This window comes from Podarcis pityusensis (assembly GCF_964106645.2).
Source record: "Podarcis pityusensis genome assembly, chromosome: 15".
Classification (NCBI taxonomy): domain Eukaryota; kingdom Metazoa; phylum Chordata; class Lepidosauria; order Squamata; family Lacertidae; genus Podarcis; species Podarcis pityusensis.
In genome coordinates, this window is record NC_138040.1 from 43,800,178 (window position 1) to 43,944,356 (window position 144,179).

The following is a 144,179-nucleotide window of genomic DNA, read 5'->3' on the forward strand; positions in this document are numbered from 1 at the left end:
TGTAATTTATGCACATGCAACACCCTACCCAGATTAACAGCTTACACTTGCTTACTTTAAGGGGTCATATCTTATTAGAGAGAGAGATGGAGTAGGAAAGCTACTACAGTGGTACCTCGGGTTAAGTACTTAATTCGTTCCGGAGGTCCGTTCTTAACCTGAAACAGTTCTTAACCTGAAGCACCACTTTAGCTAATGGGGCCTCCTGCCGCTGCTGCGCCGTTGGAGCACAATTTCTGTTCTCATCCTGAAGCAAAGTTCTTAACCTGAAGCACTATTTCTGGGTTAGTGGAGTCTGTAACCTGAAGCATATGTAACCCGAGGTACCACTGTATTGAGGAAGAGTTATAGAGCTCTAGCAGACAGCAGTGGGGAAAACCTGAAATGCAGTGGGGTACAAATTTAAGCCATATGATGGAAAGGACAACAAAGTCAGGGCAATGGACCAGAAAGAAGAAAAGAAGGTTAAGGTAACAAGAACTACCTCTTCCAAAGTGAAGGAGAAGCAGACTTCCTAAGATTCAAGAATATAGTTTTATGCCCAGGTTCTGAGTGTTATGCCTTGCTACTTAATGGTGCAGGTTCAAAATGCTGAAACCATTCAATTCCTGAAATGAAAACTACCTCCATATGCCTAATTTCGTCGAGAGTTACCTGTAGGGCTTCAGAGTGGCTTATTCCAGCACCATCTGAAGGCGCATTGGCCTAATTCAGGTGTAATGCTAAACAATGGTTTAGTGCAAGGGTGGGGAACCTTTTGGGGCCCCATGGACCAACTTTGACAGGTGGGCTGTGCCATCAGTCACCTGGTGTCATATGACTGAGAGGTGTGTTGACCCACCCAGCTGTCTAAGTCCCTTGCACATAACTTTGCAAGCACCTGACACACAGCCGCTTGTTGGGCACTAGAGTAACAGGGTGAATAAGGGGCTTTACCAAACCTTTGCTCAGCAAAGCACAAATAGGGCTGGCAAAACTGGTTTTTGCAAGGAACATCTGTGCAACGAAATTGCTCCAACAGCATCTAAACACCATTAGCTCTGCTACTACCATGGATCTACCCAGGACAGCAGGAGCACGTTTTGCATAGAAAGCTGCTCAGTTAAGGCCAGGGAGGTCACCCTGCCTGAAAACCTTGGGGGCCTCTGCCAGTCAGAGAGGACTTTATTGCATAAGATGGACCACTGGCCTGTCTTAGTGCAAGGCAGCCTATGTTCAGATGTCTACAAGGAGGGAGGGAAGAGGGGGCATTCTCCAACTTGCTTCTAGCAGTTCTCCCTTGTCTTTGGTTCAGTGTGTTTTCCCTTATTTGTATACCTTATGGTCTACATGGGAATAAATACAAATATGTTACCTGTCCCTTTACAGCATAAGACCCACACTGTGCACTCACAGCAGGACGTTTTACTCAGCATGTTCCTGTCCCGCCCCCCCCCCCCGTATTTTGAAATGAAAAGTGTGTTATTTGGTTGGGAATGATTTGTACTGTTCTCAAGGTCTTGGATTCTTGTACCTTTCCAAGCCTTATCAGTAAACTTTGTTTGTGTGTGAGAGACACGCTTTTAAGTGGCTTTTCAAAAGTTGCGGTGGAAGGCTTGGTTCCAAGCTCTTTGGTTTCTCTTTTAAGTGCTGTGGCTCTCTCTACCCCTGCAACTGAGTTTTGCCATCCTTAGTTGCTGGCTATTCCCATTCTATAAGGACATTCTCTTCCTTTCTCTCACACCCACCATCTATGTTTCTCCATCTCTCAGGCACACCCACATGGGCACACTTTCCCTCTCTCTCTCACACTGACCATGCGTCCATACTTGCCTACCTATCCTCTCATACATACATACATACGTACCTACCTACCTCTGTCTCTTTTTTAAAAAAAATAATTTTTATTAACCGACCAATCAAATCAAATCAAATCAAATCAAATCACATCACATCACATCACATAAATTCCAAATTACAAAGCCGAATTTTTAAATTTTTGTTGGGGGTACCCATATTTCAAGTTCCGAAGGGGGGTCCAATCATCTTCTTGCTGCTGCCTTAATGTCCACAAATCTGTCCAAATAATGTTCATAATTCTATCCAATCCTATCTTGCTGTTTCCCACATCTCATCTTATTATTTTCGTATATTTTTCCTTTCTCTTTGCGACCTCTTCTGATAATCTCCTTAAGCAGGTAAAAACAAGTTGTAATCCTGTGTGAATTTTTCTGTTCGACCAATAGCCATATCGAGATAGTTTCCATATATCATCACTTCCATAGATAAAAGCACTCTTTCCATCATTAATCTTCGCAAATCTGTCGCCGCCTTTAGTCCTTTGAGGAGGTTCGCCCGCAGTATAAAAACAGATCCATTCCTCCTCCCAGACATAAATCTTTCGACAGAACTTGCCAAAATGGCGATGCTGTTTTTTACTGCGTCATCCCAAAGCTCTTGTACTTTCCTCGGTCTCCTTAAAACATGCTTTTGGTTAAAGTTTATTTTCACACAGTCTTAAATCATCCAGCTTAGGTCATTTAATCGGCATTTCTGACTTGTGGGGGGGGGGGAATTATTGGTTAATCACATAGAAGAAAGAAAAGTTTTTCCCCTCCCCCATCCAGTCCCGCTGCCGACATACCGAGCCTTGATGTGTCTTCTCATGATATATTCCTGTTTATCCGACCCGTCTTCTTTCACAGAGGTCCCTTCAATTGGCAGTCTTTACTCCCCATTCTTCACTTGAAATATGTGCATTTGCTTCTTCCTAATTGTTTATTTTCAAGTTGCTGCAGCTAGTGGCACAATCAGAGACAGCGTCCAGGAGAGCCGAAGTCCACACAAGGGCGTTCTGCCTAGTGCCCTCACCCCCTCGAATCTGGGGGTGATTTATGGGCACAGCAGGCAAGGGCAGTCCCCCCCATTCCCTTGGGGGGGGCAGGGAGGCTGCATACTCCCATTACAGCCTCTTAATTACCTCGTGTGGGTCGGAGAGATGTTATTGTCGGCCATCTTCCAATGCGCCCCTAGTGGCCCCCCACCTACCTCTGTCTCTCACACATATCTTCCCTGTCCCTCCCTCACACACACACGGCTCCCCCTTCCATCATTCACACAGTGCATGGACATAGTTGCCCCTCTCTATTACACATAAACACCCCACATTCTCTCTGCAACAGACACTCCCAGTTATTATGGGTGCTGTGCAATGCAGCTGCTATTTTAGGGGCTGCAAGAGAAACCCCTGCCTGCATTCCCACACCTGAGCTTTTGTTTTAACTGGTTGTGGTAGTATTTTTGTTTAGCAGCAGCAAGATGTTAGAATTAGGTGAAGGGGGTACCTGTGACCACTCAGCCCTCACCAGAGGATCGATCCAAGGAAGGAAGGATGAAGCACTTTTAAAACAAAACAGGAACTTTATTTGTTTACACTGAAACAGGTTATAGCTCAGTGGTTACTTTTCAAAGGGCACAACACAGACACTCTTAACAGAGATGTTAAAGATATTTCTTTGGGGAGTATTCCCAAAGCATTAGAAAAAATCAAAAGATTTGGAGAAGTGGCAGGTTTTAAAATAAATTCAGATAAAACCAAAATGTTGGTTAAAAACATGGATGATCAGTCAAAAAATATGTTAGAAAAACTGGTTTGAAAATAGGTAAAAAAATTAGTTATTTGGAAATCTGGTTGACAGTAAGAAATCTCATCTTATTTGAAAATAATTATGTTAAACTGTGGAAAGAGATTAAGAAAGATTTGGAGATTTGGGAGAGAATGAAGCTCTCCCTGTATGGTAGAGTCTCAGCCATTAAATTAATATACTGCTCAGGATACTGTTTTTATTCCAATCAATTCCAATTGCAAATAATTCAGGCTGCTTCAAAGAATGGAAGAAGGGTATTTCTAAATTTATCTGGCAGGGGGGAAAGCCAAGAATTAAACATAAAATTATGATAGATATAAAAGAAAGAGGAGGCTTTGCCCTGCCAGACCTGCAAATGTATTATGAGGCAGTCTGTTTGGGTTGGTTAAAAGACATTGGATAATGCAGACATCCTGGACTTAAAAGGACATGACCTAAAATTCATCTGGCATGCATGTCTTTGGTATGGGAAGGCAAAAATTTATAAAGGTTTTATGAACCACATTCTTAGGAAGAATCTGTATAGAGTTTGGGAGAAATATAAAAATCTGCTGGAAAGGAAAACACCTTTGTGGCTATCTCCTATTGAGGCTGTTACTTTTAAGAGAGTTAATATGGATAGACAGTGAGCGACTTACAGGGAATTGTTGCACTTTACAGGGGGAGAAACCCAAACTGAAATGCAATCTATTTCAGAGAAACAGACCAGACAAGAAAGGAGGAGGAGTGGCGTTATATATCAGGGATGTGTATACCTGTGAAGAGAGCGAAGATTTAGAACCTCAAAGCCAATGTGAGAGCATTTGGGTCAAAATTAAGGGAGAGAAGAATAACAGTGACCTCATTGTGGGAGTTTACTATAGATCCCCAAGCCAAACGGAGGACATAGATGATGCCTTCCTGGAACAGATGGCCAAGCATGCAAAAGGAAGGGAGATAGTAGTAATGGGGGACTTCAATTACCCGGATATTTGTTGGATGTCAAACTCGGCCAAGAGCATAAGGTCAAACAGATTCCTCACTGGCCTTGCAGACAACTTCATTGTCCAGAAAGTGGGAGAAGCAACAAGAGGAACAGCCATTTTAGATCTGGTCCTAACCAATGTTGATGACCTGGTTAGTGGGGTAGAAGTGGAAGGATCATTAGGCGCGAGTGATCATGCCCTTCTGAAGTTTACTATACAGCGGAAAGGGGCAGCCAAGCATACTAGGACTCAATTTCTTGACTTTAAGAAAGCCGACTTCATAAAACTTAGGGAAGTGCTGGGTGAGATCCCATGGACAGTAATACTAAAAGGAAAGGGAGTTCATGATGGCTGGGAGTTTGTTAAGAGGGAGATAGTAAAAGCACAACTTCAGGCAATACCAATGAGACGGAAACATGGAAGGTGCCTAAAGAAGCCAGGGTGGCTATCTAAAGAACTTTTAACTGAGTTAAGATTAAAAAAGGATGTGTACAAAAAATGGAAAAGGGGGGAAACCACCAAAGAGGAATTCAAACAACTAGCCAGCACGTGTAGACACAAAGTCAGAAAAGCTAAAGCACAGAATGAACTCAGGCTTGCTAGAGAGGTTAAAAGCAACAAAAAAGGCTTTTATGGGTATGTTCGTAGCAAAAGGAAGAACAAAGAAACAGTGGGGTCACTCAGAGGAGAAGATGGTGAAATGCAAACAGGGGACACAGAAAGGGCTGAACTCCTCAATGCCTTCTTTGTCTCAGTCTTCTCCGATAAAGAAAACAATGCCCGACCTGAAGAATTTGGAGCAAATGATTCAGCAGAGGAAACACAGCCCAGAATAACTAAGGAGATAGTACAAGAATACTTGGCTAGTTTAGATGTATTCAAGTCTCCAGGGCCAGATGAACTGCATCCAAGAGTATTAAAAGAACTGGCAGATGTGATCTCAGAACCACTGGCAGTCATCTTTGAGAATTCCTGGAGAACAGGCGAAGTCCCGGCAGACTGGAGGAGGGCAAATGTTGTCCCTATTTTCAAAAAGGGGAAAAGAGAGGACCCAAATAATTACCGCCCAGTCAGTCTGACATCAATAGCAGGGAAGATTCTGGAGCAGATCATTAAGCAAACAGTCTGTGAGCACCTAGAAAGGAATGCTGTGATCACCAATAGTCAGCATGGATTTCTGAAAAATAAGTCATGTCAGACTAACCGGATCTCGTTTTTTGACAGAATTACAAGCCTGGTAGATGAAGGGAACGCAGTGGATGTAGCCTACCTTGATTTCAGCAAGGCATTTGACAAGGTGCCCCATGATATTCTTGTAAAGAAGCTGGTAAAATGCAGTCTTGACTATGCTACCACTCAGTGGATTTGTAACTGGCAGACTGACCGAACCCAAAGGGTGCTCATCAATGGTTCCTCTTCATCCTGGAGAAGAGTGACTAGTGGGGTGCCACAGGGTTCTGTCTTGGGCCCGGTCTTATTCAACATCTTTATAGACAACTTGGATGATGGACTCAAGGGCATCCTGATCAAATTTGCAGATGACACCAAACTGGGAGGGGTGGCTAACACCCCAGAGGACAGGATCACACTTCAAAATGACCTTGACAGATTAGAGAACTGGGCCAAAACAAAGAAGATGAATTTTAACAGGGAGAAATGTAAAGTATTGCACTTGGGCAAAAAAAATGAGAGGCACAAATACAAGATGGGGGACACCTGGCTTGAGAGCAGTACATGCGAAAAGGATCTAGGAGTCTTGGTTGACCACAAACTTGACATGAGCCAACAGTGTGACGCGGCAGCTAAAAAAGCCAATGCAATTCTGGGCCGCATCAATAGGAGTATAGCATCTAGATCAAGGGAAGTAATAGTGCCACTGTATTCTGCTCTGGTCAGACCTCACCTGGAGTACTGTGTCCAGTTCTGGGCACCACAGTTCAAGAAGGACACTGACAAACTGGAACGTGTCCAGAGGAGGGCAACCAAAATGGTCAAAGGCCTGGAAACGATGCCTTATGAGGAACGGCTAAGGGAGCTGGGCATGTTTAGCCTGGAGAAGAGGAGGCTAAGGGGTGATATGATAGCCATGTTCAAATATATAAAAGGATGTCACATAGAGGAGGGAGAAAGGGTGTTTTCTGCTGCTCCAGAGAAGCGGACACGGAGCAATGGATCCAAACTACAAGAAAGAAGATTCCACCTAAACATTAGGAAGAACTTCCTGACAGTAAGAGCTGTTTGACAGTGGAATTTGCTGCCAAGGAGTGTGGTGGAGTCTCCTTCTTTGGAGGTCTTTAAGCAGAGGCTTGACAACCATAGGTCAGGAGTGCTCTGATGGTGTTTCCTGCTTGGCAGGGGGTGGGACTCGATGGCCCTTGTGGTCTCTTCCAACTCTATGATTCTATGATCCTCCTCCTGCAAGTCCACTGCTATGCATGGTCCACCCCTCTCTTCTTCTGCTTATGCTCTTCCTCCTTCCTCCTCTTTTCCAGCAGCTTGAAGGCTACCAGGAACATGTGGCAGTTGGCCACTCCCTGCAGTGCCATGGTGGTCACCACCTGCTACAGGAGCATTTGGACTCTCAATGTAAAAGCAGGAGAAATCCATGGGGGCTGAAACCCCCTCAACTCCGAGGGGGCCTCTCCTGCCCAGACAGTTCGAAAGGCCTAGCAGCTTGAAGCGAGATCTTGGAGATCTTGGAGCCCATACAGCAGCTCATGGTCAAGGTGCTCATAGAGCTGCTGCAGGACCTTGATGTGGTTCCCAATGGCTGGAGTTTCATCCTTGCAAACAACAAAGTAGCTTTGAAACTTCTTGATGGAGAGTGAGATGTTCTCTAGGATGCGATCCCTGACCTGCCCAGGAGGCTCCATGGCTGGTGCATTCCTCAGGTGGAGACCCCTGCGGCTGCCATTGCCCCAACAGCGAGGATGCTCCCCTGGCATTGTGGCCCCCTCATTCCCTTCGACCTGAGGGTCCCCCAGGGCCACTCCTTCCTTAAGTGTTGAGGGAAACTACCATTCTCCATACCCAATTTCTGAAGGCAAACAGAGTTAACAAGTAGTACTGCAATGAGGAGAATGCACAGGCCAGCCGTTGGAGTTGTCCATTCTTTGCTCCTTCTTAAGGATGTGTGGAAGCCCATTATAAACTGCTTTGAGGTTTTCTTTTTTAAGTCACTCAAGCATTGTATAAATTTTATGAAATAAGCAAATAAAATAAATTGAATAGTCAAGCTGTTTCTCCCAGTTTTGGGGGGAGCGGGGCTAGAAGTTTACAGAAAGAAACACAATTGTTTGCAGACAGCAAAGCATAATAGGCTTGTGCTTACAAGGGGCCAGCTGAAGCTTAGCTCAAGTCACCCCTTCATAATGAAGCTGCTCTGACTCCTGCTTGCCACACCTGGTTGGAAGACAGGGTAGTAAGAAAGTTTTATATCACACATCCACATGATTTAGATAGTAGGCACATTAGGCAAAGCAGGTATCTTAAAGTATACTTAGGTAGTTGGGTTAGAAACTGTAGCCACACATGCTTCCACTGAAAGCTTGCTTTCAATCGGCTGAAGGCAGGCACAACTTTGCACTTTTGCCTAGCAATAATTAGGGAGCCTTAGCTTTTGGGTGGATGCCTACATTCTATGCCAACCAGTAACTTACCCAACGTTTCTGGCACTACACTGCCCCCTCCTGTAAAAAAACACTTTATGAATTGTGAAAAGCTAGCTAGCCAATGTAGATTTGTAATTTCTTTATTTGAATATTTAGCCTGCTTCAACCCCAAAGCTTGTTGTAACTATACTGGCCACACAGTGAGCATGGATATCCAGGATAATAATAATAATAATAATAATAATAATAATAATAATAATATATATATCCCGCCCTCCCCAGCCGAAGCCGGGCTCAGAGCGGCTAACAACAGTAAAATGATAATACATTCTAAAATCATTTCATTATAAAAATAATTCCAATCAGATTAATGGCAACCATTGGGCTAGAGTTCTGTGAGGATTGCCAAAGGAGGGAGTCAGGCTGTGCCCTGGCCAAAGACCTGGTGGAACAGCTCTGTCTTGCAGGCCCTGCGGAAAGATCCTGCAGGGCCCTAGTCTCTTGTGACAGAGCGTTCCACCAGATCGGAGCCACAGCCGAAAAAGCCCTGGCTCTAGTTGAGGCCAGCCTAACCTCTCTGTGGCCTGGGACCTCCAAGATGTTTTTGTTTGAAGACCGTAAGTTCCTCTGTGGGACATACCAGGAGAGGCGGTCCCGTAGGTACGAGGGTCCTAGGCCGTATAGGGCTATGAAGGTTAAAACCAGCACCTTAAACCTGATCCTGTACTCCACCGGGAGCCAGTGCAGCTGGTATAGCACTGGGTGAATGTGATCTCGCAGCAAGGACCCCGTAAGGAGTCTTGCCACGGCATTCTGCACCCGCTGGAGTTCTGGGTTAGTCTCAAGGGCAGCCCCACGTAGAGCGAGTTACAATAATCCAGTCTGGAGGTGACCGTCGCGTGGATCACAGTGGCTAGGTCAGGGCGAGAGTGGTAAGGAGCCAACTACTTAGCTTGGCGGAGATGAAAGAATGCCGCCTTTGTTATAGCTGCAATCTGCGCCTCCATGGAAAGGGGGGGTGTCGAAGATTACACCCAAACTCTTAACGGACGGTGCTGGCACTAATTGTGCCCCTGCAAGAGATGGGAGTTGCCCCCTCAATCCCATATCGTCCCGTCCCAGCCAAAGGACCTCTGTCTTCGAAGGATTTAACTTCAACCGGCTCCCACGTAACCATCCAGCCACAGCTTCCAAACATCTGATCAGTGTGTCTGGGGCCGAGTCAGGATGGCCATCCATCAACAGATAGAGTTGGGTGTCATCAGCGTACTGATGGCAGCCCAACCCCAAACTCCGGACAAGCTGGGTGAGGGGGCGCATAAAGATGTTGGAAAGCATAGGGGAGAGTATAGCACCCTGAGGCACTCCACACTCCAAGGAGTGGCGCGTTGACAATCCCCCCCCCAAGCGCCACCCTCTGTCCCCAACCAGAGAGAAATGAGCGCAGCCACTGAAGGACTGTGCCCTGGATCCCCACGTCGGCAAGGCGGTGGTCCAGGAGTTCGTGATCGACCATGTCGAAGGCTGCTGACAGGTCTAGAAGAATCAGCAGCCCCGACCCGCCTCGATCTTTGCCAATACATCTGAAATCCAGTTGAAAATATTCTTCATTTCAGAGATTTAACTATGTTAAACAACTCACAATCTACATAGTTAATACAGAGCAACTTGCAAAAACAGGCATTTAGTGGTATGGAGACTACATAAAGTTAGTTCAGCCAGATAAATATAGAAAGTTTTGTTTTTATTCCAGCCTAACACAGGAATTTTTACCTTTAACAAAAAGAGAGAAAAGACACATTTCCTTTTAAAGAACATGATAGTATTAAGGTTAAAGTATATAACTATAGGAAAAAAACCTTTAAATAATCCAACTGAAAAATCTTTAGATACTTGGGGAATGTCCATGGGTTGTTGTTTTTAAAAAAGTTTTCTAGTATTATAACCACCTATTAAAACAAAAGCAATATATGTATTAACTGAACATACACAATAACACAAAAATGAAAATTCCAGGCAATATTCACCAAGTTAAAATAGTTGCCAGTTATTAGCTATTTTGCTGAAATTAGGTTACCATTTATTACTTGTTACAAACTGCTGAAATTTGAAGAATAGTTGGGTATTCACTTTGAAGTAAACATGCATAGGACTGAGGACGCTAACAGCTACTGCAGAGCTCACGTGTGTGTTAGTGGTCCAAGGGCAGTATGTGCTGTCCAACAGGGTGATTCAGGAAGAGATTTTCTCCTCATCTCTGCCTTGGGGGACTGCCTTCTCCATGCTCCTGGCTGGAGTCAACTGGCTGGAGAAACTATAGGAAGAAGAGCTTTTCACTGAGCTCAATTGCTGGTTCATGGTGTAGAATTTGACCTGAGAGAAAGGCCAACTTGTGAGCATACTTGCAAGGAGCTGGCACTCTGATGGTTCCTGGCCAATTCCAGTATATGTGGCAAAGCTTGAAGGTCAGCCTGTTAAAAAAGGTGGGAGGGAGAGAGGATAATTCCCCCCCCCAACAGAATATCAACCTTATTCTCTGGAAACTCTGCCCCCCCCCCCCGTTCTGGAAGGAAGGATTGACCTTTAACAGTGACTGTGCTGATAAAGCCCTAGGAAAATATACCTGCAGGGTGGATAAAAAACAATGTTTTAAAATTAAAAAATCAGATTTTTTTTTAGTTTAATCAGATTTTTTTTATTTAAATCAGATTTTTAAAATAAAATGCTTGTGGAAGAAAAATCTTTCTAAAGATAGTTTTCTATTTAAGTTACATTATAGTTCAAAGGCTATTCATCAGGAAATAAGGATTTGTTTTAAGTTTTACATGTGTGCTAAAACTCAGTCTAAGTTTTTTTTAGATTGTTTAACCACATTGGTTAACAAACATGGATAAATATGCTATAATATTACTGTTTTAGTTAAATGAATTGTCTAAATTGTTATTAAGAAAATGATTATTTTTCTCCTTCCAATAAAGTACAGCAGAAAAATTGTCCAAATATAAAGTTAACTTATTAAACCTCACAATAATTTCATAATTATCTGTCTATGTATTTCTAATAGTATAACCAAATCAGTAATTTTTGATATAACTGTAAAAAACTATTATTCCAAAAATGAAGCCTTCATCTGGTTGTGAATATTAAGATTTTACCAGCAAGAATGAGTCTTTCTGTAAAAAAATGATTTAAATCAAGTCTTACTGAGTAGTGATTTAAATTGTGATTTAAATCAAACCCAACCTGCATACCTGCACCTGGAATTAAAAGCTGCAGAGCTCTGCTTACAATTAACAAGAAACACAAAGGGAAAAGGGAAGGAAAAAGTAATGGGGGAGTAACCCAAAGGACAAGGGAGAAGGTGGCAAAAGCAGTACTGATGCGCAAAGTGGGAAGCAAGGGAGAAAGAGGGGATATTTTAGGGGCCATTTAAGAGGTGACAGGAGAAGTTGTCAGATTTAAGAAGTGCCATTAATTATACCAGATAACTACTTTAGGCGCTATGTGGAGCCCCTAGATCCAAGAACCTATAGTTTGGTTTAATTTGTACAGTGCTTCATCAGAAAGACACTTTATATAATATTTTCATTATTCACATTATTCTGGTGATCTTCAAATCAGAGTTTCTCCATACTTAATCCAATTCAGTTCTGGGCAACACCAGTCACTTTATCATAGGGTTAAGAACTTCAGGATCATGGCCACGGTTAGTTCTATGAATATACTGCTCCACTGCTATCCAATGTGCATTCCAATATCCATAGGTACAGGGAGGAAGACGAGAGAAGCATGTGCAACTAGAGTGCTGTCTTCCAGTTCAATTCCAAGCAAGGAAAGTATTTCTGGAAATGATTCTACAAGGATCTCAGCCAAACTGAGGCCGACAGATGTGAAAGAGTAAAATGCAGTGCCAGGTAAGGTACCTGCTGTTCAGACAGGATGATTAATTTAGGAGCTTCAGTGTTAAGCATTATTGAGCCACCTCTTTTACTCTGATAGCTCGGGGCAGGGGTGGGGAACCTTTCTGACTCCACAGGCCTGACCCCTATCAGGATCAGCCTCAGCAGCCTTATTTGACAGGTGGGTGGGGCTGCCTACCTATCAATCACCTGATGTTACAATGGCAGGTGCAAGATGGTTTTTGCCCCTTTGATTTTGCAAGGGATTCTGTGCAAACCCCTTGCAAAACTGAGCAGGGTTCAATGACAGTTAAATCCTGCTCTGTTTGGCTACTGGGTGTAGGATTGCACAGTCAATGTAGGATTTAACCCTGCCTATCAAATGATATCCTGAATGACACCAGCTGATGGTCAGGTGTGGTTTGGGGGAAATGGCCTCACGGGCCAACTTGAACACCCTGACCCACAGATCAGAGATTCCCCACCCTCAGTTTAGCAGAGTAAAGGTTCAGAAGTCAACTCTAATTTCTTAGACATTTGTTTTATAAAATTTACTACATGTATCAGTCATCCTATGATTAGAGTTATCTGAGCAACAAACAATTAAAAGAAATAAAAAGAACAAAAGCAATAAAACCAGAAGATGTACAAAAATAGGACAACTATTTGGAGTAGGGATTCACAATCAGACAAAATGATGTAATAATATAATAAAGGGAGCAATCAAATCATCCCCATGGACCTAGAGCATCTAAAATCACAAAAAATACAGCAGAAAACAAACCAAAAGAATATGGCTGGTGCTGAAAGACATTAAAGTTGGCACAAGGTGAGCCCCTGATCTTTCACTTTGGCAAAGCATATCCTCACCAACAGCAAGCTAGTCAAAGCCCAAGCCTCCAGATGGGTTATCCTTAGAGCCATTATTTGGCACACTCAACTGTTCACCCTAGTCAAAGGACCATCTCACTATCAGAGCAGCAGTATAATACTTGCAATGGCAAGACATGAGAAAACACCCGATTTCTAATCTTTTAAAAAGTAATGATATAAATATTTATATATTACTTTCTGTACATGTGAACTAAAAGCACACACACACACACACACACACAAATCCCTAAGAGGAATTAAGAGGTTACATCTAAAACATGAAATGCACTCACCTCTGCAGGTGGTCAGGACTGAGGTTGGCAGTATTTCTTACACAGACATAGTGAGTTGGAATGCCACAACCTTGTCGTGCATAATGAGCCATCAAGTAAAAATCCACCCTAAGAATAATTTTTTTAAAAATGCTATCAATATATATATAATTTTATATATCTATACAATACATATCAATAAAGATATATTTTTTATTTACAAGCAACACATTTACCTGTTGATCACATTGCAAGACTGGTTATTTGTCATGTACAGCCCTTAAGGGAGAGGGAAATCACTGACCAGTGGCCACTACTTCCCATGTGCCTGGCCATGTTGTCTGGTTGGCTTGGAGGCATTCTGGTAGACTTGAGAAGCACTATGCTCTTCAGGTAGCTTGGTTAAACCCAAATTATTTTTTCCCCAGAGGAAAATTTGATATCTAGCCACATAGGCATAGTAATTTACAACTTGTTGTCACAGCTGCCGATGAGCAGCTTTTTATTCCCATCAGGTTAAATTTATGGCTCTTTCCTCTATCAAAAAGGGAAAGAGTGCAGAGATGAACACCAGTTTGACTGGCACAGATACCAGGAAGACAGAGGGTGTCATAGTATCTAGTCTGCCAAGGAAACCACCTAAAGATTTTCAACCTAGTGAGAAGTTTCATACACAAATCTTTAAGATGTTCAATGAAGAACTCCAGAAGGGTTATTGCCAAAGACTGGAAACCTCTGGATTAAAGAGTAAAAGTTGATATTGAGGTACATTATGTAACCTGACTACATAGTTCTAGCATGCCACATTTCACCTGATTTATTCTATGGTGGTGGGAAGATGGAACTGGGTTCAGAGGAGGGCAACAAAGACTTTCAAGTGTTGGTTTGGAAAACAAACCCTATGAGGAAAGCCTAAGAGCACTGGAGGGAAGAGAAGACTGAGGGGGAAAACCAAAGCATCTTTCAAATACTCCAAGGGCTGTCACACAGAAGATAGTAAAGACTTCTCGGATGCCCCAAAGGACAGACTCATTTAATGGACTTAAGTTACAGGAGAGTACATTTTGGTTTAACAGTTTGAGAAAACAGACAGATCATTTCAGCAAAGGAACCTACACACAAACATGCTATACACAATGTCAATGAGCAAGAATAAACACATGTTCCTCTTTCCCCTCTTCACAAGTGGCTGGGACAAGAAGCTTGAAAGCTTTGACTTAGTAATGGACTGTTGTGTCATATGGACCAACCAACTCTATTTGACATTAACTGTCTAGTTTCAAACAAGCCAACTTCAAACCAGTTACTGAAGTTAGTCTGTTTGACGTGAACCACATTTAAGATTAAACACAGTTCCTGGTCTGCATGATATATGTATAACGAAGGCTAGAAGCAGAAACTTTCAAGATCCTTCCCCACCCACATGGAAGGAGGAAGCATGCAAAACTCAATGTTCATTCCAATTTATTCATGTTGCACTAAACTGTGGCAAATATCTAAATCAATCAACTATAAGCAACAAATTCTTCTTACAAAAAGAGCAGAGTAGCCTGTGAAAATATGGAGAGAAAGGGCTGTGTGACTGCTTTTCACTCACCAATCTCGGCTGGTGATTGTGTGGTCTATTACTGTACCCGGAGACGGAGTGGAGAAGTGATCAGTGGCTGCCAAATACATGTTGGCACTGATTTTCTTCTGTACAACCATCACCACCATTTTAGGCTCATAATTCTCAAAAGCTTCAAAGCATTTCTCTAGCTGGGGGATTTCATAGCTCTCCACCATTTTCAGCTGGCTATCCGATACACCATCTCTGTAAACTACAATCTTTTCAGGGAGATCGTGGTTCACCTTCAAGAGACCAAACATGTAGGTTAAGATGTTGTAATATATGCAGAGAGACCTGGATAACTCAGGCAAACATCTCCTCTGGGCACTCTAGATACCTCCAGTATACAGACACAAATGCACTGTCTTTATTTGTAACCCTTTCTGCTCTCATTCAAGATAATTAGTGCCATGGCTGACTGCAAAAAACTCAAAAAGAGTAAGTTGTATGGAGACTGCGGAAAGTTACTCCTGTGACTATACCTCTCCATTAAAAAGAACAGCACTTGTTACTTGAGTTTACAGTGGTGCCCCGCAAGACGAATGCCTCGCAAGACGAAAAACCCGCTAGACGAAAGGGTTTTCCATTTTTCGATGCGCTTCGCAGGACGAATTTCCCTATGGGCTTGCTTCGCAAGACGAAAATGTCTTGCGAGTCTTGAGATTTTTTTCGCCCCCCCCTTTTTCTAAGCTGCTAAGCCTTTAATAGCCGCTAAACCGCTAATAGCGCTAATCCGCTAAGCCGCTAATAGGGTTGCTTCACAAGACGAAAAAACCGCTAGACGAAGAGACTCGCGGAACGGATTAATTTCGTCTTGCGAGGCACCACTGTATAGGGCACTACCTACATTCTAGAGAATATTAGCAATATAAACAGGTCCCTGCCCAAAATTTGGAATCTATATTTCAGAAAGTAGCAAAAGCAAAGCTGCACCTCTAATTTTTGAAGGGCCTAGGCAGGCTACCCTCAGTGGTCCGTCCCCCAACATGCATTCCGCCACTTGCTCCACCCAGCTGTGGCACTGCTGAAGCTGCTATTCTCAGCCTCACATGTAATCATGCTTGCCCTGAAGCAGTGAGGTGGGGGGTGGGGGTCACACAAGGGGCATCCGGCAACCTTCCCTTTGCTAGTGGGCTTATCCTAGCAGCAGGGGTACTGCAGTGGGGTGGGGAGCCAGGTGAACACCCTACAGCACTGCAATCAGATAAGACCATATGGGTGTGCGGCGAAGACCGGCTGCTACCCCACCCTCTCCCCCTCATGTACAAGTGGGATTCTACAGAAGCAGCGCTGCAATGGGCCAGGAGCCCACTAAACAAGGGTAGATGGCTTTTCCTACTGGTAAGATACTGCACCTGACACCAGTGTGCAGGACAACCATATTGGTATCTCAGGACCAGCACAAATAAATAATTTTTCTTTTCAGTACAGGAAGTTATTAGCCTGGTCAGGCTTTCCTCAGTAGTTCATCCCTGCCAGAAAAGAACTTGTGTTTTCCTCACCTCATGGAACTTCTGCAGGGCACCCACCAAGCAGACCTTCAGGCTATCTACAATTTCTTGATGAGGCAGCTGGAATACTACTCTAGAGTACCATCTTGTCAAAGTGCTGGTGGTAGAAAGAAAAAAAGGACTAAATGCTAATGTTTAATTCAAGACACAAAGCCTAATTATTAATAATTAGGCCAAACTCTGGTAATTTCTCAGAATTATCAGTGCCCTAACAATACTCAGGTCCTCTCTCCTTATCTTTTAGTAGTTTAATATTCCTGCAATTATATGATTCAATAGTACAAGAAACAACCTAAATTTACAATCTGAGTAGCACAGCTTGCACATCGCTTTAAGACACAGTTAAGCTGAACTAGGGCTTTAAAAGCATTGCTAATGCACAGGAAGAAAAGTTTAGCTGCTTTGCTCCTCCCCTGCTCTCAAAGCACTATCCAGAAATAAGCATTGGTTTGACTTAGTGCTATCCAACAGGGGCTCATGATTTGTCTCTCTCTAAACCATGAGTGGTTAGCAAAGAACAAACCTTAGTTATAGCTGCAGTGGTGGTGGAGTAAATCAGCTACAATTTTCTTTTTGTCCACTAACATTTTACACATTCATCTTTAAACCATAATTGCTCTTTATGGTGGTTTACAATTATTATTTCATTTCAAATCTCTTTCCATGAGGGATCCTGAAGTGATTTAGAAGATGATCAAAACATAAAAATCAGTTGTATATGCAAGGACAGGAACAACTGCATATATAAAAACAATTAAAACACATAAACAATATGCCAGACTATCCCTGCAGGACCTACCCTTCCCCCTGCCTCACCCCAATTTACAGCAACTGGCCTTGACACCAGACAGCTGGGTGGGAGGATAAATTCCCAGGCAGACACATCAGTCTTACGCCCTGCCACCAGCAGCAAGAGAGCAGCAGCAGATGGAACAACTGCAGAGCAGGTAGCAGAGAACAGTTTTACCATATTTCTGTTTTGCTTTTGCTTCTGGTCCTCCCTGGAAGGAGAGGAGACACCAGACCATCCCTGGAGGACCCACCTACTGACCTTGATGCCAGACGTCTCGGTGGGGATTTAAAAAATGTTGCTGGCATCCATTTGTCTCAGGAGACAATGGAAGAGTGATGTGAATGATTTCTGGGCTAGGAAATAGGATGTTGGGTGTTGAGGCTTTATTTTTATCTGCTAGTGGGTGGGAATATTCTTTTGTTTATTGTGTGTGTACTGCTTTTTTACAAAAAACAAAAACACTGTTCTGGGAGTGGTGGATTTGTTTGTTTGTTTCCCCAATACATTGCATGGAATAGAATCATAGAATCATAGAGTTGGAAGAGACCACAAGGGCCATCGAGTCCAACCCCCTGCCAAGCAGGAAACACCATCAGAATATTGATGTGTTATATGGCCCTCCCCCTCTCCTTCTATGGTATAATGTACAGTATGTGTTTTCATTGTAAGTTACTTGGAGACCCTTTGGGTGACAAGCAATTAAAAAGTTTCAATACATTAGCAAACAAGCAAATAAACACATACATGTATACAATACATTAATAAAATAAATTCAAATCTACCACAGATTCCAACTGGGGTGTGTGTGTGTGTAATTGGAGTTCCAAAGGCTAGGCGTAATTCTAATACAGAATTACTGTTCTGCCCTATAGCAGAACGAACCTCCTGATAGGATGGTATCTGCTGAATGCCCTTTCTTGAAGAATGGAGTGATCAGCCAAGAGAGACAACCTTTTAGGTATTCTGGTCCCTAGTTTGATAGGGCTCTGTACACTAATAACAGCACCTTGAACATAACAGCAGCTAGTTGGCAGCCAGTACAGCAGCAGGTTAATACAATGCTGATATTATGCCCAGTGAACAGTAAAAGCTACATTTTTCACTAGCTACAACCTCTAGATCATCCCGAAGGGCAGCCCCAGAAAGCTCATTGCAAAAATCCAAACTTAGAATTTAAAATGACGTGTAAAAGAGAAGACTGATTTGTTTTCCCAATTCCTGTTAGACCTTTATGAATCAATTCCCATGAGTAGACTATAAGAAGTTGTACTTTAAAAATAATAATTAAAAAAGGTCATACAAAATTCTGCAAAATAAATGTTACCAAACGGGATCTGATGACCAGTTGTCCATGTACAACTACAGATCACTGTCAAACAAAACCAAGATAAATAAGCCATAGGTATGTGAATGCGAGGAAGGCAGTGACGGGTACTATTTGTAGCATAGACATAATGGTTATGTCTATGCTATGAACTATCTTGGAATATACAGCTATCCAATATTAAATATACAGCTATCCAATATTAAATTGCAAGCCTTTAAATCAGCAAAAGCTATTTTGAAATTCGCTGCTTGTAAAGGTGGAAATCTGGTTAACCCAGCTTTATCTATAAAGCAAAATCAAGGGCCCAGCTTTTATATGGTGCAGAGGTTTGGGGTACCTCAAATGTCTCTGGTTTGGAATCCCCACAGAATTATTTTTTAAGAATCCTTTTAGGTTTACCCAAAGACATGCAATCTGCCATGGTTAGGTTGGAAACTTGTATGTTGAGCACAGAGAGCCAAACAGATAAAAGAATCCTCTGCTACTGGTTTAGAATTCAACAGATGGACAACACTAAGCTACCAAAAAAATGCCTGATTGAGCTCTCGAATGGATTACCCCTTAAAAAATGGGCACATCACGCTGCCCAACTGATGAGCAAATATGACCTCTCAATGACCGAGATCAAGTAACTTTCCTTATATTCCCAGAAAAATATTTTCAAATGACCCATAAGGGCAGTGGCAACTAAAAATGACCTAAACTCTATGTACACATCCACATGCACCCCATTATATTTTAAACTTAGAGAGGTCCACGAACATACACCTTATTTCAATGAATTGACTTTTGTACAACTTGGGAAAGCTTTTACAGAGTTCCGATTAAATACAATAAACTCTGCTTATAGAGATGGGAGACACAGAGGCATACCAACAAACAAACGTGTTTGCATTAGGGGATGCCCTGAATTAGAGGACCTTATGCATTATATCTTGCACTGCCCCTTATATAATGAAGCAAGAGAACAATTTTTAGCACATATAATGACAAGGTCCCCTGGCCAGAACACCTCTGACATGATTTTATATCTCCTCACAGACATAGATAAGTATGTAACCTGGTGTGTAGCACTCTTTGCAACTGCCGCTAGGAAAACTAGAGCAAATTATATAGCCAAGATAGCCACCAACTGTAAAGGAGATGAATTTATTTGACCCTATCTACATCAAGAAAAGGGACGCGGGTGGCGCTGTGGGTAAAACCTCAGTGCCTAGGACTTGCCGATTGTATGGTCGGCGGTTCGAATCCCCGTGGCGGGGTGAGCTCCCGTTGTTCGGTCCCAGCTCCTGCCCACCTAGCAGTTTGAAAGCACTCTTAAGGGCAAGTAGATAAATAGGGACCGCTTTATAGCGGGAAGGTAAACAAACGGCGTTTCCGTGTGCTGCGCTGGTGCTGGCTCGCCAGAGCAGCTTCGTCACGCTGGCCACGTGACCCAGAAGTGTCTTCGGACGGCGCCGGCTCACGGCCTGTAGGGATGAGCATGCAACCCCAGAGTCGGACATGACTGGCCCGTACAGGCAGGGGTACCTTTACCTTTTTATCTACATCAAGCTATATTCTATCTTTATCACCAAACTCTGAATATAATTGCACATTGTATTACTTAACATTATTTTTTAATATATTAGTGGCCATGTGGTGATTTTAGCATATAAATTTTATTGTTTAGTGTCTTAACCTGTATATTAAGGTACTTTTTGTCAGGGAAGAGTTAGACGTTTCCAGTTTCTCAGAGGGAGAAAGCATTCCCCAAGGGGGGAGGGACAGCAGTGAATCTAATAGAAGGGAGCAAGAGGAACAACAGGGAGGGACCGGCTGTTCCCAGGAAAGGCAAGGGTTCACTTCTAGCTCAGATTCGGAGGAGGGGAGATACCGGCCAGCTCTAGCCAGGAGGGTAGGAAAAAGAGCGGGAAAACGAAGGGAAAGGCGCCTTCGCCATTTTGAGGGTGGCTGGTCACGGAGAAGCAGAGCTCAGAAGGTATCTGAAAGAAGTGACTCTGAGGAAGAATAGTTAAGAACCGTTTATAAGAATGTTTTGTTAATACGCAATAAAAAGTTTTATAAAAGAACAAGACGCGTTTGTGTGGTGATCTGAAGAGGACAACGACCAGTCCTGACAGAATACCTTCTGCTCTGCGCCTCTTCACTATATGTAAAGAAGGAGAAGCCAAAATGGAGGGAGCTGTGGCGCCAGTTGGGCAAGGAGAAACCCCAGCGCTCCAGCTAACATTACAGGACTTATGGCAACAGAACTTACAGTTGAAAAGTCAAGTCGACGTACTATCAGCAGCATTGGGAGAACATAGAACCATGTTGCAAGCGACGCGGGGAGATAGAGTGAGTCAAACATTTACTGTATGTCCACGTAGCTTCAAGGGAGAAAGCTCTGAATACATGGCTTTCAAGACAGAAATTTCTTACATAATTGAGATAAAGGATAAAGAATTTCAATCTGAGCAAGAGAAGGTTGCTTATATGATTAATTTCTTGGAAGGGAGGGCTAAGGACTGTGTTATACCCCTAATATCTCGAAGGGATGCCGCCCTAGGAAATCTACAAATGTTTCTGCAGTATCTAGACACGATTTTCTTAGACCCTGCGCATGAAACAACCACAGCTAGGCAGCTGTTGAGAATGAGACAAGGAAAAGACACTGTGGGAGTTTATTGGTCCAACTTTAGTTTGCTGGTGCAGAAATTAAAATGGGATCTGAATTCCCCAATAGTTGCAGCCCTTTTTAGGGAAGGACTGAATAATGAGATTTTAGACCAATTGGCCCAAATGCCAGAACCTAGTTCCTTGGACTCTCTGGTCCGAACGTGCCTGCAATTGAGCCTACGCGTGGAACGGAGGGCTAGTGAAAAGAAGGAACAATGGCGACCACGGTGGCGGGAAAACAATATTATTGAAAGTACAGAGAGCAGAGCGGGCAACGTGCCAGGAAGTGAGAGCGGCCAGAGCCCATGGAATTAGGAGCAGCCAGACCCCTCCCAGTGACTACCACTTCCATAGTAAGAGGAAATGCAGGGAGAGGAAGAGACACAAGACGTGGCTTCGTCTGTGGAAAACCAGGGCATCTAGCACGACAATGTCACAATCGTAAAGGATGGGAGTCTCTATCTGGAGCAGACATGAGAGAAGACAATTGCCCAAAGGAACTGCATCAGGGAAACGAATGTCCCCGGCTGGAAATGGGAGCTTGCAGCTGGGTGGAGAAGCAATAGAAGGCTCTCACGCGGAACCACCTATTCCAGGAATAACGGTGAAGGTGCAACTACAACTACCCAATGGACACAGCGTCCAGGTAGAGGCGTTGTTAGACTCAGGAGCGTCAGCAGATTTCATAGACCAGAAATTGGTACAGGAACACAAAATCGCTTTGTTACCTTTGAGTTTCCCACTGCGAGTGAAAACAATTGACGGCAGACCGCTACTTTCAGGAGAAGTGACTTATGAGACTCCACCAATGAGAATGGATATGGGTCATCACTCAGACACCAGGGCATTTCATGTGACCAAACTAGCTGGGCACCCAATGGTGCTGGGCATGAGTTGGCTCAATCGTCATAATCCGGTGATTGCCTGGCATCAAAGGTCTTTGGTTTTTGGTTCGATATATTGTATGACACATTGTTTGGGGCAAAAGGGAAAAATCTCGGTGGAAGTAATGGGAACAGAGGTAGAAGGGAAGTTGATGGGGAATGAAAGTGAGATTCCATCACAATATATGGCTTATCAGGATGTTTTTTGTGAAAAAGAAGCGGATAAACTTCCACCACATAGGCCCTATGATTGCAAGATAGATCTAGTCCCTGGGGCACAGTTGCCACCAAGCAAGAGATATGCCATGTCGGAAGTAGAATCTGCAGCATTGAGGGAGTTCCTGCAAAAGAATTTGCAGAGAGGTTTTATTAGAGAGTCCACGGCCTCTGGGGGTGCTCCCGTCTTTTTTGTCAAAAAGAAAGGGGAGGAAGGGGCACCAAGATTAGTATGTGACTTCAGAATCCTTAACAGTCAAATGAAGCCTCGCGTGTGCCCACTGCCACGTATAGATGACCTCTTAGAGAGAGTAAGGTCAGCCAAAGTCTTTACCAAGCTTGATCTACGAGGAGCATATAATCTGATAAGGGTCAGAGAAGGGGATGAGTGGAAAACCAGTTTTTGTACTAAGTATGGTGCATTTGAATTCTTGGTAATGCCTTTTGGCTTGCAAAATGGCTCAGGGGTATTTCAAACCTTCATCAATCACGTCTTAGCAGGTATACTGGATCAGTTCTGTGTCTCTTATTTAGATGACCTCTTAATATATAGTGAAAGTATGGAGGAACACGTAAAACATGTCACACAGGTGTTAGAGAGATTGAGGACCAACAGGTTATATGTGAAGTTAGAGAAGTGTAAGTTCCACACACAAAAGGTGGAGTTCCTGGGATATTGCATTTCCCACAAAGGGGTGCACATGGACCCCAGTAAAGTTCAGGCAGTGGTGGAATGGGAGGCACCTAAAACTAAGAAAGATCTACAGAGGTTTTTAGGATTTGCTAATTTCTATCGTAAATTCATAGGTAATTACTCCAAAATCACAACGCCACTGAGTGATTGTCTAAGAGGCAAGGGGCCATTCAGATGGTCTGAGGAAGCACAGAAGGCCTTTGATAAATTAAAGGTGGTGTTTGCTTCATAAAAATATCTTATGCACCTAGATCCAAGTAAGCGTATAAAGGTAGAAACTGATGCCTCTGATAGGGCTATTGGGGCCATTCTGCTGCAACAGGACAAGGAAGGGGACTGGAGACCCTGTGCATTCTACTCTAGAAAATTAAATCAATCAGAACAAAACTACACCATATTTGATAAGGAACTTATAGCTGTGCATGCTGCCTTTAAAGTGTGGAGACATTTTTGGGAAGGGGCGTCACATCAGGTGGTGGTACAAACAGATCATAAGAATTTAGAGTATTGGAGAACTGCTAGACAGCTAAACCAAAGGCAAATTAGGTGGGCAGAGTTTTTTGCTGGGTTTAATTTTAGGATTGAGTACATACCTGGGCATCAAAACGTTCGTGCAGACGCATTATCGCGCAAACCTGAGCATATGGAAGGGGAAGCACCTCCCAAGTTGCGAGAAATGCTGAAATCAGATCAGTGGAGGTGTGCAGCCGTAGTAGTGGACGGCAGGGAATTCCAGCGATTGACAGTAACAGATGAGTTTGCACAAAAGAAAATGGAGGAACTGAGAAAAGGTAGAGGGGAAGAGGAAGGTTTCAAAGAAAAAGATGGATTGTTGTACAGGAGAGGGGTGCTGTATGTACCTGCAGGTGAATTAAGAGGTAAAGTGTTGAGGCAACATCATGATAACCCGACTGCAGGACATTTTGGTAGAGAAAAAACCCTGTATCAGATCACACGGCAGTTCTGGTGGCCAAAGTTGAGGGAGTAAGTAACACAATATGTAAGAGGTTGTGAAGTATGTCAACGAGCCAAGGCACCCAGAGCAGCTCCCGCAGGGTTGTTGCAACCTATGCCCACGCCGGGAAGGCCTTGGGATGTGGTGTCTATGGATTTTATAACGGATCTACTGTCATCGCATAGGCAAACAGTGATCTTTGTGATGGTTGACATGCTTACCAAGATGGCACATTTCATACCATGTACCAAAATTCCGACCGCACAGGAAACTGCAAAGATGTTTTTAGATAATATTTTTAGGTTGCATGGTATGCCATCACAAATCATTTCAGATAGAGGGGCCCAATTTACATCACAATTTTGGAAGAGGTTAATGCAATTACTAGATGTGGAGCTAAGCCTCACGTCGGCGAGACACCCGCAAACCAATGGGGAAGCTGAAAGAACGAATGCAACACTACAACAATATCTGAGGTGTTATGCTGGTTATCAGCAGAGCGGGTGGTTAGAGAAGTTGAGTCTAGCAGAGTTTGCGTATAATAATGCAATGCATGTGTCTACGGGCAGAGCCCCATTTGTGGCAAACTATGGCTTGCACCCAAGGGCATCCCCAGGCCAAGAGGAGCAGTTAGCAGTACCAGCAGCAGAACAAATGATAGAGGAGTTGAGGTGCATTCATGAGATATTGAAAGAGGATTTGGAAGAAGCTAAAGAGGCTTACAAGAAAGCTGCAGACAGGCACCGGCGAGTTGGGGAAAACATCCAAGTAGGGAGCTGGGTATGGCTGTCTACCAAGGGACTACCAATACGAGGGAGGTGTAAAAAGCTAGAACCAAGGAGATTGAGACCTTTCCAAGTAAAGGCTCAAATTAACCCAGTCGCTTTCAAGCTTCATTTGCCTGAAAATATGAGAATACACCCTGTATTTCATAGATCTTTATTGTCAGTGTTTGTACCAGCGCATAAGTATCAAAGTTCAAGGGAACCACCTCCTTTTCCCACCATGATGGGGGAAGAGGAGACCGAAGTGGAAGAGATATTAGACTCGAGAATAAGTAGGAGGAAATTACAGTATTTGGTTGCATGGAAAGGGTTAGATGAGTCTGAGAACTCATGGGAACCAGCAGAAAAAATTAACGTTCCAGAATTGCAGAGAGAATTTCATAGAAAATATCCCCACAAGCCAAAACCCCATAACTGGCATCTTCATGAAATTTTTGAAGAGACAGATAGCGAGGAAGAAGAGTTCATAGGGTTCAGTCCTTCAGAAACAGAGGAGAGCGAGGAGGAGGAAGGGGGGCTTAGGGGAGGGGGTTATGTCAGGGAAGAGTTAGACGTTTCCAGTTTCTCAGAGGGAGAAAGCATTCCCCAAGGGGGGAGGGAGAGCAGTGAATCTAATAGAAGGGAGCAAGAGGAACAACAGGGAGGGACCGGCTGTTCCCAGGAAAGGCAAGGGTTCACTTCTAGCTCAGATTCGGAGGAGGGGAGATACCGGCCAGCTCTAGCCAGGAGGGTAGGAAAAAGAGCGGGAAAACGAAGGGAAGGGCGCCTTCGCCATTTTGAGGGTGGCTGGTCACGGAGAAGCAGAGCTCAGAAGGTATCTGAAAGAAGTGACTCTGAGGAAGAATAGTTAAGAACCGTTTATAAGAATGTTTTGTTAATACGCAATAAAAAGTTTTATAAAAGAACAAGACGCGTTTGTGTGGTGATCTGAAGAGGACAACGACCAGTCCTGACACTTTTATAGCTCTGTTTAGAGTAGGTAATGTCTGGATAATATAAATATTTTAAGTTTTTTTGTATTAATTCAGCATATTTTCTTTTAATTGTTGAATGATCCTGTGTACATTGTGGCAGCCTTTGGCTATGTGCAATAAAACTGACTGACTGACTGACTAATGGTTAAACAAGACAGGGTTACAAAGCATGAAAAAGTACAAACCAAGAAAAAGTAATTAAAGTATTCAAATGCCCTGAGTTACTGTATCAGCCATCAGTTGTACACTCATTGCCCAAGCTGCCCTCCTGTACTCAGATATAGGTAGGCAATAATTGTCATTTATTATCTTTATTATCTTGTAATACCTACCCCAAAGGAAATGCATCACAAAGAGACACCTCGCTTCAGAAGTTTAAACATAATGAAAAATGAGCAACACACAGTCATCTAAAGCAATACTGACAAAATACTAACTGCAACTAGTAAAGGTAAAGGGACCCCTGACCGTTAGGTCCAGTCGCGGACGACTGGGGTTGATACGTTCATCTTGCTTTATTGGCCGAGGGAGCCGGTGTACAGCTTCCGGGTCATGTGGCCAGCATGACTAAGCCGCTTCTGGAGAACCAGAGCAGCGCACGGAAACACCGTTTACCTTCCCGCCGGAGCAGTACCTTTTTATCTACTTGCACTTTTGTCGTGCTTTCGAACTGCTAGGTGGGCAGGAGCAGGGACCGAGCAACGGGAGCTCAGCCCATCGCAGGAATTCGAACCGCCACCTGCAGCGCCACCTGCAACTACTATCAGCAGTCAAATGCAAATTCACACCCAAAGCTTTCCCGAATAAACATGTTCACACTGCTCATAAGCACAATGAATTAGAAACAAATCAGCGATCAATGCAATTGGAACAAGCCACTGTCAGATGTCAGGCATGCAGTTAAAAAGCAGTGATAGGTAGGTTTACCATATTTTGAAGAGCCAAAAAGAGGACACCTTTTTGGACTTCTACTTTTAACGACGGATCGCTAAGACGACTTTCATTTTAAATAACCCTACTATATGTAGGCTATATAAGCTACGATATATTGCTAGTAGCAATGTTCTTAACTTTCCACAACCAAATAATCATACGACATTTTGCTCTCTTACTTGCCACATGAAAGTATTGGGACTCATGTTCCCATCTTTGGGAACATCAGTGTGCACATCTCAATTTATTAAACTGTTGAACATGTACATATGGACTCTCGTGAAGGGCAGTGTCAGGGAACTGCAGGCAGCGAGGGAGGAAAGAATTAGAGGATACAGGGAACGATCTCCAGTGCTCAGTACTGAGTCCTCCTCAGAAGACAGAGAAGAGGATAGTGAGTCTGGGGAGGAAGGGGTGCTTCAGAGAGAGGGGGATCCACGTCACAGGGGAAAACGGAAGGGGCTGAGCCGTTGGCTCTGTTGGTCTCGAGGGAGAGGGAAAAGAGAAAGTAGTTAGAGCAACGCGTCATGAGAGACGGGTCACTTTGTTTATTCTTGCATGTAATCTTGTCAGAAGAAAATAAAGAAAGGAATTTATGGCTGGCTGCCGGGAGTGTTTTTCTGCTAAGTGCAGCAACGCATGCAGCTGGCAAGCTGACAGGCAGGGAGATGCCTCTTGCCTTCTCAGACTTCTTCTCCAAGATCCCGTAGCTGAGCCAGTGAGTCAGCCACAAGAGAATGGATTTATACAGTATGTAGCTAGTTTAAGATGCTGCTCTGTTTTGTGATTCTCTGTTGAAGATTAGCTTAGATCTGAGTCTAATGCACTAGGATTTTTTTCTGGGGTTACTGTAAACAAACAAACAACAACAAGCAACCCCCGCCCGACATTTTGCCCAATTTAAAAAATCTGCCCAGATGGAAATTTTAATCAGGGAAAAGAGTGCATGTCCGGGAAATAGAGGACATCTGGAAACCCTATCAGAGATTATTAAAATACAAGCAACCTGTGAATCTGAATCTTTGAATCCCATGAAAGCATAAGAGCCTACTAGATCAGGTCAAAGGTCAGTTTAATCCAGAACTCTCTTCTCATGGTGGCCAACCAGAGGCCTATGGGAAGCCTGCAAGCAGAACCTAAGCACAACAGAACAGTCGCTATCTGCAATTCCCAGCAATTGGTATTCGGAGGCATAAAAGCTGTTCCTTTTAAAAAGAAAAGAAAAAAGCAGCAGCTACAGGAGGGGAGACATGCAACCTGGATCCAGATTGCAGCATGGGATGAGGGAGACGAGAGATTAGCCCTTTTCCTGTTGAAAACTGCATCACAGAGCCGGAAGACAATTTTGAAAATGAAGAACTAAACAAATCCCTTCCACACTCCAGTATCAATCTACCATATTTTTCACTCTATAAGACGCACCCGACCATAAGACGCACCTAGTTTTAGAAGAGAACAACAACAAAAAATATTCTCTTCCTCTCTGCTCAGCGCCTCTCCATCAAAGCGGGAGGAGAAACGGGGCGTTGCGCAGAGAGGGAAAGCTACGCAGCACCTCTCCAGCGAAAGCAACACGAAGCCTCCGGAGCGTAGCGGGAGCGCTCTCGCTGTGCTCGGGAGGCTTCGGGCGGCTATCCCTGAAGCCAGGAGAGCAAGAGGGATTGGTGTGTACCGATCCCTCTTGCTCTCCTGGCTTCAGCGAAAGCTGTGTAGCCTGCATTTGCTCCATAAGGCGCACACACATTTCCCCTTGCTTTTTAGGAGGGGGAAAGTGCGTCATAGAGCGAAAAAGACAGTATATTGGGCTTGCAAAAAAAGGGAAGAAAAGAAGAATCCCAGGTATCAGATTCAAAAATGAATTTAGTGCCATGTCCTGAAAGTCCCAAGCATTCATAGAGCTTGCCTTAAATGCAAAGTGACCATGACAACCTCCAGACTCTTATCTAGCTTCAATTCTGCACCCCCAGATCCCCCTCTACCCAGCCCCAACCTCCTTTTAACTCCCACCTACTTTTTGGGCTGGAGTGCCAGAGAGAAGGAAGGGTGGTTCCCTTCTCACCTACCAGAAATGACATCAATAGCCTTTGAGGAAAAGACATTTACCTAGGATTGCCATACGTCCAAAATTTCCTGAAAATAGTTGGCAATTGACGGTCGGAAGCTGTGTCTGGGCGGAAATCGATGAAGCATCCCAGAAAATCTGGACATATGGCAACCCGTGTCTGCAGTGTCGTTTTTGACAATTTTCCTTAAAAACAGTTCAAAAACTGTCCAGATTTCCACTTTTTGAAAAATGGCAAACCTACATTTACCAGAGGGTACTATGCTTGCCACACTGCATCCAAAACAGGGAGGGAGTGGAGAATGAAATTTCTTTTCCTTTCCAGCCTGCTACCACTGCCATGGCACTTATTATACTCTAGTGTAATACAGGCAAGGGGAGTGGAGACATGAAGAGGGAGACTGGAGCCTTAAGAGCAGTGCTATTTTTCTAGAAAAAGAGGCTGTAACTCATCATGAACACCTCCCTCATTCTCTTAGAATGGCAATGATGCTCACCTGAGTGCTGGCTGAAAAAAAAGTCCTGCATAAGAGGTATGAATTCATCCTGGCTTGGAAATGTGTGAAGCTATTTCCTGATTTCTGAGAAAGTAGTTGTGCTATATCTAAACTTTTCTGAAACACTGGTCAAAGGATACATGGAACTCAAATCTTCATCCACAGCTGTTAACAATGGCTGCTCGGGACACAACAGTGAGCATAGTTCTGGAACAGACTTTCATTCCCAGACACCAAAAAGTTAAAGGTCTTTCCAAACAAACTGTACTTACTGATTGATGCTTGCCACAAAGCCAACCACAGAACGCTTTCCCCTACTGGGGTCATGATATACATCCATTCCAATTGCCATCAACTTTTTCTGGAAAGCAAAAAAATTTTTTTTTAAAAAAAAAATCCCGTTGCAGTGCAGTAGTTAGTGTGTCCATAATTCAAAACTGCAATCAATACAGAGAGATTTTTTAAAAAAACAACAACACTGCACTGGAGAAAGCACTGGAATTAAAAGAGACAAAGTTGCAACCTTGTTGCATGATCTGCAAGTCTCACTATGGTATGCTTACCAATTAAGTTTTCCCCAAGTAAAAGTAAGTTTTTATATAACTTACCAGAGGGATGTCCACACCCCAGAGTTCGCCACCTAGCTTACAATTTATCTGCAGCAGAATTTTCTGCGCTATGCTCCTAAATTTGCTAGGATTGGTTGTAATTGTTCGAACATTAATAACCTGATGGAAGAAGAACATATTGAGCACCATTAACACCAAGCAAGACATTAACCAATCACCCTTCATCCACCTTCCATTTGAACGCTAACCAGCCTATTGTGTAGAGTTGGAAAGGCCCATAAGAGTCATCTAGTCCAACTCCCAGCAGTGCAGGAATCTTTTGCCCAAAGACTCTTGAGCTCTTAATCCTTAAGAGTCTCATGTTCCACCAATTGAGCTATCCAAGGAACAGTCACCTACAATAAGCTCCTCTCTATCATCTTTCTTACCTTCAGATTATTCTGAGTATGATCTCTAACCCTCCTTCTGTGCTTGGGTGTGTGAGAGACAGAAGGGGAGAAGGGAAATAGGAAGGGAGGAAAGAAGAGGCTTAAAGGTGGCAAGGTTTATTTATTTTTTTAAACTCGGCTCCCAGCACCTTTCAGCCTGCCTGGAAAAGAAGCTTATGGCCGCGGCACCAGAGCAAAGTTCCCGGTCTGTGCCTGCTCTGTGGTTTGCTGTCCCCTGCAGGAGACAGGGGAGAGCTGAGTCAGCAAAGTTGGCTTCATGCAGTTTATCATCAGGGCAGATATTTTGAACTGGTTATCACAATGTGATTTCAAACTGGTTTTCAACAATATACACCAGTCTGAAGATATACAATGTCTGTTCTTGGTGGTTTTCATATGGAAGAGCATTTCACAAGATGGGAACCAACATGAAGGTCTTGCTCCTCATCAGTGTCTGTGACACCTTGCACAGCTTTGGCAATCTGGAACAAGCCCTCAGACGCTGCACAGAGCATGTGGGGATAAACATAATAATAATAATAATAATAATAATAATAATAATAATAATAATTTATCACTTATACCCCACCCATCTGGCCGGACCTCCCCAGCTACTCTGGGCGGCTCCCAACAGAACACTAAAAACATGATAAAAGATCAAACATTAAAAACCTCCCTAAACATATGGAAGAAGGCAGTCCTTAACATACTCTAAACCAAAACATTTATATTTCTTCTTTCCTCTGCTCCTTTTAGAGTTGTTGCAGCTTAAGTGGGGAAAATATTGAATAAAACTTGATGGAAAACTACACAGAACCATCCTATTTTATGTGAATGTTGTTGCTTAGCAGTCTCAATGGGCAACGCTTTGTATCCAATCCGGGGCAGTACTGCACAAAAAGTTTCCCGTTTATGAAAAAGCAGTACAGCATGAAGAAAGAAAGATAGGAATATTCCTAAAGAAAGGTACTATATGGGAATACAAGAATCTTTCATAGATGGTGCAAACAAAGTCCATAAGGGGCCCTACAAGTTGCCCTCCTTCCAGGCATATGCAGACCCAGCAGTTGGGTGGATTCTGGATGCACATCTGATGATCATGCAAGCCTTCAGGTAGGCATGGGTGCCCAAAGCATGATCAGCATAAGAATTATGCAGTCAACTATTTGACTTACCTGAGAAGGTATCGGAGATTGTATACAGCACAATTTTTTAATGGCCCCATACAAGTCATCTTTAGTCCCAGTGATAATGCAAACTACCAACTGTAGAGTTTCCTTTAAAAAATGGGAGGGGGAGGGACTACTGGTTAGACTTACAAAAGAATAACATTACCACATCAAAAACTAGAACATTAAATGCTATAATCATGGGGAACTGTATAAGAGCTAGTATGGTGTAGTGGTTAGTATGTTGGACTAGGACCTGGGAGCTCAGGGTTCAAAGCCCCACTTGGCCAAGAAGTTCACTGGGTGACCTTGGCCAGTCCCTGCCTCTCAGCCTAATTTTCTCACAGAGTTGTTGTAGGGATTAAATGAGGAGAGGTAGAACCATGCACACCACATTGGGCTTCTTGGAGAAAAAAAGTGGGATATACAGTGGTGCCCCGCAAGACGAATGCCTCGCAAGACGGAAAACCCGCTAGACGAAAGGGTTTTCCGTTTTTGAGTTGCTTCGCAGGACGAATTCCCCTATGGGCTTGCTTCGCAAGACGAAAATGTCTTGCGAGTCTAGAGATTTTTTTTTCGCTTTCCCCCCCCTTTATCTAATCTGCTAAGCCTTTAATAGCCTTTAATAGCCTTTTAGCAGCTAATCCCCTAAGCCTTTAAGCCTTTAATAGCCGCTAAACCGCTAATAGCGCTAATCCGTTAAGCCGCTAATAGGGTTGCTTCGCAAGACGAAAAAACCGCTAGACGAAGACTCTCGCGGAACGGATTAATTTCGTCTTGCGAGGCACCACTGTAAAAGCAGTAAATAAAATAAATAATGAAAGAGCTAAAATTGTTTACAGGAAATACTCTAGTTGCATAATCATGTTCTAACTGTACAAGCTGTGAAACAGCAGGCTGACTGCTATATTGACCAACGTTTAATGGTATTTATGCAGCACAAAATTTCATCAAAAAACATGAGCATGTTGGGTGTAGTGAAGGGTTAACCTTCTGTGTCTCGAGGCTGAGAGGAGGCGCTTACAAGGGAAGTAAGCCAGGACGTGACGAAAGCAGCTTGGAATGCTGTGAGCTGAGTGAAAAGTGAAAGCAGCTTAGTTACGCAGCTGCTGAGAGAGACAGGTCGCAAAATGCAACTTGAATCAGATGGTGTCTAAGAACTGTAAATATGCTACTTTTGAGCAAATAAAGTGCTACTAGGAAAGAAGAAACGTGTGGGACCTATTTACTGACTGCCCTTTCATACACGGACGCTGTGCAATTCTGCTAATTGCTTTACAACCTGCAGAGGAGTGCAGGGAAGTGTGCTGGACGATAAGAGTAAAGCAATAAATCTCTTACCTAACATGGTTATGGGTCAACGTGAAGCATGTGAGGAAGGGCTTTGAAGTTTTATCTGCTGAACGTCAGCTTGATCGACTGCCGGAGACTTCAAAGAGGCAGATCGGAGGAGGCTGACGGGAGAGTGGGAGCCAAGAGCCATGACGTCCGGAGTGCCCAGTTTGGCTGAGTGAGTACCTTTTGGGAAAAGCCAACAGAAGGGAGGCAATGGCTCAGCCCTGTGAGCATGGCTTTGAGCTTAAGCTGCCATGTCAGAAACTGACTAGCCAAAATTGGCTGCAGTGGAGCTTTCAAGTGGAGCTTTTGCTGGTGGGGGAGCAGCTGTGGAATGTAATTCACCCCACACAGAATGCAGCTGGGAAAGCAGAGGCTGATAGGGCTGCAGAGCAAAATGAAGCAGAGAAGCGTGTGCTTGCTTTTTTGGCAGAAAGTGTGGATGCTCATCTGGTGCCTGTTGTCCTGGGTGCAAGAAAGCCAGAGGCCGCTTGGCTAGCACTCCAAGAAGCTTGTGGAGCTGGAGTGGGAAGCAAGGGCCAAGAAGGGGCTGCATCTGAAAGGCAGAGGCAAGATGGTGCCGGCCACATTCTTGAGTGCCGATACACAGCTGGGAGGTGCTGTGAGCCCCCACGGGGGGGCGAAGGGACTGTTCTTGCTGCTGCTGTTGTTGTTGCCAGCAATGCTGCTTGTGCTTTTGCTGAGCCTGGGAGCTGTGTGGATGCTGCAACGTGTCTGTGTGAAGAGGGGCCAAGTGTTGAGAGCCCTTTACCCTTCAGAGGGGGTGCAGAAAAACGTCCTGAAGACCCCATGAGCAGTGGGGGGGCAGTGAGCAGTGAAAGCTCAGAGACGCCTCTTTCTCCAAAAGCTGCCAAGAGTTATTTACGTCGTGAGTCGGAGCCTGGGAAGCTGAAAAGTGCTAGAGGCTTCAAGGTCAGCCACCTGCAGCAAGTAGAGATAACAGCTTCAGAGTTGTGTGGGAACGCCGAGACAAGTCCAGTCTCCATGACAACTGAGCGAGTTGCATCTACGGAAGCTGTCAAGGTCGTGGGCAAGTCTTCCTGCCGGGGGAGTCTGTTGCCGTGACAACCAGAGAGGACATCTGCAGAAGCCCCAAGGAGGGGGGTAGTAAGGAGATTGTTGCCCTGGCGACCCAGGAATGTAAACAACAAGACTTTCTCACTATAATCATCGACTCTGGTGCCTCAAATTCATTAGTGCCATCTGCTGATCTTTTGAGGAATTGCAGGACAGTAAAAACTGAGAAGTTTGTTAAGTTTGCAGATGGAAGCAGAAAAAAGCTGACAGAGACAGGACTGTTCTTTTGTCCTTTCCTTAAGCATGAAGTCAAAGCTTATGCAGTGCCCGGTTTAACTAACTGTTTGTTAAGCGTGCATGATCTATTGATTGATAATTTTCAAATTTCTTTTGCAGGTGACAAGTGTGATTTTTCCAAGGATGGGAAACACGTGTACACAGTGCAGTCTAAAGATAATTTGTTTGCTGTAAATGTGCCTTTTTCCACAGGAGAGGATGACACCGAAGATGCGAAGGGCCAATGTGTGAATGTAGCGCCCCACAATGGTTGTTCTCATATTTGGCACAGACGCTTCGCTCATTTAAATTGGAGATTTCTCCAGAAAGCACCAGAGCTGACACAAGGGTGCAAATTTAATGTTTGTGACAAATTTCTAGATTGCAATGCATGTAAACAGGCGAAAGTTGTGACATGCTCATATCCAAAGTCAGAGAGGCAGACCACGCAACCCTTTGAATTAATTCATGCAGATTTGTGTGGGCCCATGTCTGTTGAGTCACTGGGAGGTTCGAAGTATTCTTTGCTTTTGATGATTTTTCGAGGTCTGCTTGGACTTTCTCTCTGAAAACGAAAGGGGAGGCGGCTAAAATGATCAGGGATTGGATCACCGCAGTTGAGGTAACCTTTTCCACCAAAGTTCGTGGTTTTCAAAGTGACAGAGGTGCTGAATTCACTGGTTCTGCTTTACAGGATTTCTTTAGGGAGAAGGGGATTAGCCACAGACTGACCGCTCCTTACTCTCCGCAACAGAATGGGGTCGCAGAGAGAAAGAACAGGACGGTGCAGGAAGCTGTGTCTGCGATCCTGTGGGACGCAGGGCTACCCCAGAAGTTTTGGTCGGAGGCCTGGAGATATGTGGTCCATACCGAGAACAGAGTGTACAACTCTAGTGTAGGAAATACACCGTATTTCTTACTTCATGGAAGGCAGCCCAAGGTACACTACCTTCGTGTGTTTGGTTGTGAGGCTTGGGTGCTTATTCCAAAAGCTCTACGCAAGAAAGGTGAGCCAAGGTCTAAAAGGATGATCTTTGTAGGGTATGAGCCTGGCTCAAAGGCCTGGAGGTTTGCATATCCAAGTGGAGACCAGTCTAGGTTGGTTATCAGCAATAGCGCTGAGTTCTGTGAGCAAGCTGGTTGGAAGCGTCTGCACGCTAATCCAGACGTGCTTCCACAGCAGTTCTATGACTCAGACGAGGAGGAGGAGGAACTTGGAGCTGGGGACCACGGTCCAGAGGGACAGAGTCCAAGGCAGGGACAGCTCAGGATCCCTCAGAGGGGGGAACCTAGAACACCTCCTCAGGCAAGTGTCAAGTTTGAGCCAAAGAGTGAGCCTTCTTCACCTGCTGGACCAGCTGTGAGGCCCAAGAGGCGCAGCAGGTCAGAGGGGGAAGACACTGAAGTTGAGGATGATTTAGCTGGACCCAGTGAAGCAGCAGGGTCACCAGGTGTCACACTGAGGAGATCAGCGAGGACAAGGAGGCCTCCTGATCGATACGGCGCTTCAGGCGTCTGGGTAGGTTCTGCAAGATGTGAACCTGAATCCTTCGAGGATATTCAGAGTTTACCTGAGGAAGAAGCAGGCAAGTGGCACAGAGCAATGGACAAAGAGATGAAGTCCATGAAAGATCTAGGTGTGTTCTCACTCACAGAGTTGCCACCGGGGAAGCAGGCTGTGAGTTCCAGATGGGTTTACCGCTTGAAACCCATTGACGCAGGAGAGCCGCAGTATAAAGCCAGGTTAGTTGCTCGAGGATTTACTCAGAGGAAGGGAATACACTTCACGGAGGTGTATTCGCCAACGTCACGAGCGGAGACTCTGAGAACGCTTTTAGCTTGTGCAGCACAGAGAGGCTGGAAGGTAAACCACTTTGATGTGGATGTTGCCTACCTTAACTCAGATCTCCAGGAGGAGCTGTACATGATTCCTCCTCCGGGGTTTGAGAACTCAAGGCAGGATGTTGTGTGGAGATTGCACAAATCCATCTATGGATTACGTCAATCTGCTAGAAACTGGAACATGTGCCTGAATGGAGCTTTGGAGAAGCTAGGCTTCAGGAAGAGTCTTGCTGACAGTTGCCTGTTCCTTAGAGGATCAGGAGACTCGCAGGAACTGGTGATGATTTGGGTTGATGACGTGCTTTTCGTCTCAGAAACAGATGAACAGGCGGAGAAGTTTGCCAAAAAGCTAGGTAAACGATTCAAGCTTAAACAGCTTGGTGCTGTCAAAACCTATCTTAGGTGTCAGTGTTGAGCGTGCACAGGATGGAAGTTTTTTGCTCAGCCAGAGAGGTAAAATTGAGCAGTTGCTTCAGAAGTTCAGGATGAGTGATTGTGCAGGAGTGCGAAGTCCTATGGAGACTAGTTTTGTGAAGGACAGCCAGCAAGCAGAACGCGCTGCGTTCGAAAATACTGAAGTGTTTCAGTCAGCTCTAGGGAGTTTGTTGTACTTGTCCCAGTGGAGCAGACCTGATATAGCGTTTGCTGTCAATCTGCTCAGCAGGGAGGCTTCAAATCCTAGTGTGCAAGCCTGGAATGGCGTCAAGAGAGTTCTGAGGTATTTGCAGGAGACCAAAGACTTTTGTCTTAGGTTGCCAGCACAAGGAGAAGTGAAACTGACTTGCTTTGTGGACTCGGATTGGGCTAATCTTGAGGATCGCAAGTCTGTGTCTGGCCTAGTGGTGAAGTTTGGGAACTCAGTAGTTGGATGGAGGTCCAAGAAGCAAAGTCTGATAGCGCTCTCATCCACTGAGGCTGAGTTTAGTGCTCTTTCAGAGATGTGCAGAGAAGTAGAGTTCTATGCTTGCTTGGTGCAGGAACTCTGCGAAGTGGATTGTCTGCCGATACGTGTTTTCGAGGACAATCAACCATGCCTGCGTTTGGCAGAGTCAGGTCAGTTCAAGGCCAGAACGAAACACCTAGACATTCGCTTTCGGAATGTGTGCCAGAGTGTTCAGGAGGGATTAGTTGCGCTGAAGTATTGTCCCTCTGCCAAGAACCTAGCTGATGGATTCACGAAGCCACTCACCTTCCAAAGACATGGGGAGTTTTGTGAAGGTCTGGGTTTGGGACGACCAAGGGTCGATTCTCCCCTCAGGCGCGAGACAAGAGGGGGTGTTGGGTGTAGTGAAGGGTTAACCTTCTGTGTCTCGAGGCTGAGAGGAGGCGCTTACAAGGGAAGTAAGCCAGGACGTGACGAAAGCAGCTTGGAATGCTGTGAGCTGAGTGAAAAGTGAAAGCAGCTTAGTTACGCAGCTGCTGAGAGAGACAGGTCGCAAAATGCAACTTGAATCAGATGGTGTCTAAGAACTGTAAATATGCTACTTTTGAGCAAATAAAGTGCTACTAGGAAAGAAGAAACGTGTGGGACCTATTTACTGACTGCCCTTTCATACACGGACGCTGTGCAATTCTGCTAATTGCTTTACAACCTGCAGAGGAGTGCAGGGAAGTGTGCTGGACGATAAGAGTAAAGCAATAAATCTCTTACCTAACAGAGCATTCACAGTTTTCAATCTGGCTATGACTTTATGGCAAATAAAGGTAAAGGTAAAGGGACCCCTGACCAGTTGTGGATGACTCTGGGGTTGCAGCGCTCATCTCGCTTTACTGGCCGAGGGAGCCGGCGTACAGCTTCTGGGTCATGTGGCCAGCATTCTGGCGAACCAGAGCAGCGCACGGAAACGCCCTTTACCTTCCCGCCGGAGCGGTACCTATTTATCTACTTGCACTTTGACGTGCTTTCGAACTGCTAGGCTGGCAGAAGCAGAGACCGAGTAACGGGAGCTCACCCCGTCGCGGGGAGTTGAACCGCTAACCTTCTGATCGGCAAGTCCTAGGCTCTGTGGCTTAACCCACTGCTACCCGCATCCCTATGGGCAAATAAAATACCCATAATAGTCTAACCTAGGATTTTGACAACATGTTCACAATTGAGTGTTTACAGTATTAAAAAATGGATTTTCAGGGTGCTCTTAAATATTTTTCCCAAACCTACAATGCTTAACTATGCATTAACCCTCTCATCAGCTGCTTCACTTTTACTCAACCAGGACTGTTTCTTTCCAGCCAAATCAGTGTGAAGACATTACTATGCCATGTAGCCAGATGTGATTGTGCAATGAAGTTATAAAAGCCAATTTAAAGCAAAGCAATGAATTATCCCCTCTTTCCGAAGAGATGAAAGTGGTTGCCCAATCCCACAAAAAAAACTGATAAGCGTTTGCTTCCCCCATGTTGGGGCTCAGTATCAATTTTACCTGGCAATTTTGGATTAAGATAAATACACCCAACATGGTACTACTAGAAAAACAGCCTCTCCATGCAGAGTTCTTCCCAATGTTATGATCACTTTCAGCTTGCCTCATCACAGGCCGCTACTGCTGCTGGTGACAGGCAGGAAACCTCATAACATTAGGCACTGGAGTGTTTTGCATCACTCCAACAAGAAGGCAGAGAACTTGACATGAAGATTTCATCAGCAGACTGCTGTGTTCATAATATATAATTCTGCCCTTGTTATTAATAATAATTAAATCTGTATACCACCCTATACCTGCAGGTTTGTATACCACCCTATACCTGCAGTTTTCAGGTTCACAGGATAAAATCAGAATACAAAACCACAAAATACATAATCAAAATAAAAACAAAACACCTCAACAACCCCCAATAACACCTGGCTCCTGTAGAATGTTGACTAGACCATGAAACCACACCCTTTCCCATCATATTCAGGCTACTAGAAAACCTGGAATGCTAAAGAAGCTTATTATATAGAAGTTAATTGGATAAATGCCAAGTCAATTTATACTTCGGGTGACAGGATATTATGGAGACATTTGTTGTATATTACAGAGCAACCCAGCAAACTTCATTATACAGTGGTACCTCGCAAGACGAATGCCTCACAAGACGAAAAACTCGCAAGACGAAAGAGTTTTTCGTTTTTTGAGTTGCTTTGCAAGACGAATTTCCCTATGGGCTTGCTTTGCAAGACGAAAAACGAAAACGTCTTGCAAGTTTGTTTCCTTTTTCTTAAAACCGTTAATACCCAGGGTGCATTGCTTGAAGAGGTGCAGTTGCGACTTGACTTCGAGGAGCAACTCATAGCACGCGGTGTGGTAGCCTTTTTTGAGGTTTTTGAAGACTTTGGTGATTTTGAAGACTTTGGGAAACCGTGCTTCGCAAGACTAAAAATTCGCAAGACGAAAAAACTTGCAGAACGAATTAATTTCGTCTTGCGAGGCACCACTGTATTTAAGCTGGCAGTTTTAGCCAATTATTGTTTCCCATAAGGCTTCAGTGAAATGTAGAAGACACGAGATGCACAGAACTGCACCTACAATCATTAATACTTCTACTCATTAGATGTCCACTACTATATCTACAATAAAATGCCCTTTGTTGCTATTTCAGCAATACCAACTAGAAAGTTTCAATACTCAAAACTCCGTTATGAAAATACCTCACTGCTTAGTAGTGATTTGAGAGCTCTGGCGTAAGTCTCTATTCGGTCATCCTTCAATTCATTCCAAGCAGGTGGAGTTATCTGGATACCAAGTGAGCCAGAGATCTTCTGCATCATGCTGACCAGTTCACGTGCTTGCTCTATTGTCCGCTTCGGATAAAACAGTGCCCAGTAATGAACTGGAATCTAAGAAGAGAACTGAAGTCAGCATACGTAGTGCAGCCTCTTCCAACTCAAAAGGATTGATACAGACTACTCACAAAACCTCTTATGATCTTATCACTACTAGGTTCAACTATTCACTTCTATCACTAAACAGACCCCAAACAATGGTAAGCAGGAATCTTCTTCTCCATCTCCTGCCAAGGAAGTCCACCCATATTTCCTGCTCTGTAAGTAGAAAGACAGGTGGAAAAATTGGTAGATTTCTGCTTGGAGAGAGGGTGGCTCACCCCATTTTGCCACCCAAGGCAAAATGGCAATTGCTGCCTCCTACATCCCCACCATTTCCACTGTCATACCATGCCCCTCTTCACACACTTCCACCACTGGAAAACACTGGCTCTCCCCAAACTCGGTGGGAGTCAGGCATTCCACAAAGCGTTGCTCCTTGGCTTCTCCAGCAGGGGTCAGGAAAGCCAAGCAATAATGCCATGTGCCACAACGCCTCCCTCTCACCATTGAGGGGGACATTCTTCCAGTGGCAGAAGCAATGGGAACGACTGCAGGGAGGAATGCGGAGAAGAAAAAATGCCATGGTGCATCTGCAACCGCATAACCGGATGCCTTCATCGGCCCCAGATGCAAGAAAACACGTCTATCCCATATCGGTTTCTACAGCCACAGTAGGCGCTGTAGCCTTCCAACAGTTTGACTTCATCACCAAAAACGCACTCCTCCATTATCTCCTGAGACAGAAGGATGCCAACCATTTCACATCTGTCATGTAAAAATAAAGATAGCTGTGTTAACCGTCTCACTAGTGCAGTCATACCTCATGCTACGTTTGCTTCATGTTACATTCTTTCATGTTACGTCCCGCGGCGACCTAGAAGTACTGGAAAGGGTTACTTCCGGGTTTCACCGCTCACACAGAAGCACTAAATCACGCTTCGTGCATGCACACAAGCGCCAAATTGCGCAGAGCACCTGCACAGATATGGCGCTTCATATTGCGCTCTATTCATGTTGCAAACGGGCCTCCGGAACGGATCCCGTTCGAACCAGAGGTACCACTGTATGTGGATTCACAGCTCCTTGGGGTGAACATGAGCTAGTCTCTCCTCTGAATGTCAGTTGAAGAGGGCATTTTCAGGCAACTGGTAATCCTTCTAGTTCAGTGGTTTTCAGCCAGTGTGCCATGGCACCCTGGGGCACACCTTGAATGATGCTCAGGGGTCCCTCTTTCCTTCCCTCCCTCCTCTGATGCCCTCTCACGTCTCTGCATTCCAAAGGCTTGTGCAGCTGTTTGTTGCAGTGGCCCTGGCTACAAGCTCCCCAGGCTAATGGTTGCCAGGAGCTGAGGTGGCCTTGATGTAAAGAAGAAGTGGATGAGGGAGCCCAGCCAGCTAGTCCACCAACCCTTGCTGTTGGGAACGGACAGACAAGTGGGAGGCTGGGCAGGCAGGCACTGTGCTAGCCTTTCTTGTGCTTGCTGCGTGCAATGCCTTCCTGGGAGCTGAGTATCCGGCACTGACAGGAAGCCTTTCCGCCATGCAAGCCCAGAGGTACCTGCTGCTGCCACTGCTTCCTACCAAAGTGAGTACTTCCAAGGCCTCACATTCACCTTTGGCAGTCTCCATTAGGCCACTAATGCTGGGGCATCTTCTTCCCAGGCCCCTGTGGGGCAGTATGAGGTGGCACCTCTATTTGGGGTGGGTGGGGGCCTCACAGACCAGGGGCAGCTGCAGCAGCTGCCCAGAGGACTCCCAAGGAGAGGGGGGAGGGACGAGGAGGCTGAGAGAACACTACACAAGGGAGGGTGTTCAAAAAGGGGTGAGGGGCTACCAGCTCTGTAGGCAAGGTGTGGGCTTCTGAGGCTCAGAGCACGTTTCTCCTTAAGGGAGCTGCAGAAAGAATGTAGTTGGTCAAGGGAGCTGTGGACTGAAAAAGGTTGAAAACCTCTGTTCTAGTTCATTAACCCAAAATCATCTCTGGTCCAGAGGAAGGTGTTCTTTCAAATATTCTAGAAGGCAATCTGGGAAACAGAGATGAATGTGGGATCTACTATATCAGTGCGGAATTTTGTCAGTGTCTGAGATCAAACTTACTGCAGAGATGCAGGCCTCTCTGACTACTTCTTTGGACCAGTTTAGGTCTTCTGATGTATTGAAGGAGGTATTCTTCAGGTTGATTCTTTCCATGGGGAGAATACGTCCTTTTGTCTAGTACAGAAGATTCCATAAGAGGGAAGCAGGACCAGGGAAACAAATAGGTTGAAGGATAGCATATTTCTGCTTAGGTTAGTCACACAAAAGCTTGAATCTCTTCAACAATGAACAACAACCCCAAAATATTAGATTCCCCATACACTTAAACAGCTAAGTTTAAGTGTGTACGCACACACTGAAGAAGTGTGCATGCACACGAAAGCTCATACCAATAACAAACTTAGTTGGTCTCTAAGGTGCTACTGGAAGGATTTTTTTTATTTTGCTTCAGCTAATGGTCAGCCATTTGTCTAGGTGGAAAATGACTCCCAGGGTAGCTTCTCCCCTAAATTGTGTCATGGTGGTGATGCAACTGCAGAGACAGATCACTAGCCAGAGATTTTTATGAGCTGCCTACGATGCATTCCACCAGGATTGGTGGCCTGTGAGCAAAATGACTACTGAAACTAGGGGCCTTCCAATTACCACCACTCTTGACGGCTTCCAGAAGCATAGGGTTAACTCCATAGTGAACAACGCAGCATTTGTAAACTTTTTTGCAGAATATTTTATGCTGTAACTATTATTTGAACTCTAATTATCATTAAAATATTTGTGTGTTAACTGGCTTGTTCTTCTTTATCATAGAAAGGGACCCTGAGGATAATCCAACCTCCTACAATGCAGGAATAGGCAGCTGTCCCTTACGGGGATCGAACCTGCAACCTTGGTGTTATCAGCACCAAGCTCTAACCAACCAAGCTATCCAGCTGATAATTAAGAACTATGCTACAACTTAAATGTTTTCTTTTTATTGTGTTTTAAAGTTTGCAACCAACAGAGTTTTGCAACCTGAATAATTTATCTGTAACCAGGATAACTTTCTCTAGAAGTATGAATACACCATCTGCAGCAATATGCATAAAGAGCAAATGTTTCATGGGCAAGTAACATGAGGGACAGACTGAAGATCATGGTCAGACCATTATCTGGTTAAGCCTGACTGATAGTGGCAAATCCCCTGTTTAAGAGGTGCGGACCCATTTGGATGGCCTGCCCTCAAAGACTTAAGGAACTTGATGTGTCCCTGAATGCTCCAGGGGATTTCCCAGTGGAGAAAACTGGTGATCCTGTTGAAGCCTTGGTCTCCCTATGCAATGGGGCAAGATGAAGCAGGTGATTGACACAATTGCTCCCATCTGACCATGTGCTCCCTTGACCCCTACTGGGTCCAGAGGTTGCTTAACACTTCGCTGGGTGAGGTAGTGGTTCCTACTGCACTGAGAGGCTTTCTGGGGAAGGTCATGGCGGGGCAGCTGCAGGCATTCTTGGAGAACAGAGATTATTTTAAACCATTCAATCTGAGTTCAAGCCTGGCCATGGAACTGAGTCAGCCGTGGTTGCTCTGATAGATGACCTTTACAGAGAGCGGGACAGGGGGAGTGCAACTTTACTCCTGCTTTTGAACTCTTGTCAGCTTTTGATACCATCAGCCATGATAATTGTCCTGGACTGGCTCTGGGGAATGAAGATTCGGGGCACTGTTTTACAGTGGTTCCAATCCTACCTTCAAAAGTGAGTCCAGGGAGTAGCATTGGGAGAATGGCTACATTATAGAATCATAGAGTTGGAAGAGACCACAAGGGCCATCGAGTCCAACCCCCTGCCAAGCAGGAAACACCATCAGAGCACTCCTGACCTATGGTTGTCAAGCCTCTGCTTAAAGACCTCCAAAGAAGGAGACTCCACCACACTCCTTGGCAGCAAATTCTGGGTGCTGCGGGGGACTCGCTTATGCCCAGTGCTATTTAATATCTACATGAAGCCATTGGGAGTGATCATTAGGCGTTTGGAGGTGAGGTGCCACCAGTATGCTGATGATATTCAGCTCCATTTCTCCATAACATGTGAATCAGGAGAGGCAGTGCAATTCCCCGAGCCACTGCATGGATGCAGTGGTGAAATGGACGAGGAAAAGCAAGCCAAGCTTGAATCCTGGCAAGACAGAAGCACTGTGGGGTGAGTAGCTCCTATGTCTGAGTAACTGGTCAGCTGCCTACCCTGGATGAGACAGCACTCCCCCTGAAGGAGCAGATTCACAGTTTGGGGGTGAAGTTTGGGGATCCAGCTCTGTCACTGGAAGCTCAGAAAGCCTTTTACCAACTGGTTTGACAGCTATGGCCATTCCTGGACTGGGAAAGCTCTGCCAAGGAAGTTTCTGTGTTGGTTACTGCAAGACTGGATTACTGCAATGCGCTCTATGTGGGGCTTCCCTTGTGCTTGATCTGGAAGCTGCAGTTGGTGCAGAATGCTGCAGGACAAATGCTGACAGGAGGGAGGCCTTGTCAGCATCTAACGCCTGTGTTCAGAGATCGGCACTGGTTGCCCATTTGCTACAGGACCAAGTTCAAGGTGCTATTATTAGTATATGAAGCCCTTAACAGCTTAGGACCAGTTTACCTACAAGAACCCCCTACCCCACACGTGCCCACTCAATTGCTTTGATTGGGAGAACAGGCACTACTACAAGTACCTTGTAATATCCATTGCGCCTTTGTCAGAATTCGGTCATTTAGTGTGGCAGCACCTCCACTTTGGAACTCCCTGCCTACTGAGATCAAGCAGGGGCCTTCACTGTATTCTTCTCAGCATTTGCTAAAAACATTTGAATTTAGACAAGCCTACCCAGATGCTTAGAAAGTTCAGGTAATTTTAATCCATTGGTATTTTAACTATATGTTTTTAAAATATGGCTGTAAATTTGTCTTGATTTTATTTGTTTTATCATTTTGTAAACTATTTTTAGGTTGCTGTTCTTTACACTCAAGCAGTGTATAAATTTTATGAAATAAATAGTAAATAAATGTGAAACTTATTGTTTATTGGAACCTGTAGAAAAAATGTTCTACGCTTTTCTAAACCATATCAAGGCTGAAGTTACTGATAACCTGAAAAGGGTATCCAATTGTTAAATATATTTAACACATAATTATATTTCTTCTAAAAGCAGATCAGTTGCTATGGAGGTCATGTTTGAATCAGAATTCAGAATGATGTCATCAGACAAGACTAACAAAGGCTCCTTGATTCAAATACCTTATGCACATCATTGTCCAAATGAAGTCCCCATCTTGACAATTCATTGTGGGCAGTCTCATTCTTCTCAATTCTGCTCAGAAGCTGTCTCAAACTTAGGTAGTGCTGTTTAGGGCTCAGGTTGATCTGCTGGCTAAGGTCCTAATAAGAGGGACCAAAGTGGTAGGTGGGGAGGGGAAAAAAATGAAATTTGTATCTGCATGTGCTTCACCATGTATTTTTAAAGAGATTTAGGCAAATCAACTGCTTGGAAGACAGTGGTTCTTCGCCTTCTGAGCTTCTGTGTTTCTTTTTTTTATCAGTACAAGACGTACCTCATGTAAGTAATTTTGAACCATTTAATGAAGCTATATTCAGATTAGAAGTCACAACCCACCTGCACTGAAAGTTCTGATTCAACAAGAAGGTTCAAATAATGCGGGGGGGGGGGGGGGGATACCTTGTAGGACAAGTAAATCATACACAGTCTTTTTTCGCATGCCCTTAACTACAAAATTATCTTATTCATGAAGATGAAGATTTATAGCAGATGAGTGCCAGGAACAAAACATAGGACAGACTGGGACACTATCCTGTAGCAGGAGGACGAAGAAGCTTGTGAAGGAATGTCAAGAGAAGCTATTACACTATCCAGCAAACCAGCAACTTTTATCAGTTAAAAGAAAAAGTGGGCAACCTGTTTTCTGTTGAGAGTCGTATTCTCGTGGGCAATAATCTGTTGGCAGACAAGCTGGCAGTGGGCAGAGCTGGAGCCAATGAGGGGCCAAGCCACAGGAAAAAACTGCTGTGGGTTAACTAAATCAGGAACACAAACTGCCTTGCTTCAATTTTCACCATAATTTTATTAGATTAGAATTCCCAATCCTATGCAGGTCTATAAAGATGTAAGTTCTGTCAAGTCTGGTGGGGTTACTCTCAAGTAAGTGTACAGAGAATTATTATTTTTTTAGTACAAAAACTAATATTGCTCTGTTCTAGAGAGCAGATGAATGTAATTCCTTTCTGACTTTAGTGTGCACCACATACGTAGAGCAAGCCTATTAAACTTGTTCTCAGACAGATTGCAGGGGGAAATTCTCTTCCTCCCCAAACTATACAAACAGGAAAAAGCAAACAATCCATACATTCCCTCCCCCTTTTTTTTTAATGCTACCCTTTCAAATATAGCTTTCTGAGGCTACATAGAAAGATGGGGAGACACTAAAAAAAATAAAGAAAAATCAGATTGTAAAGAGGGAACAAAGGAATGAACTGTGATGAAATGAAAAGAGGCAGCTTCGGGGGCAGGGCATGTAAAATGAGGTCTGCATGCAGCCTCCAGGCCACCAACATGACCATGTCTGCTTTCTCCACAAAAAGGGCATAGCTGAGCCAAAAGAACAAGTGGTAAAATGCACTCTTGGCCACTGCTGCCAAGAGGACACCCAAAAGCAGTGCTTTATTCAGAACTGCACTCAAGCTGACAAACTGATGTTTAAAGATGCAACCCCAACTGTAGCAGCCCATATACATCTACTTCCCTTGTAAACTTGCTCCCACATTCAATCAATAATTCTATCTTGTAAATTAAGTTTATTCACCCCACCTAATCCCATTCCATCAGATTCATGGGCTCCATCATCTCGCTAGGATCAGATGAAAGTCAAGTTTTAATATATTATTGTGGCACTACACTAGTAACATGGATAAGTAGCACCTGCAAATACCTCCCTTTCAGGAATGACTGGTGAGAGCCATATAAGTACAGCGCTCAGCTGCAATTTATCTTAGTGAGACACCCCTTAAGAATACCATGGCTGACCATGTCATAAACTATTGTGACACCAAGATGGGTAGTTTCAAACCACTTAGAGCAGAGCTTTTAAAGCTGACCAAAAGTCCAGAGGTAGCATTATTATAAATTTACAATGGGGTGGAAGGTTCACAGGCTATGAATGACGTGCTCACAAATTTATTGACAGCTGCACGATTTATTATAGCTAGGAAATAGAAGGGGCAAGCAGAATAGAAAATGGAAGAATGGTATAAAGAGGTGTGGGATATAGCCATTAATGATAAATTAACATGTGCTATTAAGGTAAGACGGGGAATATGCAGGAGAAATTATTTTGAGGAAATATGGAAGGTATTTGTATAATTTGTACTGTTAAAATGGAAAGGGGTCAAACCATCGCAAGAGGTGTTGAAATTTTGGGAGGCTGGATAGTTACAATGGAATGGTCTCAGCAGTGGGGTGCACATTTTTATTTACATTTTATTTATTAGTATTACTTTGTCAAAATAAAAAATAAAATAAAAGGAGCAGAGCTTTCCAAACTGTTTGTTGCAACACGTTAGTGTGTCAGTTGCAGTGTGTAGATGTGTCGTGCGAACGCTCCCCATGCTCGTCCCAGGGCTAGAAAAGGGTTAGTTAAACCTCTGGCTTGCTAGTAAAACTGAATTACTGTGTCGTGAAATGATGCGTGTCTAAAAAGTGTGTCACCAACATAAAAAGTTTGGAAAGCTCTGACTTAGAGGTTTTATTACAATCAAGTGGTATATAAATTTTGTTAAATAAATAAAAATAATCAAATAATGTATCTGCAGAGAAAATCACCACCACCAATTGGTTAACTTAGCAAAGTGATCTACAATTGTTTTGGCTCTGTTAGCCAAGCCAAAAATTCTGGTCATCAAATGCCCAACCTCCTGCCATCTTGCTAGAGTCCAATCTCTATCCATCATCAAATGAAAAAAGTAGGCACACAGAACTCTGGCTTCTGCTAATGAAGAACAGAAGAGCTCTGAACACTATGCTTTGGGACACTGAACAAAATATCAGATTATGCCCTAAAACTTGGTTTCTGGGTAAGCTTTTTGAAGTAAGAAATTGGAGACTTGCAAAAAAATTCAATTCTATTCAATTGCAGCAAATAATCTCAAACCACCTTCATGACTCTGAAGTCTTTCTTCATTTTCTCAGGAATTCCAGTCAGGAAGGTGACCTCTGGCAGCAGGAGGATTTCACCCTTTTGCAGCTGCAGGATAATTAGAGACAATGAATATTAGTACAGCATGCGGGGCCAAAACCCAGTCAGATTGTAAAGTTGTGAAGAGAAGGCTGCTGGTTACAGGATAGGTTTAACATACTGTGTTGCTTTCTGTTGAAATTGATTTCTTTTTAAAAATGTATAATCAGTTTTACCTCTTTTTAATTGTATGATTAAACTGGTGTAACTGCCCTGGGCTTTATGGTGAATGGCATATTAGGTATCTTATACATACAGAGCTAAATCACTATTTCCCTATTTTAATTCTCAAAGAATTTGATAGCTCCCAAAGCAACAGTTAAATTTAATGGCTCAAGGGAGAATTTGATTTAGGTTACAAATGACAAGCATTATCAGAAATGGTATAGTAACAACCAGGTAATATGTTAGTAAGGGTTGGGTTAGCAGATAGAAAACTTTGTTGTCCCATGACATTGGCACTTGAACTGCCATTAGTGCAAGGTCAACAACTCACCTTCCCTGAAGGATTCTTTCTTTCATTGGGTCTGTGAATCAGAAGTGGCTGGTCGACTTCCCTGATGGTTATTCCATAGTTTTTACTGGAAGAGGAATATTATGCAGATTAAAGAGCAATAGGTTCATTTTGTAACCAAATGTAAGTTACAAAAATAACAAACTAAAAATAATTGTCATTAAGCCAGAGGAAAGGAACACGAATCATATAAAATGAAGACAACAGGTGTTTTAACCTTAAGTACTTCGTTTCCTGCTAACACTTCAAGTGTTTAAGCAGCACCTCTTACCTGTAATAGTCTATGAAGGTGATCTCCTTTCCATCAGACATGGTAAAACTGTCCTTTGGTGTCTTGTTCCAGTCAATGTCATCAATACGGTAAGTGTTGTTGTTGTAACGGGTAATTATAATGTTGCCAATTAGCTGCTTTGTACACTCATCTTGGAAGTTCTCTCGACTCTGTAGGTAAATTGCATGCCTTTGGGAAAAGGAATGCACTTTGAGCTGACATATCTGGAGCTGGTGAAGAACTGCAGCTGGAAGTATGGTAAGCCCGCAACTTACATAAAGGTTATGTTCCGGGGATTGCAGCTAAAGCCAAAACTGCATATAGCCAAAATGCATTGGGTTCAATGGAGTGGGACTGCCAAAGTTATTTTCCCTGGAATCCCACACCCTTTCCATTAAAAATTTGTTTGTACCACACATGTAAAGCTGAATGTGCACAAGTTAAATGTGCACAAGTTGTGAGCCTACTGTACTGAGCTTGAATCTCACTTCTATCACAAACCTGTGAGGTGGCCTTCAGCAAGCTACTGTATTCTCTCCGAATCCCCCCAAGTGCATTATGAGACCATAACGATGATTTACCTTACAGTATTGTAAGGTTTACAACTGGATAACACATGTGAAACTCTCTGAAAACTTGAAACTGCTATAGACAAGTATAATTATTAGATGAGACCTTTATATATTTTACAGATGTGACTGAAACCAGTTCCTTATAGTAGCAAGGCATATTCATACTATGATGTTCTTACATATTTGTAATAATCAACCTCTCCAAAGAGGTTTGTTGCAGATACATAATCTCACACATACGTTATCTCACAGATAGAGTAGGACTGATAGGTGTGACGTCTGAAATGGAATTCTTGATTGGAGGAGAGCCTATTCATGTATGTATATATGCATGTAGGTGAAAAAGCAGCGTAGTAGGTCTAGAATCCAGCTCCTGGCAGCTGTATCCGACATCTCACCTTACACTACTGGTCGGCAGATTACAATGCATAACACTTACATATGCATACAAGTGTAATGCATTGAGTTTTTATTATGTTAAGAATTGTTGTCATTGTATGAGGCTTGTATTGAATGAGGTTCTTATAAGCATGTTATATATAATTTAGAGTCCATTTTTGGGCTGACCAAAAGAAGATTCATGAAACAGAGACTGAAATCCGGTTATCTCATTGTTGTAGTTCCATTGGGACCAAACCAGTGCAAGTATACACATTGAGAGTTTCTCTCATGGACTTATTTCAGGAATATTTTGACTGCTTGGCTTTGAGATACTGAGTAGCCCAATTTCATGCAATGCTTCCCAATATTCAAAATGTCATTCAGAGTTCTAACTCACATGAAATCCAGGACAGAATCATTCCGAATAACCTTGTGTACAACATCAGCCAACAGGAATAGTCCCCCGTCTGTTCTCCGGATACTGGCTGCATAGCCAGGCCATATCTGCAATCTTTAGGGAAATAAATTTTACACAAAACAGGACGCTTATTTGTAAAGTTCAGTTTCAGCTATGACATCAGCACTTGTATTAGAAATGCACTAGAAGTATACAAGACCGAGGTAGTAAGCAGAATGTGTTGTCAAAAATCCAATGTCAGCCAGTAACATACATGACATTTTAGACTTAATAGTTACTACTTTTACAGATATTTGCTAGCAATAGTGCAATATTTGGCGTTGCACGCCACCCCAATCTTCTAGCGGTGCGAGATTCCAGTGGTTCCAGGCACTTACCATGTTTTCTTTAGGAAATGAGGCACAGTGAAGACACTGGTATCTTTATGATATATGATTTACTTGTAGATATACAACCTGATCCTGCAACTGAGGGGTTCACAAATGAGTCTTGTTTTTCCCATAGCTGTAGCCTTGGATTCAAACAGAAATCTAACGTTGCACGCGCTCTCACTCTCTCTAGCTTGCTCTAGGTCACATCACTGCAAGCTCTGCTCTCAGTTCTGGCTTTTTCTGTTGAAGGAGAAGGCCTCACCCATTTGCTGTCTCAAACTGAGCCCCTTAATCCCCCATCACCACACCAGGAATTTAGCATGGCTATTTCCCAGAATCAGAATGCTTGAACAGCTTTTAACACTTACTGGATCCAAGGATGATGATGATGATTATTATTATTACTATTATCCCCAGCCACTCTGGGTGGCTTCAAGCACATATAAAAACATAATAAATCATCAAACATTAAAAAAACCTTCCTGATACAGGGCTGCCTTGAGATATCTTCTAAAAGTTACATAGTTGTTTATCTCCTTGACATCTGATGGGAGGGCGCTCCATGGGGGGGGGGGACTGCCAATGAGGCAGTGATTAGAGGGGTCTGACACAAACACACATGCATAATAATAGTCTTGTATCCAATGCAGTGCTAAGTAACTATCCTATCAATGCAAGGATTTATGACTCTACAATGGGACATTTGCCACTCATTTCCACATGCACTTTCCCAAATCTGCTCCTGAGGGTTGAGGAGAACCCCAAAACAGATTTAGGGAGCATAGCAGGGAAGAAAGAGAGGAACATCTCATTGTTTAAGTATAAATCCTTGTGCTGATGGGATGGTTACTTAGAGCTGCACTAGATACCCATGTCAATGCCACTGAAAAGAAACAACCTTTGAGGTTTCGACAATATTTTGTCCAATAATCTTCACCATCTCTTTAACAATACTGTCCCGAATAAGGCCAAAGGGCATTCCACCATAAATGTACTTTTTGCTTGTAAACATTTTTGCAAACGTGTGGCTAAAAAACCTTGTAAAAACAGTAGAAGGGGCTGCAGCACTGCACGGGCTGCCAATTAGTTTCCGGTCCCAATTCAAGGTGCTGGTGTTGACCTATAAATCCTTACACGGCTCAAGACCTCAGGACCTTAAGAACTGCCTCTCCCCATACAAACCGGGCCAGACCCTGAGCTTGCCATCTGAGCTTGCCTTCTCTATGTGCCTCCTTCCAGAGAGGTTCAGAAGGAGGCAGCAGGAGAGTGGGCCTTATCTGTCGTGGCTCCCCACCTGTGGAATGCTCTTCCCCAGAGAAGCTCACCTGGCGCTATCATTACATGTCTTTAGGCACCAGGCAAAAACAGTCCTCCTTACCCAGGCCTTTAACCATTAAATAATCTATGGCCTGTTAAAGATGGGGGGAGGGAGAGAGATTATTATTTCATTATTATGCTGTTTGTTATTATGCTTTTTATTATGTCTTTATTACTGATGCTCCGTAAAATGTGTTAATAAAGGGTGGTATATAAGCTGAGTAAATAATAGTAATAAACAATTATGCTTTAGCATGTAAGACTAAAGTTCCTGAGCAAAGTTAGTGCGCAGGAAAAACAGGACTTAACCAATGCTTCCATACACCTAAGATACTCACTTATGTCTACACCAGTGAAGTAAGGCCTTTCATGTTCTCCAAGACCTGACTAGTAAATCTCCAACTTAGATGAAGAAGAATTAGCACTGTGGCTGTGTAGCCAAGGTTGCCAGGCAAACTGAAGAGTTCTGCAAAGCTCTACCAACCCCCTGTCCCTTGGAGTGAGGCATGACTTGAACTGGGAGGAGGTTCTCTCCCATAAAACAAAGGCACTTCAAGTCTGATTTGAATGGCCTTGCCAAACAGGAGAAAACCATCTGAGGATACCTTCCTCCCTTATAGGAAAACAAGGGAGATCTTTTATCCCTAAGGATTACAATATGTACAGTAGCTGGAGGAAGGCAAGATAAAAGTTTAGTTCAAACAATAATAATAATTCTCCTATGGCTACTACAAATGATAGGGTGCCCAGGTAAAAAACAGGAAAAACACTTAAGTATACCAACCTATACTGCTGCAGCACAGTAGCACTGGTAGGGTCAAAGAAATTCCTCCCAACAAGTTTCATATCTAAAATTCTCATCACCCTAAAATAGAAAGCCAAAGTAGTAAATTGCAAAAAATTATATAGAAAAGGCTGTTGTTGTTGTTGGCATCCATTTGTCGTGGGAGACAATGGAATGCACCTCCGGAGATGAAGTCAAATCACTGCATTAGCAGCATCTAAGTGACCTCCTGGAACAGAAGCTTGGGCAGTGTGTCTGGAGGTCCTGGGCTGCCCAGACGACAAGACCCGCCTCTCGGCCTTGATGATGGGGTCCAAAGGAAAGCAGAGCAAGACGTTTGGCACCAGCTTGGCTGCAGGAGTTGCTGGAAGGAGGTGTACAAGGTGCCATCCAACAATCTTAGGGACTCCGTTCCAGATTCTCCTGAAGATGTCCTGCAAGGCAGTTTAGGATCAGATTTTTCCTTCTCCTAGATGCAGGCCTCCTCAACCTTGGCCCTCCAGATGATTTTGGCCTACAACTCCCATGATCCCTAGCTAGCAGGATCAATAGTCAGGGATGATGGGAATTGTAGTCTCAAAACATCTGGAGGGCCGAGGTTGAGGAAGGCTGTCCTAAGGCTGTCCTAGATGGGTTACCTTCCCAGACTGACAAGCCAGATCTGCCTGCCACCTCCCTCTACAGTACATGCAGAAACCATCGTCTTAACCATTGAACCCACTATTGGTCTCGTCCACTCAATCCGCCAGAGTCTGTCTTCGCATGCAGGGGAAATCCCTAACTCACTGAGGGTTTGAGACCTATTGGCTACCCTCCCTTGGTTTAGCCAGTCAGTCGAAGCCACTTCCTGGAGTGTGGCTGCGGTTACATGCTGACAACCTATAGGAGCCACAGGTGAGAGCAAAGTACAAGGTGGGGACCAAAGGTGGACAAACTACCCCGGAAGGAGCATGATGTGTCCCCCACCAGGGTACCCTTCCCCATGGGAAATGTAATCTGTCATTTAAGACCAGGCTACATTATGTATAAATTCACCTTTGGTTGAATGCTAACTTTCTGGTACTCCAATCCACAACTGAAAATCACTGCTACAGTTGAAATCAATCTTCTTGATCTTTTCTAACAATTAAGATGTTCTTCCTAATCCCAACAGTATATTAAATTAGGAACCTCAAATTCTATTTCTCTATGTTGCCAAGAGAGATTCCACAAAACTGGCCTCTGACCCAGAGTGCTGACAGACTGGGATACTCTGCTGTAAAACATATGGCTGGCTGAACTGTTGACATGTTGCCAGAGTGGACAAGGCATATTAATCATTATTTTAATCACAAGAAAAATACTGTTTCAAGTCATTTATTTTAACTTTCTCCCTGGAGAGGTCACTTTAGCACTGCTAACAGAGCAAAAACAATGCAGGCAGCAGTAGTTAATAGTTATATATGCTCAACTTGATTGGCGTAAGTTACCAGTGCTGCAGGTTGCCTACGCTGGTAGGAGAGATCATTGTGTCTCACTGATCAGATACCACTACTCATGGGAAAACATGGTGACAGACACAACAGTTGACAGCGTCCAGACTCAGTCTTGCAAGAGCTGGATGTCCCTCCCTCCCTTGACAAGCTGCTACAGTACTGGTCTCTACAGCCACAGCAGGCCCTGTAACTCTTCCAACAGTTTGACTTCACCTCTGAAGGTACACTCTTCCATTGTCTCCTGAGACAGATGGATTTCCAATTCATGTATGGATACCAGTCAACTACCATAACAATTACCCTACTTAACATTACCTTTGCAGCACATTCAATTCAAGGACTGAAAGAATGATGAGAATTCCTAGCTTAAAAAGCCACTTACCTCCTGAAAACAACGTTGTAAAATGGAATGCACAGATCTGAACTGGGCTCCAGAATTTTGGTCATCTGAATTGTCACACTAACCTCCACACCATCTGTTCTTCTCTGACACTTCAGATTTACATCCTACATAAGAAATAAATATATTGATGAGATCATATATACAGATAAGATCACTAAATCATGACTTTGTATCTTGTCTGCTAGAAGATCTTCAAAAGCTTTAAAGAAAATATCCAAATGACAGTTTTCAATGCTTCTAAGTTGCTTATTAAAAAGTACTTTCAGCAAAATCTTAAGTTACGTCTCAACCACAGCCCTTCTCTTGCTTTGCTCTTCCAAACAGCTCATTTCCATGCTGCTGTAAATGAATGCAAAGTAAAGGCAGACATATTAAACCAACTGCCATTTAAAATTATGTCCCAATGTAACCGTCTTTTGAAGACACACATTACTTTGCTTCATCTTTTGCACTGTCTTCCCAATGTCTGCACAATGGACTGTGCAGAAGGCACCATGGTACGTTAGTGTCTCTAATGCAATACTTTTACAAAATCCAGAAGTAAGGAGCTAAATCAGGTCATTCCCTCTCGTACATTCAGGGACATATCAGAAGTAAATCTGGAATGTACCTTTTATTATTTTCAGATTCAAAATCCCGAAAAACCTCCAGAAAACTCGCTGCCAACATCTGAGTAGCCAGTGGCAAACTGAAGTTTGATTTTTTTAAAAAAACTACACCTGAAAATGTACACAGCCAAATTTCCTTCTACCTAATTTCACTGCCTTCTTTAAAAAATGATCATTTTTCAGCAAAAATAGCCTGTTTGTTATTGCAAAGTTATCTACAAAATTCCCCCCAAAATCTTTGTAAGCCCACTCAGAAAGCATGCAGTGCCTCACATATACCAGTTGTACAAAGTTGCACAGAAAACTGTCTTATAATGAGTCAGACCATTGGTCCCATCTACCTCAGTATCTGGTAGTGACTGGCAGCAGCTCACCAGGGTTTCAGACAGGGCTCTCTCCCAGCTCTACCTGGAGATTCCAGAGATAAATCCCAGGACCTTTTGCATGCAGAACAGCTGCTCTGCCATTGAACTACAACCCTTTCCCCATTAGACACATGTTACCAATATATAAACACATACCGGCATAAAAGAGAAATATTAATAAAAACCTAAGAAATGATTCTATTTTTTAAAGGTTGGATTAAAACATTCTAACCACTCAAGGCCAGTCAATTAAGAGCCTGACAAAAAGGAAGTTATTTTTCCCTAGTGCTTAAAGCATGTAATGATGGGGCCAGATAAGTCTACCTGGAGAGAGCATGTCACAAGCGAGGAGCCACCACTAAAACAGGCCTATTCTTGTGTTGCTGCCCTCCAAACCTCCCAAGGAGGCCACACACAAAGAAGGGCCACACATTGTGATTGCAGGGTATGGATTGGTTCATATGGGAGAGGTAGTACTGTACTGGCCCAAATATAAGCCGCACCTGCAAAATTTGAGGGCGGGAAAGAAAAAAAGACATTCCCCTGCGCTCCTGCTATGCCGCTTACCCCTTATTTCTGGCGGCTCAGGGGAGGTGTTGGAGCAGCAGGTGGGGTGTGAGCCGTTGCCCCGTGCTCCTGGGCTGCTCTTGCCTTTTGCCGATGGCCTTCCCTTTTGCCCCCCCGCCCGGCAGCTCCTGGGCTGCTCTGCGGGGGAGCTGTGCTGTTGGGAGTGGCAGGTGGGCTGCACGGTGTTGCCCCGCGCTCCCAGGCTGCTCTTGTGAGCCTACCAGCCACTCCCAAGCCTCCCTGAAGGCATCGGGGGAAAGGAAAGGTCACAAATATAAGCCACACTTTAACTTTTCACTGTCAGAATGGGGGGGGGGGGAGTGTGGCTTATTTTGGGGCCAATAAGGTACTTTAAGTATTGAGTACAAAATATCTGACATTAAAAAATCTTGATAGGTTTAATGCTGAAGATGGCAACTAAAAATATAAAAATCGGATGATCATTACTCAAGATGGCAACCTTACCAAGTAAAAAAATCTAGCCTTGCTTTATTTTGGAAAAGTGGTCTAGTCCTTAAGTGTATTTTAGTTTCACTGCATGTATTTTAGTTCAAGTAGTAAATGGAAACTTCACCATTCACCTCTAAACTGACAGATGGTTTGCAAGATGCAGAAGGTGCTCTAAAAAGAAAAAGTGCCAGACAGTCCCCTGTTCCGGAGACGATTTATACAAAATCCTTTCTGTATGTTTTACTGTGAGCTACATCCCTAGCATACACTCAAGTACTCCAAGTACTCCCCCCAACATCTTTTCATTATAACTCTCATGGAAACACACTGCACCTTAAGCTTAACACTGGTCACACGTTTTCTCATTTCTGCATCATATGGCAGCTTCTATATCCTAAGGAAGAGGATTTTTATTGACTATTGTCCCACACAGAAAAACCCACAAGAGGGAAAATGGAAATGCAGGTGGTGGTACATCAGAACATAAAACATATTTGGCTCCTGTATCAGGGCTTACCTCAGGCAACTTTATAGGCAAGTAGAGAATAGAGCCATCAAATGCTGTAACCTCTCCCGTCACTGATTTATGCTCCTTCAACATCCCAAAACGCATACTCTTACATTCTACACTGGGGCTGGAAGACAAGAATGTAGAAGAGAAACGAGGAGTCACAGTATATGGAGCTCACAAAATTTCCTCACTAGGGAGAGGAATTTGTATTTCCATTCCTCCTGGCCAAGACATTCAAAAACCAAAACTCACAGAATGATCAATCAAGTCTGAAGAACATCTGAACACATGAAATGAAAGTCAGTAGAAAAGAGTCCAGTAAAGTTTAATAAATAATGTACTGGGGGGGAAACTACCCAATGTCACTGAGATGACAGACACAATTCTATTCCACAAGCAGAGCAACAATCTTTACTGTTATGCTGTCTAGTGAATTCTTCAGATTAGTAATTTATTTATACACTTCTGTTCCAAGATAGTGTTTGATTTGATTTCAAAAATATTCTGTTACAGAAGGAATAGTTCAGTTTAAATGTCGTATATTCTCCAGTCAGTATATTCATTTGGGGGGGGGGTTTAAACATAAGGCAAATAAGGGTGGGAAAGATGGTGATTAATGAGTCAGTGGAAAAACCCTCACCCTAGTATAACTTAAGCTGGTTTCTACTTTTCAGTCTGCAATTCTAAACATGCTAACCTGGGAGTAAGCATCACAAAGCAGAGCCTCACTTCCAAGTACCGTATTTTTCGCTCCATAGGACGCACTTTTTCCCTCTTAAAAACTAAGGGGGGCGGGGAGTCTGTGCGTCCTATGGAGCGAATGCAGGGGGGAGGCAGGCAGGAAAAGCCACCAAGAGCCACACACAAGCTTCGCACGGCTCCTGCGGGCTTTTCCCCAGGAGGGAGAAGGGACTGACGTGACCAGTCAGTCCCTTCTCCCTCCTGGGAAAAAGCCCGCAGGAGCTGCGCGCTCCTTAAAGGGTGCACGGCTCCTGTGGGCTTTTGCGGGAGGTGGGGGAATTGCCATAGGGAGCCGGGAGAGGCTGCGCAAGGCTAAAGAAGCCAAGACAGCCAGCAGGATCCATCCCGCTGGCTGTCTTGGCTTCCTCTTTAGCCTTGCACAGCCTCTCCAGAGCGGGATGGATCGCGCTCGCTGCCTTGGCTTCTTTAGCCACGCTTCTTTAGCCGCACTGGAGAGGTTTAGCTCCCGGCTGGAGAGGTTGCACAGCTATGGCAGAAGCCAAGACAGCCAGCGGGATGGATCCCGCTCGCTGTCTTGGCTTCTTTGCTCTTTGGGGCTGGGGGCGAAACGCGGGCCTGTCCGCTGCTCTTTGGTGCTGGGGGGGCGGGGAATAATATTTTTTTCTCTAAAAACTAGGTGTGTCTTGTATCCGGTGCATCCTATAGAGCGAAAAATACGGTAAACATGCATAGAATTGCTCTGCATATTTCATGTCTCCAATAGTATATTTTTATATACTAACCAAGTTACATATTATGTCGTTAAGCAGCAGAATATTTACAGGTTTGATAAGTATCACATTTATTTCCATTTATCCCAAAACTTCTGTTCCTCATCCCACATCCTCCAGAAGCCCATGGGAAACACAAACACAGTCCTATAGCTTTGAAATTTCCTGATTTTTTACACCTATAGTTTCATCTTTATCAACGACTTGGATGATGGACTCAAGGGCATCCTGATCAAATTTGCAGATGACACCAAACTGGGAGGGGTGGCTAACACCCCAGAGGACAGGATCACACTTCAAAACGACCTGGACAGATTAGAGAACTGGGCCAAAACAAACAAGATGAATTTTAACAGGGAGAAATGTAAAGTATTGCACTTGGGCAAAAAAAATGAGAGGCACAAATACAAGATGGGGGACACCTGGCTTGAGAGCAGTACATGCGAAAAGGATCTAGGAGTCTTGGTTGACCACAAACTTGACCTGAGCCAACAGTGTGACGCGGCAGCTAAAAAAGCCAATGCAATGCTGGGCTGCATCAATAGGAGTATAGCATCTAGATCAAGGGAAGTATTCTGCTCTGGTCAGACCTCACCTGGAGTACTGTGTCCAGTTCTGGGCACCACAGTTCAAGAAGGACACTGACAAACTGGAAAGTGTCCAGAGGAGGGCAACCAAAATGGTCAAAGGCCTGGAAACGATGCCTTATGAGGAACGGCTAAGGGAGCTGGGCATGTTTAGCCTGGAGAAGAGGAGGGTAAGGGGTGATATGATAGCCATGTTCAAATATATAAAAGTATGTCACATAGAGGAGGGAGAAAGGTTGTTTTCTGCTGCTCCAGAGAAGCGGACACGGAGCAATGGATCCAAACTACAAGAAAGATGATTCCACCTAAACATTAGGAAGAACTTCCTGACAGTAAGAGCTGTTTGACAGTGGAATTTGCTGCCAAGGAGTGTGGTGGAGTCTCCTTCTTTGGAGGTCTTTAAGCAGAGGCTTGACAACCATAGGTCAGGAGTGCTCTGATGGTGTTTCCTGCTTGGCAGGGGGTTGGACTCGATGGCCCTTGTGGTCTCTTCCAACTCTATGATTCTATGATTCTATGATCTTTCACATGGTGTGGAGGGGGGCTAATCTGCTCATCACCCACAACTTTGGATGAATAGCAACAGCATTTGCAACAAAAACCTGCTGCCATGTAAAAAATAAGGGAATGGGATGCTGGTTAACAGTTACAGTTTACAGAACAGTCACACACTCATAAATTTAAGACAGAGGGGCATCACAAATTCTACTACAAGCTTACATGGCTCGTAACTCTCCCTTCACGGACAAACCACTTTCATCTTTTTAAGCTTCCATTTGTTGGTGGGGGTAGGAACGCAAGTAGAAAGATTTGGGGACTTCCGGGGTGGCGCCATCGGTAATGGCGGATTCCCTCTGATCCGGAGGGACTGGCTCCACGGAAAACGGGTCTGTTCCGCTACGGCGAAGCGGGGACCCTTTAAAAAATCACAGGCGGATGAAGCCTGTGACCATGGGACTCGGCGGGCACCTTTTGCGCCCCCCCATTTCGTAAAGGAACCCAGTTACGGGCTCTGGAGCGAAGAGGGGCAAGTGGCGCGGTGCTGAGAGTCAACTGCTTCTTCCGTGGAGCGAAGCCGCACAGCCGTTGCCGGAGAGCGCTACCTTTTTCCTGGGACAATTTGGCTACAAAACAACTACCCGTGAGCAGATCAAATTTGGACAATAGGACTTTAAACAACGATCTGTGAGTAGAATGGAAAATTGGATTAAGAAATTCCTCTTAATTTGGCACTGAAGCGGGAAGGTCTAAACAGGAAGTCAGCCTTCCGTTTCTTGTAGATAGATTAAAGCAAAGACATGGCAAACTAGAGTGTAGAAAATCGTTTGTAAAGGATCAACTTTCATCATCTAAAATTACTGAACCCCCTTCGGAAGCAGGAGAAGAGGGGGGCTTTTTTCCGGATTGCTTAAACCTGCAGAAGAGAGTGTAAGAAAAGTAATTTTCCACCGTCTTGAACCTGGGAGCGGGGTGTCAGGACAGACGTTTTTGGGGAAGTTCATTGACTATAGACAAATGTTTTTGATAGATAATTAAAAGAAGAGAAACATAGTGATTCCATTGTGCTCTTTCGCAATTTAAAGGAATAAATATTGACAAAATATCTGAAAAAGGAAACTTTTTTGTTAGATCTGCTGTTTAAAAAAAAAAAAAAAAAAAAGAGAAGAGTTGGATACAAAGTGAAGTTCTTCCCCTAGAGGGAGCTTGTGAAACTGTTACTAAACTTGAACTGGGGAGCAGCTGCAACAGATTAAGATCGTGGGAATAGACTTCTGACCTTGTATAACAATGTGCTCAGAGGCTCTGGTGCGTGCTTTCTGTAAAACAAGTGCTCGATTGGAACAGTTACATGAGAAGACGGATTTGATGACTGTTGCGATCAGAAATTTTGGACAGGTAGTGGGTACCTATATAGAACCCACTCAGGAATCAAATCAGGAATGTGCTCTGACAGATCAGATGAAGGAGGAGATTGTTGTTGGACCTCGGGTGGCAGAGATGGAGGGAGCTGCGGCCCAGCAGGAACATGAGCTGTTGGATTTGACAAATGAACTTGGAAAAAGCCAGATTTGGAGAGATAGAGTCTTGTTTGGTTTGGAGATGGGGGGGCTGGATAGACCCCCCTATGCAGGGATGTTTTGATTTTTCAAGTCTGGCATTGGGTCGGGAGGAGTTTGGAGTTGTGGGGGTCCTCAACTTTGGAGGGATCTTGAAAAATGTTTTTAAATACCACATGGAGTTCAGTGTGGACTATGGAAAAGGGGCTGATCTGTCGAGAAGGGATAAAAATACTGTTAAGCTGGAGTCTCCACGTGTGAAAGGTGCAGAAGACAAAGTAAAGTACGGGTATAAATATGAAGAAGATCTGCGGAAGGGACATGGAAGAGACTTAAGGGCCTCGGACATAAGGTTACCAGGTTAATGAACTAGATGGATGGGATAGAAAGGACTGACAAAACCCGTGACCAGGAGGAAGAGACGCTGGATGAAGATTGGAGAAAGTTTCAAAAATTCTATTTAGGAATGTTTTCTAAAATTAATGAGTATTAAAAAAGATGTTGGAACGAAATTGTTTGGCTTTAGCAGAAATGTTAAAAAGAACTATGCAAGAATATGTCATGGTTATGAGAAATTGGTATAGATAAGACTCAAGCTTTAAGTTTTAGGGTTTTTTATAGTAAGATAAGGTTAAAATAGATTAAGGTAATTTAATGACAGAATATCATGAAAAATGGGAAGGATTTGCTGTGATAATCAATAACTAGAATACAAAAAAGGGAGGTGTGAGGAGGTCCATGAAACAAGTTAATGAAAGATAAAGATTTGGGAATATTGGATTTGTTTTTAAATTTTTTGTTTATTTTTGCTTTTGATGTATTTGTGTGATTTGTTTTTTTCTTTGATTTTTGTTTTTATTGACTTGTATTGTTTAATTTCTCTTTTTGTCTACTTTTTTCTTTGTTTCTTTGTAATCTTAAAATCCTCAATAAATATTTTTTTTTTTAAAAAAGCAAGTAGAAAGATTTGAAAATTCAAATCCAGTTTAGAATTGTAACATGAAGAATCCTGAGAACCAATCAATCAATGTCACATGGCCTACTTTTTGAGAACAGCAGCATTATAGGCATATAAAAAGTGGGGGGCAGGGGGAGAGAGAGAGAGATTTATGGCTACTTCCAAGTACCTTGTCTGTAGACAAATAAAACCAACAATCCTTCAACAGCTCAGATGAATGGTGAAAAATTACTACCTGAATGTCACATGATATTGATACACAGCTTCATTTTGACAATGGATTTTTATCAGGTTTAAAGCCAAGGGAACAGGTACTCCTTTTGAGCCTTGCTTCATTAGCGGTTCTCTAGAAGGAAGAAAGCATACTTGAAATAATTTACATGCTTAATTTAAGAGATATGAGCAGTTCGCTTGTTCTGAAACTGACTAGTGATAAAGCAAAATCCCTGGTTTGGAGGACAACGTATGCTTTCTTTAAGGGGAAAGCGGCTGACATCCTCATCACAGCAGAAGGGGAAGTGAATGAGTCCAAGGCTCATGGCAGCTGCTTCCCGCTCACACTTATCATGCTACACACCAGGGTTTCGTGTAATGTATAAACATGTATAAAATGTATAGATTTTTAGTATCAGCTTTCACTTACTTTTTCTCCACAAGCTTGTTAGAAACTTTGGAAGAAATCTCTGATCTAGGAGGTTCTACTGGTGCTTTCTGCAGAACTCCTGCACTTACAGCAGATGAGTCTCCACAGGCCCTACCAAGTCCCAAACCTGCTCTTCCAAGACCAACAAAAGGAATTTCACTTTCCACAAGACCAGGTACCCTGAATAAACTTAAAAGAGAATAAAAAGAAATACATAGCACAATGATTTCCTTATCAGCTTTCAAACAGCATGCGAGATGGCTTTAAATAAAGCTCAGAACCCAACATATTTTACAATGGAAATTCCCCAGACTCAACACCAGTGAAGTGCAGTACATCGTTTAGATGCCGAAGACTTGTGTTCCAATTCCTATCACCCAGAGTTCAGTTTGGGCAAGTTGCACTCAGTCTGGCTACCACACAGAGCTGTTCTATGGACAAATGAGGTAGGAATTGTACAACACATTCTGTACAGAAGTACAGTGGTGCCTCGCAAGACGAAATTAATTCGTTCCACGAGTTTTGTCGTCTTGCGAAGCACGGTGTTGGGAAAGTTTTGGAAAAGCTTCAAAAATCACCAAAGTCTTTAAAAACCTTAAAAAAGGCTACCACACCGCGTTCTATGAGTTGCTCCTTGAAGTCAAGTCGCAACTGTATTAACGGTGTTAAGAAAAAGGAAACAAACTTGCAAGACGTTTCCGTCTTGCGAAGCAAGCCCATAGGGAAAATCGTCTTGCGAAGCAGCTCAAAAAACAAAAAACCCTTTCGTCTAGCGAGTTTTTTGTCTTGCTAGGCATTCGTCTTGCGAGGTACCACTGTAGAATAGAAATAGTGAGTCTCCAATAATCTGGAATTGTTATACTCTGTCCATTTGTCCCTCAAAGCAGCATCCTCCAGGGCTACAAGGCTACAGGAAAAAAATATGATTTTCTGGCATGCATGAAGTACGTACAGTGGTACCTTGGTTCTCAAACTTAATCCATTCTGGGAGCCTGTTCGACTCCTGAAACGGTTTGAAAACCAAGGCTGCAGGAAAACCAATTGGCTGCAGGAGCTTATTGCACTCAACTGGAAACCATGGAAGCCACATCGGACGTTTGGCTTCCGAAAAACGATCGCAAACCAGAACACTCCCGGGTTTGCGGCGTTTGGGAGATGATTTGTTTGACAACTAAGCTGTACAGGAACCAAAGTACCACTGTATCTCAATTTTTCCCCTTTCCCCCCTCCCTGCTTCCTATAAATTCTATTATTGATACATAATACCTTTTACTTATGGTTACTAATCTAAACAATACATACATCATTTCATATTTGTAATAACTGTAATAATTATGACACATACACGCCGACACAACTTGTTAATTTATTCAGAAATGTCAGTGTTTATTTTTTTTTTATTTTTATGTAAGTGTTGCAGTTATATGCCCTAATGTAAATATATATCTCAATGCAACTATGTTAAACAGTTTAAAGATGAAAGTGAATAAAAACTTACAAAAAAGCAGTATGATTTGTGATCAATGGTTCTCATAATAAAATCTGTGAAATTTCACATCTATATAAAAGAGGGACTGATCAGATCCACAGCATCTTTCAACTGAAACTAATGAAAGAAACTAATGGCTTTGAACTTTTACTTGAAAACTGATCATTGAGCTCATTTCACTTGAGCCAGAAAGATATACAAATCTAATGGATCATCATTGAATAATTACTGGCTGGCTAAATGAAGCATGTCATTTTTGCCCAAAATAGGACAAGTGGCATTTCTGGTATCATGTATACCTTTTAGAAACACATTTGTAGTGGACATCTTAAAAAGCTAAACAATGTTGGATACACATACATAGATACAGTGAATTTTGAAATTTACTTTGAACTGAAATCAGAACTCTTCCTGCTTGGACTTATGGATGTACAATTAGAAAAGGACTATGGAACTTTGTTTCAATATATGATTACAGCTTGTTTGGAGGTTCTAGCAGGGGAGCGCAGCTATCGTATACCCTTGACCGAAGAACGGTACACTCCTATCTGGGATGGTTGTCCTCTTCCACCGAGCGCGCAGCTTCGGGAGGGATGCACATGGAGCGGTGAGGGAGGAAGGGGACACCCGCCTAGACAGCCAGATCAGCCAAATCAACCCTGGCGATCAATGGGGTGACAGATGTCGCAGCCAGATCGCCCTCACATCCTCACATTACAGCAGCGAGACTATATGCACAAAGATTCATCATTACCAACAATGCTTGTTAAAATTAATGAAATTAGCTGAGATGGCAAAACTGACATGTTTAATCAGAGGAAAGTCCTTGTTAACATGTACTAAAGACTGGAAATCTCTCAGACTTTTTGTGCGAAAAAGAAAATGAAATGACCTTAGGATCTGGGGATTGAAAATAATGTTTGTTTATATAAAATGGTTTTGTTGGGTGTTATATTGGAGTGGATGAAGTGATTATTGTTTATAAGTAGCAGAGAGATGAAGAATTGAAAATTCTTCAATCTCTGAACTATAGATTATCTATTTCTTCTTGAAAGCCTTTTTCTATCTGTTTTTTCTTGTCGCTATCTCTTTCTTTCTTTTTGCATCATGTTTTAATATTACTTAGATTAAAGGTGGACAAAAAAGATAAATGATATTAAGTTTTGTATTTCTCTTTACAAACTCTATGAAATTTAAACTTTATAATATTTACTTAAAATAAATAAATAAAGACACATTTGTTCATCAACATTTGCCAACTTTTAAATCCAGGCTTTCAGTGCTGATTGTTCTATTGATTTCTTTTCTGCTGTGGATTGTTACTGTAATTTTGTGTTTTAATCTAAGTTTGGATATATGTGTGCACGTGCATGTGTACTCCTCTGTACCACCCTAAGATTTTTATAATGAAGAGGGGTATATAAATAATTTTAATAAATTACTATATTCACCTCAGGATCACTTTACTCACCTGCCACGTCCCAGAAGCTGCCTTTCCACCTTGCTGTCTCCAGCTGGCCCTCCTCTAAACTCTCCATGCTGTGCTGGCAAGTCCACTTTGGGTTTGATACTGATGTCACCCAAAATGCCTCGGCCTAAATAGAGTATAAAAAACAAGATAGAAAAGTTATTTTTACAGGTTTAGATACTACCCAAGGACAAATATTACTGAAGTATAAGAGAGAAGCTCCTATGTGATAAGGCTAACTGACCCAAATTAGGCTTTGAGGCAGTCTCAAAACCAAGTCCCTAGAACCATTATGAGCTTTGAGGAGGGGTAGGTTGTATGCAGAGACCCCTCTAGTCCCTGGATCCAGCAAATGTTAAAATCTAAGAAAAGTTGCTGGAATAGCCAGGCTGGCTTCCTGGTGAAGTAATCAGCCATTACGGTAACAAAGGGCTCTGTGCCAGATGACAAATGGGTGGGGCTCCCTCCCTCAACAAACAGTTAGTTAGAAAGACAAAGACTGGAGTAGAGAGTTGCAGTTATGTGAGTCAGAAGCTGGAAGCAATGAAGCACGCTGGGAAACCAGAGATCCAGAGCCCTGTCTGATTTCTGCTTGGATCCAAGGTTGTGGCTATGAGAGAAGCAAGGCCTTCTTGGGAAGTTAATGCTGTGAACCCCTCCATCATAGGCTCAGATTGTATATTTGTGTAAATAAACCATATATCATAAAGACACCACATTCTCTGCTGTCCCTCATGCCAAAGGAACACACGAACCTTGAGTAAACGCCTGAAACCCCTGGCATCTCACACTGCTCAGGGATTGGAGCGTCATGCAACATTATTGTTACAGGTGTAGGTACTACCTAAGGACACACATTACTGAAGTACAAGAAAGAAGCTCCTATGTGATAGGTCTAACTTACCCAAAGCAGGCTGTGGAGCAGTCTCAAAACCAAGTCCCCGGAACATGGAACCCAAGGTCGAGGTAGATGTGGAATGCTCCTAAAATAGAATGGAGGACAGAGAGACTCTACCCATTATACCTACTGGTTAAGCATAAGGCCAACTGGAACAACTGCCAATGATAACTCTTGAAAATTTAACTAGAGTTTTGCAAACGAAGGAAATTTCTGCATCTAAGTTGCAAACCTAAAACTAAGCTAGAAGTTTCTCAACAACAACAATAATTTTGTTATTTGTATGCTGCCTATATGTTGCCCTAGCCCAGAGGAATAGTAAAAACACAATAAAACATCAAACATCAAAACCCTCCCTCAAACAGGCCCAAGCAGCAGCATGATAAGCTCTCTGCCCAACACAAATTAGTTCCACAAGCCTCTAACTATAGTATTCAGAAAACAGCTAGTTTTCTAGCCATGTTTTATTTAAGGTTCTTCTTGAATGTCTTTTCAAAATACAAATTTTAATTAATTAATTTTTACACACACAAAATACAAATACAAAAGAGAAGGCCCATTATTCTAAAAAATAAAATAAAAATAAATCTCCCTTTCTGAATGAGGTAGGAAAATCTAGCCAGTTTTAAAAGATTCACTTTTACACTTGACAATGTATTCTTGAACAATGTTTCTACACTAGAACCCTTTAGTTTTACTGAAACCTTGCTTTTCCACATTTCTCTAGAATGTTCCAAACTGCAATTTAATATAACATGTAGGCCTGGGCAATGTACTGAAACATCATAGAATCGTAGAATCATAGAGCTGGAAGAGACCACAAGGGCCATCGAGTCCAACCCCCTGCCAATCAGGAAACACCATCAGAGCACTCCTGACATATGGTTGTCAAGCCTCTGCTTAAAGACCTCCAAAGAAGGAGACTCCACCACACTCCTTGGCAGCAAATTCCACTGTCAAACAGCTCTTACTGTCAGGAAGTTCTTCCTAATGTTTAGGTGGAATCTTCTTTCTTGTAGTTTGGATCCATTGCTCCGTGTCCGCTTCTCTGGAGCAGCAGAAAACAACCTTTCTCCCTCCTCTATGTGACATCCTTTTATATATTTGAACATGGCTATCATATCACCCCTTAACCTCCTCTTCTCCAGGCTAAACATGCCCAGCTCCCTTAGCCGTTCCTCATAAGGCATCGTTTCCAGGCCTTTGACCATTTTGGTTGCCCTCCTCTGGACACGTTCCAGTTTGTCAGTGTCCTTCCAGTTTGTCAGTGTCGTTCAGGGCCAGAGCACAATGCCGCCTTCACTCAGCGGGTGGGGCTTGCCTGCCCCTTACTTGCCTCCTTCCTCCCTGTGCCAGGTACTGGCAGGAGCGGCATTGGCTTTAGCCAGGAACCTTGCAGGGCCAGGGCCGGTGCTGCTTGTTTCTCCCTCCATTTTTCAACATCACACTGTATCACTACATCGCTATGCTTAGCTGGTGAGACCATCGCAATGTTGAAAAGCTGGCATCATCCAGCCCTAATAGCACCATACTATTCAGTAATGACCTAGGATGTAGTGAGATCCTCCTAGAACATGATTCACAAGTGGTGCTGGGCAATATCTGGTTTTCAACATCACAATTTATCACGAGCGAAATATCACGATATATCACGATATATATCCCTGTAGTGGCAGAGGGTCTTGCCGTGCCTCCCAGTGGCAGTAGTGGGTGCGCCGCGCTTCGCTGCAGTAGCAGAGGGCCTTGCTGCACCTCCCTGTGGAGGCAGAGGATGCCGCTGTACCTCCCTGCAGTGGTGGAGGGTGTGCCGCGCTTTACATTTAAGGAGGGCCTTGAAATGTAAGGAAGTAGTAGATTTTATAAAAATAATAAATAAACTTCAATACGTTATATTTATTATATTTTCAACTAATTTACGAGTAGTTTAAGTGATTTACTTAGGTTGCATCTGCTTCCCCACTCAGAGGTCTAAGTGGAATCTGTGCATGCATAAGCCCCACTGAGTTCAACTAAACTTACTTCTACTTTCCTGGGAGTAAGCTCCATTGAGTTCAGTACGGCTTGCTTGTGAGTTGACACGCATTTGCTTCCACTGATAACTGAAAAACACCCTCCCCATCATTCTCACATGGTACCCAACCTCCTATTTCAGCCTAAGGCAGCCAGCTAAATCTTCTCCCCTCCATTCCCCCCACCCCAACAAAGCCCTCATCTCACCAATCTCTCCCTTTTTATTAAAGGGAGGGAGGGTAAGAAAACAAGCAAAAAGATACAGTGGAACCTCATGTTACGGATGGGATCCGTTCTGGAGGCCCGTCTGTAACATGGAACTGATGCAAGCCGAAACGCCACTTCTGCAAATGCATGAGCGGCGAAACCTGGAAGTAACCCGTTCTGGTACTTCCGGGTTGCCACAGGACGCAACACAAAAACACGTAACATGAAGCGGACGCAACATGAGGTATAACTAGTGGTACCTTGGGTTAAGAACTTAATTCGTTCTGGAGGTCCATTCTTAACCCGAGGTACCACTTCAGCTAATGGGGCCTCCCACTGCTGCCGCCGCCACTTGGTTTCTGTTCTCATCCTGAAGCAAAGTTCTTAACTCAAGGTACTATTTCTGAGTTAGCGGAGTCTGAACCTGAAGCATCTGTAACCTGAGGTACCACTGTACTACAATTGCATTTTATTACCAAAAGTGGGGGAACAGGACAGCAAAGACTGCAATTAGCTAGCAACCATGTCATCCAGATATTCCTCCGCTTTATTTTAATTGCAATATTTTCAATAAAATATATTTAAAAGATAAAAAAAGTAGTGAGCAATCAAAGTATGGCAATTCCAGAGTAAAGGGGTAGTGGGAAGCTAACTTAACAGAAAAATCCTGTCTTTTAAAATCATTTTCCTTTTCTTGTGTTCTAAGTGATGATTGAGCAACAGCTATTAATATGCAGGACACACAGCAGAATTCGCTATAGAGAAGAAACATTCCTCCTATCAGTTATAGTGAACCCAAGTATGCCATGTAACATCTCCCTGCAGCATTGTGTACCAAAAGAACAAGGGATCTAGTTTTAGCATGAACCTGCAGGTACTGGCCAACCACTTTCCAGCAAAGTATCACTGCTGGAGATTATAAAAGTTGTATATTTACCTGCTGCAAATGTCCTGGTTGTTTCTGTACCATCTCGCATACTCTTTGCATCCTACCAGCTGAAGGAATAGACCTTCCTCTACTGTATACATTATCTTCAATCGTAAGCAGCTGTGGCGGAGATTCAGGCACATGGCCACTCTGAGGCATGTGGAAAGATGCACCACCCCGAAATGGGGGTCTTGTGGGATACATGATACTGTTTGAGAGGGAAAAACACATTTCAGAAGCATACAGCAAGGGGCTCTCTATAGTGATCCCAGTTCACCATGCCAAATTAAGTCTGAAACAAGACTACAAAGATGCCCTTGAACCATCTACCAAGACTAGCACAATCCACCTCTACCACCATCAACATCTCATTTTATTGCCACCCCCCAACCCTAGGTCTCCTATCACTCTCCTTAAATAGTGAAGAAAGACCTTCGCAAGAATTAGGTTCTCATCACTCTACAATGTACTTCCAACTCCCCGCCCCCATGAACACCTCCCTCCCTCAGAGAATAATGCAGAAGAAAATGGCCCACACAGACCAACAACGGCCTAAGCACCAACAATGGTAGACCTTAATGAGCACAGATACACCAGACTTAAAACTGGTTAAACAACCATTCCCTCTCCCCATAGAGCCTTGGGATACAGTTCCGTGACTGGCTAATGTGTTCAAAGACACTATTCTAAGAGAACCCTCTGCATATTCACCAAACTAAAATTCCAACTTTTTTGGGTGGGGAGGGGGGCAAGGCATGAAAGTGAAACTTTTATATAACCAATTAGAGAGGATTTTGAGAGGAAATAAAATGTTTGTACTTTTCCACAAATTCAGGGAAACTGTTGGTTATGGGGTGATGCCCTGAATGAGTTGTATCAGTGCATATGCCAGGGTTGAGGAACCTTTTCAGCAACACAGATCAGGTCATCATCCTCACGGCTACACATATCAACTTCTGATAATGAAGGGGGTTGCACTGAAACTTCTGCTGAAACAACGTCCCTCTCCTCTGTTTCAGCAGCACCTAGCTTTGAAGCACTAGCTTTGGGACTTGGGAGCACCAATGTCAGATGATAGGTGGGCAACAAATCCTCCTTTAAAGCCATCCAAGTTGGTGGCTGAGGTGGACTCTACACCTTTCCTCCTACCTGAGGCAGATTTTATTGCCAATACAAGGGAACCAGAAAACCTGAAGCAATGGTGATTTGGATGTCCTGCCGCACCCCAAGACTGAGGTAGCCTTGTGGTAGTGTGTGTATTTCTTAGACTTGGTTTAAAATACTGTACTCTCCCACCTTCCCAGAAATATTGTCTTTTGGGTATATAACTCTGCTCAGGAACAGATGCAGAATGTGCCTTTATTTAATATCATCCCTTTCCCTTTTAAACTGCCACTCTGAGTCTTATGAAAGTTAAAGAGAAAGGATTTATTTCACAATAAGAATGGTAAAGAGATGCATCAGGAGTTGTTGTTTAGTCGATTAGTTATGTCCAACTCTTCGTGACCCCATGGATGTCTGAGTTACTTGAGCCACGACAAGGCAGTGATCCATGAAGGGAGTGCCAGGAGTTAGACATCTTTAAAGAATCAGTAAACAATGAATACTGAACTCAGGCTTTTCAATTAAGTATTTTCTTTTATCTTTCCTGAAACTTCCAACATTCAGCTTCACTGGATATCCACAAGTTCTAGTGTTCTGACAGAGGAAGACAAACTTTCTTCGTTCCACTTTCTCAGTGCCATGCATAATTTTGCAAACTTCTATCATGTCACCTCTTACTCACCTTTTCTCTAAACTAAAAAGTCCAAACACTACCGTACAACCTTTCCTCATAGGGGAGTCACTATATCCCTTTTTAGTTGCCCTTTCCTGAACCTTTTTGAACTGCACAACAGGGGGTGCCACAGGGGCCGTGGCTCCGGGCACAAGATTTTTGAGGGGGTGTGAACCAAGCACCCACACATAGGCAATTCCAGTGTGGCCTGGTGCTCCTCTCCGCGCAAGGGCCATGCTGGCCAGCTGGGCTTGCCTGCGGAGGCAGACAGGCAAGCAGCTCAGCGCAGTCCCACTTTGCTCTGGTGGAGGTGGCGTTGCTCCAGCAGCGTTGGTGGCAACAACTGGAAAAGGGTCTATTTATTCCTATTCTTTGCTTCCTGCAACTTAACCAATTCCTGATCTCCTCTTTTTCCTTGACTGTCAAGCTTATGTAGGAGTCTTTGGTCCAAGTACACTATGTCAACTGGACTACCTCTACCTATAAGCTTACTGACACTCTCAAAGAATTCTAAAAGGTTTGAGAGACAGGACTTCCCTTGCAGAAGCCATGCTTGCTCTGCTTTAGTAGGGGTTTGTTCTTCTATGTTCTTTACAATACTTTCCACCAGTTTTCCAGGAACAGGTGTAGTAAAAACCATCAGCTAGTTTAACAAGTGCTACGAATTGACAGCTAATAAGCTATATTAATTTGGGTGACCCAAAACATTTTGGCACCTGACGTGAACCACAAAATGGTGCCACCTCCTCTTCCAGGGAAGGAGGGAGTGAAATCTACATCAGCAAGAAATGGCGATGGGGTGTGTGTGTTTCAAATCAACCTTATCTAACAGCTTAAGTGAGAACCAATAGCTGTAACCCTGTAAGGCCATTTCTATTCCTATTATCAACATGAATGTTATTTACAGGACTCCAGCAAGGCCACTTTTTGAATTATTATGGGCCCAAGAATGACCCTTGTTCTTCCATTACCTTATCTGAACCTGCTGGACCTCCTAACTAAAACAACCTTGGGCGCTCTTCTGTAACTTTGCAGAAAGCAAGTTTGATACTTATTAAACTATACAACCAAATGAGAACCTGTAATGGAAAATCAATGTATCTGCTTCCATTTTGAAACGGTGTTCCAAGTCTCATGAATCCAGAGTCTTCTCAGAGGACTTAACTGCTGTCCATCCAGCCCTGAAGTTATTTCTTAACCGTTTCCTTCAAGATCAGATTAACATTGTCCAGTGCAGATTCCCTCTTTTAAAACCATGTGTACAGTTCACGGCAGTGGTTGTCCACATACATGTGCAATATTGTATATTCACAATTCACACCCATGGCAATCTTGCAATTCCTAAACTGCCACCTGTACACCATCTGCTTGCCTTGTGAATGGGCCTTATTTATCCAGCAGTAGGTGAACACGCTGGATCAGTTTATTACCTCTCTCTCTTACACACACACCTATGTGCCGATGCTGACAGTTCAATAAAGACTAAGTAAAACCGACCCAAAAACAAAAGTCGAGCGAAAATACAAGAGCCGCCAAGGATATCCGCACCAACCCATGGTCGCCCAAGGCCCACAGGACCCAGCGCCGCCTCCCAGGGAACGCTACCGGTCGAGCTGCGGCGGCGGGCCTTGGAGCCTGGGGTCCCCCGACCCTCCGACCTGGGAGCGGCCAGCGGGGAGGACACGCCTCGGGGCTGCTCGTTCCGCCCTCCGCGAGGGCAAGGCGCCCCCAGCCAAGCCCCCCGAGAGGAGCCCCGCTAAGGCGGCCTCAGAAAGCGAGCCCGCGCCTTCCTCCTGCCGACCCGGGACGACGGCGCTCCCCTCAGAAAACCGCCCCTCGCCGGACCCGCTCCTTACCGCCCGTCCCCTCAGGGCGCCGGCCGAGCAGCGCAGCCCAGCGAGGCGGTTGGCGAGACCAGCGCGCCCTCCTCGCGCCGCCGAAACCTCACGCATGCGCACGCCGCCCAGCGCCCTCGCCAGCCCCGCCTTCGCGCCTTTAGAGCACGTGGCCGGCCCCGCCCCTCGCCCCGCCCTGGCCCAGCGGGTTAGGAGCAGCCCAAGTTCCCAAAGCAGAGGGGGAGCCAGAAGGAGTAAGAAAGGCCCATCACGTCCGGCGCCAGCTTGAACTTACTCGTGCAGAAATACGACAAGAAGTTCATTAGGACATCTCGCCAGTGAATGGTTATTAGGAGTATATCCCTGCCTCAGTCTGTCTTTCACCCACCACCGTTTAATGGTACAGTCTATAACTGTACCATTGGGAAAGGAGGGGGGAATCGGGAGCGCGTCCGTAGGGCGGGGTCAATTTCAAGGGCGACTTCCTCATAAGGCTCCAAGCAGCCGTTGGGGTTTGATTTTGAACTGCAGCCCCGCCTCTCTGGGAGGGGCCTCTGCTCTGCCTCTTGCCATGGCAGTAATTGAACAAGCTGTATTGATAGATCAGGTTCAGTAGAATTTGCTTCTCTCCTTCGAGCCCAAGAGACGGTTTGGTCTTCTTGCTCCAAACACTCCCACTTTCGTAGCAATGCATAAATCATGAGTGCATCGCTTCCTGTCTTCATCAGTTCCTCAGAACAGAGTCTGCTTGAAGTCTTCACACTCCCATGTTCTCAGGCAACAAAACAGACAGACCAACTCTCGCCCACTCTTCTCAGGCAGACAGTTAACAAGTTAACAAAGCAATAATTCAGCGCTTCTGTGACCTTGATTGGAGTCACTTTTGCAGCTTTTACATTATACTGTATTGGGTCAGCAAACTTTTTCAGCAAGGGGCCAGTCCACTGTCCCTCAGACCTGGGGGGGGGGGGGGCAGACTTTATTTTGAAGAAAAAAACCTGAACAAATTCCTATGCCCCACAAATAACCCAGAGATGCATTTTAAATAAAAGGACACATTCTACTCATGTAAAAACACACTGATTTCCGGACCGTCCACAGGCCTGATTTAAAAGGCAATTGGGCCAGAATCTGGCCCCCAGGGCTTACTTTGCCTACCCATGCTGTATATGTTTTCTTTTCCCCAGTATGTGTGTGTGTGTGTATAGTAAAATACATTTCCTAACAAATACAGTACAAATACCAACATGCTCTATATGGGGCTGCCCTTGAAGATGATCCAGAAGCTGCAACAAATGAAAAAATTGGCGAGAGGGGCAGCCTGATGGCACCATGTGTCATCCTGAAAGCACTGCCCTGGCTGTCAGTGAACTACTGGGTCTTATCACTACAATACAAAGCCATAAACTGCTTTAGACACAAGTACTATACCTAAAAGAGCACCTCTCTCAATACTGACCGTCTTGGGCCCTAAAATCAGCAAGGGAGGAACTGCTGGTGCTGCTGCCTCCAGGTGCTGTCCAATGGGCACTGACCTGCAATGGGGCATTTGGGGTAATAATTCTCTGTTATAGAATGCCCCCCATGTGAGTTGTATCTGGCTTCTTCATTATTTATATTCAGAAATAAATTTTAAGCATTCCTCTTCACCAAAGCATTTGATGACCGAAATATATTCCTCCTAACAATCTTGAAATAATTTCCTGTGAGGTTATGTGACTGTTCATGGGCCATTGCCAAGGGCAGCTGCCCCCTTAGAGCAATCAGAATCAATCAAAATCAATACAAATCTGAGGTTCTGACCCCCCCCAAAAAGCATGACCTGCCAACAAAAATCCTGGCTACACCCATGATACATCTTTAATTGTTTGTTTTTGTTTTGTATATTGTTTTCTGTTTTGTTAATTCATTTGATTTGCATGCTGCTTTTCCACAAAAAAAGCGGCTTAAATCAAACAGGAATGCATTTCAGTTAAGGAGCTTGTGGATGTAATCTCAAAGCCTTTGTTTGTGATCTTTGGGAATTCTTAGAGAACAGGTGAGGTCCCTGCAGAATGGAGGCAGGCAAATGTCCCCATCTTCAAAAATGTGAAAAAAGAAGACCCAAGTAACTTACCAACCAGTGAGCTTCACATCGATACCAGGAAAGGTCCTAGAACAGATAATTCAACAGTTGGTCTGTGAGCACTTAGAAAAGGATGCTGTGATTACTAAAACCCAGCATGGGCTTCTCAAAAATAAGTCATGTCAGACAAATCTCATTTCTTTTTTCCATGGAGTTACATGGATCAGGGGAATGCTGTGGACGTAGTGTATCTTGATTTCAGTAAAGCTTTTGATGTTCTTGTGAGGAAGCTGGTAAAATGTGGGGTGAACGAGGTGACTGTTAGGTGGATTTGTAGCTGGTTGACTGATTGAACCCAAAGAGTACTCATTAATGGTTCCTTATCATCCTGGGGAAAAGTGACAAGCGGGGTGCCACATGGTTCTGTCCTGGGCCCATTGTTGTTCAACATCTTCATAAACAACGGATGAAGGAATTGAGGGGATGCTCATAAAATTTGCAGATGACACCAAACGGGGGGGGGGTAATGCTGCAGAATTCAAAATGACCTTCACAGATTGGAGAACTGGGACAAATATAAGGTTCTGCACTTAGGCAGGAAGAACCAGATGCACAAATATAAGGTGGGGGATACCTGGCTTACTAGCAATACATGTGAAAAAGCTCTAGGGGTCTTAGTGGACCACATGCTTAACATAAGTCAACAGGGTGAGGCAGCTGCAAAAAAGTTAATGCTATTCAAGGCTGCATCAACAGAAGTCTAGCGTCCAGATCAAGGGAAGTTGAAGTCCCACTCTATTCTGCCTTGGTCAGACCACACCAGGAATACTGTGTCCAATTCTGGGCACCACAGTTTAAGAAGGATGTTGACAAGCTGGAACGTGTGCAGAGAAGGGCAACCAGGATGATCAAGGGTCTGGAAACAAAGCCCTATGAGGAACAGTTGAGGGAGCAGGGTATGTTTAGCCTGGAAAAGAGGAGACGGAGAGGAGATAGGATCATGATGTTCAACTATGTAAAGGGCTGTCACATGGAAGAGGGAACAAGTTTTTCCCCCTACTGCTCTGGAGTGTAGGAGTCAAGCCAATGGCTTCAAATTACAAGAAAGGACTAAGCATCAGGAAAAGCTTTCTGACAGTAAGACCTGTTCAGCAGTGGAACAGACTCCTTCAGGAGGTGGTCTCTCCTTTCTTAGAGTTTTTAAATTAGAGGTTGAATGGCCATCTGTCATAGATGCCCTAGCTGAGATTCCTGCATTACAGGGGATTGGACTAGATGACCTTTTGGGTTCCTTCCAACTCTACAATTCTATGATTCTCTAATTCTCTCATATATATGTTAGAACCTGTGTCACATGTGTTTTTAAGCCTTGTGCTTTTTGCTCCAAAGCTTCTTTAAAAAATTATTATTATTATTTTATTTACAACATAGTCCACAACAACTCATACATACAAACAAACCCACCACCATTGACAATTTAATTATCAAAATTAAACTCCTATCCCCTTACACAAAGAAAACATAAAAATAAAAGACTTCCTTTATCCTGTAAATGGCCTCCTTATTTACTTCTTGTGTACTGTTTATTTTATATGTGATTATTACAATTTTTCCTAATGATGACTTAAAAAACCGTAAAGTCTCCTATAGAAATCAAATGAAACAAGTCCAGGTGTATATTTTGGGGCACTGGTTGGTAAAGTATTCTCTGCATTTTCCCCATTCTTTTTGGAATTCTTGTCTAGCTTGTCCCTTAATTGTCTCTGTTAATCTGGCCAATTCAGTATAATCTAATAACTTATCCTGCCATTCCTTTTTTGCTGGCACAAATTCTTTTTTCCAATTTCTGGCAATTAAGGTCCTCGCGTGCCTGTGGCATACAGGAATATTTTCCGATCCTCTTTTGCTATACCTGTGTCTGTTATTCCTAATAGGAAAGCTTCTGTATTTTTACAAAATTACATTTAAACATTTTTTTAAGTTCATCATATACTATATCCCCGAAGCTTTTGATTTTTTCACAGGTCCACCAGATATGTATAAGTGTCCCTTCTGCTGTACTGCACCTCCAACACAGGTTTGCTTTTGTTTTATACATTTTAGCTATTTTGGCAGGTGTTAAGTACCATCTATAAAACATCTTGATTAAATTTTCCCCTAGTGCTAAGGCAAAGCTTCTTTTTTCTTTTTTCTTTTTTAAATATTATTAAGAGTTTACTAATGCAACTTTACTAATGGGCCTTAGAAAGCACTGCTAATAACAAGGCCAGTGGAAGTGATGGTATTCCAGCTGAACTATTTAAAATTTTAAAAGATGATGCTGTTAAGGTGCTACACTCAATATCCAGCAAATTTGGAAAACTCAGCAGTGGCCAGAGGATTGGAGAAGATCAGTCTACATCCCAATCCCAAAGAAGGGAAGTGCCAAAGAATGCTCCAACTACCGCATAATTGCACTCATTTCACATGCTAGCAAGGTTATGCTTAAAATTCTACAAGGTAGGCTTAAGCAGTATGTGGACCAAGAACTCCCAGAAGTGCAAGCTGGATTTCAAAGGGGCAGAGGAACCAGAGACCAAATTGCAAACATGCGCTGGATTATGGAGAAAGCTAGAGAGTTCCAGAAAGACATCTACTTCTGCTTCATTGACTATGCAAAAGCCTTTGACTGTCGACCACAGCTAATTATGGCAAGTTCTTAAAGAAATGGGAGTGCCTGATCACCTCATCTGTCTCCTGAGAAATCTCTATGTGGGACAAGAAGCTACAGTTAGAACTGGATATGGAACAACTGATTGGTTCAAAATTGGGAAAGGAGTACGGCAAGGCTGTATATTGTCTCCCTGCTTACTTACCGTATTTTTCGCTCTATAAGACGCACCAGACCATAAGACGCACCTAGTTTTTGGAGGAGGAAAACAAGAAAAAAAATTCTGAATCTCAGAAGCCAGAACAACAAGAGGGATCGCTGCGCAGTGAAAGCAGCAATCCCTCTAGCTGTTCTGGCTTCTGGGATAGCTGCGCAGCCTGCATTCGCTCCATAGGACGCACACACATTTCCCCTTACTTTTTAGGAGGGAAAAAGTGAGTCTTATAGAGCAAAAAATACGGTAACTTATATGCAGAATTCATCATGCGAAAGGCTGGGCTGGATGAATCCCAAGCCGGAATTAAGATTGCCGGAAGAAATATCAACAACCTCAGATATGCAGATGACACAACCTTGATTGCAGAAAGTCAGGAGGAATTAAAGAACCTCTTAATGAGGGTGAAAGTGGAGAGCGCAAAATATGGTCTGAAGCTCAACATCAAAAAAACGAAGATCATGGCCACTGGTCCCATCACCTCCTGGCAAATAGAAGGGGAAGAAATGGAGGCAGTGAGAGATTTTACTTTCTTGGGCTCCATGATCACTGCAGATGGTGACAGCAGTCACGAAATTAAAAGACGCCTGCTCCTTGGGAGAAAGGCGATGGCAAACCTAGACAGCATCTTAAAAAGCAGAGACATCACCTTACCAACAAAGGTCCGTATAGTTAAAGCCATGGTTTTCCCAGTAGTGATGTATGGAAGTGAGAGCTGGACCATAAAGAAGGCTGATCGCCGAAGAATTGGTGCTTTTGAATTCTGGTGCTGGAGGAGACTCTTGAGAGTCCCATGGACTGCAAGAAGATCAAACGTATCCATTCTTAAGGACATCAGCCCTGAGTGCTCACTGGAAGGCCAGATCGTGAAGCTGAGGCTCCAATACTTTGGCCACCTCATGAGAAGAGAAGACTCCCTGGAAAAGACCCTGATGTTGGGAAAGACTGAGGGCACAAGAAGAAGGGGACGACAGAGGACAAGATGGTTGGACAGCGTTCTCGAAGCTACAAACATGAGTCTGACCAAGCTGCGGGAGGCAGTGGAAGATAGGAGTGCCTGGCGTGCTCTGGTCCATGGGGTCACGAAGAGTCGGACATGACTAAACGACTAAACAACAAGAACAATGCAACTTTTAATTGATTAATGCAGCAACATACCTACTCTTGGGATATGGGTGGCACTGTGGTCTGAACCACTGAGCCTCTTGGGCTTGCCAGTCAGAAGGTCAGCAGTTCGAATCCCCACGACGGGGCGTCCCAGCTCCTGCCCACCTAGCAGTTCAAAAGCACGTCAAAGTGCAAGTAGATAAATAGGTACCGCTCTGGCGGGAAGGTAAACGGCATTTCCGTGCGCTGCTCTGGTTCACCAGAAGCGGCTTAGTCATGCTGGCCACATGACCCGGAAGCTGTACACGGCTCCCTCGGCCAATAAAGCGAGATGAGCGCCGCAACCCCAGAGTCGTTCCCAACTGGACCTAATGGTCAGCGGTCCCTTTACCTTTACCTGCTCTTACTCCAGAAGCCAATACACGTTTACTAAGAGATAAGTTCTTCCGACTCCCATGAGACCTATTTACCTGGGCGGAAGTAGCATTAAACTTCATAGGAATTACTTCTGGGTAAGTTTACCTTTTTAAACATGGACAGCATTGCGCTGTTCATGAACGAATCTGCGCCTAACTCCAATGGAGAGACAAGCAAACTCACTCGGATACCTACGCCGGGAAGGAACCCAGGAGTCCTGCTCCGGCCCTAGTGGGCTGTCCTTTGCACACGTGACTCTTTTCGGTGCCAGGACGCGGAAGCAAAAGGCTTCCTCCGGCGTTTTCTGTTTCCCGTTGGCGGTGAGGACAGCAAGCGCGTTGCCCGACTCTGGCCGGCATCATGCTGGGCCCCAGGAAGGAGGCGGCGGCGGCGGCCCAGGTAGGAAAGGTTTCCTTCCCCGGCGGCGAGTTGGTGGGGCTGCCGCGTCTCCCTCCCTCCCTCGGCTCGGCTGGCGAGGCCGCGTTCAGCACCACGGCCAGCGACGCGGCCCGGCAGGAGACCGGGAGGCCGAGCCCCGAGGAGGAGGAGGAGGAGGAGGACTCAGTCCGGGGCCGAATGCAAGGGCTCCTCCGGCCCCGAGAGAGAAGCGGAGCCGCTGCTAGGCAAGGCTGGACCACGTGGCCTGGCACTGCCCTGGTCCGAGCCGGATCCCTGGTCCGCCTCCCTCGCCAGAGGACTGACCCCTGAGCTTCCAGCCTCCCTGCCCGTTGGCCGTGCTGGCTCATTCCCAGGCATCTGGAGAGCGCCGTGCCGACTACCGACAGGCCTCTGGGGCTCAACAGTGGAATAGTAACAACCAGGACAACAATTAGCATTTCTGCAGCACCTTCCCGATGTTTGCAACTGCCCTCCCTGAGCTTATTAAAATTCTTACAACCTGACATTGCAGATCAGTACTGTCATCCCCTTAGAGCCAATAGGAAGCTCAGGCTGGATTGCTTAAAGCAGAAGTGCCTAACCTTTGGCTCTCCAGATGTTACTGGACTCCAGTTTCCAACAGCCACAGACATCATAGCCAATGGTCAGAGACTGAGCAGGTCGTAACCACAACGACTATCTTCTATCCCCACTGTCAGAGGCATGATGCCTCTGAATGCCAGTTGCTGGGAAGCACACATGGGGGAAGTGTAATTGTCACATGGGGAGAGTGGTGTTGCATTCAAGTTCTGCTGTCAGGCTTTCCAATGATAGAACAGAGTCCTGGACTAGATAGGTCCTTAGTCCGATCCAACAGGGCTTCTTACAAGTTCTGCAGTATCTGGAGGGCCACAGAATCTTCTCCCCTGGTGCAGGGAGATCCATGGATAGATATCCCAGTTTTCAAAGGGTTAAGAACAGCTGCAGGGAACCCAGTTTGACTTTGGACTTGACCACTAGTGGAGGAAGCTCTTTGCACCAATTTCCTGATTGAAGCTGCCTCCCATCCTCAACTCTGTTATCTGCACAAGAGGTGTGGGCACTGGGAATAGATGTTGCAGGAGAAATAATAGCTTAGACAGGACCTGCTAAACAAGAGTGGGTCTCTCTTCTGCATAAACACGCATACAAGTGCATTGTAAATTTCTAAAATATTACAAACAGTACCAGAGAACTCTTCTGTAAAAACAGAAAAGGGCGTTTCTGAACAGGAGAAACCAGCTGAAGGAACACCAGCTGAGAAAACCTTACTGTTAGAAACTGAAGTAGATAAAACTCCCATTGCCACCCAGGAATATGAAAACAAACCTCTTCTTGATCTTTTTAATACTCCTGAATTATATGCTAAATTTGAAATAGGGTATTTTATGTTATCACTGCAGTAAAATAAGCTGCAGTTTAAGAAGTAAATAAGTATTACATGTATTTCATTTGCCCACACCCCAAAATTTTCATTTTGTGCAAGAAAATTATTATTATTATTAATAATAATAATTTTATTATTTATACCCTGCCCATCTGGCTGGGTTTTCCCAGCCATTCTGGGTGGTTCCCACCAGAATAGTAAAAACATGATAGAACATCAAATATTCAAAACCTCCTGTTACAGGGCTGCCAAAGTCAGATAGTTGTTTATTTTCTTGACATCTGAACAGAGGGTGTTCCACAGGGAGGGCACCGCTGCCAAGAAGGCCCTCTTCCTGGTTCCCTGTAACTTCACTTCTCACAGTGAGGGAACCACCAGAAGGCCCTCAGAGGTGGACCTCCATGTCCAGGCTGAGAGATGGGGTGGAGATGCTCCTTCAGGTATACAGGGCCGAGAAAAGAAGGGTCTTCCTCATGGCTTTAATGTTTCTGGAAAATTTATATTGCTTGCAAGTGACTATAAAGAGGTGGAAGGGATTTAGTTTGAGGCATTTTGAAGTTTAAAGTAGTACTACAGTACATTCTAAAGTATTATCTAGGGTTTCCCAAATATCTGAGTTCGTTCACACATGCACACCCCTGAACGTATAAAGTTGCCATTGACCCTGACCCATATTCTTAGAAAAGTAAATGAAAGAAAGTGTGCTGGTCCGGGGGGGGGGGGTTACCGTGAGGCGTGGTCAGTGTCTGGTCCTGGGTTGAGGGTCTGGAGACTATCCACCAAGGGGGAAGCAGGGTCCAAAGCAAGAAGCCGGGCGTGGACGGGAACTCCAAAAGAACAGGTCTGGGTGCTGGCAGAAACAGGTTTCCAACAACGTTGCTCCTGCAACCTGGGACTGGGCTGACTGGTCTTTATCTCCTCTGGGGCCTAGGGCGGTCCCGGCCCACAGGTGACTTGCCTCTCCTGGCCTTAAGGCGAGCACTCCTCCTGAGAGAACTTAGTTCCCTCCGCCTCTCTGCCCTGAGCCTCTGCAGCTCAGGAGAGGCTGGAGGGTTACTGGACCCAGGGGCAGCTTCACCTTCCCCTGACAGGGCTGGGAGAGGAGCACCTGCAGGCAATGGGTCCTCAATCACCTCCGGAGCCAGAGTAGATTCATCTGGTGTCTGCTCCTGAGGATCCGGCACAGGTGAGGGCCCTTCAGATTCAAGGCCCCGCCCCGGCTCAGCCGGCCCTGGAGGCGGGGACTCCTGTGCAGGCTGAGATTCCTCCGGTTCAGCCTCTGAATCAGATTCCCAGGCCATGACAGAAAGTCAAGAAATATCAATATATATTAAATGTTTATTAATTATCAATCGCCATTGCTAGGGATCTAAAAATGTGAAAAAATAAGGAAGTAAAACAAGCAAAAACTATTATTTATTTATTTATTTATTTATTTATTAAATTCATATACTGTCCTAGGCCCGCAGGTCTCTTTTTTTAAAAAATAAATTTTTATTGGTTTTACAATTTAATTTTACATTCACACATTAAATAGAATCAAAAAGTGTAGAATTCTCCAAATTCTCGGACTTCCTCCCTTCCCTCTGTGGAGTCTCATAACCATTTTCCACTGCATATCATATCGTCCTCTATTTAGCCTTAAAACTCTATTTATATCCATGGTTCTTTTCACATTGCAAGTGTTACTTCAGTCCTGCTAATGTTTACTTAAGTTTACTTAAGAGTACTTAATGTTCTCTTAAGTATGTTACAAAATTTTCCCAGTCCTTGTTAAATTTGTTAAATTCCAATGCTATCCATTCTCGAAGCCAGCAGAGGCAGGACGCCTCATAGCATAACCTCAGATCTGGCAGGGAGAAGCCACCTCTTTCTTTAACATCTGTTAATTACATATTTTATTCTTGGTTTCTTCCCCTGCCAGATAAATTTAGAAATATCTTTCTGCCATTCTTTAAAGTGACCTGTCCCACTGATAACATGTATTGATTGGAATAAAAACAACATTCTTGGCAATGCATTCATTTTTATAACCGATATTCTTCCCCATATGCCCGCAGGTCAGACCAATTCACAAGATAAAATTACAATATAAAAACACAAAATACATAATCAAAATATAAACAGAAACAGCTGAATAACCCCCCAAAACACTTAAGAACAGTTAAAACAATTTTTTTAAAAAACTACAATCAAAAAGCAGTTTAAAAGAATGCAAACAGAACTCTCTGCTGGGCTGCAGGAGTCCTTTTGTAGTCTGTCAGGGGCCCTAGGCCTGGAGAGAGAGGCATGAGCAGGACCCACACACTCTCAGCAGCTGTTGCCATACAGAAGTTTCTCAATGCCCTTTATTCGTAAGGCTCTTTGTTCTGAATTAATGCTTTTGCCTAATGTCTTATAAGCATATTTGAATATTGTATCCAAAATCTCTTGCCCATTGTCTCTTTACTGATTTAACCTCTTTACTCCACCCCAGGCCTTTTTTGACCCTCTTTCAACCCCTGGATATTTACTTAGCCCCTTGCACAGTCCCACCAAGGTAAAAGGCCCCTGGACGGTTAGGTCCAGTCAAAGACAGCTATGGCGTGTGGCGCTCATCTCACTTCAGGCCGAGGGAGCTGGTGTTTGTCCACATACAGCTTTCCGGGTCATGTGGCCAGCAGGACTAAACTGCTTCTGGCACACAGAAACACCATTTACCTTCCCGCTGCAGCGGTACCTATTTATCTACTCATGCTGGCATGCTTTTGAACTGCTATGACCGGGGGGGGGGGAGTGATATTTCCACTGAGCTACAGTCTTTCCCCATACTGGAGGTGGGAGGTTGAGGATGAGTAAGGGGAGCAGAGGTGGGACTGTAATGGGAGATCTTCCTGATTCATAGCTCCTTAGTCACTACACTGCACCAGCATTGTCTCTCCTTGGCTGAAATGTGACTTCATTACTTGGCTTTGTGATCTTGAAGAGTTTGGATTTGGATTTGATATCCCACCTTTCACTCCCCTTCAGGAGTCTCAAAGCGGCTAACATTCTCCTTTCCCTTCCTCCCCCACAACAAACACTCTGTGAGGTGAGTGGGGCTGAGAGGCTTCAGAGAAGTGTGACTGGCCCAAGGTCACCCAGCAGCTGCAGGTGGAGGAGCGGGGAATCGAACCCAGTTCCCCAGATTACGAGACTACCGCTCTTAACCACTACACCACACTGGCTCTCTTGTGACAATCCAAAATGCTGATACAATGGCTGCAGTTTTTCCTTTCTAATTCATTTATATCCCTTGTCGCCTCCCCCCCTTTTTTTACTTTTTTAATGTAGTTCAGCTTGTAGTCTGGCTGCCTGAAACACAGAAGAGATGTTGCTAGGGGAAGTCTCCAAAGACCTTCTGACTCGGCCACTGACCCGGAATGAAGTGTTTGCTGTTCTCCTTCGCCTGACCGTCTTTGGGGCTGCCACCTACTTCAGCATCAAGTGGGTATCAGATGCCTTGGACCCAACCCGTAAGCAAAGGATACAGCTAAAGAAAAAGGTATATACATGGAATTTACCCACAAAGTCCACTGTGTGTGTGCACCAATTGGGCTATAATTTTGGAATCCTAAAATGGTCACAGATCTTGATCACTGATATTCTGCTGTGGTGAATACCTCATATGTCCTTCCATAGCAGCACATCCACATGCCAATAATCGGGGGGGGGGGGTGTCGTCTCCTATGCATGGCTTTAGCACAACTTAGCACCACTGTAGCATTCAATGACCGGCTGGTCTATCTTTCTCTTTTTTTCTTGTTTCTTTGTCTCTGCTCATCTTTCAACAACAAATGGACAGTAGCCTCCAGTCTTTTGGGGCCCGGGATCACTTTTAGAATGTAAGGAACTGTTGCAGGCACCAAAAAACCACACATTTCACATTGATACCCACACCCACATGCAAAGCAAATGAAACACAAGCAAAAGAAGGCAAGGGCCCCAACGAACCTCCCTCCTGGTTTTATTTTTTGTTGTTTTGGTTTTAACTGAGATTTTGTACACAATGTAGATATATTTTTATATGAGTTTACAGTAGATAAATATAAAATGAACTAATTAAATACTAGATAGCTAACATTTAGCTATGTGTGAGAGGACAAAGGAGCTATCTCCTTATGGGATAGTTTCCAGGTGTATATTACTTTCGTAACTTAAGTCTCCCTTCTGGGATCCATTTGTGAACAGAATGTGTGAGTAAACTCTTTTTATACTTTTATAGAAGACTGTGTTGCATCTATCTTTTTATGACGGACTAAAGGGTAAATTACCAAGGAAACTTATTTTAGAGGCTTTAGCAAGCCTAAGCAAACACATCCTCTGCGAAAGTTTAAAAAGGGGAATCATAGAATCATAGAGTTGGAAGAGACCACAAGGGCCATCGAGTCCAACCCCCTGCCAAGCAGGAAACACCATCAGAGCACTTCTGACATATGGTTGTCAAGCCTCTGCTTAAAGACCTCCAAAGAAGGAGACTCCACCACACTCCTTGGCAGCAAATTCCACTGTCGAACAGCTCTTACTGTCAGGAAGTTCTTCCTAATGTTTAGGTGGAATCTTCTTTCTTGTAGTTTGGATCCATTGCTCCGTGTCCGCTTCTCTGGAGCAGCAGAAAACAACCTTTCTCCCTCCTCTATGTGACATTCTTTGATATATTTGAACATGGCTATCATATCACCCCTTAACCTCCTCTTCTCCAGGCTAAACATGCCCAGCTCCCTAAGCCGTTCCTCATAAGGCATCGTTTCCAGGCCTTTGACCATTTTGGTTGCCCTCCTCTGGACACCTTCCAGTTTGTCAGTGTCCTTGTTACTCTACTAAATGTTACTCTACTAAATTGTTACTCTACTAAATTGTAGAACTTGTTAACACAAGTTGGAAAGGATATAATCAAACAATATATCCTCTGCTGCATCCCTGAACATTCCCACAATAGGCATGATGCTCTGAGAGAAAAATACCATCTGCCAGAGGTGGCCCTATGGCAATACTTGCAGCTACATCTTTTAGTAACTTTGTTTGGTCTGGTGGCCTGCTCAGCATCTGAGACACCCAAAATTTGGAGCAATTGGATAATTCATTTGAAACAAAAAAGCCAGCAATTACTTTTTATAGGTATTTATTATCAGCAAGTAAGTTTGATATACAGAGTTTAAGAAATGATTGGAATAAAGAGTTGGAATGTTCACGATTACCTAGACCAGGCATGTCCAACAGGTCGATTGCGATCTACTGGTTGATCGCCAGGAAGTTTCTGGTCAATCGCCAGTAGATTGTGTGTTCTTTAGTGATCGCCAGCCTAAAAGGAAAAAATAGCTCCCCGTAAAAAAAGCTCAACAACTCTTCCCCCCCCCCCAAAAAAAGCTCAATAACCATGGGCAATTGCATGGAGAGCTCCTTCCCTCTTGCTGACAGAGAGCTCACCAGTATGTGTGTGAGTGTGTTGTGCGGGATGGCTGGATGGCTCCCCCTCCTTCATGCTGACAAAGAGCTGGCCAGTATGTGTGTGAGTTTGCATGTGTGCGTGGGATGGCTCCCCTTCCCTCGAGGATGTAGCAGGGATGCTGCCCTGTGCCTATCAGAGACCGGATCCTAGCCTGCACCCTGCTTGGTCAAAGGGGGATGCAGGCTGAGACTTGGGCAGTGCCAGGGGGCAAATCCAAGGGCTGACCATGGGCTTCCCTTGCCCATTTAAGCAGCCCACACCTGGGACACTCCCTCTTCCTTCCCTTGCCGGTTTCCAGTGTGGATCTCTGTAGGTCTCCTGCATTGTGACTAGGAAAGTCTTAGACCTCGCCTGGGATCTCATCCTTCCTTGCCCGCCTGCTTTTTGTATCCACGCTGCATCATGCAGGCAAGAGAGGAACAGGCGTCTGTCCCGGTTTCTGCATTTGCCAGGATTCATCGTTGCAAGGGAGCTTGGGAAACTGAGTTCCCTTGCATGTTGAGTAGTTTCTTTGCGAGGGCTGAGGATCCTGGGAAACTGAGTTTTCCAGCCATTTGGGGCTTTCTGTGTTTGTGTGGGGGGAAGTTTTTCTGTTGGCTAAAAAGCTGTTTTTTGAGGCTGGTTTGTTTCCTGCTTACATAGAATCATAGAATCATAGAATCATAGAGTTGGAAGAGACCACAAGGGCCATCGAGTCCCACCCCCTGCCAAGCAGGAAACACCATCAGAGCAATCCTGACCTATGGTTGTCAAGCCTCTGCTTAAAGACCTCCAAAGAAGGAGACTCCACCACACTCCTTGGCAGCAAATTCCACTGTCGAACAGCTCTTACTGTCAGGAAGTTCTTCCTAATGTTTAGGTGGAATCATCTTTCTTGTAGTTTGGATCCATTGCTCCGTGTCCGCTTCTCTGGAGCAGCAGAAAACAACCTTTCTCCCTCCTCTATGTGACATCCTTTGATATATTTGAACATGGCTATCATATCACCCCTTAACCTCCTCTTCTCCAGGCTAAACATGCCCAGCTCCCTTAGCCGTTCCTCATAAGGCATCGTTTCCAGGCCTTTGACCATTTTGGTTGCCCTCCTCTGGACACCTTCCAGTTTGTCAGTGTCCTTCTTGAACTGTGGTGCCCAGAACTGGACACAGTACTCCAGGTGAGGTCTGACCAGAGCAGAATACAGTGGCACTATTACTTCCCTTGATCTAGATGCTATACTGAGCACATAATGTGGTCTTCAGTAATCAAAGAATTCAGGAATTGGATACCAGCACTGTTGGGGTCTTTGTTGATTGTTGGTGCATTTTAAAACTGAAGCCATGTGGGGCCAGGGGGCGGGTGCTGGTTGGGTTGTTATTTTCCTGTGCCTTCCAGGTGGGCGTGCTCTTGCTGAAGTTTCCAGTGCTACTGCTTTAAATAATAAATGAAAATGAATTAAAAGGAATAAATAAATAATTTTTTAAAATAATCATTGTGCATTTTAAGTTAACAAACAGGGTAACTGAGTCACTGGTGCTTCCGCTTGCCGCAGGTTCCTTACGTGGGGCAGGTCCCAGCCTCCATTGGGGTGGCATTGTTTTGCAGCAAGGTTTGATTTTGAGGTGGTTTGTGTGCAGCTTTGGCTGTGCGGTTGCAGGGGAATACAGCTTTTGTTTTAAGTTCAGTTCTGAGGTTTGCTACTGCATTTGCTTTTAGCTTTTTGGTTTGCTTTGGAGGTAGTGTGGTGTGGGTACAGTTGTTTGGGCGCCATATGTGAAATCGAAAGCCTAGCACGCATCTACTGGCTCCTCAGATCTGTGTAAACTACTTAGCTGAGTTGGTTTTCCTTGTCTGGGTGTTTTGTATCTTAAAGGTTGTCACACTTTACAAAGCAGGCAGTCTTCTGTCTTGCTGAGTTAGTTTTTAAATCAATTTTTTCAGAAGAATTGGAACGTGTCCAGAGGAGGGCAACCAAAATGGTCAAAGGCCTGGAAACGATGCCATATGAGGAACAGCTAAGGGAGCTGGGCATGTTTAGCCTGGAGAAGAGGAGGTTAAGGGGTGATATGATAGCCATGTTCAAATATATCAAAGGATGTCACATAGAGGAGGGAGAAAGGTTGTTTTCTGCTGCTCCAGAGAAGCGGACACGGAGCAATGGATCCAAACTACAAGAAAGAAGATTCCACCTAAACATTAGGAAGAACTTCCTGACAGTGAGAGCTGTTCGACAGTGGAATTTGCTGCCAAGGAGTGTGGTGGAGTCTCCTTCTTTGGAGATCTTTAAGCAGAGGCTTGACAACCATATGTCAGGAGTGCTCTGATGGTGTTTCCTGCTTGGCAGGGGGTTGGACTCGATGGCCCTTGTGGTCTCTTCCAACTCTATGATTCTATGATTCTAGTCCCTATTGTAAAAAAAAATGAGTGCTCCAAAGAAGTCCAAAACCTATCATTTTCATAAGGAATCGGAAATTGAGTATTTCTTTGTGATGGTGAAAGAGAAGTGTTGTTGTTTAATTTGTAACGCCTCTGTGTCCTTACCAAAAAAGGGTAACTTGGAACCCCATTATAATGCTTTCCACCGTAGTAAATTTGATGTCAATTTTCCAGTCAAAAGTGGAATTCATAAACTTAAGCTCAAAGAACTCAAAGCAAAATTCTCAGCAGCAATTACTGGTAAAATCCAACTCACATTCTAACAATGCAACCATGTCATCCTTCAACCTGATTGCTAAAAAGTGCAAACCTTTCACAGAAGGGGAGTTTGTAAAAGAGTGTTTTCTTGCAGCAGCTGAACATCTTTTTGAAGGGTTTAAAAATTAAAAAGAGACCATAGCTGCTATCCAAGATCTTCAATTATCAAGAAACACAGCCATACAGTGAATGGAAAACATGTGTAAAAATATTGATGAACAGCTGTTGAAAGATGTGTCCAGTTGTGTTGCTTTCTCACTCTAGCTAGACAAATCTACAGACATCAGTGACACAGCTCAGCTACTAGTTTTTTATTTGTATGGTTTTTAAATATTACAGCACAAAAGAAGAACTACTTGGGATAGTTTCTTTAAAAGAGAAAACCACCAGTGAAGAAATATTTAATTCCTTCTATTCCTTTATAAACAAGCTTAATGTTCCATTACACAAGCTTGTTGCCATCACTACGGATGAAGCAAAAGCCATGACAGGTCGGGTTAATGGATTTATTGCCCTTTTTCGACAACATGGTGATTTCCCTGACTTCCTTGCGTACCACTGTATCATTCACCAGCAAGTTTTGGCAAGCAAGAAACTGAACACAAAGCATGTCATGGACATAGCTTTTAAAATTGTAAATTCAATTCGTGGAAAAGCACTTCAAAGGCGGCTTTTCAATCTCACTCTTGAGGAAGGGCAGCTAGAATTAATTTTACACAGAGATGTAAGGTGGCTCAGTAAGCACAAATTTTTGGTAAGATTTCGTAGTTTGTAGAAAGAAATAATATCCTTTTTGAAGGAGAGGGGAGATGAGTACGCTCAGTTAGAAGATGATGAGTGGTTATTTGATCTGGCTTTCCTTTCTGATTTCACAGGTAAACTTAGTGATATGAACCTAGAGCTACAAGGTAAAGGTAAAGGCATTGGCAAGATGATTATCATAGTTTCATCCTACAAAACAAAATTTAAGCTAATGACGGCTGACTTTACAATCAAAATTTTTGATCACTTTCCTAATATGCAGGACCATCTGGAAAAAAATCCTGACTTTGTTTTTCAAACAGAGAAGTATGTGGCCAAAATTGGTTCTGTTATTCTGTAGTTAAAAAAGATTTGGTGACTTCCAAAAAATTGAATTAATTGTAGAGTACATGTCATTTCCATTCAAATCTGATTTGGACTTTTAAAAAATTGCAGTCATTATCAGTACAAATTACTCATTGTGCAAAATATCTCTTGAAAATGATATATTAACTCTGAAAAATGACATTTTTATGAGGGCCCATGCAAAAGAAGAAGAATTTTGGGAGTTTGTGCCTATACAGAAATTTCCAAATTTGAGAAGATGCAGTGAAATTCTACACTCATGTTTCGGTTCTACTCCATGATAATATGACAGCAACAATCATAGATAACAATGGCTCTCAAAGTGAACCATTCACAGTGGGATCAGGTGTTAAACAGGGTTGTGTTATTGCCCCAACTCTATTGATTATTTTCATTGCCATGATCCTACACTTTGTCAAAGGGAAACTCCCCACTGGAGTAGAAATCATATATCGAACAGATGGAAAGCTCTTCAATCTGAGCAGGCTGAAAGCAAAGACTTCTGTCATAGAGCTTCAGTACGCTGATGACAACGTAGTGTGCGCACGCTCAGAGAATGACCCCCAAACTATCCTAAATATCTTTGCAGAAGCTTACAAAAAGCTTGGCCTATCACTCAACATCCAAAAAACCAAAGTGCTGCACTAACAAGTACAAAACAACTCCTCTGCAGCACCACAAATCCAACTCAATGGTGCAACATTGGAAAATGTCGATCACTTTTTCTACCTAGGCAGTTATCTTTCCACAAGGGCCAACATTGATGCCGAAATCCAGCATCGCCTGAGCTCTGTGAGTGCGGCTTTCTCCCTATTGAAGTGCAGAGTGTTTGAGGACTGGGACATTCACTCCCTATTGAAGTGCAGAGTGTTTGAGGACTGGGGCATTCACAGGGAAACCAAAATGCTTGTTTACAAAGCTATTGTACTACTAACTTTACCATATGCTTGTGAAACATGGGCCACTTATAAAAGCCATCTCCAGCTGCTCGAAAGATTCCATCAATGGCGTGTCTGAAAAATTTTACACATCACTTGGGAAGACAGGAGAACTAATATCAGTGTACTGGAAGAAGCAAAGATCACCAGTGTCAAAGCGATGATTCTTCAACATCAAATTCATTGGACTGGTCATGTTGTGCACATGCCTGATGAATATCTTCCAAAGCAACTACTCGATTCCAAACTTAAAAATGGAGGTTTAAAGACTGGCTCAAGACAAATCTAAAAAATGTAGTAAAAACACTGAAAACTGTGAAACACTGGCCTGCGAGCACTTCAGTTGGAGAACAGCCTTTACCAAAGGTGTCATGGGCTTTGAAGACACTCAAACTCAGGACGCAAGGAAGAAATGTGCTAAGAGGAAGGCATGCTTGGCAAATCCACACCATGATCAGCTCCCACCCGGAAACCTATGTCCCCACTGTGGAAGGATGTGTGGATCCATAATTGGCCTCCACAGTCACTTACGGACTCATTGTTAAAACCGTGTTTATGGAAGACAATCTTACTTGGCTACGAATGATCACCAAAGAAGAAAGAAGAAGACGATTTCCCACATTTACTAAATTTTGGAAGACAGTGCTGGACTATATAAACAAGACACAGCGGGAAATGTTAAGATGCTCTTGAACTATATACTAGTTCTGTTGGCAACAGGACTGAGGAAATGGATTCTACATGCCCTAATGGTGGCCAAGAGACAGATGAACTGGAAGAATAGCGATACAATTCCCCTTAATCAATGGCTTGAAAACACGACAACATTGGCAATGTATGAACAGACACACACTTTCTTTGAATAAATATAATGATATTTTGAATGAGTTTACACATAATAAATTAGTCGAAACAAAAACAAAAAATCCTTCCAGTAGCACCTTAGAGACCAACTGAGTTTGTTATTGGTATAAGCTATACCAATAACAAACTTAGTTGGTCTCTAAGGTTCTACTGGAAGGAATTTTTTGTTTTGTTTTGACTATGGCAGACCAACACGGCTTCCCAGCTGTAACCATAATATATTAGGTTATTGACAGTTATATGTGTATTAGGATAAGAAAAATACAGCCAGATGGGTGGTGTATAAATAATAAATTATTATTATTATTATTATTATTATTATTATGATGTAACAGTATTTTTTTTTCCATTCTCACTCACTTTTTTATTTATTCCTTTTCCTCACTCTATCTTTTATAAATGAAATTCTTCTTCTAAAAGTGCCAGGTGCAAGTCACTGTGTGTAGTCATGACAATAGCAAGTCATGACAATAGCAGAGTCCTATATTAAATCTCTGAGATAAAGGGAGGACTGCAACTCTGGGCCTCTTTGTTTTGTCGGCAGGCAGAACGCTTGATGAAGCAGATTGGGGTGGAAGGAGTGAAGCTGGCAGAGCATGAGATGATCATTGCCGCTCACCTGGTGGTTCCAAAGGATATCAAGGTAGGTGGCCAGGCTGCTGCTCCTCTTGACAAAACGCAAGAGAGTTTTGAGGCTCTCTAATCTGCTGAAGAAAAACGGACAGGGGAAAAGAAGTTGCACATATCTTAGTTCTGAAATGAGATTGTGTGGGTTCACACCAGAATTAGTAATTCAGATCTGGAACTTTAGCACTTTGCAGCACATCAATATAGACTGTTGGGTCTTTGACTGGTGGGTTGGGACCCACTCTCAGGTCATGACCTGATCCAAGATGGGTCACAACAGCAGCACAACCACCAGGCGAAATACCACTCTACAAATGGCAAACAATTAAGACATGGGCCCCATATGTCTGTTTGGGTCAGTTCTTTAAAAAGGATGAAAATTGCTGATGTAGACAACCCTTTAAACCAAGAATAGATAGAAAAGGTCCCTACCCCAAAGAGCTTAGTCTGAATGGTTGGTTATAATGGAGGAAAAACAGTGACAGAATGAATAGAAAAGCCAAGGATAACAGGAAAATAGTGCAGTTACATTTAGATTCAAATTTCTAACCTTTGTTAGTCCCTTTGTTATCTGCCAACTGCTCACAGCTTGTCCCACCTACAGGTAACTTGGAAGGACATTGCAGGCCTGGATGAGATGGTCAGCGAACTCCAGGACACTGTGATCCTCCCATTCCAGCGGCGACACTTGTTGCAGCACTCCAGGCTCTGCCAGCCCCCAAGAGGTATTTATTTTGGAACAAGGGGCAATTTACTAGTTACTCAATATCATTTTTGAGACTTAAGGAAAGTGTTTCCTTCCTTTTAAAATCTGCATTATTTAGCCAAACCCTACATATCAAATAAGTTATTATGGTCAGAGGGTTAGTTTGCTACCTGTTGTCCACTTAAGAAACTTGCTGGGTATGTACAAGTGACTCCCCATTTACCCAGGGGTTCTGTTCTGGGCCGCCCCACACAAAAGCAAAATTGCGTAAAACGGCCTGCCATTCCTTCATCTCCCGCAAGCCGGGGTGGGGGTGGGGGTGGAGCTTCCACAGCTGACACACGCAGGGAGGGATGGCGGGGCTCGGCTAAGAGCTGCTCCCCGTTTCCAGGGACCACTTCTGGGGACCTGGCACCACACATCCACACAAACAGAACATACGTCAACGCGGAATTGCCTCAGTCAGTTGGGCAGCAGCAAGAGCAGCATTAGGTATTAAACATTAATACTTCCATTAGCATTTTTCCGTCGACAACAAAAACAACATTTCCCCCAGCTTGAAAGCGTTATTCCAACAGAATTAAATTAAATGCTCTACTCAGTTTAAATTTAACAAATCCCTCCAAATCAAAGCTACTTTAATTAAAGTTCCGATTAGTGCACACATTCACAGTCAATTCCACTAATAGGTGGACTAAATTGCCTCTAAGGTACCTTACAACTCTAAGTCTCATGTGATTCTGTTTTTTAAAAAGACTGCCCACCACACTCCAATATTCTTCCTTCAAACCGTGTCAGTCAGCACTCCAAATAAAATGACATTCTGGATATCCTGAGCCAAAAGCTGTAAGGGGTGCGAGTGCTCAGCAAGATGACAGAAACACCACGCCTCTGTTTCTGCTGCTTGTCTGAGATGGTGAAACAGAGGATTGTATCCAATGCTTGTCCTACTCAGAGAAGACCAACTGAATATAATGAAGAAGAGTAAATTATGTCCGTCATTTTCAATGGGTGCACTCTGAGTAGAACTTATATGGACACACCTCTGAGACACTGGCAAACTACAGTACATAGAAGGATGGGGGGGTGAATTTTTCTTGGTGGGTCACAAGTTGTGCCCATTGTCCCTTTCCTAAAATGGTTACTGTAGTTAGAATATGAGTTGTTGCACATGGGCACAAATGTGCCTGCAGAGGTTTCCCTGAAGCCTGCAGGGTCCCTTTCCTTGCAATGCTGGAGTTAGGCTTGAAAGAAGCATTCTGTTATAGACAAGAGAAGCCTTTTTCCAAGGAGGGTGTCAACTCTCCCTTCTCCTGTTCTGAAACGCCCACCTCACAAAACAGATGTTGGCACCTGAGACAAACCACTAGTGTCCCCCTCCCCGCTAGGGAAGAAAGGGTGAATGAAGATCTACATCGGGATCTGCTGCCCTGAGATGGTCACCTCACCTTGCCTGATTGTTGTGTGTGGAGCGAGAGATCTTCCTGGAGATGGCAGCCGGGGAGGAATGCTTATCTTTTGCCTCCCCAGCTGCCCTCTGCAAGAAGACCACTCTCTAACTAGGCTGGGGTGGGGTGGGGAGAGAAGCACATTTTCCAAGCCTAATGGTTGGGGGAGTGTGCAAGTATTTGCTGTGTAGACATATGCGTGTGGCTGCAGTGCATGTGTGCATGATTGTGGTATGTACAATGCCCACAAGTTTCTCTGATCTGCACATCTGCCCATGAGCCCCAGAGGGCTGGCAATCTTTGAATTAGAAAATTGTTCCTGGTGGGCTTTATAATACAATCAGAAAGTGGGGATGAACTTCTCACATAAAAAAGGGAGGTAGACTGTGAACCTGTGCTGATGGGTTTTTCCTTGCTACCAGGTGTCCTACTTTATGGCCCTCCGGGTTGTGGGAAAACCCTTCTTGCCAAAGCAACAGCCCAGGCTTCAGGATGCAGGTTCATCAACCTGCAAGCATCTACGCTGACGGACAAATGGTATGGAGAGTCACAGAAGCTCACAGCTGCCGTCTTCTCACTGGCAACCAAGCTTCAGCCCTGCATCATTTTCATAGATGAAATAGGTAATGTTTGTATCCCTTCCTCCCATATCCCAACACCAGCGTCCTCTGCCATGGTTGCCTCTCCTTACTCTTGAGTCACTCCTAGATCTCTTTTACACTCCCAGTCTCCCAGCCAATTCCTCCTTCCCTTCCTTTCGTGAACATATAAAGGTAAGAATTGCTCTGTCATATCAGGCTAAAGAGCCAGCTGGGCCACTGTTCTGTTTCTTCTAACAACCACTGGTTAGATGGCTCTAATAATGCTCAAACATCCTGCGAAGGTAAGGAAAAGGAGTAAAAGACCCTCTTGCTCCTTCTCTACCCAGTCAGTCACTGTGTTCTGCAGGTGAGGGCCTCCTGCAGATACCACCTTCTCCAGTGGTTCAGACTGCAGAATATAGGAATCAGGCCTCTAGTGTTGCGGCTCCTACCCTTTGGAATTCCCTCCTGTTAAATATTAGGCACAGACTATCCATGTTTTCAATGCCTACTGAAGACTACACTTGATCTTAGTCAAAAGGCCAAGAAGCTGTTGATTATATTAAGTTTATCTTACTACACTGCGGCCTGTATAAACAAGCCAGGGATCAATTAATTAAAATTTGAATGGCAAATTTACCTGGGAATTCTGAAACCTACTATCTCAAGTATCTTCTCAAAGATATGACAAATTATTACCCTGGCTGTGGCAAAATTTCTCTCGGAGGTAATAAGAATTAGAAATAAACATGCTCCGGATAAAACACAGTGACTCTCCTGGAATATTTTCTATGTATTCCTGCTTTAAGAAGGTCTCTGGACTGTAATAAAGAATGTGTTTGCCTACTGTGTGCCTACTAAAGACCCTGCTCTTTCACAAGCCTTTTTTTTTTTTTTTAATATTTTATTAAGGATTTTCTTGTTTTACAGAAGTAAGTGTAATGCCTCGTATTTTTTTTTCCATGTAACATTTTTACAAATCTGTTTCATTTGTTGAGGCATTAGGGGGAGAAGAAAAAAAGGAAGAAAGAAAGGGGGGTGGAGAGAGGGAGGGTGGATGGGGGTGGGGTCGGGTGGCGGTGTTTCTATTATGTTTAATGTATGTAGAGTTTGGTGTCAGCATTGCTTGTGTTGTTCACTTGTGTTCCTTTGGTGGTGAGAGAGGTTGGGGTTGGCCTAGGGTGTGATTGTTTGCTTGTGATTGGCTGTGCTGATCTTTGTTTTCGTGTGTGAGTGAGGTGGGTGGGTGTTTTGGATCAGGTTAGCCATATTGATTTGTATGCTGTTGGTGGATTATTGTCATTGTCCTGTTGGGCTGTGTGTGTGATAAAGGGGAGCCATACCGGGGTGAAGGCGTCTTCTTCTGTTTGTCCCCGTGTCAGTTTCAGTTTATTAGTTAATTTTTCTAGTAGGGCTGTTTCCCATACTATTTGGTACCATTGGTCCATGTTTACTCCTGACAGGTCTCTCCAGTGTCTGGTTATGGTGTTTCTGGCTGCTGAAAGTAGGTGGGTTATGAGTTCTTTGTGGTGTAAATTGGCATTGTTGTCTTGGAAGATGTTTAGTAGGGCCAATTCTGGGGTGATGTCTATTACTTGCTTAGTTATTTTACATATTTCTTGTATGGCTGTTGTCCAGAATAGTTGGATTTGGGGACACTCCCACCACATGTGGAGGTATGTGCCTGTGGAGGTGCACCCTCTCCAGCATTTTGGTGAGGTTCCTGGGTGTATTAGCGCTAGTTTCCTTGGTGTTAGGTACCACCTGTAGGTGAGTTTCAGTGTGAGTTCTTTTCTTTTCGTAGATATGGATTTAAAGGGGGGTTTAGATCACATTCTGGTCCATTGAGTGGGGTTAATCTCATAGCCTATGTCATTCTCCCATTGTTTTTTGATTGCATCTAGGGGATTTGCGGGATTTTGGAGTAGTATTTTGTATATTGCGGATACTGTCCCTTTACCGTTTCCCTTTGTTGTTAGGAGGAGGTTTTTGAAGGTTACCAGGGGCCTAGCTGCTGCTGATTTTACTGTTGGGTTGTTTAAGAGGGCATGTAGTTGGTGTTGTGTTAACCAGGGCATTTGGGTGTCTTCTAGTTTGTCTTGTATTTCTTGTGTTGACAAGGGTTTGTTATTTTTATAAAAGTCTATTAGGCGATATAAGCCTTTGGTTTGCCAGGTTTTTATCTGGAGGTTTTGTGCTGCATGATGGAATAATGGGTGGTACGTGTAATGAGTATGGGTTGCTCGTGCGTAAGTTGCCGCCTCTCCTGGCTATGTTGCCTTGTTAAACCTTTCTGTCTGGACAGCCCTTCACTTCGTGGCTGCCTCAGTCGCTAGCAGAATCCGTCAGTGGGCGTTTCTTAAACCTTTTCCAACATAAAAGTTGTTTGACGCCAAGTCTCCTCCTACTCTCCCTGCGCGGAAGCCTTCTGCGCAGGGAGGGCATGGGTAGCGGAGGACCCGTGCACTCCCCGCTGGTGTCCGGTGAAGAGTCCTGGAGCCCTCTCGCCGATTCCCCCATCTGCCCCCCTTTATCCCTGGTGTTGCGCTGATTTGCTTCCCCATCTGCTGAGCTGCCTCTCTCCCTGCTGGGCCCTTCTCCAGCATCATTTGAGAGCCTTCCCTCCGCCTCTAGCTCCGATGTCAGTTCCCTGACAGTACGCCAGGGGGATTAGTGGGGATGGGGTTGGGGATAGTTTGCCTATTTGTGTTTTCCATGCTTTGAGCGTGGTCTGTGTGTACCTGTTAAGTGTTGTGGGAATTTTCTTTAGTTTGTTTGGGAGGAGTGGGTATGTTGTGGTGCAGGTATTTTCAATTGTGTCCCTCTCTAGGTGTACCCATTGTTTTGTCTCATCTTCTAGTATATATGGGATTATATGGCGTATTTGGTTGGCATTGTAATATGCTTCTATGTTGGGGATTCCCCATCCTCCTTCTGAGGTGAGGAGGTGCAGGTATTTGAGGCTTATTCTTGGTTTTTTATGTGAGAAGATGAAAGAGTGTAGTTTTCTCTGCCAACTGCGAAGTTGGGTTGAGGGGATCCAGATTGGGAGGGTTTGGAATAGGTAGGTTAGTTTTGGGAGTGTGATCATTTTGATCATGGCTATTTTGTCTGAGAGAGTGAAATTCATGTTATTCCATCTCTTTAGGTCTTTGTTAATTTGTCGCCACAGGGGCTTGTAGTTGTGGAGGTACAATTTATTGAGGTTTCTGGTTATTTGTACCCCTAGGTATCTGAACTTGGTGTGGCAAAGTTTTATTTTGGTGACCTTCGTGAGTTCTTTTTGGGTGTGAGGAGGGGTGCTGAAGCACATAGCTTCTGACTTTGTAAAATTTACCTGTAGGCCCGACACCATTGCAAATGTGTTGAGTTCTCTGATTAGGGAGGTTGCTGTGCTTATGGGGTCTGGTGTTGTGACCATTAGGTCATCTGCAAAGAGCCCTAATTTATAGGTTCTGCCTTTTATTTCCACTCCCTTGATGTCTGTGGCTGCTCGGATGCGGATTGCTAGGGGTTCCAGAGCCAGGATAAATAAGAAGGGAGACAGTGGGCATCCTTGTTTCGTGCCTCTTTGGATAGCTATAGTATTAGAATCCATATTGTTAGTTCTGCATTTTGCTGAGGCTTGGGAGTATATTTGTTTGAGGATTTGTAGGAAGTTGGGGCCAAATTTCATGTTAGTTAGTACTGCTAATATGTATTTCCACTCTAAGCAATCAAAGGCTTTGAGGATGTCTAGGGACATAATTGTCAATGGGAGTTTGGTTGCCTTGCTGTGTTCGATCAGGTTCAGTAGTTTCCTGATGGGGTCTGTTATATTGCGGCCAGGGACAAAGCCAGTCTGGTCTGGGGCTATTAACTTGTGTAGGAAGATTTTTAGGCGGTTGGCCAAGATTGATGTGAATATCTTGTAGTCTTGGTTTATTAATGAGATTGGGCAGTATGATTCTACTTTGAGGCTGTCTTTTAGCGGTTTTGGGATGGAGACTATTTTGGAGTGGGTCCAGGTTTTGGGGATGGGGCCCCCTTTTATGATGTCGTTGAATAGGCGGGTCATGTAGGGCATCAAGGGTTCTTTGAATTTCCTATAGAATTCTGCTGTGAAGCCATCTGGGCCTGGGGCTTTGTGTGGTTTCAGGTTTTTGAGGACCGCATCTATTTCCTCTAGGGTGATAGGGCTGTCCATGAATTCCTGTTCCTCATCAGTTAGGGTAGGCATGGACAGTCCTGCTAGAAATGTTCTGATTTCCTTCTCTGGTGGGTTATGGGAGGTGTATAGGTTGGAGTAGAATTCTGCAAATTCTGAGGTTATTTCTTCGGGGGAGAATGTTATGTTGCCGTCTTTTTTGGTGATGCAGTGTATTCTTGTTTTGAGTGCTTTTCTCCTACATCTATTTGCTAGTAATCTGGAGTTTTTCCCCTCCATATTCGTAGAAACGTTGTTTAGAGTATAGAATGTTGATCATTGTTTTGTTAATTTCTAGGGAGTCTAGTTCTCTCCTTTTTTGTTCTATAAGTTTGAGGAGTTTTTTAGATCCTGTTTGTTTGTAGCGTGATGAGAGGGCTGTGATGTCTTGTTCTATTTTGCTAATTTTTGAGGAGGTTTGTTTTTTAAGGAATATTTTCTCTTTTATGCAAGCTCCTCTGGTGACCGCTTTCATTGCGTCCCATAGGAGGGGGGTTGTTATATTGTTTACATCGTTTTCCTTGAAGTAGTTTTGGAGGGTTTTTGTGAGATTCTCTCTAATTTGTTTGTTTGTAGTTAGGATGGGACTGAAGGACCATGATGGGGTGGTTTGTGTTCCTTCTCCTATTTTAACGATGACTTCTACTGGGGCGTGATCTGTGATTTTAATGTTACCTATGTTTGTTGATTCCACTGAGGGGATCAGACCCTGTGTGAGTAGAATGCTGTCCAATCTGGATACTGTATCATGGCGTCCCGGTTGGAATGTATGGCTGATGTCTCCCGGGTTTTGCTCACCCCAAATGTCGTAGAGACCCCTGTTTTTTAGCATTTTTAGTAACTTGTAAGGGTTCCTAGTTGTTGGGGGTTTCCTTCGGAGGAAGGTTGCCCATGGGGTTGTAGGATGGATATCTTTCAGGGATATACCTTTCATATTTAGATTGAGGTCCCCTCCTAGGATTGCTTCCCCTTCAGAGAAGGAGAGGAATTTGTTTAGTGTCTTCTGGAAGAATTCTAATTGTTTCGTGTTTGGGGCATATATGGAGCCAATTGTCAGTTTGATTTTGCCATCTAGTGTCCCTTTAGCGAAAATGAATCTGCCTTTTTTGTCCTTGAGTACTGTTGTGGCAGTGAAGTTCAGGTCTCTACTGAGTATTATGGCTACACCACGAGCTTTCCCTGAGCCTTGTGCGACCCACTGTTGACTGAAGCGGGGGTTGCTCAGGAGTTTGCTGCCTTTGGGTGGGTTGTGTATTTCTTGTAGGAAGGTGATGTGTGGTTTCATGGTGTTTATGTATGAGGTGATGCGTTTTCTTTTGATGGGGTTTCCCAGCCCCCTCACGTTTAATGTAATTGCTTTTAGGTTAGCCATCTTGCTTATCTATTATGTGGGGCGATTCCCTGCCAACCTGTTTGGGTTGTCTTGTATCTCTCTCTTCGTGTTGTTTAAAGAACCAGTGGGGTTGCGCTGACCTAGGGTGTGGTGGGTGGGGGGCTAATGGGATTAGAGTAAGATTTGGGTTAAAGAGTAGGGGGTAAGTTGTAGAGAGTTTCCTATATGTAGTCATATAGGTGTTTGTTTGGGGTATTTTAGGCCATCTGGCATTTAGCCGGTTGGTCCTAGGTCTCAGCTGGTGTGGAAGGCCATGTTCAAGGACAGGCCACCCCCCCTGTTGTTTGCGATAGGGGGTGATCAGTGAGACAGTGTGAAGTGACTTTGTAACGTCGCTGTCAGGTATAAGGTTCATAAGCAATGTTGCCAATGTTATGAGCAACATTGTTGGTGTGTTGGGGTGGGGATGTGGGTGCTGGTACGCTCTGGTGCCACCATAGTGCTGGTTGGGTATCAGATTTTAGCCTGATTGTGGGTTGTGTTATTAAGGTTGGAGGAGTTGTTTTTTCTTAGTATGGAGTATGGGGATGTTGAAGGTGTGGGTGATGGGGAATATGGTTGAGGTCGTCTGGACTGGTGTTGGGGTGGGGATTTCTGTGGGGGTGCGGGGCTGGGAGGGATGTTGATGGTGTTAACTAAATCTATGTTTGGGGGGGGAGAGAGGGGGAAAGGGGGGGGAATCACCAGTCCTTCAGTTTGTGGTTTTTTCCTGGTTGCTTCATTCAGCTGGGGTTGTTGTTGTTGTTGTAGGGTTGTCCATCTGCGATGAATTGGTTTGGTTAATCTTGGTCTGGTTTCTTGTGTCGTATGGCTGGCGGGACGATTCTGAGCGTGATGCTTCTCTGTATTGGTTTGCATTGTTGTGCCGCTTCTGTTGTTTCTTTTTCTTCTGTACCGTCATCCAGTTGTTTGCTGTTGTTTCCTCGTGGTTGGGGCTGTCACTTGGTGGGTTTGTCGGTTGCCATTCCGGTGGGAGGTTGAGTTCAAGGTTCTTTAGTAGTTGCAGGGCCTCAGGTATGTTGGTAGCCATGTGTTGTGTTGTATTGGTTGTTACAATGAGGCGGAAGAGGAAGCCCCATCGGTATTTGATCCCTGCTTGTTGGAGACGCTGGGTGCATGGGCGCAAGCTTTTCCTCCGGTTTAGGGTATCCTGAGATATGTCCTGTAAGGCAAGAATGGGGATTTCTCCATATTGAAGGTTGGTTGAGTTTCTGAGGTGGTTCCATACCTCTTCCTTCTTTTTGTAGCGTGTGAAGCATATAATGATGTCTCGGGGGGGGGGGCGCTGGGTTTTGGCATAGGTTTTAGGGCTCTGTGAGCCCTCTCCAAGTCATCTGCCTCAAGTTTCAGGCTTGGGATTGTGTTTTTCAGCCAGCGTATAATTAGGTCTGCTGGGCTTTTCTCCTCTGTTTTTTCAGGAAAGTTGCGGAAGCGGATGTTACAACGTCTATTGCGGTCTTCAAGGTCGGCTTGCTTAATTTTCATCTCTCTGTGTTCTGCTTCCATTTGGTTTACCAGTTCGTCCAGTTTCTTGTTCACACGTGTGTTCTCCTCCCGGTATTGCTCTATTATTCTTTCTTGCATTTGGTTTTTGTTCTCTAGAGCTTCCACTTTGGAGGTTAGATTGTTGATTAGTACCTGCATGGGAGCCATTGTGGCCTTCAGTGTTTCTTCTAATCGTGCTTCTAATCTTGCTTCCATTTCCCTCAAATCTCGTTTCGTTATTGGGTGGTCATCTTGAAGGGGAGTTACCATCTTAGCATTGTTTGCCATCTCCCTGGTTGGTGTCATCTCGGTCTCCCTGATGGTTTTGGTTTGAGGTTGGCTTGGCGTCCTCTTGGGGTAGGGCGTGTGGTGGTTAGGAGTTGTGGCAGTGGTGATTCCTGGGTATTGTTGGGTTGCTGAGCTGATCCGGCTTTGTTGGCTGGTGGCTTTTACAGAGCGTTTGGATTAGGTGGTCATTTGTGTCACTTCTAGCCTGTGTTTTAAGAACTTCTCTAGGGTTTCGGTAGTTGCCTCAGCGGTTCCGCCAAAGGGGGGGGGCAGGTAAGCAGAGATCCTTTCACAAGCCTTTTAAGTAGAACTCTTTCCCAGTCCATGTCTGTAATGGAATTATTTTTAGATTCTTTATTTTATCCCTTGTGTGTTTGGAACCCTGGGCTCCTTTGGGAGGAAAAGAGATATATAAATGTAATAAATAAATAAGCAAATTAATCTTTAAAGTGTTGCAACATTGCTGTTTTTGCTACAACAGGCTAAGGCTGCAATGATATACCCACTTTTCTTAGAGTTAACAGCATTGAATTCAGTAGGACTTCTGAATTCTGAGTAGACATACTTATATAGGATTGCACTGTACAATCTATTTTTTATAAAACAATTTTTATTGGTTTTTACAAATATTTTCTTGCATGACACTATATTTTGCACAAATAAAACATTTGGCTTAATGGGCCTGTGATTTCCCTCCTCCCCGACAACTGGTTTTCAAATTTAATCTCAATATACTGCATTTTCCTGTATTTCTTCTTGTTATTAAATTATATCCTTTTAAAATTACTTAATTAACTGTATTTAACAATAAATGATAATTTCATCCTTACTGAATTTCTTATAACCCTACTAGCGATGTTAACTGTTTACAGTTGTCTTCCAAATATATCATAAATTTCTTCCAATCTTTCTGAAATGCCTGGTCCTGCTGATTCTGGATTTTCCCCGTCAGCTTTGCCATTTCTGCAAAGTCTAATAGCTTCATCTGCCACTCTTCTTTCATCGCTTTTTAACATCTATATGAAGCCGCTGGGAGAGATCATCAGGGGGTTTGGACCGGGTGTCCATCAATATGCAGATGATACCCAGCTCTACCTCTCTTTCAAATCAGAACCAGTGAAGGCGGTGAAGGTCCTGTGTGAGTGTCTGGAGGCGGTTGGAGGATGGATGGTGGCTAATGGATTGAGGTTGAATCCTGACAAGACAGAAGTATTGTTTTTGGGGGACAGGGGGCGGGCTGGTGTGGAGGACTCCCTGGTCCTGAATAGGGTAACTGTGCCCCTGAAGGACCAGGTGCGCAGCCTGGGAGTCATTTTGGACTCACAGCTGTCCATGGAGGCGCAGGTCAATTCTGTGTCCAGGGCAGCTGTCTACCAACTCCACCTGGTACGCAGGCTGAGACCCTACCTGCCCACGGACTGTCTCGCCAGAGTGGTGCATGCTCTAGTTATCTCCCGCTTGGACTACTGCAATGCGCTCTACGTGGGGCTACCTTTGAAGGTGACCCGGAAACTACAATTAATCCAGAATGCGGCAGCTAGACTGGTGACTGGGGGCGGCCGCCGAGACCACATAACACCGGTCCTGAAAGACCTACATTGGCTCCCAGTACGTTTCCGAGCACAATTCAAAGTGTTGGTGTTGACCTTTAAAGCCCTAAACGGCCTCGGCCCAGTATAGCTGAAGGAGCGTCTCCACCCCCATCGTTCTGCCCGGACGCTGAGGTCCAGCACCGAGGGCCTTCTGGCGGTTCCCTCATTGCGAGAGGCAAAGCTACAGGGAACCAGGCAGAGGGCCTTCTCGGTAGTGGCGCCCGCCCTGTGGAACGCCCTCCCATCAGATGTCAAAGCGATAAATAACTACCTGACATTTAGAAGGCATCTTAAGGCAGCCCTGTTCAGGGAAGCTTTTAATCTGTGATATTTTACTGTATTTTTTGTTTCTATGGAAGCCGCCCAGAGTGGCTGGGGAAACCCAGCCAGATGGGCGGGGTACAAATAATAAATTATTATTATTATTATTATTATTGGTAACTCTTCTTGCTTCCATCTTTGGGCTACTAATATTCTTGCTGCGGTTGTTGCATATAAAAATAATATTTTATCCTGCTTGTGTATTTCCCTATCTACTACACCTAATAGAAAAACTTATGCTTTTTTTTATATATACGTATATTTCAATATTTTAAAAAGTTCATTATATATCATTTCCCAGAAAGCTTTCACCTTCTTACATACCCACCACATATGATAAAAATTTCCCTCTTTTCCTTTACATTTCCAACATAAATTATTTGTTCTATACATTTTTGCTAATTTCCCTGGTGTTAGGTCCCATCTACACATAATTTTAATTTAATGAGCTACACATAATTTTAATTTAATGAGGACTTCCGGGGGCGGCGCGAACGGCAATGGCGGTCCTCTTCTAACTGGGAGAGGAGGCTCCGCAGACATCGGGTCGTCCGCTACGGCGAAGCGGAGACCCACTTCGGAAAACCACAGGCGGCAAGAGCCTGTGGTCTCGAGGCTCGGTGGGCGCCTAAAGCAACCCTCCAAACGTCAAAGGAACCCCGTAAGGGGCTCCGGAGCGTGGAGGGGGTTGCGGCGCTGTGAGCCGTTTCGCAGTCTGCGGAGCGAAGCCGCGCTGCTGCTGCCGGTGAGCGCTGATCCCTTTTCCTGTGAAATTCGGATTTGGAACTAAAATCAACTTACTCGTGAGTAAAGACTGAATCACTTGAAATTAGAGACTTTTAACTAAAAGATTTGAATTTGGCTGAGAGCGGAGAGACGTGGAAACAGGAAGTCCGTCTTCCGCTACCATTGAACTTGAAAAAGCGAATAGCTGGAGGAGTGGAGGCTGAAAAAAGAACTTTTAAATTGTACGGATCTAAGCATCCACTGAACCTGCAATCTAAAGTAAAGGTTTTTAAGTTAAAGATTTGGAACTATCATTCGTATTTGACTTTCCTCCTTTTATTGGATTACAATTAAAAGGTGAAACCCAGGTTCCGGAGCTGCCTGAGTTTTGAGAGACTGAGCTGTCAGTACTGCAGATCTGGATACTGTATATTGGAACTTGCAACAATCTGAGGGTATTGAGACCTTCTAATTTGAAACATTTTTTATTTTTTTTTGGGAGACAAGTAAGCACTGCTTGTTACAAAGTGATTATTAATATCAACTCTGCTAAATATTTGTACTTGAAGGTTCCTGGATATTAAATTAGACTCTGAAAGACATTTGAGGTTTTGGACAGAAGAATTGAAATTTACAAAGATATCCCAAGACAACTGTTGGACCTTAGAGCCGCCTACTCTGAAATTGCCAAATTATTAAGGAGCAACGCAATTGCATTTAGGTGGAAATTTCCCCAAGGAATATCCTTTACCTTTAGAGGGAGAAAGGTCAAAATTAGAACATTGGAAGAGAGAGACAAATTTCTGTCTACATACGGAGAGGACCTTCAAAAAGGAATTGAACTACCTTCTGGGCCTGGGGCAACGCCAGTACCAACACCAGCACCTGGGGAACCTGAAGATTCCGTGAACAAGATACCACCCTTGGAAAAATAACCAGATTAATTCAGGATGTCTCTGCAACTGTTGAGCTGGAATATTAATGGTTGTAATATTCCGGAAAAAAGGAAGAAAATATTTCATATATTAAAAAAAGAACAATTGGACATTATTTGCTTACAGGAAACACATGTGACGAGGCTCCACAGAAAAGTGTTAATAAATAAAAGATTGGGCCAGGAATTTATATCATCGGACAAAGTGAAGAAGAGAGGTGTGGTGATATATGTGAAAGAGAGCCTGTCACCTAAATTCTTATTTAAAGATGAACATGGAAGAATTTTGGCAATTGAGATACAACATCAAGGAGAGAAATTGTTGATATTAGGAATTTATGCACCTAATGAAGGGAAATCGGAATTTTACAAGAAGCTGCAGGAGACAATGCTGGATTATCTGGATTACAACAACATCATAATGATGGGAGATATGAATGGGGTCGTATCAACTAACATGGACAAGTCACAAAGTCAAAATATTACAAAAGACGGCAGACTACCTAAAACCTTTTTTGAAATGACAGACAATATGGACTTGATTGACATCTGGAGGACAAAGAACCCACTAGGAAGAGAGGGAACATTCTTTTCTGAAGCCCAACTGACCTGGACAAGAATCGACCAAATATGGATATCTAGAGGCCTGGCACCTAAGGTCAGAAAAGTGGAAATCTGCCCAAAGACCTGTTCCGACCATAATGCAGTAAAGATGGATATGACACTACTACCAACTGGATCCTTTAGATGGAAGATGAATGACAATTTGTTCAGAGATCAGGAAATTACCAAGAAGGCCCAAAAAGTTTTGAAGGATTATTTTGAGATAAATATGAATACCACGGTGGAAAAAAGAATCGTCTGGGACGCAAGTAAAGCTGTAATGAGGGGATTCTTGATACAACAGAATGCAGTAAAGAAAAGAACACAAAATGAGAAAAAAGATAAGATCTTGGATAAAATAAAAGAATTAGAGAAGAAATTGAGAGTGAATCCGAAGTCACAGCCAACTCTGAGAGAAATTAAACTTTATCAAACACAATATTCTAAACTGATAAATCAGGAAATTGAATGGAAGGTTAAATTAATGAAACAAAAAACGTTTGAGTCGGCGAATAAATGTGGAAAACTGCTGGCTTGGCAGTTGAAGAGAAGACAAAGATTAAATACGGTTACAAACTTAGAGGTTGAAGGAAAAAACATTCAGAATCCGGTGGACATTAGAAAGTGTTTCCAGAGATACTTTAAAAAACTATACACCCAAGGACCGCAAGACGAAGTTGAGATTAAACAATTTTTGGCAAAAAATGGCCTATCCAAATTGTCACAAGAAAATAGGACAATCCTGAATTCTAAAATAACACGACAGGAGATTGAACAAGCCATTCAGAACATGCAACTGGGCAAATCTCCAGGGCCAGATGGGCTGACCTCCAAGTACTATAAGACATTAAAAGACTATTTGATACAACCTTTGATGGAGGTCAGCAATGAAATTATGGAGGGGAAGAGGGCACCGGAGTCGTGGAAGGAAGCGTTTATCACATTAATACCAAAGTCGGAAGCTGAAAAGACACAACTTAAGAACTACCGTCCCATCTCCCTTCTAAATGTGGATTACAAAATATTTGCAGACATTTTGGCAAGTAGATTTAAAAAAGTTTTAAATGAAGTAATCCATAAGGACCAGGCAGGCTTTCTCCCAGGTAGACATTTGTTTGCTAATACAAGGAACATTATTGACATTTTGGAACTTTTGCAAACAGATATAAATACTAAAGCAGTTTTAATCTTTATAGATGCGGAGAAGGCGTTTGACAACATTTCCTGGAAATTTATGATGGGAAATTTAAAAGAGATGGGAGTGGGACGGGGTTTTGAGAATGGGATTGAGGCGATATATTCAGAACAGAAAGCTAAACTGATAGTTAATAATGTGGTTACAGAAGAGTTTAAAATTGAAAAAGGAACACGACAAGGTTGCCCTATTTCCCCTTTGTTATTTATTTCGGTTCTGGAAGTGCTATTGAATATAATTAGAGGGGATCGGTTGGTGGAAGGAATTCAGGTCGGACAGAAACAATATAAATTAAAAGCTTTTGCAGATGACCTGGTTTTGACCCTGCAGAAGCCAGAGCCTAGTACGAAAAGAGTATTACAACTGATTAATGACTTTGGTCGGGTGGCTGGATTTAAATTAAATAAACAGAAAACTAAGGTTTTGGGAAAAAATTTGACAGATACAGAGTCAGAACGGTTTCAGAAAGAGACGGAACTTAATGTGGTTAAAAAAGTAAAATACCTAGGGGTAAACATAACAGCAAAAAACCTAAGTCTATTTAAGGATAATTATGAAAAATGCTGGGCAGAAATTAAGAGAGACTTAGATAGTTGGTCAAAATTGAAACTTTCTTTGTTAGGCCGAATTGCTGCTATCAAGATGAATGTATTGCCAAGGATGTTGTTTTTATTTCAAACACTTCAGGTTTTGGACAAGACGGAGTGCTTTCAGAAGTGGCAGAGAGATATTTCTAAGTTTGTCTGGCAGGGCAAAAAGCCCAGAATTAAGTTTAAGATATTAACTGATGCAAAACAAAGAGGGGGCTTTGCCCTGCCAGATTTAAAGTTGTATTATGAAGCCGCAGCGTTTTGCTGGCTAAAAGACTGGCTACTTCTTGAAGACACTGATGTGTTGGATTTGGAAGGGTTTAACAATGCTTTTGGATGGCATGCATATCTATGGTATGACAAGGTTAAAGCAAATAAGGCCTTTAAGAACCATATTGTCAGAAAATCACTGTTTAATGTCTGGACAAAATATAAAGACTTGCTGGAAAATAAAACCCCAAGATGGCTTTCACCTTTGGAAGCTAAGGCCCGAAAAAGGCCCAATATGGAGGCCAAATGGCCAAAATATTGGGAAATTCTAGAAAAAGATGGAGACAATTGGAAACTGCAGAGTTTGGAGAAAATGAAGGATAAAGTGCGAGATTGGTTACATTACGCTCAGATTAAGGAAGTTTTTAAAAATGACAAGAAATTAGGGTTCCAGGTGGATAAATCGAAAATAGAAACAGAATTGTTAGAACCTAAGAGTAAGGTACTTTCAAGGATGTATAACTTGCTGTTAAAATGGAACACACAAGACGAAATGGTTAAATCGGCTATGATAAGGTGGGCGCAGGACATTGGGCATAATATTATGTTTGAGGACTGGGAAAGGTTGTGGAGTACCGGATTGAAATTTACTGCATGTAATGCTTTGAAAGAAAATGTAATGAAAATGATATATAGATGGTATATGACCCCAGTCAAACTTGCAAAAATTTACCACCTGACTGACAATAAGTGTTGGAAATGTAAAGAGGGTGAAGGAACATTCTTCCACCTCTGGTGGACTTGCCCTAAAGTGAAGGCGTTCTGGGAAATGATTTATAATGAACTGAAAAAGGTATTTAAATATACCTTCACTAAGAAACCAGAGGCCTTTCTTTTGGGTATTGTCGGCCAAGGGGTGGTAAAGAAAGACCAGACATTTTTTATGTATGCAACAACAGCAGCAAGGATACTACTCGCAAAGCATTGGAAAGCTCAAGATCTACCCACACTGGAAGAATGGCAGATGCAACTGATAGACTACATGGAACTGGCTGAGATGACCGGCAGAATTTGAGACCTGGGAGAAGAGAGGACTGAGGAGGACTGGAAGAAATTTAAGAATTATTTACAAAAACATTGCAACTTGAGTGAATGCTAAACAGGACGCTAGATCAGAATAACTGAGCACCACTAAATTTAGATGTTTTTAAGAAAATAAGTGAGATTAAGAAAATATAACTCTTTTTGAGAATTAGAAGATTATGAAACATAGAAGGGAGATAAGAATGCAAATAAGATAATAAATTGCTGACAAAATGTTATAACGATGAAAGTGGCAGCGGGAGATGTGAGGAAGTCCAAAGAAAATGTGAAATTATGTCAAGATATATGTTATATTGTTTATTATGTTTATTTCTATTGTAAAACCCAATAAATTTCTTTAAAAAAAAAAAAATTTAATGAGCTCTTTTAATGAGCTACAAGCAGTTAAATTTATTTCATCTTTCAACAATCTTACCCAATCTTCTAGCATTATATTATGCCCAATATATAATGTATCATTAGTGTATCATCAATGTGTATCACCAATATATAATGTATCATCAGTGTATCATTACAGATTTTCTTCATCTTTTGTATGCCATTCCAACAGTAACTTACACATTTTTTACAATATTTTTACTTTATTGCTTAATAAATCTATTTCAAATCTAGATCTTATAGCTTCAAATCCATTTTTATTTTTATCTTCTCTAAACACTTCATTTATTTGACAATAATGCAACCGTTTACTAACTCTTTTATCTCCTCAAAGGGTTTCAATTTCCATTGATTGTCTGTTTCTAGTAACAAATCTCCATAGGTGGCCCACTTATCCTCCATATTTAACTTTTTAACAGTTGTCGCTTCTAGCGTTAAAAGCCACCAAGTTGTTTTCCGTTCTAATAAATTCTTGTATCTATGCCAAACCTCATAGATTGATTTTTCAGATTACAGTATGTGGTTCAGAAAACCTTTAACTTTTTCATACCATAAGTATGCATGCCACCCAAATTGTTATTAAATCCTTCCAAATCTAATAAATCTGTATTTTTAGCACTCTCCTTCTTGGTCTGCAACAGACCGGAAGTCTGCGCTGTACAGTCTAGAACAGGGGTCAACTTTTTCAGCAGGGGGCCAGTCCACTGTCTCTCAGAACTTGTGGGTGGCCGGAATATATTTCGGGGGTGGTGGTGAATGAATTCCTAGGCCCCACAAATAACCCAGAGATGCATTTTAAATAAAAGCACACATTCTACTCATGTAAAAATACACGGGCCGAATTTAGAAGGCGATTGGGCCGGATCAAGCCCTCGGGCCTTAGTTTGCCTACCCGTGATCTAGAAGGAGGAAGGGGTGTAGCTCAGTGGTAGGAGGCTGGGATTTTTCTAGCACAAACACTTCTTCTAAATAAATGTACCCAGTGTAGCTAAAACCAGCAGATACCACTGCTTGTAAACCTCAGATTTCATCAGGCTTTAGGAAAACTCATCAATGGTTCCAAGTGTCCTGCTTACATAGTTGGGACAACTGATGGTGTAAGGAAGCAAGATACCCATTGAAGCAGAAGACAAAAACAAGACAGAAACCTGTATCTCCCATCTCCTTAATTGCAACTGGAAATATTAGCAAGAACTCCTGAAAAACTATCAAAATGTCCACCAAATGCTAAGGATTAATATGGGCTGCAGCAGTGAACAAGGGCTGCTTATTGCTCACCTCTCCAGACTCGCATCCATACTTGATCACCCAGTTGTACATCTCTTAAACATGCCAGTCTTTGCCACTCTCCTTATGGTGAAGTATGTTGGTTGCTAGGTATGGAAACTGGTCAGAATGGAGGCTGGTGAATATTGGTGTAATGGCTGTTGATTTCACAAAAGCACTAATCACTCCCCTAAACCAGGACAGAGTGGGCTTCCTCTCTGTGGTTCCTAGAAGGAAGAGGGATTGGGGTGATTCTGTCCAAGATTAAAGGTGGCATAAGGATGTAAGAAGAGCCCTTCTTGCTCAGGCCAAAGGCTCATCTGTTCCAGCGCTCTGTTCTCACAGTGGTTCACCAGATGCCCAGGTGAGGCCTGCATGTGGATTCTGAGTGCAACACACCCGCCCCACCTGCAGCTCCTAGCAGCTAGTATTTGAAGACATCTTGCAGCAGAGGCACAGCATAGCCATCATACCCAGCAGCCACTGGTAGCAGGTTCCCGATTCAACTGACCATGTTCTTCTCCCTCTTGCTCTTGCCAGCAACCATTCATAAGAGGGCAGAGAGATCTGCAAACATGTAGGACCTTCCAAATGAAATCACTGATGACCTAGAAAGAACCAGAATTCCACTGCATTTCAGCATTCTTTATAATATGAATGAAAATGTTGCCAAGATATCAATTTAAGAGATGGGTGTCAAAACAGACACCAGCACAGGGAAAACAACAGAAGCCCAGTCCTTTTGGCTAAACTGTTCTTTTTCTCCCTCCTGTCAGATGCCTTCTTGAGGAACCGCTCCGAAGCTGACCATGAAGCCACTGCCATGATGAAAGCAGAGTTTATGAGCCTTTGGGATGGTCTGGAGACTGGAACCAATTGCCAGGTACCACCACCTAGCTCAGTTGAGGCAAACAAGCCAGGGGCAACCAGTGCTCCTTCCCTCCTGTTATACATTTGCCTCTTCTAAGGTGATGCCTGCTCCATGCATGGGTCACCTAAAAAGTATGCTCTCTTATTTTAAAAAAAGAGTACAGGTGCTCCTTCCACTTACACTGGGGTTACATTCTGGGCCCCTGTGTGCATAAGCAAAAATTGCATAAGTGGGGAACACCCTTAAACACCCTTTAAACGCCCTCTCTGCCACACTCTCTCCAATCCAGACAAAAAATACTGTATCTAAAAATAGCCACAACTAGAGTTGAAGCTCGGAGCCTGGAGGATGCAGGGGAAAGTGGTGGCTGCAGTGGCTGCTGTGCTACCCCGCATGTCAGCTGCTAGCCACAGAGGCTGAGCAGCCTAAACAAAGCCGCACTGCACCTCTGGTCTCTTTGGGGCTTCCCCCACCCTCACTGAAGTCCTTTTCAGGCTCTGAGGGGAGACTTCTTACAAGTCACAAAGACTCTCCAGCTCTCTCTGGCCATTTCCAGGTTTGAATCAAATTACTTATTTATTTCTTTATTTGGGGGCACCGTGTGAATACATGTTTGCACATGAGTCAATCACGGGCAAGTGGGGGACACCTGCAGTAAGTTTAACTTGAAGTAGACCCACTGAAATAAATGGACCTGTGACTTAACCTCAATAGGTCTACTCTGAGTATGAGTAACATTGTTTTATTCATATAGTTTTATTCATATGCAATCATACGCAAATTTAACTGATCAGTTAAAACACAAGATCAATCAATGACCATCACGGTCCAATTGTGTTTCAGGTATTGGTGCTAGGAGCAACCAACAGACCACAAGATGTAGATCCAGCCATCCTGAGGAGAATGCCAACTGCCTTCCAGATTGGCCTGCCTGTAAGCAAACCTTCCCTTCTAATAAATCCAGGTCACACTTGCTTCATGTCCACCTCTGCTATTGCACAGTGAGGTTTCCAGTTCAATATTGATTGGGTTATGCTTGAGGAAGATGCCAGAGAAATCACTGCATAACAGCCAGAACACAATTAAGAATTGCTTCCTGGTCCAAGTGCTAGAAAACAAGGCAATTAAACATGTGTCCAGCTGGTCTAGGAATGGTATTGAAGGACAGAGTAGAAGTCCCTCCAGTAAAAAATAAAAAATGAAAAAAATAAATTAACTTTTCCAAATGATCAGTGTCCCCACTGGGAGATGCAACAGCCCCACAAAAGATCACTTAAGACTGCAATTTTATGTAAGCATCAACATAGATCAGTATGAGGCTTTATAAGAGTTCAGGAAGTGAAATCCAGACTGCAAAAGGAGGGAAAGGTGCAGCTCCATTTTACTGAGGTACAATGCTTCATCCACAACAGAGGATACAATTGCTGTTCAAAGATGGCTCATTGCAACCTAAAGTACACCTTCAGGAAAGGGGAGTGGCAGAAGTGAGTCTTTTCTGAGCAGTTCAAGGCAATGCTTGACCACTGAAGCAGGCAGACAATTTTGCAGTGCAGGCAAATCTTCAAAGTCTTATCTTCTATAGATCTTCTTGTCTTCATATGCTAGAATCTTCTTGTGCTTGCAAAAACTGGCTGATATACTTGCATTATTTATTTAGCTCATCATAGCAGCTACCCAGCTGGTATGATGCCTGAATAAAATGCCCTTGTATAAAAGGAAGTCTCCCCCAAAAGACAAAACAAAGCCAGATGCAGACAGGGCCGTCTTTAGCATATACGCCACCAGGGTGCAAAGATTCACCCAGCGCCCCCAAATTTAGTTTAGCCCCCAAATTAACTTTTATTATGCTAATGCCAGATGCCACACTTTTTAAAAACAATTTCTCCAAACGAATTTGAACTGTAAGTGATGAAATTAAAATGCAATTTAAAAAGTTTCACTCGGGGTCAGCGGCACCTTTGACACGACTGATCTCGAGCGGCTTGCCTGCAGCCGGCAGGCACAAAACAACAACCTCTGGTTACGTGAAACATATTCAATAAACACACAAGACGTAACCGGCTGTACGTTTGAAAAAATAATATATACTATTCATTGTATTGAATATTTCCGGAATATTAGCCTTGTTTCGCTGTCTTGGGCAAACTCATATATGATATCACAGGACAGCAGCTGTGCTATACAGGACTATGCTATAAGATCCACTGTCCAAATATTCCAGAAATCCTTGTCTTAGACTCTGTGAAAGGATTCTGTGGAACTGCAACAACCTTTCGTGTGGATTGTTGGACTTTATGAACAGGTAGGTGGAATAGACACTTTCACATATATGGACCTTATGCATAAACAGATTAGAGAATGAACTGACCCACTGGGTCTTCTACTTTTTTTGTTGAACTTTGAGTCACTTCTGTTGAAATCTACAATTCAATACAATGAATAGTATATATTATTTTTTCAAACGTACAGCCGGTTACGTCTTGTGTGTTTATTGCAGCCGGCAGGCAGGCAGCGCGAGGTCAGTCGTGTCAAAGGTGCTGCATAGCAGCTCGGTGCAATACGTAACATAATATTTTGCAAGAGTTAATGTCGCGCGCACGGCGCTGTTGAGAATGACAAGTGCTGCCGCTGGCTTGTCTGACAAGCGCCGCCATTGTGAATGACAAGCACCACCACTGGCACGGCGCATCTTTGGTAAATGAGCGCACAAAGTCGAAGTCCTTTAGTGAAACAGTAGGTATACATTTGGGTAATACCTAGGTATATATGTATTTTGTTTTTCTAGCTTGATCAAAATTATGTATTATTTCATAACACGTAGCTAGTTAAGAGCTTGGGCGGCTTCAGCGGTGAGTGCCTGGTGCCCCACACCCCTTGCACCCCCAGGTAAAGATGGCCCTGGATGCAGATTATGGGGAGTGCACTGGGCACGGAGCCTCAGGGGTGTCACTGTGTTCGCTGAAGCTATTATTTAGAATGGAGCATGGGGGGCACTGAATTTTGGCATCATGCAGGATGCCACTGAAATTTGAGACCCCAAGGTCTGCCACTGACAAAGCCATGATCTTTATCCTAGTTTTTGAATATCTGACTATCTCCCTCCTCACCCATTGTGATCTTGACTTCTTCCTGACACACACCCTTTCAGATTCTTCCAAATCTGCATGGCCTTTCTGAATGTACTTCAAATATCAGCTCAGCATTCTATTCTAGACACTGTTACATATTCCGCCCATATTTTATGTTTTTGTTAATTGCAAGCACAAGCATAAAGCCTTCACCTCTACACAATTACTTGAGAGTAAAAAGACCCACTAAGCTCAGTGGAGACTTTCTTCTGAGTCAACATGTACAGGATTGCACTGTTAGTAGATGCATGTATACCTTAACTGGCTTTCAACCCATGACACGACTAGTTCCTGCTTCATAAGGCAGGATATGCATGAGGTTCATGTACCTTTTCCTTCACAAGCCATGACTCAGCTGTTCACCAAAGCTGCCCATTATGTGCAAACTCAGGAATATGATTAATGGCTCAGAAAGAAGCCAGGGTGTTAAGTCCATTGGCATTGCCTCCTTCTCTGACACCCAGGAGGAAATGCCGTTTCTGGGATCACATCTGCTGCAATACATACCAGTACACTTCCTTCTTAAAAACTATTGGTTTATTCCTATGCAAAATGAGGCTATTTACTCCAATATTCAATCAAAATATCATCAATTAGGATTGATTTAATTCAGGGGGTGGAGAAAGTGTGGCCTCCCCAGATGTGGCTGAATTACTGACCATGTTGGCTGGGGCTGATGGAGCTGGAGTCCGAGATCTGGGGCCACAGGTTACAACTAGGTAAGCCCTGTAAAGTGCTCTGAACACCTGGAAGCACTATACAAGTACAGATCACTCTCTTGTCAGCGACAGTACATTTCTGGAGATGTAATTTGGTTTGTCCCCAAAGACCTCCCTCTTAATTCCTATCCTGCCTTTCATGAAACCCACCGTGGCACACCTGGGCTTCCATGGAGTTTTCCATCCAGGCACAGACCAGACCCAGATCTGTTTAGCTTCAGTAAGGTTGCTGTATCATGTGCCTTGGCCAGTTCTTAGGTCCACCTCCAGATCAAAGCATACTGGTCTCATTCTCTTCTGCTGTTTCTTCTGTTAGACACAAAGGCAGCGGCAGGATATTCTGAAGCTCATCCTTGCTGGAGAAAATGTAAGTTTCCCTCTCTCCCTGCCATACCCCCCCCCCAACTGCAGCCTGATTATGGGTAAAAGGTAAAGTTAAAGGGACCCCTGACCATTAGGTCCAGTCGTGGCCGCCTCTGGGATTGCAATGCTCATCTCGCTTTATTGGCCGAGGGAGCTGGTGTACAGCTTCCAGGTCATGTGGCCAGCATGACTAAGCCGCTTCTGGCGAACCAGAGCAGTGCACGGAAACACTGTTTACCTTCCCGCCAGAGCGGTACCTATTTATCTACTTGCACTTTGACGTGCTTTCGAACTGCTAGGTTGGCAGGAGCAGGGACTGAGCAACGGGAGCTCACCCCGTCGTGGGGTTTCAACCGCCGACCTTCTGATCGGCAAGCCCTAGGCTCTGTGGTTTAATCCACAGTGATTAGGGGAAGGTGGGATAATTTTTAAGTGCAGGAGCTCATTGTGATGAACCCCACAGATATGCTCTTGGAAAGTCCAAATATGCAAGCAGCTCAGTTAATTCCTATTTACACATGTATGCAAACATGCCCCCCCCAAATCAGCAGCACAGCATAACACTAAATTTATTAAGATCAGCCGAGTCATAGATGTTTACCCAGACAGATTCAAGGCTGTGCAGCTGCCAGTACTACCACAGAGTTGCCTAGGGAGCATGTGTGACTCTCCATATTTAACCCAGAGGGGATCCTTTGCCTTTGAAACAGATGAGCAATGCTGTGAACTTGAAAGAGCTGGCTGAGAAAACAAAAGGTTACTCAGGAAGTGACCTGCGGGAATTGTGCCGGGATGCTGCCATGTATCGTGTGCGTGATTATGTCCGCAAGCAACAAATGAAGCAGATTGCTCGGATGCTCCATGATACAGACAGTGGGGAAGAAAGGTACGAGCTTCACTCAACTCCCGTTCCTCTTTGCTTCTAACTTTTCATAGTTCTGGGTCTGTTTCTCAGCCTCATTTGCCTTGCTCGTTTTAACAGAGAATGCTCTGAATGAAAGATGGGTTTTTTTTGTCATGCATACATGCCTAGGTCTTGAGATCTTTATCGGATGCACTTCTCTAGGTTTTCCCACCTGATAGAAGTGAGCTGAGTCATGACCAGAGTGAGCCCTTCCTTGCTGGCCTCCCACTTTGGGAATGCAGGCTTCAGAGAGGCTCACCTGGCACCTCGGAGGTGGTTTGCTTTGTGCCAGGTAAAGCCTTTGGCTGCATATGCACCATGCATTTAAAGCTCCTTCTCCCCCCCCCCCATCTTGGGAACTATGGTTTACCCATCACAGAGCTACCATTCCCAGTATCTTACCAAACTAGTTCCCAAGCTTAGGAGGAGAGGAGAGAGGAGCTTTAAATGCATGTTATGTATGTAGCCTTTGTTCTCCCAGATCCCTTAATTTTAATACATACATCTATCTGGAATATCAAAACCTTGCACATCCCGTTTTTATATTCATTTTAAATTGTTTTAGCTGCTGTGCTTATCCAAGTTTTAGTGTTTTATTGTCTACAGTTTTGAATTTTATCTGTATACTTACAAAAGAACTTAAATTATACAAATAGAATGAATTAATAACCAGAAGGTTCTGGGCTCAAATTATTTGGGCCATGGACTTTCAGAAGTATGAAAATATGGGCTAAACTCCAATTGTCCAAATGAAATCCATACATCTAAGCAAGTCTATCAGTGCAATGGAGGAGGGCTAAATTGCAGAAGACTGAAAAGGTGATCCCCCTTTTAAAATTTATTTATTAATACTTATTCAAAAATATACAAAAGTTCACACCCATTATGAAGTATATTTTTATAACTCACTGAAATAAAACAGCTACTTAATCTAATCTTTTAAAAGTCTCAAATGACAGGGTTATGGTCTGAAAATGTCTTTGGTAAGATGCTGACTTTATACACCTCTGTGGTCAACGTTTTAGATAACCAAGCCATGTCCAGTCTTGAATGTGATCTGTATCCTTCATGTGTGTAAATTCTTTAGCATCTCCATTCTTATATCTCCAAATATCTACAAGTTCTAACTTCTCAATCAATTTTTGAAAAGAATTGGGCTGTTTGCCTTGTGAACTTGTAATCTTTTCCTCTGAAATCCTATCCTGTGTAGGGGAGACAACTCCATGCCAATCTCCATAAGGCACCAGTTCTCATATGGATAATCCATCAGTTGATAAAAAGCTGGTTTCTTTTCATTTGTGACATACTTATGAAAAGGTGGCTTTAAATTAACATACGGTAACTGTTTATAGAGCTCTTTTCAACATTACGTTTAGCAGTGCAGGAGCAGTTCCTATATAAAAGTTGCTTCCTGTGGAAATCTGAGGCCATGTAGGAGAAGCCTCTGCTGCAGTTCCTTCTCATGCTGCTGTTATTCCTCCGTAGATCTGGAGGAACCCAGGAGTTGTGTTAGGGTCCTTACAACAAACCTGCACGTTGGGCAGTATTAGAAACGTAGAAAATGGTCTGAAATCCAGTCAGATTTTTTAATCCATCTAGCTCTGTCGTGTTTACAGGGCACAATGACCGTGGCAGCAGCATTTCAGACAGGTGTCTTTTACAGCTAGGGACTCAACTGGGGATCTTTTGCAGGCAAAGCATAGGCACTACTGAGCTAGGGCTCTGCTCACTATTATCAAGCAGGGCAAGAGGAGCCATGCTTTAGCCCAGAGAGGGGGGAACTGTGCCCCTCCAGACAGTGGCGTAGCGTGGGGGCTGCAGGGGGGGCCGGCCGCACCATCTGGGGGGCGCGCGCTCACACTCGTAGCTCTCTGCCCCTACTAAAATCCACGCGTTAGGGGGCGCAAATTACTTGCCTTGCCCCGGGTGCTGACAACCCACGCTACGCCACTGCCTCCAGATGTTGTTGGATTCCAGTTCCCATCAGCCCCCACCAGCATGGGTAATAAGGATGATGGAGTCCAGCTTCTAGAGACACAGGTTTCTTATTCCTCCTACAGCACCTCCATTAATAACCAGTCAATGTTAGAAGGGGCCCCAGGTTTAGTGGTGGAGTCCATTATTGCCATTGAGCTTGGAATGGTACTGCTGAAATGAGTCCAATGGTCATTTCAGCTCTGCCATTCTATAACATTTATTTCTATTCAGAAACAGTTTACAAAAAGCAAAACAGAACCAAGTCACAGCACACCAAGAAATAGTATAGGTGCCATAGGTTAATGGTAAAGCACACATGCTTTGCATGTGAGAAGTCCCAGGTTCCACACTTGGCACCTGCAGTTAAAAGGATCAGGAGACAGGAGATGACAACCATCTCTCTCTGCCTGGGACCTTGTGCCAGTCAGAGTAGACGATACTCAGCTAGACAAATATTCTGACCTGGTAGGAGGCAGCTTCCTATGTTCCTAAATCAAGGCAATTTGAAACCAAAAAGTGTAAAATAAAACTAATCTATAACCCACAGACTCAATAAACTTGGGAAAAACACTGAAGATACAATGGAAGATGATGGCAGGCATTTTAGGGAGCAAAGAACTGTGGGCAGAGACAAAAGAACCAACAGGCAGTTGACTTATTTATTTTGCATCCAGTGACTTGGAAGAGGAACGGTTGCGGCCACTGACCCAGCTTGACTTGTTGTTTGCCCTAGAGAAGATGGAGGAGTCCAAGGGTGCGTCGACTGCTGTGCCGACACTAGAAGAACCGGCTTTGGACTAAGCTGCTGGACCATGCAGCTGAGAGACTGGAGACCATCAACTTAGAATAGGGTGCCCAGAGATTCGATTGACTGTTCACTGTATTTTTACTAGGCTGGAGGCAAAGGCTGTATATGTATATGTGTGAGATGATAGAGAGATAGTCGCAGAACACAGGCTCAGCACTTAGGAGGAAAGGTGAAAGGAAAGGGAATCTGGGCCAAGCACACCCACCTTGGGTGGAGGGGGACAGAACAGGCACTTGGTAGGAATGGAGAAACTCATGTCAAAAGAAAGAAGTCAGCGCAGTTAACATTTGTGGGGGGAGGGGCGTGTCACAGCTTTTCTAGAGGTTGTAAGATGAGGGGAGCCGTGTAATACAAGTGAGAAAGGACAACCACCACTAAAACCCAATTTGGAGCTATTATTGTGTAAGTGAGTGGCAAGGTATGCTTATAAAATAGGCCTGCTCATAATACAAGAGGGCACTAAAACAAATGCCTAGGACTAAGCAAGTATTTATTTCTGTTCCAAGTTTGCCGGCTGAGCCATCCTGAACATCTGTGCACATGGCTCTTTACAAAAGAAGTCTTTTTTTAGGTAGCTCATCTCCTCTACAGGTTCATACACAAAAGCATTTAAAACCTAGAAATACAGAACTGGAAATATTTCATTGCCTTTTTTTGTCTTGGCTGCTTCCTTCTCACACTGAAATCTGGTGCCTCATGAAGGGTGTGGAGTCTGGATTATTCCTGCTTTTTTACTTTAGATAATGCTTCAAGTGCTCATAGCTGACAAATTATGCACCACAGCATGTAAGCAGTTGGGGAAGGCCACATCCCCTGTGCTTGCTGTACTTTGCCACTGCACTTAATACCTTTTACATATAGGCAGCTTACCATGGTTTGCAATCAATAATAATAATAATAATAATAATAATAATAATAATAATAATATGCTATTTATATCCCGCCCAAACTGGGCTCAGGGAGGCTAACATTAAAATATATAATACATTAAAACATAAAATCCAGCAATTGACTGAAATACAGCTTAGAATCAGATTAAAATCAACGTAAATCAGAATAGGGAAAGCCACTTGTATCATTCTGCCAAGTGGTAAGGAAAATGTTAATTCGTTCCGGAGGTCCGTTCTTAAACTGAAACTGTTCTTAACCTGAAGCACCACTTTAACTAATGGGGCCTCCTGCTGCTGCCGCGCCACTGGAGCATGATTTCTGTTCTCATCCTGAAGCAAAGTTCTTAACTCGAGGTACTATTTCTGAGTTAGCGAAGTCTGTAACCTGAAGCGTATGTAACCCGAGGTCCCACTGTACAGGTTATTGAATGCAGATGTGCAGCAAAATGGCTGCCTCTAAGTGTTCGCTGGCTGCAAAATGCAATGGGATGTATAGAAAACAACAAATGACCCTAGAATATTTAATTTTATTAATTTAGAAGGATTTCTAAACCACTTAATATTTATAATATGTAAGCAGTAAAGCAAGACAGGCCAACCTGATTTGTCCAGGAGACACAAACATTATGACATCACAACCAGAAAGACTCTAACTGCTTCCAGAGTTCTAGAGCAAGGAGCAAAAAGGTTATGAAAAGGAGGTGTTTACTGCCAGCAGTGGTATCAAGGAGACTGCTGCAGGAGACTTTTTGTGCCCAAAAACTTGATTGCAAGCTATCCTTGGCTGAGACACCAAAAGACACGTACATCAATGCTAGAAGGAAACACTCTCTGTAAGTAATCACCATCCTACTGCTTCAGCCTACAACACTTGTCTTCCCAGGCACATGCGATGGACAGAAAGGACACATAACAGCTCCTGCTCATCTAATGACCAACATCCAACTAGAGATTCTAAAGAAGCAACCTACCCCTAAAAGGAGAGCTTGTCTTTATCCCTCCTGCTCAACTGGCTGCAGGGTACATCTTACCATAACAGCCTCTTAAATCACAAAATGACTGTCTGGCAGAGGTATATCAACAGCATCATGAGAGATGGGATTTGCTGGGATGCAGCAGTTGTCTCTATAGCTCAACAGCAACTCCTAGGTGCTCACCGAAGTGGCATATTGACCAGAGTGACCAAGCCAGAGATCCAAGCTCTCCTTGGTAGGAGCAGAGATATCCTCCTCACACAAGGGTTGACCCTTGGTGGGCTCAAGTGTCTGGTCATACGTGACAACCTCTATACTGATGCCCATCAATACACCATGGATCTCCGGACCAAGCTGTATGGGGACAATGGAGACAGCTGCACCCATGCCATCACTGTAGTCCTGGTCAACCCTGTATGCCTAATACTCATTGGCCGGAAAGGGGTTCAGGGAGGAACGCTGAATATGAAGGCTCTTCAGACTGCACGGTATATCAAAGACAACTTGCATCATTAAATGTGTCCTATGGGTGATCAGCACATACCTCCTTTACCATTGCAACTTCCAAATGGTGACCGTTTCCTTTTTCTCTTGAGGCATTCTTGAAAGGAAAAGCGCCAGCAACTTCTGGAAGAGGAGCAGAAGCCCCACAGAAGTGCTGGCGAAATTGTGGGGGTCTGGGTAGGCCAAAGCAGGCAATCACAAAGCATCTTGCACAGCCAGAGGCGGAACTAGAATCACAACACTAAACAGATCTATAAATTTAAAGCTGAAGACAGATAGCTTAGAATATTCTGCAACCTTTCATCCCAAGTTTTCAGTGGGAGAAGGGATTCTCACTGCAAAATGCCAAGCAGTAAAGCAGTAGAATTAACCACCGATTTTGTTATGCCCATTTAGGTTCTTTTAATTTGTTTAGGTGTTTTAACCTAGATGAGACCCAGTGTGCTCCAGGGAAGGCACAAATAAACCTCAGACAACCAATATTAGATTTCTCTATAATAGTGTATTATTGTTTAAAAAGTAAAGTCAAGACAGGGAATATGCACTCATACACACATCCATGCACACAGATCCATACGCACCACTCTTCACTGGACTGATCAGACCCAGTAAGAGCTTGGGTGACCAGACAACGGGATCCCGTCTGCGTCTGGCACACAACTTTGGAGAGACGAAAATGAATAAAGGAAGCAGCCATTCGTATACAATCTTCCAAATGAGAATTGAAAGCAAAGAGACGGATAGCTCAAGCAGAACCTGAAACAACGCATAAAAGAACTGGCACAGATCGTTTCAGAGAAGAATGCTCTTCAAAAGGAGGAGGAGGAGAAAGTAAGGATTCTTACTGAGATGCTGGTGATGTCAACTTCTGCATCATCGGAAGAGTTCAAGGTTTGACAGAGGAGTAGAGTGACCTGTGGACCAAGAACAATAAACCAGGAAGGAGGGGAAATGTCTCCCGGGAAGCTTTTCCCCAAAAGCCAAACAGTTTAAAAGGTCTTTGCCTTGTCCAGCAGAGTTGAGAGTCTGTATCCTCAGAGTTTTCCGAATATGAAGATCAATGGATGACAGCCAGTGTTACAATTCCTGAAGAATAACAGATTCCAAGATCTGAGGTTGGTTTGGAGGAAGTAATGTCAAAAGACTTGCAGATCAAGGAGCAAAAGAATAAAATTGAAACACTGGAAAACAATGTTAGTGAGCTAAAAAAGATTTTGAATAACTCGGGGGCCGAAATGGAATAAATGAAGCAGGTTCTCAGTGATGCTGAGGCAGCAGCACTGGATTCCAAGGGAGAATCTTCATTCCTCAGGAGTGAACATATAGCACTAAAAGAAAAAGAAAAAATGCTCTTCCAGAGTTTTGCAGATTCTGTAATGCTTTGTGAAATCCTAGCAGATGAGAGGGATAATGCTCTCACAGGACAAAAAGCCTTAAAAGTAGAACTAGAAAACCTGCGACTAGAGAAAGAGCAGCTGATATGTGAGCTCAGAGAGCTGAAGGAGAACATATTCACTTATGAGTTTGTGGCTCTTGAAAGAGAGCAAGAGAGTTTGAAGCTGAAAAACCAAGAGCTGGAAAATGCCATGAGTGAATTGAGGAGAAATTCCCAGGATAAAGAAAGGATAAAACACGATGGCAACGGAGCTTAAAGTGCGAGCTTCCAAGAATGAGGTGGTCCGCCTTGAGGCTGTGTTAGGGGAGGAGAACTGCCTAGAAAGTGCACTTGCAGAGAAGCAAACTCTCAAGGCCAAACTTGATGAAGGTGCTGAATCGAACAAGGATGAAATTGAGGACCTCAAAACTTGGCTTGCTAAAGCAGACATGGCGAGAATGAAACAGTGCAAATATTTTGATCGAGAACTGGCTAATGCAAAAGCTCTTGCAGAGCACAGAGAGGAGAAGGTGAGAAAACAAAAACTTCACAGAGTGCAACAAGAGCAGGAGGTGACTGCAGACACAAAGTCTTTAGGTGTCCAGTCCACCGACAAAGCAGCAGAGACTACAAAGAAAACTATAAAGCACTGGCTTGCAGAAGACTCATACAAGGACGTTTCTGAATGCATGACACAATAATAAATTTCCAAGTCAGCATTATTGCTAATCAAATTGTGATTATGTTGCTCTTCCGGCGTGGGTGCCATCGCTGCTGCAGCTCCAAGAGGAAAAGTCGTCCTTGTCCTTGCTCGGCGTTACTCTGGAAGCAAAGCTGTTATTGTTAAGAATATTGATGATGGCACATCCTGGTGGCTGGCATTGATCGCTACCCACGCAAAGTGGCAGCCAGCATGGGCAAGAGGAAGATTGCCAAGCGTTCCAAGTCCTTTGTGAAGGTCTACAGTTTGCACCAATAAATATTTTTAAGAACCCCCCCAAAAAAACTGTGTTAATGTTTTTCATACTTATTTTTATGTGTAAAATAAAGACTTATTTTTAATGTGATTTTTAAAGAAGAAATAAATAGTAGACCTTGCACAAATAATAATAAAAAAACACCAATTATGTTATGCCCAATTAGGTTCTTTTAATTTGTTTAGATGTTTTAACCTAGATGAGACCCAGTGTGCTCCAGGGAAGGCACAAATAAACCTCAGACAACCAATATTAGATTTCTCTATAATAGTGTATTATTGTTTAAAAAGTAAAGTCAAGACAGGGAATATGTACTCATACACACATCAATGTCAAGAATGGAGGTTAAAACACCGAAACAAATTAAAAGAACCTAATTGGGCATGACAATTTTGCGACAGCAGGACTTCATCACTACCATAATATTGCCAATTTAGTAGTCTCTTTCTCCTTCCAGGGTATTTTTCATTTTGCCATTTGCAGGTCCTGCTGGATATCCAGAACTGTCATCACTTCAAATAAAGCTGAGCATCAGTGACATCAGGAATCAGATGAGAGGAGATAAAGCTTATGGTGAGGTGGAGGAGGCAATTCAGCACTCTCTATTTATGTCTAGAAAGAAAGCAAGTCATGGCATATCTGCCACGAATGATGCCCATCCAGGCTGAAGTGCAATGCAAACTGTCTCTTTCCTTCAAGGTACATGAAATGCTCTTGGACCAAAGTAATCAGTTGAAATCAAATTAGCCGCTAATAATAATAATAATTTATTATTTATACCCCGCCCATCTGGCTGGGTTTCCCCAGCCACTCTGGGTGGCTTCCAACAGAATATTAAAATACAATAGTCTATTAAACATTAAAAGCTTCGCTAAACAGGGCTGCCTTCCGATGAAGCAGTGTGGCTTTGAGGGCAGCAGTTAAACAAGCTCAGTTTAATTCATTAATAAAATATTTCTCAAAGGCATTCTCCTGGTCTCATAGCTGCAAAGAACAGAGGAACAGGTAAAGCGGAGACATACAAACACTTCACAAAATATATACAAGCTTTGAAGAAATAGGGAAAGCTGTGGATTCCAAAGTGCTTGCTTACCTGTGTGTGGCATGAAGTACGTCAGTCTCCCACTATTCAGCTGCATTGGATGATCCCATGTTCTAGTATCAGGATGGAGAAAAACACTCTATCCACTTTTTCCACACGATGCAAAAGCCACTTCCTCATTTTTATTTATAGATACACAGCCACCAGATGGAGCTCAACAATTGTGCCATGGCACCACGGCAATGAGTTTTCCTTAAGAAATCCTATAAGTCTGTCCTTATCTAAGAGCAGTGCTTGAGCAGGGGTCCAGCTGAATTAACATTTAGCTTTTTTCCAGCAGATTTTTATAACTTCCACATCTTGAATTTAAAAATAAACATTTAGAAGATGACAGGTTTTAATTCCTGCTCTATAAAACCATTACAGCAGGAATGGGGGATCTGTGGCCCTTCAGGTGGTGGCAGACTGCAGATCCCATAATCCCTGACCACTAGGCCATGGGAGTGGGAGTCCAACAGTATCTGGAGGTCCAGAGGTTCCTCATCCCTGCCCTACAACCTTGTTGTCCTGCATTTCCCAGACATGATAAACAGCACATGATTTACAGCTTCATCATCCCTGCAGACTAAAAGTATGGTAGAGGGTGAAATCAGGACACTCCAGAGCCCAAATCAAACTCTTAACAGGCAAACTTTCCCCTCAAAAAATACCATTGGGGTGATTATTCATTTTATCTCGGCACCATCTCCTGTACTGCTCTCCCTCATCAAAGGCTAATTGAATATGTTATATATGCAAGATGCACAGCTGGTGGGACAAAATACACCCAACTGACTATCAGCATCACATGCACCATACATTCATCAAGGACAGCAACACGGCAGGCGATGGGAAACCAAAAACAAGACTGGGCGAGGGACGGTGCCCCCCTTCATGCCATTTCCTGGCCTCTCTAAAGAAACCTGTTGCTGCTTTTGGCATACATGAAGTAGTATTGACAGGCACGTCAAATCACAAGCCCTGGCAACCAGATACCTTTTTAAAAAATGCACAGACATTTTGTAGCTGTTCAAAAATAAGGGGGAAACTTATGAACAATTTCAGAGAGGACTGGCTTCATCCTGAGAATCCAAAGAACCATTTGGAATGGGAGCACCCTTCCTCTTCATCTGGAGGTAATGGCTGAACAGCCAAATCTCTGCTCAAAAGCCTCTCCCACATGACAAATCCCCTACTAGGACTCTGGTGCCTGGGATTGTGACACAGTCTTGTCTGCTATATGTTGCTTGTAAATTAGACCTGTGGAGAAGGGTAGGCCATTGGAGCATCTCCAACGTAACACTTTATGGCTTCAGAGACCCAAATGCAGCAAGTGGTCACACAGTTCTGCTCCACTGCAATGTCTTGTCTAGGAGGTTGTCTTAGGATGACCTCTGCACTCTCCAGATTCGGAACCAGGCTCTTCTGGACAGGCCAGTCACTGCTGCTTCTAAAGGAACCTCGAGGAAGGGCGAGCAGTCCTGTCCACAGGCCTTTGCCACAGCCCATGCTCTCTACCGATGCTTCTGTTCCAGCAGGGATTCAAAATCCGGGGCACAGACCAGCTTGTGCTTCACATGGCCCAGGATGATCATCTCGCCACTCCTACTGTCTCCAATGCCCACTGACACCAGCTCCTTCCAAGGGCAAAAGAAAAAGCTGTTAACCACCAAATCCTCTTTTTTTTTTTTAAGAATAATTTTTATTAACCGACCAATCACATCAAATCAAACCAAACCAAATTACATAAATTACAAATTACAAAGCCGAATTTTAAATTTTTGTTGGGGGTACCTGTCAGGGGTTCAGGGACAGAGGCACAGGGTAGGCAGGAGATGGAGAGCGATGGGGGTGAATCCCAGGACAGCAAGGAAGAGGATGACAATGACTCAAGAGATTCCATGAGTCTTTCCAGCGAATCAGAGGATTCCCAGAAGGGGGCGCCGGTGGTCAGGGCCAGGGGAGCCCCAGGGGGGACGTGTCAGGAACAGGGGGCCAGCAGGGGATCCCAAAGTGGCAGCTGGGCATCAGGACCAGCCTCCCCGCCAGAGTGCAGCGAAGGGGGTGGAGGTTCCAGTGTATCAGGGGAAGCAGCTCCGGCAGCAGAGAAAGGAGGGAGGTCGAAGCAAGCCACCCTCCCGGAAGGGGAGGGGAGTAGTGAAGGGAGTAGTGTAACTGTCAAAAGGAAGGTTAGAGGTTGGGCGCGCGCGCCAAGTTCAAATGTAGAGGCGCGCGGAAGTACAGGGAGCCCGGAGGAAGAGCCAGGTCCCAAAGCCCGCAGGAGGGGGGAAGAGCAGTCTGGGGATTCCGCGTCAGGGGAATCCAGGAGGGGCGAAACCCCAGGGGGCAGGAAGACCCTGCGGAAAAGGAAAGAGAGGAAGAGGTGGAGCAGCGCAAGCTTCTTAAACTGGTGCAGGGGAGGGACTGACTCAGAGGGGACTTCAGCGGTCTAAGCGTAACAGACGTAGGGCTGCGCGCCTCGGATGTGAAGCAAACAATGAACTGCAATAAACACTTTTGTATATAAGAAGAGATTGGCGTTGGTCTTTTGTGAGCTGAGACTTGAGGCAGCCCTGACAGTACCCATATTTCAAGTTTCAAGTTCCGAAGGGGATCCAATCATCTTCTTGCTGCTGCTTTAATGTCCACAAATCTGACCATATGATATTCACAGTACTATCCAGTCCTTTCTTATTGTTTTCCAACATCTCTTCTTGTTATTTTCATATATTTTTCCTTTCTCTTTGTGACCTCTGATAGTCTCCACAAGCGGGTTAAAACACCAAATCCTCTTTAACCCCATAGCTCACCAAGAACATTTTTCTGCAGATGAGGCAGGGGGGAGCAGCTAATTCCTACTGAAACGTTGACAGCGCTCATTCATTTAATTAAGACTTGCGCAGAACTTCCTGGTAGATTGTGCTCCATTAACATCTTCCATCTCGGATACTAAGATGTCTTTGGCCATCTCTGTTATTCAGAACTAAGGGCAGCAAAGTCAACAACCATTTCGCATGGGGGTTCCGTTCTCGCTCCCACCCCCCACATCAGCAGAGTGCCTATAAATGCGCCCTGCCCCATTCCTCCCTTTTTGTGACATGTTGAGTGACGTTTTCAGGTCACTGGTGGGTTCGTCATGTGCCCTCTGAATGTACATTAATTGGTCATTGCCTGTATTCAACTCCTTCAACACCCTTCTTCATTCAGTGACAGAGATGGCACCGCATACATTTTAGTATCGGAGATGTGATTGTCAGCTTTCTTGTGAATGTGGAAATCCTTCTGCTAACAGAATAGTAACATAGCACAATAATGGAGGTATATATATATGCCTGTTGTCTTAGTCAGGGGTCAGCACTGTACAATCTAGAACAGGGGTCAGCAAACTTTTTCAGCAGGGGGCTGGTCCACTGTCCCTCAGACCTTGTGGGGGGCCGGACTATATTTTGGGGTGGTGGTGAATGAATTTCTATGCCCCACAAATAACCCAGAGATGCATTTTAAATAAAAGGACACATTCTACTCATGTAAAAACATGCTGATTCCTGGACTGTCCACGGGCTGGATTTAGAAGGTAATTGGGCAGGTTCTGGCTCCCGGGCCTTAGTTTGCCTACCCATGATCGTAGTCCTATAGGTTCACAGCTGGAAGCACTGTGATATTAGAAAATGCAATGCTGAAAGTTAATAATCTCATCTAATTCCTTAGCCAAGTCTTTTAACTGTTCCCTAGCTATGATAAGGTAAAGGGACCCCTGACCATTAGGTCCAGTTGTGACCGACTCTGGGGTTGCGGCGCCCATCTCGCTTTATTGGCCAAGGGAGCCGGCGTACAGCTTCCGGGTCATGTGGCCAGCATGACTAAGCCGCTTCTGGCAAACCAGAGCAGTGCACGGAAACGTCGTTTACCTTCCCGCCGGAGCGGTACCTATTTATCTACTTGCACTTTGACATGCTTTCAAACTGCTAGGTTGGCAGGAGCAGGGACAAGCAACGGGAGCTCACCCCGTTGCGGGGATTCGAACCGCCAACCTTCTGATCAGCAAGTCCTAGGCCCTGTGGTTTAACCCACAGCGCCACCCATGTCCCTTCCTAGCTATGATATGGGGAAACAAATTTAGCTTAAAAAAATCCCTTGACATTCTGAGACTGAAGCATTAAGAGGGTGCTCTCTACCAACTTTGTGGGTCATCAATTCATGGGGAAGAAGAGTCAAGGTGTTGGTTATTATTTCTAGAAGACTAATGGAGGATTCCCAATGGCAGCTATCTAGGAAAGTAGGCAGCCAGATCCTTTATTGAAGCCTTTGGTGGCTCCGGTACAGAATGAGTTTGAGATGCTCAAACCTGTTCCAATTACCAGTAGAGTGATGCTCCGAGCCACTTCATATGCACTGTTTTATACAGGACCACAACCAGGGGTTGGCATCAGGCAACAGCAGAGGCTGGGTCCACCACTGCTCTGATTCCCCCTACAGAAGTGGCAGACGCATTCTTTCCTTTCATCCTCTGTGCTTTGGTGCTGCTGCTGCCTACTGAGTCTCCCATCCCCCTCGATCTGCCAGAGAGGTGGTGGCAGCGGCTTTCAGCTACCACCCTCCTACTCAGACAGAAATAGGACCAGAAGTAGATGCCTGCCCTCTGTCCAGCAGAGAAGAGAAAGTACCACTGTCACTACCGGGGACAACAATATGTTTTGTGGGGGAATTTCTTTTGCCAATCCCCAAAAACCTGGAGCTCTCTTCAATTTTGTACCCGAGTTATGATGCCTAAGTTAAAAACAAATAAATCCATACTTATTTTACTTAATTATGAAGGGCTCCCTGTTTTTAAAATAGAGGTTGCCATCACAGAAAAACATGTACAAATACTTTTTCATCCCTCACTTGCATGTAGCTTGACAGGAAACCCAGATTTCATCCAAAAAAGTGACCTTCATAGTGTGCATATTTTGTGTGCATATTTTGTGTTCTGCCCTAGGAACCCCAGGACAAAATATATGGAAAGAGACATTATACCGCTAAGAAACCCAAACTCCAAACTGACAGTGGACAAGGAGCTGGACCCCATGCTGGGCTCCTGGTGACAGCACCTTTTTGACAAGTGCACTGCGCATGTTTTAGGTGCAGCCCCTCAGACACATCACACTCTGGTTCCAGCACAGAGGCTGACCATGGGTGGGGGGAATCCAGCTAAGCTTTACTCTGAGCAGGCCCAATGAAATTAATTTAGTCATATCCAATAATTTCAACAGCTCTTTTCTGAGTATGGTTGATTTTGTATACCACTCCATCTCATGGAGATGCCTGTGTCCCCTTGAGGCTGGGATAGAGAACCTTTTCGGTCCTCATGAGGATTTGCCTCGTGACCCTGATTTGACAGGTGAGTGGGGTTGCCCATCTGTCAATCACCTGATGGCACAATGAAGTCAGATTAAGGGTGCTGTTAAAACTAATTCACATCATCCTTCTCCCTTCTTTCTGATTCAGAAAGGGGTTTTCATCAGAATCCCCTGCTGCAACCAGGTGTTTACAACCAATGCTAGATTTAACTCTACCCTTCAATCCATCAGCTGATTGTCCTGCAGGCTGGAGGTTCCCCTCCCCTGTCTATCAAAGCCTATACTGAGCCGTAAGAATATATGAGCCCAACTGGATCAGACCAGCAAAGGCAAGCCAACAAACATGACAATAGCTCTTCTCTGCCACTGGCCACACTGGCAACTGCTATTCAGAGGCACACTGCCTTTGAACATTTCCATTTCACTTGCTAGCAGGGAATGTGCATTTTGAAAGGTCATCTACTGTTAGGGTGAGTAAAAGAGAGGTTTCCCGAGTAAGCCATACCTGAAGGAAGGAGCAGGGTGTCCCTGTGGTCACGTCAAGAGTCACCCTGCCCAGAACTAGCTGCACCTTCCCTGATTTGCGGATCAGCAGCTTCCCCACCTGCCCTTCAGAGAGGTCACCAAGGGTGCAGATGTTCTCTGCCTCTTTGGCTTCCTGAAAAGGAAGCACAAAGTTACAAACATCACCCATCCTTCTGGGAAAACCAATCTTGGAGTATTCAGAAACCACCCTTGTTTTCTCACGAACCAAGAGCTAGTGCCTTCAACTGAATAAGCTGAACCTCAGGAAACCAGTGAAAGTTATGCAAATTAAACAATGTTGACCCATTTCTCATTTTACATACTTTACCTCTGCTGGTTATAGAGTAGGCAACAATGGAAATTCTATGCAATAAGGCCTCTGGCTTCTGATGCATCATGAAGTGTAGCCCATACAGTTTCAAGTACATCTTAGCACCCAGAAAGACTAGAAACTTTTAAATTGAAGAAATCATGTGCCCTACACTCCACACATGGGGTGACTTTTCTACACTTCCACATCCCTTCCTATGGCCCCTTCTTTGGCAACATAAGCAACGGCATCCTATCCTGCCCCCTGCTACTTCTTATTCTAAACAGGAATCAAGTCTTCCCATACCTGGTTCTTCTCCTGCTTTATCACCATCACCTGCCCATCTTCACTTTGCACCTCAGTTTTGATGGGCTTGGTGTCCTGGGTGGGCGGCTGTCCTGGCAGTGTATCTGGTAGCTGTAGAAAGAGCAACTCATCCTCCTTGCAGAGGCTAAGCCGCTGCAGCAGCTCCGCAACAGACACATCCTGGGGGAAGGGAGGGGGTGCCTTTGCAGGAGCTGGTCTGAGGACCAGTGGGTTCTCTTCTTCATCATGGGGCTCCTCTTTCACTGAAATGAGACATAACAATTCAAATCAGAGCTGCAAGGGATTACACCATTACCTGGTCACTATGTTCCATGGGAGAGGACCTCCTGGTGGTACTGAGGGCTTCTCATATTCAAATGGTGTCTACCAATAGCAGGACTTTCAGTATTGCAGTCCCTTTAATGGATGATTTATTGACTTCTGAGATGAGGCATGCTCCAACAATCTCTTCTTTCAGACACATGTTTAAGACTTTTACTTATTGTCCAGTGGTTGTCTTCTGGTGTTGTCTTCTACTGCTATTTTAACTGGATTATTTCTGATGCATATTTTATACTTATTTTTGGTGTTCTATGCACTGCTCTGATATTTCTATAATATGAGTAGTTTATAAAACCATAAAGACAAATTAGAAGTCACTTGGTCCAATTTCCTGCCTCACACCAGGTTACTGAGATTTGAAATGAGAGTCTACAACTTTCACTAGCAACCATCACACTGAATGTATAAGATAAAGTAAAAGCAAACTGCAATCATAATATACTGTGAGCAGAAATCAAGAGCAAGCAAGATTTGCTAGAACAGATGCATTGTGAGAAGAAAGGATATTTGCTTTTGATTACGTGCATCCTGGGCAAGCTCCTCTACACAGAAGTAAACATAAGGCATACAGCCTAGAGAAACAAGGCAAGTCCTGCTGGCTTCAGCACCCTGCATCCTACAGTGGACCACCTGAGGGGAAAGGGCCACAGTTCGGCGGCAGGGAGTTTGCATGCAGGCCCCTGTTTCAATCCCTGGCACCTGGGAGAAAAAAACACTTCCCAGGTTCTCCTGGACTATCTTCTTTCTTTCTTTGGCGATTGCTCATAGTCGAGTAAGATTGTCTTCCATAAACACAGTTTTAACACTGAGTCCAATTCTGGATCCACACGTCCTTCCACAGTGGAGACATAGGTTTCAGGGCGGGAGTTGATCACGAGGGTTTGCCAAGTGCTTCCTTTAGTCCTGAGTTCAAGCGTCTTCATAAACTCTACATGCAGGGCAAAACAGCAACAGCCATCCACCACGGTTTGCCCTCCCAGAACCTGGAACTCAAATACAAGCTCTCCCTTGACAGATGATAATTAAATTAAGCAAATTTGTGACTTTTCAGATTTATGTCTTTGTTGTCCAAGAGGACACCACAAGACTGTAGTAGTGACATCCAGTGGTATAATCCCCAGAGGGACACAGCAGATCCATTTGAACCATTCACCTTTCACTGAAGATGTGTCTACTTCCATGTCCTCCTCCCTGGCACTTGAGCTCAAAGGCTTGACATCCTCTTGATCCTCCTCCTTGAAAAGCCAGCCTGAATGGGCCAGAGGAAGCTGAACTGGCTTGTTCCGGATGTCATTTTTCAAGCCTGGGTCATCAAGGAACTGGCACCAAAGGAACAGGAGAGAAAAAATGAATTAAATACTGAATGTTGAGGGAGCTGTTCTTGGTGGTGGGGTGTATGGGTGTGTAGCCAGACACCCATACCTACAGATAGATAGACAGATAAATAGAGAGGAGATATTTATATTAATATGGATGGGGACACATGAAAACATACATACCCACACCCTGTTGTGAATACAACAGTAAACAGGCTTGCTGAGCTTCTGATTTTTCTTAATATTTCATCAACAACTGACACATAATTGTGTAGCGAAATTAGTTTTAGAGAACAAAACATTTATTTAAAAGTGAACCCGTTGCACATACACACTATAAAACAAACAAACCTCACAGCAAAACAGGGCTAAACAATACTGGCACGGGGGTCTCATTATCACAAGCTTCCTAAACAACCCTCCCTAAGAGCTCCTTCCCTCATCTGGTGCTCCAACAAAGTTCTCAAAAAGGGATACACACAAAAGGAAGCCAACTGTGAGTGGAATTTTTTAAAAAATGAAATGGGGTAAGGAGGTTAGCGGGGAACATAGGGAGCTCCTGGTACCAAGTAGCACAGTATTATCCATGCAGTATTATGCCAGGGTTTCAGGTGGGGATCTGAATCTGGGACTGAGCCTGGGACCTTCAGCATGAAAGGTCTACCACTGAGCTATAGCCCTCCCGTGAAGCTGCAGTCCTTTCCCAAAAGGAGAGGTAGGAGAAAGAGTGTGTCAAAGATGATTCCAAGGTTCCCTGCTTCAAAATGGGAAAGACCACAGCATCTATAACTGGGACATAGATTATGGGCTACATGCCATTTTTTGTCCTTAAAAGATTCAGCATAGACACGGCTGTCCCAAAATGCAGCCACCATCTAACTCACATCATCCTTCTCCAGCATGCGCAGGATCTGCTTGGTTTCCTCATCTGTCTCCCTTTTCTCTTTCTTTATGTTGATGATGTGGGATGGGCCAAAGTCAGACATATCCACAGTCTTATCCCAGGTACCTGTGCCGAAAGAGAGAATGGCATGGCTGTAAGCAGAACATATCTCGAATGGCAAGTGGTAACTTGGCTATTACAGCGCCTTGAAGCTTGAATTTCCACAATTGAGAGCAACCTGTGTGGTGAAGTCGACTGCTCAAGCCATTCCTTAAAACTGAAGCCCGAGGCCTGGTGCGTGCCGCTATGCCTTCAGTTGTACAAGCAGAGAGAAAAGACAAGAACAGAGGGCTAGGACGAAAAAAGATAGAAAGGCATGTTCAGAGCAAGAAACACAGTTCAAGCAGTTTTGCTTACCTTGGCAACCACTTTCCAAAATGAACTCCTCTATACAGCTATTGAAATACTCAAGAACCCCGAGTTCCCTGCATCTAGACACCCAGGGGGGTGGTGGAGAAAGATGGAACATATACTGTACAGTAAAAAAAAATAGAGCTGGGTCTCATGGTGCAGGTTAGGATTAAAGATGAGCTTTAGGTGTGAAGGTTTTGAACTTCATTATTTTTTTAAAGCATTTTGACCTCCCACTCCACTTCAGATGAAAAGGCTAAAACTAAAAACAATAAGGCCCCTGCCTGCAGGCTTACAAACTAAAAAAAAAACCACACAAAAGAAAATGAGATTTTGGGGGGGGGGGGGACGGGACAAATTGAGGAACCAATTCTTAAAGTTAACCAGCAACACTTATGATGAAAAGAAGCCCACCAGGAAAAGAAAAAGCCCAACAGAGTTGGCCTCTCAGCAGGGAAGATCGAGTGGTCCTGCTTCCTGTGTTTCCCTCTGACCAAATGGTTGCTCTCAGGTGACAGTTGTGGGAGGGAAGGCCTGATGGATCTGGTCTCTCAGTAGAGTAGGCAGAACAGGCCCATTTCCCTTCTCTGTGGCAGCTAGATGGAAATAATTTCTGCCCAAAAGGACAGCTTATATAACCTTTCAAGTTCACCAAGATAACATCCACCATGGCTGATGTGTGACAAAGACGTGGGCCAACGGTTTTGCTGCATGTCCAGTTCACTCACATGCATTTAAATCAAGCACCCTCTTTGCTGTGTGGTCAGCAGCAATGTGTGCCTGCTCACTGCCAACATGGCTTCAGCTTTTGCTTTATTTTCCACAGCAGCCAGTTTTAAATATTTTATATCACTCTCAAGAGGATATGAAACAACAGAAAGCAGAAACCAAAGGTATCAACTCTTGCTGGTATTTTTGAGCACTGTTCTTAATTTCTATGGAAACACTATTTAATATTCACAGAGTACTCTGTGACAGTTTACTCATAACATCTTTGTGAGGTAGATAAGAAATATTCCTGTTTTACTGACTGGGATAATTCATACCGAGAGGCAGTGACTTGGCCAAAGCTATCCCTGGGAGTCCAGAGATGAGGAAGGACTTGGAAATAAGCGTCTCAGGTTCAAGCCCAAATGCTAGATGCTGGGCCACAGAGGCGTGTTCACATTAATCTTCCACATACCTTTTTTCTTCATCATTTCTGCTGGACCTTGCTCAAAGATGGAATGAGACTGGATGACCTCTGGCCTCCCTCTGCCTCGTCCATGACCATCTCTCTGGCGGTCTCGATCACGCTCCTTCTTCTCTTTCTTGATGTTAATTTCCTCTTTTGGCCTAAGAAAAAGCAGACCAAACAGAATCACAAGAAAGTAAAAGCAGCCTGCCCTTGTTATGTGCTTCAATATATCCAGAAGACTCCTGCAATTTCTCACCAGTAGCTACAGGAGCGTCTGATGCCTTAATGTGTGAATATGAGCCAAGTCAAATGTGCAGAAACAGCGCACAATATAGCTTTTCATACTGAAGATGGGAGGAAACCCATGGTTGAATCACTTACAAGGTTTTTGCGATTAAACGGTATACAAATTGTTAAATAAATACAAATAAATAAATTCAATGTAACAAATTCCTGCATGTGGAAATATGTCAGAGACAGCTACTCCAAGACCATTTTCACATGTGCCAAGGTCTTTAACAGATCCCCCACCTGTAAATATGGCTCATAGGATAGACTGCAGATAGAAGCTAGGAAAACTACACATTTGCACTAAATTATTATGTTAGGGCGGCATCCAATGCACTTGTTCTGTTAGCACAAGGCTTTACACTTTTGCAATGGAACTTTTACTCCACTCAACCTTCTGCAATTGCTCTCCCCACATCTGCTCCAGAGGTTTGGAGGAACCCCCAGAACAGATTGAGGGTGCATCTGAGGTGGGGGGGGGGGAGTTCTATTGCACAAGCATAAACCCTTGTGCTGAGGGAGCAAGTTACTTAACCCTACTTTGGGTACAATCCTTATTTCCCCCAGATCTGGATTTACAACCTCTATAGTCACACTTCACAGACAACATAGCATGAGAAAGCTACTTACTCTTCTTTGATTTTCCTGCTAATTATGTTGGGAGCAAAGGTTTTCTGTAAAAAGTAAAAGTAAAAAGGTAAGCAAGTCATCAGCTCAGGTGTATATGGTACTTCAGTTTGCAAAACACATTGTGTGAAATTTCTCACAGAAAACAGTGTTGCAAAATCTGGTCTCAAAATATACTTAGGAGTCTCAAAATTGTGTATGTGTGAAGGGGAGACAAGTTTCTAGACTTCAAAGCTGCAAAATTTATATCTCGAAAAAAGGGAAATAATGTGCCTTTTCAAAAGCTCCAACATGCAGAGAGGGTGGAAGTTTTCTGGTCTGCATGGCTACTAGGCCCTCTCTGGTTTCTGACAATGTTTTCCATTTCCTCCTACCTTGAGTGCCTATTAACTGAGATGTTCCTTTTCTCTGTCCAAAAGGAATTTCCAAAATCTGCAAACACCTTAGTATTAAGTTCAGAAGCAAGTATGCAAAATTGCCCATTATTGTAACTTTGTGTCACTCCATTTCCTCAGCACAGAGTAACCTTACCTTTAGGATTACTCATTTTCTATAGCACTTTTAAGAAGCAAAACACTTCACCATTTCCAAGCAGTTCTGCAAAGTGCAGCTCACTACAATTGTGGTTGTACATATTCCACAATTCTATTCAAGCAAAGAAAAGCTACAACACAGGCAAACCTTGGTTGTTGAATGAGTCCATTCCAGAAGCCCGTTCGGCTTCCAAATTGTTCGAGAACCGAGGCGCGGCCTCTGATTGGCTGCAGGAGCTTCCTGCACTCAAGTGGAAGCTGCGTTGGGCATTTGGCTTCCGAAAAACGTTCAAAAACTGGAACACTTACTTCCAGGTTTTGGGCATTTGGGAGCTGAAACGTTCCAAAACGGAGGCGTTTTGTACAGGCATCCCCTCAACTTATGCACGTTCTACTTGTGTGTGACCGCATATATGTGTGGTGCTGGAAAATAAATTAAATAAATAGAATCATGGCGGGGAGGGCTGGAGAGTCCTTGTGACTCGCAAGGAGTCCCTCTCTGGAGCCCAAAGAGGACGTCAGTGAGGGCCAAGAAAGTCCCAAAGAGACCGGAGGCTCAGTGGGGCTTTGTTTGGGCTGCTCAGCCACAGCTGACATGCGGGGCAGCGCAACAGCCACCGCCACTGCTTTTCTACACATCCTCCAGCCAGCCTCAGAGCTTCAGCTCTGGTTGGAGAGGGAGTTGTGTGGAGAGATTGCTGGAGAGCAGGAAAAAACAGGCGTTGGGAGGCTGCTACCCACTTTATGTGATTTCACTTATGCACACGGAGCCCCTGGAACATAACCCCCACATGTTACAGTATTTGCCTGTACAGTATTTGCAATCCTGGAAGTCTTGGATTGCTTTCTCTTTGCAGAAGCAAATTCATTTATTACATATTTAAAGTACCATCGTTGTATGCCACCTTTGAGGGGAAAATCCTCCCAAGGTGGCTTACAAAAGATACCTAGTTTCATATATATAGCAGGATAATTTAGCTCCATCTAAACAGCAGGACCATTATGCTTCCACCAAACGATGTCTAGTACAATCCACTTACAACACTGCCAGTCCAGACCCTCAATTATCTTCTTTATACTCTGCCACCTCTGATCTATTCTTCCATGATTATCTGTCAAGGTTATGCCCAGCCCATATTCCGTCGCCTCCCCTCCCTGCCACACATCTTCCAAGTCTGGAATTTGAACAGTTCTCCCTTTCAAGTATGGTTCCTAACTGTTATTGCTAACAAAAAATGTAATTTGAAACAGGGGGTGGGGTGGGGTTAAAACCAGTCTCTCAAGTCAGGAGGGCTGAGCAGGATTCCAGCCATGAGGTCCTTCACGCTCCTCGTAGCTCTTTGCTCCCTTTATTCCCATAGCTAGCAAAAACAGAATAAACTTTGCAGACAACAGAGATCTGTAACTGTATGTAATGTATACAGGAAAAAGGATTCAGATTTTGACAGAGATTTATGGTTGTCTAGCTGCTGAATTGTGATTGTAAAAAAGCAGAGCAGCAGCTCTGTTTTTCCTACTACTACAAAATGGAGGTTTGTAAACCACCCATCAAATTCAGAGGGATCTGAACTCGGGTGGAATTCAGCTAAGTTTTACTCAGAGTAGAACCACTACAATTAATGAACAAGGCTAAGTTAGGTCCATTAATTTCAATAGGCCTCCCTTGAATAAGACTTAGTTGACCAGCACTCAGACCAAATGGGCTCTGTGCCAAAGAACAGGTTTCCAAAGTGGTCTGCCAGGCCCACCGGGGAGAATTTGAGACAAACTATAAGCAAATCAGCAGCTAAGTCCTATTGGGCCCTACAAAACTGATGACAGGTATATAGGTAGGATGCTGCTAGCAAGCACTGACTAACCTACTTGTCTTTAAAACAAGATTCCACAAATTCATGGAGCATAAGGCTAAGTAATGGTTACTGGTTGTGATAAATAGAACCTTTACAAATACCAGATGCAGCAGAGGAAAAATAAAGTTTGTTGTGCCCATGCATTTGGAAACAAAATACTGGACCAGATGATCATGAAAAGCAAATATGCCACACTGATGGAAGGCAGAGAGCTAGGACTATGACAGGGATGGGGACCTTGTGTTGATGGACTCCCAATGCCCGTCATCCCTGACCACTAGCCATGCTGGCTGGGACTGACAGAAGGCCAAAAACGTTTGGAGGGTCACAGGTTCCCCATCCTTGGAGCAGGGGCGGAGCTAGCTGCCCCAGCACCCGGAGTGGCGCGAGGGTGGGGCTAGCCGCCCACGCAGTGAGCGTCCCTAGTCGCCTGCCACCTGCGCAGCGAGCGCCCGGGTGGCAGGCGCCGCTAGCTGCCCGTGACAGCATTGTCCCTAGCGGGGTACAGCCCGCGCAGCAAGTGTGGGGTGGGGTTGGGCTGACACCCAGGGCGCACCGCACCCCCGCCCCTGCCTTCTTCCGCCCCTGCCCTGGAGTATAATACAGCTGTGCAGCCACAGGTGGCTACATGTTGGGCAGCGTATCTGTCTCCAAAGTAAGGCGGGGGCGGGGGGAGTAAAGGGAAGGAGAAAGATAAAAGCATGAGAATACGCATCAGAGGGGTTCTTGCTAATGTCACGATTCATGGCGCTAGCTCTCCTCTGCCCTCCAGGGCTGTGGGGAGGTTCAGGCAGGGGTAAGCCAGGATTTATGAGGTGAAATTCCTGGCAATGCCCCCCAGTGGGTTCTGGGGAGTTCACTGCATCCCGCTGTGCCACTTAAGCCCGTGTCTGCCAATTTGAAAGGCAGAAGGGGTGCGACCTGGGAGTGTGTCCCTGCCATGGACAAGCCTCCACCCGTGGCATTGTCTGTGACTGGTTCCTCATTAATCTGGAATATTGGCGTTTAATCAAAAGGCGCTCCTGAAACAACATATGATAACAGGTTGCAATCAATCAGCTGCCGAAAGGACGGGGTCTGGTTCTTTGAAGGTATTTGAATGTTTTTTCTAAAGTTTGAAATTCCTCACAACAGCTAGAAAGGGAGGACAAGGCGCTTTATGCTTTTATATGGCTTTCAAATGGTCTCTTTTCTCTCTTGTCCCCCCTGCAAAAATGCTGAGTAAGAAGACTGAGCAGCTGCTGCATAGATCTGATAAAGGGCTGTACTTGGAAAAAGGTTTTGGCTGTAACTGTCCGCTGAGGAAGAACTCCAGAGTGGACTTTTAATTGTAAGAGTTGCTTTGTTCTCTGCAAGTTATTTATAGCCACAGCCTGTGTCTCTAAGTGGTCAACAGCGGAAGTGGGAAAGTGGTCTTGTAAACATTGCACCCTGGGACCTTAGACTGATTGTGCAGCAAAGAATGGATAGACAATATTCAACTCTCCCAGCACACTAGGTCTGAGACAACATGAAGATTATGCAGGACTGCACACGTTAAATAGATTTAATATTTATAAGAGATGACAGAGGTGCTGCCTGTGAGGAGGAAAATATGGCTTGCTGCAAGAATGAACAACAAGTAATAGATGAAATGGAAATAAAAGATGAGAAGATGTGGAAACAGGAGGAAGAGATGGACATATGTCTGCAACAGGAGTGGGAAACCTGATTTTAATAAATTATATAAAATTAAAGTAATTTGGATGGATTTGTAATAATTTGGAAAACAAATAATAATAAAAAAGAGAATTGTTGTTGTTGTTGTTTAGTCATGTCCGACTCTTCTTGACCCCCTGGACCAGAGCACACTAGGCACTTCTGTCTTCCACTGCCTCTCGCAGTTTGGTCAGACTCATGCTGGTAGCTTCAAGAACACTGTCCAACCATCTCGTCCTCTGTCGTCCCCTTCTCCTTTTGCACTCCATCTTTCCCAACATCAGGGTCTTTTCCAGGGAGTCTTCTCTTCTCATGAGGTGGCCAAAGCATTGGAGCCTCAGCTTCACGACCTGTCCTTCCAGTGAGCACTCAGGGCTGATTCCTTAAGAATGGAGAGGTTTGATCTTCTTGCAGTCCATGGGACTCTCAAGAGTCTCCTCCAGCACCATAATTCAAAAGCATCAATTCTTCGGCGATCAGCCTTCTTTATGGTCCAGCTCTCACTTCCATACATCACTACTGGGAAAACCATAGCTTTAACTATACAGACCTTTGTCGGCAAGGTGATGTCTCACTGCCTTGTCGTGGCGAAGGGGCTTGAATAACTCAGAGAAGTTTTGAGCTATGCTGTGCAGGGCCACCCAAGATGGAGAGGTCATAGTGGAGAGTTTTGACTAAACGTGATCCACCTGGAGCAGGAACTGGAAAGCCACTCCAGTATCCCTGCCAAGAAAACTCCATGGACAAAGACACCAGCATATAAAAAAGAGAATACTTATCAGGAATATTCTGCTGCAGTGTCTGGGATTTTTCCTGACCAAGGATTTACACCTTAGTTAGAGGTGAATATTGATCATGGTGTTATACCTCAGGAGGTACTGACATACAGTGTACTGTAGTCCAAGGGCCAAATGGGAGAATTAATCACTATATAGCCATTGACCAGTCACCCTCTTATGTGCTCAGTTCTCTTCATCTGCAAGATGGGAACAGCAGTGAGTGTCTGCAACAGTAGTAAAGCAAGCATGCTGTCCTGCATAACATGGGGACCAGCACTGGTGTTGTGGCTCTCAGAAGAAAGGCTTGAGTACAGCACGAACTATAATAAGACACTCAGGTATCTGCCAGCTTCCTGGGCAGGTGTGCTAATTAAGTCTTACATTCTGGAAAGGCACTCCAAATATTTGGCTCCTAGATAATCTTCTTCCCACCTTGCTTGGCACCCTTTCCTTGGTTTATCACAGCCCAACAGGTGTTCCATGTAGGTTTGTCATTTGAACACCACCCTACACAGAAGGACCAAAATATCTAACTAACCTCCCAGAAAAACAGTACCAACAGGAATAGTAAGGTGTGCTGAGAAGCAATATGGAACTAGTTGGACAGCATTTCAAGCTCAGAAAATACATAGCTGGACTGATGGAATTTGTAGTCCAAACCACAGATTTGGGAAGGCTGCTATACAACTTCCTAGGAGGTTTAAAAAGCAACTAGTCTTTCACACTCCAGGACCAATGAGTGGAAAATTTTCCAGTGCTTTATTTTTCTGTGGACATTTTTCCATTTCATAAGTTCATTATTAACAATAAATTGTATTGCCAATTGCAGTACAATTATTAGGCATGCTTGACAGTTTCAAAGTTTTTAGATTTGTTTACTAAATAAAAGTAAAACAAGCATGCTAAATTAGATCACTCTCTTGGGCATCTGAAAATGCAAACTGATTTTTCTTTTCTGATGCAAATTATCTTATGCACATTTCCAGAAAATTTTCTGGAGTGCAATGAGTGCTGTAAGTGAATACAGGAATTACTGCACCA

The 144,179-nt window shown here is 43.8% G+C and overlaps 3 protein-coding genes across 6 annotated transcripts in view; 1 reads left to right on the forward strand and 2 right to left on the reverse strand.

Moving 5' to 3' along the window:
* Positions 1-9,929: 9,929 nt before the first annotated feature.
* On the reverse strand, positions 9,930-73,340 carry PIWIL2 (piwi like RNA-mediated gene silencing 2). Of its 3 annotated transcripts, none has more exons than XM_080982349.1 (23): positions 73,266-73,340; positions 69,642-69,840; positions 66,494-66,572; positions 65,593-65,716; positions 62,633-62,821; positions 62,225-62,335; positions 56,922-57,039; positions 54,394-54,518; positions 52,537-52,617; positions 50,044-50,157; positions 48,694-48,882; positions 48,405-48,489; positions 47,828-47,917; positions 44,901-45,041; positions 41,706-41,819; positions 39,433-39,621; positions 31,320-31,421; positions 29,756-29,875; positions 29,420-29,508; positions 16,358-16,463; positions 14,844-15,097; positions 13,268-13,375; positions 9,930-10,673 (listed from the first exon to the last, which is right to left on the reverse strand). In XM_080982349.1, exons 2-23 carry the CDS (start codon positions 69,834-69,836, stop codon positions 10,517-10,519), a joined length of 2,880 nt encoding a protein of 959 aa, XP_080838475.1. In that variant the 5' UTR covers positions 69,837-69,840; positions 73,266-73,340; the 3' UTR covers positions 9,930-10,516. The 3 variants fall into 3 exon arrangements, with proteins under 3 accessions (XP_080838475.1, XP_080838474.1, XP_080838473.1); XM_080982348.1 differs by lacking the exon at positions 73,266-73,340 and adding an exon at positions 72,958-72,980; XM_080982347.1 differs by lacking the exon at positions 73,266-73,340 and adding an exon at positions 72,700-72,749.
* Positions 73,341-80,000: 6,660 nt separating this feature from the next.
* Positions 80,001-124,640, forward strand: LOC308463813 (outer mitochondrial transmembrane helix translocase-like). 2 transcript variants are annotated; one of them, XM_080982569.1, is made up of 10 exons: positions 80,003-80,096; positions 84,814-85,024; positions 93,095-93,193; positions 93,782-93,902; positions 95,754-95,954; positions 112,960-113,066; positions 113,898-113,987; positions 117,218-117,268; positions 117,975-118,150; positions 120,820-124,640. In XM_080982569.1, the coding sequence occupies exons 2-10, from the start codon at positions 84,851-84,853 to the stop codon at positions 120,944-120,946; spliced, it is 1,146 nt and encodes a 381-aa protein (XP_080838695.1). In that variant the 5' UTR covers positions 80,003-80,096; positions 84,814-84,850; the 3' UTR covers positions 120,947-124,640. The 2 variants fall into 2 exon arrangements, with proteins under 2 accessions (XP_080838696.1, XP_080838695.1); XM_080982570.1 differs by lacking the exon at positions 95,754-95,954 and having other exon boundaries at positions 80,001-80,096.
* A 2,222-nt stretch (positions 124,641-126,862) lies between these two features.
* Positions 126,863-144,179, reverse strand: part of POLR3D (RNA polymerase III subunit D) — a 21,551-nt gene continuing 4,234 nt past the window's right edge. The window contains exons 3-9 of the mRNA XM_080982566.1: positions 138,282-138,325; positions 137,370-137,521; positions 135,777-135,901; positions 134,730-134,895; positions 133,235-133,497; positions 132,599-132,751; positions 126,863-128,391 (exon numbers count right to left, since the gene is read on the reverse strand). Coding sequence (XP_080838692.1) covers positions 128,269-128,391; positions 132,599-132,751; positions 133,235-133,497; positions 134,730-134,895; positions 135,777-135,901; positions 137,370-137,521; positions 138,282-138,325 — 1,026 coding nt within the window. The 3' untranslated portion in view covers positions 126,863-128,268. The remainder of the gene's footprint in view (positions 128,392-132,598; positions 132,752-133,234; positions 133,498-134,729; positions 134,896-135,776; positions 135,902-137,369; positions 137,522-138,281; positions 138,326-144,179) is intronic.

What these genes read in the sequence shown, in the direction of transcription:
- LOC308463813 (XM_080982569.1), top strand. Translation starts at nt 84,851, where the DNA reads ATGTTGCTAGGGGAAGTCTCCAAAGACCTTCTGACTCGGCCACTGACC. An exon ending in TGGTTCCAAAGGATATCAAG is followed by an intron (nt 93,194 to 93,781) that starts GTAGGTGGCCAG and finishes TCCCACCTACAG; the next exon opens with GTAACTTGGAAGGACATTGC. An exon ending in ACAGACAGTGGGGAAGAAAG is followed by an intron (nt 118,151 to 120,819) that starts GTACGAGCTTCA and finishes TTTTGCATCCAG; the next exon opens with TGACTTGGAAGAGGAACGGT.
- PIWIL2 (XM_080982347.1), bottom strand. Translation starts at nt 72,734, where the DNA reads ATGGGTGTGAATTGTGAATATACAATATTGCACAT. An exon ending in GAGAGGCCTGCATCTCTGCA is followed by an intron (nt 39,622 to 41,705) that starts GTAAGTTTGATC and finishes TTCTCTTCTTAG; the next exon opens with ATTCCAGTTCATTACTGGGC. An exon ending in AATCTCCGATACCTTCTCAG is followed by an intron (nt 29,876 to 31,319) that starts GTAAGTCAAATA and finishes TTCTTCCATCAG; the next exon opens with GTTATTAATGTTCGAACAAT.